This window comes from Panthera tigris, chromosome C1 (genome assembly GCF_018350195.1).
Source record: "Panthera tigris isolate Pti1 chromosome C1, P.tigris_Pti1_mat1.1, whole genome shotgun sequence".
In the NCBI taxonomy this organism is placed as follows: domain Eukaryota; kingdom Metazoa; phylum Chordata; class Mammalia; order Carnivora; family Felidae; genus Panthera; species Panthera tigris.
This window is the reverse complement of record NC_056667.1, coordinates 24,721,854-24,862,182: the sequence shown is the minus strand read 5'-3', so window position 1 is coordinate 24,862,182 and position 140,329 is coordinate 24,721,854. Positions and strand designations below refer to the sequence as shown.

The 140,329-nt window shown below is 48.7% G+C and overlaps 5 protein-coding genes and 2 non-coding genes across 12 annotated transcripts; 4 read left to right on the top strand and 3 right to left on the bottom strand.

Annotated features, from left to right (window-relative positions):
* The first annotated feature begins 20,720 nt into the window (after positions 1–20,720).
* Positions 20,721–41,375, top strand: AK2 (adenylate kinase 2). Of its 4 annotated transcripts, XM_007092434.3 has the most exons (7): positions 20,726–20,890; positions 29,441–29,566; positions 31,754–31,864; positions 31,995–32,089; positions 36,980–37,052; positions 38,242–38,437; positions 40,482–41,375. In XM_007092434.3, exons 1-7 carry the CDS (start codon positions 20,792–20,794, stop codon positions 40,484–40,486), a joined length of 705 nt encoding a protein of 234 aa, XP_007092496.1. In that variant the 5' UTR covers positions 20,726–20,791; the 3' UTR covers positions 40,487–41,375. The 4 variants fall into 4 exon arrangements, with proteins under 4 accessions (XP_015397699.1, XP_042852303.1, XP_007092496.1 ...); XM_007092433.3 differs by lacking the exon at positions 40,482–41,375 and having other exon boundaries at positions 38,242–38,604; XM_042996369.1 differs by lacking the exons at positions 29,441–29,566; positions 40,482–41,375 and having other exon boundaries at positions 20,725–20,890; positions 38,242–38,604.
* A 28,410-nt stretch (positions 41,376–69,785) lies between these two features.
* On the bottom strand, positions 69,786–79,166 carry LOC102948764 (epidermal growth factor-like protein 7). The gene is made up of 2 exons (XM_042996346.1): positions 78,880–79,166; positions 69,786–70,853 (listed from the first exon to the last, which is right to left on the bottom strand). The coding sequence occupies exon 2, from the start codon at positions 70,726–70,728 to the stop codon at positions 70,162–70,164; it is 567 nt and encodes a 188-aa protein (XP_042852280.1). The 5' UTR covers positions 70,729–70,853; positions 78,880–79,166; the 3' UTR covers positions 69,786–70,161.
* LOC122241654 lies at positions 76,014–76,120 on the top strand. Its single transcript, XR_006221894.1, has one exon. It is a non-coding gene; the product is annotated as a U6 spliceosomal RNA (small nuclear RNA).
* Positions 79,167–79,288: 122 nt separating the features above from the next.
* RNF19B (ring finger protein 19B) lies at positions 79,289–102,611 on the top strand. 3 transcript variants are annotated; one of them, XM_042996343.1, is made up of 12 exons: positions 79,296–79,768; positions 79,845–79,934; positions 80,228–81,331; positions 90,678–90,883; positions 92,276–92,420; positions 93,857–94,019; positions 94,467–94,581; positions 95,621–95,761; positions 96,721–96,928; positions 99,394–99,525; positions 100,333–100,831; positions 102,107–102,611. In XM_042996343.1, exons 3-11 carry the CDS (start codon positions 80,700–80,702, stop codon positions 100,793–100,795), a joined length of 2,205 nt encoding a protein of 734 aa, XP_042852277.1. In that variant the 5' UTR covers positions 79,296–79,768; positions 79,845–79,934; positions 80,228–80,699; the 3' UTR covers positions 100,796–100,831; positions 102,107–102,611. The 3 variants fall into 3 exon arrangements, with proteins under 3 accessions (XP_042852279.1, XP_042852277.1, XP_042852278.1); XM_042996344.1 differs by having other exon boundaries at positions 79,298–79,768; positions 92,279–92,420; XM_042996345.1 differs by lacking the exon at positions 102,107–102,611 and having other exon boundaries at positions 79,289–79,768; positions 92,279–92,420; positions 100,283–100,367.
* Positions 102,612–113,368: 10,757 nt separating this feature from the next.
* LOC122241792 lies at positions 113,369–113,530 on the bottom strand. Its single transcript, XR_006222013.1, has one exon. It is a non-coding gene; the product is annotated as a U1 spliceosomal RNA (small nuclear RNA).
* A 12,059-nt stretch (positions 113,531–125,589) lies between these two features.
* TMEM54 (transmembrane protein 54) lies at positions 125,590–131,834 on the top strand. Its single transcript, XM_042996214.1, has 6 exons — positions 125,590–125,750; positions 128,310–128,503; positions 130,289–130,348; positions 130,492–130,680; positions 130,827–130,961; positions 131,382–131,834. Exons 1-6 carry the CDS (start codon positions 125,735–125,737, stop codon positions 131,454–131,456), a joined length of 669 nt encoding a protein of 222 aa, XP_042852148.1. The 5' UTR covers positions 125,590–125,734; the 3' UTR covers positions 131,457–131,834.
* Positions 131,731–139,887, bottom strand: HPCA (hippocalcin). The gene is made up of 5 exons (XM_042996215.1): positions 139,883–139,887; positions 137,119–137,517; positions 132,711–132,816; positions 132,478–132,589; positions 131,731–131,792 (listed from the first exon to the last, which is right to left on the bottom strand). The coding sequence occupies exons 2-4, from the start codon at positions 137,494–137,496 to the stop codon at positions 132,492–132,494; spliced, it is 582 nt and encodes a 193-aa protein (XP_042852149.1). The 5' UTR covers positions 137,497–137,517; positions 139,883–139,887; the 3' UTR covers positions 131,731–131,792; positions 132,478–132,491.
* Positions 139,888–140,329: the final 442 nt, after the last annotated feature.

The following is a 140,329-nucleotide window of genomic DNA, read 5'->3' as shown; positions in this document are numbered from 1 at the left end:
GGAAAACTGCTCACTCACCTCCAGGAAGAGCGGAGCCAGGCAGCCCTGTCTGTACCCCCGGGGGCTCTCTGCTCCCCTCCCCCACTGCTGACTAAACAGCCCCGAACCCTTAGGCCTCCAGTTAACGCACAAATCAGAGACACAGAGACTGTGCTCAGGTGATAGGTCAGAGGCAGGGTCAGTGGAACCCACTCCAGAGGGAGCCAAAGAGTGCTTTCTTCTTTGAGGCTTCCGGCCACACCTAGCGTCCGGGGAGAGAGTCTGGGTCCTTTGGGAAGGCCCCTTCACAGAGGCCACATGGCAGAGTCCTCAATACCATGGACACCAGACCTCCTGCCCTTGAAAGGCACAGTGTCATTTCCTCTACATTCCATTGGTTAAAGTGGGTTATGGAGCTGTCCCAGATTCAATTGGTTCATTGGGGGCCATCTTGGGAGACTGGCTGCCACAAAAGCCATCGAGTCTCTGTAGTTCCCACGGCCCCAACTCTGTCTGAGTCGTCCTCGTCATCTCTAGCCTGGAGGTCTGCAATAATTTTCTAAGTAATCCCCTTGCATTACTCTTACCTCCAGTGAATCTAGGCCCCACACAGCCCCCAGAGTGTTATTAGAATGCAAATAATGTCAAAATGCAAATTAAGTCGATCCCTCTTTCAAAGGCTGCAAGACTTTCCTTTGCTCTTGGGATAATGTCCCAGATCCTGCCTGTGAGGCCCTCCATCAGGGACCCAGCTCCGGCCTCCTCTCTGCCCAGCTCTTCACCCTCCCTTCCACTACCAGGCCCCCATCCTCTAGCTCCTCCAACCCTCCACGGCCTTTCCTTCCCTGGAGCCCTTTGCCTGCAGCATTTTCCCCACCTCCTCACCTGCCCCACTGGGCATCTTCCAGGTCTCTGCTTAAGCATCCTTTCCTCAGAGATGCTGTTCCAGACATTTTGGATCAGTCAACACATTTTTTTTTGTTGTGAGTAAGAAACTCCCAACACTCACACTGGCTCGAGCAAAAAGAGAATTTATTTTTGCCACATGTAACGAAGCCACTGAAGGGTTCAAGTTCAGACACAGACTTTGCTTCGGGTCTGAGCTCTGCCTTCCTCTGGATCGGTTTCCTCCTCAGGCAGGCTCTCACCCCACTAAAGCTCTGGACCCCGGGACTGTCCTGTTGGCCCTGTTCTTTGAGGTGCACGTCTTGATTGGCCAAGGCTGGGTCAAGAGCTACCCGCTCCCCCAGAAGAGAGATGGGATCAATATGGAAGGAGAGTGGGGAAGGGGTGGTTCCCCAAAAGAAAAATAGGCTGTTGCTTCCTAAAACACCAGTATATTCCCTTTCTCTCTTTGCTAGCACCGAGTATTCCCTTCGCACACTCTGGCTCTCTCTCACTCTCTCTCTTTATTTTGAAGATTTTATTGTTAAGTAATCTCTATACCCAACATGGGACTAGAACCTACAACCCTGAGATCAAGAGCACGCTCTACTGACTGAGCCAGCCAGGTGCCCCTCAGGCACTCTTTTGAATTACAGTTCGCACAGGCTGCTCCTTCTGCTACAGTGCTTTTCCTCTTCTATTTTTAATAACATAAATTCTTTTGGGGCACCCTGGGGGGTCAGTTGGTTGAGCATCCAACTCTTGATTTCAGCTCAGGTCATGATCTCATGGTTCATGAGTTCAAGCCCTGTATCGGGCTCTGTGCCGACAGCATGGAGCCTGCCTGGGATTCTCTCTTCCTCTCTCCCTGCCCATCCTCCACTCACGGGCATTCTCTCTCCCTCTCTCTCTCTCTCTCTCAAAATAAAGAAACTTAAATAATATAAATTCTTTTTTAAATATTTTTATTTTGAAAATTCATACAGAAAATTTCTATAATTAACATTTTTTATTGTTTATTTATTTTGAGAGAGAGAGAGACAGTGTGAACGCGAGGGGGCAGAGAGAGGGAGAGAGAGAATCCCAAGCAGGCTTCATGCTGCTGGTGCAGAGTCCAACTCGGGGCTTGAACCCATGAAACCGTGAGATCATGACCTGAGCCAAAACCAAGAGTCGGACTCTTAACAGACTGAGCCACCCAGGGGTCCCTACAGAAAATTTCTAAAAATAGTACATACCCTTCACCCAAGTTCCCCAAATATTAACACTTTAAGACTATTTGTATCATTCTTTTTCTCTGTGTACGTGTATGTTTATATACGTGTGTATACACATACATATTGTATGTCCATGTGTATCTCTGTGCCCATATAATTTTTTTTCTGAACTGTTTGAGAGTAAGTGGCAGACATAATTTCCCTTTACCCTTAATATATCAGTGTGTATTTTGCCAGGTACGTATTTCCTCCGGATGTCCACGTGGCTCACTTGGATATGGCATACTTTATTTACCTCCTTCAAGTCTTTGATCAAAAGAAATCTTCTCAAGGAGGCTGACCCAGTCACCCTTGTAAAGATGTCAATCCACCCCCTCCGTATGCACTGTCGTCACTCTTGGGTCTTACCCCCCCCCCCACCTTTACTTTTTCTTCTCTCCTTTTTTTTAAGTTGATTTATTTACTTTGAGAAAGAGACAGAGATCGAGCAGGGGAGGGGCAGAGAGAAAGGGAGAGAGAGAGAATCCCAAGCAGGCTCTGCGCTGTTAGCTCAAAGCCTGAGGTGGGGCTTGAACTCACCAACCTGTGAGATCATGACCTGAGCTGAAACCAAGAGTCAGACGCTTAACCAACTGAGCCACCCAGGTGCCCCTACTGTTTCTTCTTTTACTCCTTTCACTTTCTGGGATACTTTGGAATTTATATATTACATCTACGTATTTGAAGCTTTGTAAGGGCAAGGATTTTGTGTTCACTGAAATATCCCATGCTCCTAAAACAGTACTTAGCAGATAGCAGATGGTCAATAAATACTTATTGAATGAATGAATGAATGAATGAATGAGTGAGTGAATAGGGCAACCCAAGGTTACAGCAAATGAGTAACGCAGTGCTTGTTAGCAGATCCTGCCGCAAGCCAGGCACCCTTCTGGAGCTGTTCTGTGATGTCCTCTGGGGCTGCCTAGGCTCTTGATGGGACCATCTGTGATGCTGGTTTATATAGCCCCTAGCCATTGTCAATTTCACCATTGTTACCTGTGAATTCCCTCTCTCTCATTCCCCTACCCCAAAGCCATCCTTTACCCTATTATGCTTCTCCCACATGGCAATCATTCCCCTCTTATGTGACAGAGACAGGGCAGTATGGTCCAAAGATCCCTGGGCAGGAGTCCTTGGAAAAGTCACTTCCCTCTCTGATCTCAGTTCCTGCCTCTGTGACTCTGTGACTCCCATGGTCTCTGAGACTTTTGGTGCTGAGGTACCATTGGCCAGTCTCTTTATACCATCGCTCTGTGGAATCTGGGTTGAGAGTGTGGCCTTGTCTCTGATGGAAGAATGCGTGGGTTTTTTTCTCACAGGGAATAGATAAGAAAAGTATTTTCAGGTCTGGGGTTGCTGCTTCCTTGCCTCTCAGTTTGGGAACTAGACAAATTTGGATTTAAGTCTAAAGCAGGGGTGCCTGGGTGCCTCAGTCGGTTAAGCATCCGACTTTGGCTCAGGTTGTGATCTCATGGTTCGTGGGTTCAAGCCCTGCGTCAGGCTCTGTGCTGACAGTGCGGAACCTGGAGCCTGCTTCAGATTCTGTGTCTCCCTCTCTCTCTGCCCCTCCCCCACTCTCTCTCTCTCTCTCTCTCTCTCTCTCTCTCTCAAAAATAAATAAACATTAAAAATAAATACTTAAAAAAGCTGCCACACCCTAATAGCTCTGTGACCCTGGCAGTTGGCTTCAATGTGCCGTCTCTGTTTTCTCCACTGTAAAATAGGGTTCGTAATTTCCAGGAGTATTGGGAAGAGTAAATTAAAAGACTTTGCAAATCACCTGACACATAGAAAGTGTTCCAAAAATAGTAGCTGTTATTAGCTCCGGAGCCCTGCATGGATTCCTGCAGGTTCACATGGGCATGAGGCAGAGAGGAAGGAGGAGCATTTCTAGAGTCCTCTCTCCACAGCAGGTATGGGCTGGCCACTGTGTGCAGCTGTTTCTGGGCTGGTGCCATGGGTAGGAGCCGTGGCCACGTTGGAGACACCAGTTCCCAATGTCTAGACAGAGATCCAGGACCCTCACCTCTGGGTTCCAGAGACTGAGCCCAGAAGTCTGAGTCACAGAAAGCACTTGAAAGTCCCTGGAAAAGCCAGCTGGGCCGAGAGCACTTAGAAGCTCTTTTCCCCCACACGTTTGGTTTGTTGAAATATTGTATTCATCATTTATAGTGACTCCCCAAACTTAATGGCTTAAAGCAATAAACATTCATTAACCCACACAACTTCTGAGAGTCAAAAATCAGGAGGCAACTTAGCTGGGTGGTCTGGTTCAGGGCCTCTTGTGAGTTTGTGGTCAAGCAGTGAGCCAAGGAGGCTGATACCTGAAAGCTTTAACGGGGACTGAAGAATCCACTTACTGTAAGCTCACTCACCCAGCTGTTGGCAGGAGGCTTCAGATCCTGGCCACAGGCACTTCTCCACGGGGATGCTCGGCACATGGTCTCTTCCAGAACAAGCCATGAAAGAGGGAGGACTAAGATGAACAGCAGCGTCTTTTATAACCGAGTCTCAGCACTGACTCACCATCACTTCTGCCATATTCTACGGGCCACAGAGACCGACCTGATACAAGTCAGGGGGCAAGGTGTGCACAAGGGCATGCACACCAGGAGGTGGGGGGAGGGGTCACCGGGGGCTATTTTGAATACTGCCCACCACAGGTGTAATTTACATGAAATTCACAGAGCTTATGTGTACAGATGAGCTTTAACAAGTAACTATTTCCGGGTGACCCACACTCCTATCAAGGTTTAGAACATATTCACCGCCTAGAATATTCCTCCTCCTCAGCACACTCCGCAGAACATCCATCACCTCCTGCCTCTTCCCAGCCAACCCCCCTCATCCCAGGCAGCTATTGATCTTATTTCTATCTGTGTATCATCCATAGTTTCAGCTGGCCTGGAACTTCACAAAAATGGAATCATACAGTCTGTACTCTTGTTCTGCATGATGATTCTAAGATTCATCCATGTTGTCGTGTATTCCAATGGCTCATTCCTTTTTAGTGCTGAGTTAGCCACTCTCTCCTTTGTGTGATTCTTACCCTATTCAACATGCCCTTAACTTGACATCGGGCAGATAATGCCCCATGTTTCTCCTCCCACTAGATTGTGACCAGTGTCTCACTTATTTCTGGGTCCCTAACATGAGCTCTGTGCCTGGCAGGCCATAGTTGCTAGGAATTGTCCCTTCCTGGGATCTAGGGGTGTGGCATGATGGGAAGTAGGGGTTGCAGGGAGAGGAGGGGCGGGGCAGGGAAGGATGGACACTGGACAGAGACCTGTTCGCTTGGTCAGGAAATCACCCCAAGACCCAGCATCCACAGGTCCCAGGAGCTCAGAGGGCTGTCCAACCAGAGGTTCCAGGACAGAGAGGGGGTTTCAGTCCAACAAGTGAAGAGGGGCAGTGAGTCCAGGCCTGTCATTCTGGAGGTCACCCTTTGGCCACTGAAAAACTCACTGACCGGGGAGAGGCCTGAAAAGAAAAGTTGAAATGGATTCTTCCTTTCTCGTTTCTCCTGCCCTTTCACCCAAACAGCATGCCTGACAATTAGCCCCCACCATCAGGCAGAGAGACCCTCCTTCCCACACTGCTCACACTGGCCTCACTTACAGCAGGGCCCTGATGAGACCAGGGCTAAGGCTCCAACACCCAGTAGGCTTTCTCGAATCCCAGGGTCCTAGAGCATGGACTTAGAGGTCATGGTGCTGAGTCCCTGCATACCGCTTCCGCCTATGTGACCTTGGTCAGATTACTTCCTGCTCTGCAAAATGGGGTCATAATTCCTAGCTAGTTGGTGAGCACAGGATTGACTGAGGTAAAGTCATAAGCACTGTGACTGGGAGGGAAAAGGAAGTGGGCCTCTGTGGGACAAGGTGCCAGGGGGGACCTACCTTGTTTATCCAGAAATGAGCACCAGAATCCAGAGCTGAGAAGAAAACACAGGAAGTACTCTACCTTCCAAGCTCAGAGGATGGCTGGCTCCTCTCAGGGTTTGATAGGAATTGCCATTTCAGCAGAATCAACACTAACCCCAGGGCTGGAGGTGTGTTGCCGGTAAAAAGCCATGTATCCCTTTCTTCTTGAGGGCCAGACCAATGGATTGGTTTCTCCCCCTGAAGCAGGGCTCCAGCTGTATTTTGCAAAGATGGCCACTCCATCTCCCATCCCACTTGCTCTTCTGCAATGTGACCTTATCATTCCTCCATCAAGAGAACCAGTCAAATCTCTTCCCCTGGAATCTGGACTAGCTGTGGTGACTCACTTGTAACAACAGAATGAGGTGAAAATTACCCTGCTTGACTTCTGAGGCAAGGCCAAAAGTTCTCTTGGAAAGCTTACTCTACGGATGCTCCTCAGGGCCCAGCTACTATGCTGTGAGAAGCCAAGCCACGTGGACACGCCACATGAAGGCTTTCCAGGTGACAAGGCCAACAGAGCCTTCAAGTCATCCCAGCTTCAAGCAACAAACAGGTATCAGCTGACAGTTTCTGACAGTCGGGAATCCGAGAGCAGCATATCTGGGTGGCTGTGCCTCAGTATCTCACAAAGTTATCGTCTAGCTGTCGGCCAAGGGTTACACTCATCTTAGACTTTCTCTGGGGCCAGAGGATACACTTCCAAGCTCACTCACGTGGCCGTTGGCAGGAGGCGTCAGTTCCTCTCCAGATGGGCCTCTCCGTGTATGAGTGCCTAACAACATGGCCGCTGGCTTCCTCCAGAGTGATCCAAAAGACAGAGAGGCAGAAACCACGATATCTTTAATAACCTAAACTCAAAAGTGACATACTATCACTTCTGCCATATTCTATTGGCCCCCCCAGACCCACCTTGATACAAAGTGGGAGTAGACTGACACACAAGGGCACAAATACTGGGAGGCAGGGGTCATTGGGAAGCATCTTGGAGGCTGCCTACCACAACTGGAGTCCAACCATCCCCCCTGTGCCCTGTCAAATTCCTGACCCACAGAATCCATGAGGATGATAAAATGATGGTTGTTTATGCCATGAAGTTTGGGGTGGTCTATTACACAGCACTAGATAATTGGAGCAGAGCCAAGAGAATTATTCGTTGGGTTTGGGGTGCCACCAAAGGGACTGACTTCTCATTCCCATGGATGTCAGCCAAGCCATGGTACTTCTGACCTGCTCTGGTGCTAACTGAAATAGGGGAAAGGGCACTGGAGAGAGAAGGCCAAGGGTATGACTGAGTGGCCAGTGGGCGAGAAGAAGAAAGACAGATTCTGCCCATGTCCATAGGTCCCAGGGTTGGGCCTGCAAAAGCTAGATGTGATGGGGGCAGCAGTCTTGCTGGAGGCAAAGAGGTGAGCCTGAGGCCACCAGCAGAGGAGAGCTCTTTGGCATGGAGTCCTTCTACAGGATGGTCTGTGCGGCCCCCAGCTCCATGCTAGGGGACTATAGACAATGAGCTGAGCAGCTGTGACGACTGGAACTCAGCCACCTTATAAGCAGTGAAGAAGAGACCAGCCAAGGGCCAGTAGGGAACACCTAAGGAAGCAGGTCCTATTTTCCTTTTTGTCCCTTCCCTCCAGAGGGCAGGGAGGAGAGGGCAGACCATGTCCACCTCTTTTCCCACCACAAGCCCTGCCTGCTGGGCTTTGGAGTCCAATACAAGATTATCATTCAAAAATAGAAAGACAGGGGGGCCTGGGTGGCTCAGTTGATTAAGTGTCTGACTCTTGGTTTTGGCTCAGGTCACAATCTCACGGTTCATGAGATCAAGCCCTGCATTGGGCTCTGTGCTGGCAGTGCAGAGCCTGGAGCCTGCTTCAGATTCTGTGTCCCCCTCTATCTCCGCCCCACCCCTGCTTGTGCTCTCTCTCTGTCTTTCAAAAATGAATAAACATTAAAAAAAAAAAAAAGAAGAAGAAGTCTGGTCAGTTGGTCACCATGTCCTGGTCTGTTCAACTTCCAACTCTCTCTAAGCCTCTGTCCACTTCCTCCACCCCAGATGTCTCTGCCTGGGTTCAGGCCTCAGTAACCCTCATTTGGATCATTTCCTTGTCTCTGATCTCTTACCATCCAGTCCTTCCTCCACCCACTCTAAGAGAGATCTTTCCAAAAGGCAAATAGGATTGTCACTCCCTGTTGGAGATGGATCGTCGTTTCCCAGCCTCCATCCTTCGTTAATAATAGAGCTTCCTTCCGCCTTTTAGCTAAGCACATGTCTGCCCAGAAGAGAAACTACATTTCCCAGCACCCTGGCTCCCAGCAGTGGCCATACGACTGGATTCTGGGGGGTGTAATATAAATGAAAGTGACATGTGCAAGTTCTGGTTTATGCCTGTAAAGGGAAGGAGTATATATTCCCCCATCCCTTTTACTTCTCCCTGCTGGCTAAAATGCAGAAGTGAGGGTAGGAGCCAGAGCTGGCTTCTTGGACCACGAGACGGAAGCCTTATGTTGAAGATGTCAAAGGAACAAACCAGAAGGAACCACGGTCCCTCATCATTGTGGAATGAACCAGAAGTTTCAGTGGGAAATGATGATGCAAAACAGAGGGCACTGGGTTAGAAGTGCTCCTAGAACATTTACTAAGCACCCATTATGCCCAGGAGTCAGAACTCTGTGGCCCCTCGGTCACACCCACTCTGGCTTGCCTATCTGGGTTTCCACATAAGCAGGAAGTAAACTTCCATCTTGTTTAAGCCATTGTTAGTTTAGCGTCTTTGTTATAGCAGCTGAGTCTATTTCCTAACTAATATAATAAATACTCCAGCTCAAACTCTTCCATCGGCCCCCACCGTCTTCAGGTTAAGCTCAAGCACCGAGACCCAGCAGCCAGATGTGGCCCCCGTCAGCCTAGTCGCTCACTGGATCTGTTGTTCCTTTTTAGTCTAAACTCTGGGCTTTAGTCATACCCAGCTGCTTGCACTTAGGAGATGTGCGGAGCTGATTCATGCTTCTAGGCCTTTGCTTCAACTGTTCCCTCTGCCTGGAATGCCCTTCCCCCTTCTTTGCTGCCTCCTTCCTGCTCATCCTTCAGGAATCTCTTCTGGAGTCACGTCCTTCAGAAAGTTATCCTAGAACCACACCCGCACCCCAGATTGGGTGATTTGCCTCTGCTAAAGAGGCCGATTAGGTTAATAGCACTCTGTGTCTATTTCTCTCAGGGCTGTTGGACTATAAACGTCAGGAGAGCAAAGACAGTCCCTGTCTCGTTTACACTTAATACCCAGTTCCCTAGCATATCAGGAGAGTTCAATATATATGCATTCGATGAATAATGACTAAATTAGGCAGCCAGCCTCACTTATCGCGCTGTGTCATCACCCTCTGCCCACACTTGTCTGTCTCATCTGAATCCCTGACACAGGGACCACAGAGTCCTGACTGTCAGGCAGAGTGAGTGCTCACGCAATACATGTTGTTCTAGGAGCACTTCCAACCCGGTGCCCTCTGTTTTGCACCATCATTTTCCAATGAAACTTCTGGTTCATTCCACAAGGGTTTCCTCACGAGGAGTGTCCAGGGTGCAGCATTTCCCAACAACGTGTGCAGTTGTCACGGTTAACATCTTCTTGGAATACTGGTAGCTTTCATGGAAATCAGCGTTCGGCCACAACGACCTCAAAACAGTAGCCGAAAGGCTCTTCTCATTCAGGTGGCTTGGACTTCGCCAGTTCTTTAGAAAACCACATCTCGGTGTTGTGGTTTGAGTGGCAAAAGAGCAGGAAGCGTGTTACGAACATCGGGAAGCGGGTGCCAGTTCCGGTGGGACAGTGAAGCCTGATAAGGGCACAGAGGAAGGGGTGCACTCTGGCAGGTGGGAAGGGATTGGTCTGTGTAGGTGACTGGAACTCCAAGCTTATAGTAAGTGGGTCTTGGCCCATAGAGCGAGAGTCTCCTGTCCCGCCTCTTTATTCTGACCCCAAATAAGGGTGAGATTGGTTAAGATGGGCTGGGTTTTGGGGTGCCTGGGTGGCTCAGTCGGATAAGCGTCTGACTTCGGCTCAGGTCATGATCTCACAGTTTGTGGGTTCGAGCCCCACATCAGGCTCTGTGCTGCCAACTCAGAGCCTGGAGCCTGCTTCGGATTCTACGTGCTCCTCTCTCTCTCTGCCCCTACCCCACTCATGCTCTCTCTCTCTCAAAATAAATAAATAAACATTGAAAATAATTTAAAAAAAAAGATTGGCTAGGTTTTGATACAGGAAGAAACAACCAGGAACATCTCAGTAGCTTAAAACAACAAAGTAAGTCCCTTGCCTATAACATAGGCTCATTTGAATCAACTAAGGGTCTCTGCTCAAGGCAGGCGGTCAGAGACCTAGGAAAATGGAGGCTCCCTCTCAACACAGGCTTCCATAACTGCCGAGGCAGGGAAAGAGAGTGTATGAAGCCCACCCTGGTTCTCAAAAGCTTCCACTCTGACATGGCACACATGTTACTTCTGCTCATATCTCGTTGGCCAAAGCAAGTCGTATGGTCTGGCCTAAGGACAAGACAGCAAGGATATCAATAGGGAGGGACATCAGATACCTGTGGAAAACAGTAAAAATCCATCACAAAAGAAAACGCTAGGTGATAGGAGCTCTCACTAACTGGATGATTTCAAGCAAAAGCCAACTAACCAGGTTGGGACTCAGTTTTCCCAACCACGAAATAGAGATAATAATAGTTCTCATGTCGCAAGAGCATCGTAATGACCCAGTGAGAGTGCATACAGAGAGCTGAACATAGGGCCTGGTATAAATGCTTGCTCGATAAAATTAAATTATGGAGAATCTTGATCACCACAGGCAAGAGTAAAATTAAAGCCTTATGGCAGCTAGAACAATAAGAAGCCTGGAGCTGCCATTTCTCTGTTTTTTCTCTTGTACATGAGACCGCTGGGATCAGGAGCTGCTTCTCAGGCCAGGGACCCTGTTTGGTTTTTGTGGGCACAAAGAGAGCTGGCTTCTTGGCCTGCTTTGGTTCTTTTTTATTTTTATTTTTTCATGTTTTATTTATTTTGGAGGAGAGACAGAGGTACGAGTGGGCATAGACAGAGGGAGACACTAAATCTGAAGCAGGCTTGAGGCTCTGAGCTGTCAGCACAGAGCCCGACGTGGGGCTTGAACCCACGAACCGTAAGATCATGGCCTGAGCCAAAGTCGGATGCTTAACTGACTGAGCCACCCAGGCGCCCCAGCCTGCTTTGATTCTTGACAGCCAGGGCCAATGTAGCCCATGACACAGGGCCATGAATGTGAGCAATCACACTCTCTGGGGGTCAGCATTGGATTTGGGAGTTGCAGGGAGAACCCTCAGGCAAACTGAAGCCCCAACTGACTCTGGGATATGTGTTTTACACAAATCACTTGTATCCGGTAAGCAGGCAGGCACATACTCGGCTCCTGCCTGAGCAGTCAGGAGGGGCCAGGATGGAACCAGACTCCTGAGAGTCGGGGGTGGGGGGCTGGGAGCTTCTTGTACCCAGCAGAACCCTCCTCCTGCAGAAAAGCAGCAGCAGCTTACATCTCAGTGTGGAACTTTGCAAGCCACCTGTACCTCCATCTGGGAGTGTGCAACTGTTTCTTGCTTAATGGACTCCAAAAGAGAAGTTTCCACACCCAGGGCCATTAAAGAACGTTGACATTCTTCAGATCTGCTGGTATTTCTCAGTTAATCACATCCTTACCCTGACGGGACACCCCGGCCAGGCCAAGTTTGCATTCCAGAGCAACTCCTCTGTGGGCAGTATGGAGCAGAACTGGAGGCTGCAGGCGGCCAGCCAGGAGGTGGCTGCCATAACCCTGGTGAGAGGGGAAGGTGACCTGCGCCAGGATGCAGGAGGAGAGATGGAAGGAAGGAGACGGACGCGAGAGGTGTTAAGGAGATAGGATGGGTGGTATTTGCTGACCCCTTGGATCTGGAGGAGCGCAAGGAGGAAAAGGAAGGAGTCAGGCTGACTCCCAGGACGGAACCAGGAAAGATTTTTTAAATTTGGCATCAAAAGTAACTTGACAGCAGAATTCGACCTGAAACACATTCTGGTTTAAACAATAGGAGATTCTAGAATCTTTATGTACCCCATACATTTTGCTGCGGAAGTACTGCGGTATTTCATTACATGGGGCTGCCCGCGGACCGTACTAAACAGTGTTACATAGCGCGCTGCGTGCACCCGAATCGCCTTTGTCTAACGTCCACAAGGATTCCAAATTCTGAATCAGCTCTGGTTTTGGGGGACTACGGGCTTGTTCTAGTAGTAGAAGCAGGGGCAGCAGCTAACCACCGCACCAGGCTCCTCCCAAGAGGGCACACAGCACGTTCTTGTTCCAGTTTGTTTTCCAGTCATCGTTCCACTGAGGTCCCTGCTGCAAGCTCCCTATACCCCCATCAAGGCCTCTTCTAGTCCACCTGTCACCAGTTCCCACCACCCGCCAACCCACAATGGCCAGCAACACATTCTGCTGCCCCTGCAGCACACGGGATCATGTGGGAACTCTCACGGGGTGTCTCAAGTCCTTGGCCTTGCCCTGCATGGTGGGGTGGGGGTGGGGCTCTGAGGTCCTGTGCTTTCTTTCTTGGGCCCTTCCTACCACCAGAAAAGTGACAGATGCTCTTTTGCTCCAGGATTTGCCCACTCTTGTCTGGGAATCCTATCATTGCCAGTCCGCAAGCCACTCAGGGCAAGGAGGGGCAGGCCACAGTGACCCTCTTCTCAGTGACCCATGAGTGTTCAACAAATACCTTTTCTTCCTAGAGAGACTGTTGTTAAGCACTTATCAGCACAGCATTGGAAAAGAACAATCATGGTGGTTAGCCCTTAAAGCTTCTGCCCAGCAATGGCACAGTTCAGCTGGCTTTCTCTCAGACTCTCTTCTCCCCTCTGGGCAGAGGTGTCTAGTTTTCAGCAGTGTGGCACAGACTCTGTTTCCTTTATATATATGTATATATATATATATATGTATATATATATATATGTATATATGTATGTATATGTATATGTATATGTATATGTATATGTATATGTATATATTTCCTCCCATTTAGGCCAGGACCTCAGCTTTTTAGAAGCCTCAAAATGAGACTCTTTCTCTTTCCTCCTTCGCCTCCCCTAGTGTCATCCGTAGCATGAAGGTGGAAGAAACATACTTGCAGAAAGAGATCGGTTGGTTCTAAAAATGACTGTCAGGCCCACTGATAAATAGGCTGCCTGTTTCTGGAAGGCACCGTGCCTTCCAAATGGCGACTCCCTCTCGTTACCAACTCACCCGTCCCTCCTTTTCCCCTGGACAGCCTCACGAATGAGGGATCTCATCCCCTCCATCCAACCCCCACCCCGGCCTCCAACTGGACCTACTCCCTTGTTAAAGGTCATGGACAAACTCCTCAAGGCCAATTCCAAGAGGCTTTTTTTCAGTCTTCATCTTGGACTCCTTCAGAGAGGCAGACTACATTATTCATTGTTCACAAATAATTCACTGCCCCTCCTCCTAGGCCGGTCCCGGCGGGAAAAGTATATTCCTGGTTCCATCGATGGCAGCTTGGCCACGAGACTCGCTTTGGCAAGTAAAATGGGAGTATGTGTGACCTGTGGCGCTTCCATGACCTGTGTCATTTCTGGGCAGAAGCTTTAGTGACTACCATCATTGTTCTTTTCTAGTGCTGGGCTGGTAAATATTTAACAACAGGCCCTCTAGGGGGCAAACAAGAATTTGCTGCTTTCCACAGTATAAATACTCCCACCATGACTGATTTCAACCTGCCAGTGTGATCACTGAGCATGGAGTCCGAAAGAGATGCCTATTATCAGCCTTCCTTAGTACGAGCCCACTCCAGCATACCTTCTATCTTTTCTCTTTCCCCTCAGAGCAGCAATGTTCTAGATCAGGCCTTTTCCTGATCAGCCAGCATCCCTGATATATGGCAGAACCATAGCTGACCTGCAGCTGACCTGGGACTTGTTCTGTAAACTGAGATTTTGGGTGCTATTTGTCAGTGCAGCAACACTTACCTAAAGCTGACTAATGCATTCCTGAAACTCTTTCCTCGGTTTTGGTAACACTCCTTCCATCATTTCAATCAACAAACACTTATTTTTCAGTGTTCACTAGAGATGGGACGACTTGTCGTAGCAGGTAACAATGCAGGCTACAGAGACAGACCAATTGAGTTTAAATAACTTCTCACTACTTACAGTTCTTCAACCTTATAAAGTTGGCATGAGATTTAAATGATTTACCATATGTAAAGCACTTAGCACAGCGCCTGGTACAGGATAACCCATCACCAAACATTAACTTTTATTATGACCACCAGCTGTCAGGCCCCATGCTACGTTGGGCTGGAAGATGCAGTCAGGGCACCTCTGCTCTTAGGGAAATTCATTGACAGTCTGGGGCAGGAGACAGATATAAAGGCAGAAAATCAAAACAAATCATGGTAAGTGCAAGAAAAGAAGGGTATGCCGTGGGAGCCAGAGCATCAGGACAACTAACTCAGAGTGTGAGACTGTGGGTTGAGTGCACAGGAAGGTTTCATAGAAAAGGGGATATTTAAACTGGACTTTGAGGGGTGAGTAGGAGTCTTCCAGATGAAAAAGAGTGTGATGTGTAGAATGAAACTTCAGGTTTTCTTCTTAGCTCTTTAATCATTCTCTGACTCCCTTGCAGGCCACCTCTTTCCCCTCAGATGTTGGTTCCCCAGATTTAGTCCTTATTTTATTTCTCTACCCTCTTCTAGGACAAACCCATCTGTCCCATGGTTTTGACAGCAGGCGGTCATAGTGAACATTTACTGAGCGCTTACTATAAGCAAGGCACTATGCTAAATACTTTACAATCATTATCTAATTCGATATTCGCTCTGATCCTGAGGCAGGTATCATCCTCCACACTTTACAAAGAGAAACTGGGGACGATTTAGATGATTTGTAGTGCACATGAGGTCCTTTCAGCAGCAGGAACCAGAACACCCAAATAAACGTGGCCCCCACCACAAAAAGTCCAGAGCCAGGTGATATCAGGTTGTTTCCTTTAGCGGCACAGTGAGGTTCGACTCTGGGTCAGCTTCCCTCTGAGCCTCTCAGCTCGTCCCTCGCAACCCTAGGATGGCTGTTAGATTAAGCATTGTGTCCTCCTTCAGCATCCAAAGGCGGGCAGGAAAGGAGCTTTTCCTCTGGGCCATCTCTCTTTTCACCAGAAGGGAAATCCCTGCCTCCCACCCTCTTATTTCTTCCCCTGCCCTCTCGATTGTAACTCCAGCAGGCTGACCCCCCTCTCAGCTCTCTCCCATCTCTTTGGTGGCTAACCTAACGAGTGAACGGCTGTGTTGAATAACGTGTAGTTCCAGACATGGATGGGAACCCAAAGCATTTGGGCTAAGAACACGGACAAAGACACGGTGCAGGAAAAGCCTGGTTGGACAGACACTACTGGCCATCGGCCCCCACTGCTGCAAGACTCCCAGGTCTTCTCCAAGAAAAGTCCTGCCCTGCCGGTTGCCTCTCTCCCTCAAAGGTCAAAGTCCTGGGCAGGGACATCCCACTGGGCAGGCCCAGTCATGTGCTCACTCCCCTGTTGCCAGAAGGGCAGGTAACATTCTGCCCTTTCAGCTTCTGTAGGAGGAGACGTGGCTGTTCCCCCCAACCCCCACCCCAAGCCCTTTGCAATATAGGATTTCAATCGTGAGAGGCGTTCCTCCACTGAGGACCACGGTTCTCCTCAACTTGCCACGGTCTCCTTTGCCTCCAGACCTTGGCACACACTTTGTCCCCTCCCTCTTCTCCAGTCAAACTCTCCTCATCCTGGGGGTTTCACGTCTCTTAGATGTCACTTCCCCTCAAATCTGAGCTAGGTGCCCCTCCATTGTGTTCCCACTGTAGACCGTACCTTCCCCAGCATAGCCCCCATCCCTGTACTGAAATTGCTACCTTCCTTGTCTTTCGTCCTACCCTTGACTGCAAGTTTTATGACAGGGGATACCCTGCCCTCCTTGCTTAACACCAGATCCCTAGCACCAAGCACAGTGCTGGGCACATAATATACGCTCACTAAATATATGTCAGATGAATCAATTAAAGAATTAATGAGATGAGTATTAATGGCATCACCCTCCTCCCAGTCACCTGGCCCCAAGGCTCGGACATTTTCATCCCCATCTGGTCTGGTGTCAGTTCCCATTAATTCTACCTCCGTAGGCCAGTCCCTCATTACCTTTCCCCTGGACTTTTGCAATACTCCCTACTGGGGACATCTGTCATTTCTGCACGCCCTCTGGCTCTTCCCTCTTATTTCAGAAACTGTCATCATTTGGGGGAACTACTTCTCCCATCGCTGGAGTCCCGAGGGAACTATTAATCAGGGTACTCTCCACCTTTGCCAAGGGATGAACGTGAGATCCAAGCCAAGTCAGGATTTTGAATCTGAAGTAGAAGGACACAGATATAGAAAACAGTCAAGGTTAGTCATCCTCATCACAGCATCATGAGAAACCATTTGTTGGGTTCGGGAGCAGCCTCGCCCAGGTTGGGAACACATGATAGGTAGCTACAGAAGTAGAAGAGAGGGAGGTCAAAATATTACCTTTATTACTGACAAAGCTGTTGGGGGTGCACCTTTAGGTCTGACAGACAAGTGAAATGACTAATACTGAATTCCGAAGACAGACGACAACAACAACAACAACAACAACAACAACAACAATCTTCTCCACCCAGTGTCAGGCAGTACTGAAAATCACAATCTTCCCTGTACGGGTCAGACCCTGGGAAATTTAGAGCATGGAGGAAGAGGGAAAAAAAACAAAAACAAAAAACATGGCTCTTGTGGGCAGGCAGATCTACAAGAGAAAGAGGGGGGAGAGCTGAACTGAGCTTCATTCATTCTCCCTAAACTCAGCAATCAGGAAAGTCACTCCTCCTTCTCCTCCCAGGGAGGCAAGAAGCAAGAGCGTTACCCTAAAAGGGGTCCCTCCACATGGGAAAAGCCAGAGGAGGGAATAAATATCCCCCTCAGCATTGTCCATTAATTCCTGATATCTAGATTACCCAAAGCCCTCTGGCTCTTGTCGTTCCTGAGGCTGCCTGTCCTACAGCTGTATCTTGCCATTGGATTCCTTCCTTACTTAATGTAGCCAGAGACTGTTTCTGTTGCTTGCATCCAAAGAACATGCATTTATTTCTTATTGCTGCTGTAATAATTTACTGTGGGGGCACCTGGGTGGCTCAGTCGGTTAAGCGTCCAACTTTGGCTCAGGTCATGATCTCGCAGTTCTTGAGTTCGAGCCCCACATCGGGCTCTGTGCTGACAGCTCAGAGCCTGGAGCCTGCTTCGGATTCTGTGTCTCCTTCTCTCTCTGCCCCTCCCCCACTTGCACTCTGTCTCTCTCTGTCTCTCAAAAATAAACATTAAAATTTTAAATAAATAAATAAGTAAATTACTACAAATTTGGTGGCTTAGAAAAACACAGATTTATTATCCTACAGTTCAGGAGGTCAGAAGTCCAAAATGGGTCTTATGGGGCTAAAATGAAGGTGTCAGCGGAAGGTGTGTGCCCTCTGGAGGTTTAGGGGAGAATCTGTTTCCTTGCCTTTCCAGCTTCAGAGGCTGGCATCATTCCTTGACTTGTGGTCCCTGGTCAGCAGTCACACCACTGTGACCTCTGCTTGTGTCTCCTTCTCCAGCTTTCCTGCCTCCCTCTTATCCTTGTGGGGACCTTTGTGATTATATTGGTTTCATCCAGATCATCCAGGATAATCTCTCTCCATCTCAAAATCCTTGACTTAATCACATCTGCAAAATCCCTTTTGCCGCGTAAGGTAACAGGGTCACAAGTTTTAGGGATTAGGACGTGAACATCTTGGGGGCGGGGGGGTTGCTCTGCCTACCACAAAACACGAACAGAAATATTTCTCAGCTTGTCTTACGTTCGTTTCTTTCCCTACTCTCCAGTCTGTCCTGCAAGTGATCTTTATAAAATGTAACTCTGATCATGATTTTCTACCTAAGAAATTTCCCAATCCCCCAAAGTCCACTGGAGAAAATCTACAGCACACCTCATTCCCTCTCACCTCTGATGGTTTGCTCTGAATGTTCTCTCGGCCTGAAACGTCCTCCACCCCGAAGGCAAATCGTCTGTATCTTTCAAGCTCTGTCTCTTTCACCTCTAGCTGGAGAAACCTCCAGGATCCCTCTAGCTGGAACCCAGCTGCACTGTGAGTCTACAGAAACTGCCCGTCTTGTTATGGCACTGCTGAACAGCAGCCAGTCAGACAGGCCTGGGCTCAGATCTGCGCAGCCACAGGCTCACCTTTCTGTGCCTTAAGTTCCTCCATTAAAAAAAAATGCAGATAATAAAGTAAATACATATATACTTTGTTGTATGAATTGAATGAGGTAATGCATGTAAAGTGTTTAGTACAGGGCTGTTATGCAGTACCCAATAATAGGTAGATGGTAGCAGTTACTATTTAAAATCAAACTGAGTGAATAAATGAATGACGTATTCCTTCCTTCCCATGGGATGTCAATATCCCCCTTATGATCTTCAATAAGCCTCCAAAGACTAGGGCATTATTAAAAACTGAGTGAATAAACCTTACACTGTGTGTATTTATGTGTAGTCTTAATTGCCTTTCCTCCTGAGGGATCCATGCCTGGTAGAAATCACTGTAAGGATTGGTGGTAGGGAAGACTGCCCCTATGACCTTTGCCTGGTGCCCTGGGCACAGCAAATCACGATAAACTCTGGCTTTCTTGGAGTGAAGTGAATTTTCGCTACATAGAGAAAAGTCTCTCTCTCTCTCTCTCTCTCTGGTAGAGACTTCCACCAGAAAAAAAAAAAAAATGTGCTTATTCCCCACCCTCACCCTTATCCCCACAAACCCTGTGCTCTCTGGAGTACCAGCTCATCAGCTCATCTTTTTTCTTTTTCTTTTTTTTAACTTTTAAAATGTTTATTTATTTATTTTGAGAGAGAGAAAGAGCATGAGCAGGGAGGGGCAGACAGAGAGGGAGACACAGAATCTGAAGCAGGCTCCAGGCCCTGAACTGTCAGCACAGAGCCAGTCATGGGGCTTGAACCCATGAACCACGAGATCGTGACCTGAGTCGAAGTTGGACACTTGACTGACTGAGCCACCCAGGCGCCTTAAATCAGCCTCACTCTTAATTGTGACTCTGCCACTGTGTGGCTTTGGGTTAACCACTGTAACCATATTTTCCTGAAAAATGGGTTTAAGAAGCTCTGCCTCCTTCAAGGTCAGGCACCTTGTAGAAGGCCAGTGTGCAGATGTGGAATGAATGTTAATCTGTTTTGTGACATGAAAGAGAAGAAAGAGACCATGCTGAAAGGAGAGCAGATTCACTACCAGGATATAGGAAATGAGTTGCTAGGGTCCTGTGTCAAGAGTGTTTCATAATCAACACTCTTGACGAAAGGTCCAAAGGGGCCCTTCGAGGCTGTTCTTGCCAGGGTGTCAGGGATTGCTTCATAGGGGGTGTGGATGAAACTTTCACACACCAAAAAGCTGTAGAAATTCTTTTCCTCTCCAAGAGAAGGTCGTTTCTTTTGAGAAAAAGTACCTTTTCCTGACTTAAAAAGGTTATTTTCTTACTATAAAAGTAGTATCTGTTTGTTATAGAATTAATTATAGAGCTTTTTGGAAATGTAAAAATGCACAAAGGGGTGCCTGGGTGGCTCAGACGGTTAAGCGTCTGACTTCTGCTCAGGTCTCACGGCTCTTGAGTTTGAGCCCCGCGTCGTGCTCTGTGCTGACAGCTCAGAGCCTGCAGCCTGCTTCGGATTCTGTGTCTCCCTCTCTCTCTGCCCCTGCCCAGCTTATACTCTGTCTCTCTATCAAAAATAAACATTAAAAAAAAATTTTTTTTTTAACGCACAAAGCAGGGGAGAGGCTCCTGTAATCACAGTGTACAGAGATCCTCACTTGTAACTCAAAATTGGGATTTTGTTGTAACTGCAATTTTGTATCCTGTTTGGTGAACATTTTCCCACGTGATTAAATATTTTATACAATGGGGGGATTCAGTGTACAAATTTGTTGCAATTTATTTAACCTATCTCTCACTGAGCATTTGGGATATTGCCTTTGTTTTTGTTTTGTTTTGTTCTTTGGTTTGCTTATTTGGGCCTTTTTGGCTGTTACAAGTGCTACAATTAATATCTTTGTTACACAAATCTTGACGCATATCTTTATGTCTTTTGAATTCCTGGAAGTGTAGTTGCTGGGCCAAAGGATATTGGATACATATTATCAACTTGTCTTCTAAGACTGATTTCGCCCATTTGCACTCTTACAGGCAATTTCATAGGACTTCACCGGGGTTGCCGGTATCATTAACTGTCAAAGCCAACCTGGAACTTCCAGCCTGGCCTCTGGTCTTGTTTCACTTTTTCCCGCCCACTCCGCACACCCGCTGGGCGCCCCAACCCCCCTCTGTCCAAGATGGCCCGCCCCTTCCTTACTCTCACTGATTTTGCCCAATTAAAAGCAGCCTTCCCCAGTATCGCCACACGGTTGGTGAGTTGAAGTGTCCGTCGCGCTCCGGGGCGGGCGGAGCGACTTGACGGACGTGGAGACGGACCAGTGTTAGCGCGAGCGGACCGTGCGTGGCGTGCGCGGCGCGCTAGGCTGGAAGCGCTGGACCTGCGAGGTGTGTGCTGGCGGGTTGAACGGTGAGAGGCTCGGCGGCCATGGCTCCCAACGTTCCCGCGGCCGAACCGGCCCCAGAGTGCCCTAAAGGCATACGGGCCGTGCTGCTGGGACCGCCCGGAGCCGGCAAGGGTACCCAGGTGAGCTGCAGGGCCGGGCTTGGCAATGGAGCCGGTGGAACTCCAAGGTCAGGACGGCCGAGGTCCGGATCGCCCTGGAGCGGGACCGTGGCTCTAGGCCTGGGGAGGGGGTGGGGGTGTTGGTAAGGCCTTTGGGAGAGGGTGCAATTGGAGGTCGGGGAAGTCTGAGTTGGAATTAGAGTTCTGGAGGCACCTAGGCTTGAGGTGTCATGTTGGGGGATCAAAGGACTGATTTAGATCCTTTATAGGGTTAGAAGCCGAGAGGCTTTGAGCGGTAGGGTGAGCCTTGAGTTGAGGCATCGTGATTACATCTGAGCGGAGTCAGGGACCCCAGATTCCCTGCGATGTGGGGAGTGGATTGTCCAGGGTTATGTTCCAGGCACCCCGGGTAGGGGAACCTTGCTTGGAATGATTAATGACTAGGCGGAGGAGCATCTCCAGCACGTGGGGCAGAGTGGGAGCTGGCCTGTGCTGATTAGGAGCACTGAGAGAAGTGAGGTATGACCTGCCTGAGCCAGTTAAGTTGGGGGAATGGGAGAAGGTACTTCAATGTACAGGTAAGAAAACAAGCCCAGAGAGGTCAGGTTGCTTTCTGAAAATAGCAAAATTGACTTCCTGCAGTCTGGAACCTCAGGCACCATGGGGCTCTAGGATAGATTGGAGTCTAAAGTTACCTGCTGCCTTAGCAGACTGTGGGGCCTCACATGGTATTTGGGCTCTAATGGATCCATAGATCAGGGTTGGGATTTATGATCTCGTTTAAGATTTGGAAGCCCATAGGTTGGATTACCAATGTCCCCTTCCTGCCCAAGGTCCCTGGCATTGCCCCCCAGGCCACAAGTTCTTGCTTGTTCTTAGATTCTAAAGAGGGAATTCCTGAAAGTCTGAGCGCCTAAGTGAATGGTGTTCTGGGGACAGCTCTGTGCCCACTTTTCCTAGCGCATGAAAAGATCTCGTTTTACTCATTCTTGGGACCCCTCTGGCACCCAGAACATAATTTGACACTTGATGGTGTTGGAAATGGATGAAGGACATAGATTAATGTGGGTGATGAGAAAGGAAGTCTGGAAGATTCAGCTCATTCCTGATAAATGCTTTTTGACTCTGGGCACTAGGTCAAGAACAACCACTTTTCCTTTTCTCTCTATAGCTGGGGCTGATTGATCCTTGGAACTTACTGTTCCCTAATCCTCTTGTCCTCAGTAACTTTGAAGTCTCCTCTTTCCTGTTGCCACCACCATTCATTATTAGGGAAACTGCTGCCTAGACTCTGAGTCTGCAAGTCCAGACTCTGCAGACTTTTGCTGTGAGTGACTGAGTATAAACAGGGTAGCTCAAATGCACCAATTCTTTTTTCTTAGTTCATATGGAAGTTAATAATTTCAGTAGTTGCGTAATGAGCAACCCATCCCAGTGCTGAGACGAGGGTTTTACAGTCTAGCAAGCTTGGTAACTTGTGAGCCTAAATGTTCTCACCTGAAAAGTGGCGATATCTATCTAACTTAAACATTTCATGAACACCAAACATTGAAGGTGGAGCAGTGAACAAGACTGATAGGGTCCTTACTCACGTAGACCAAAAAGTTGACAAGGATGTTGGAAGATCATATTATTAATATACATGTGTAAAGCACCCCCAGGTGCCTAGATGATCACCTGGCACATCGTAGGTGTTCAATAATTATTGACTCCCTCATCTTTTTTTTTTTTTTTTTAATGTTTATTTTTGAGAGAGAGAGAGCAAGGGAGACAGAATCTGAAGCAGGCTCCAGGCTCTGAGCTGTCCGCACAGACCCCGACACGGGCTCGAACTCACAAACCGTGACATCGTGACCTAAGCTGAAGTCAGACACTTAACCGACTCAGCCACCCAGGTGCCCCTCCTTCGTCTTAATACCACATTTCCCTTCCCCCCAACTCGGATGTATTTCAGTGTAAAGGGTAACGTATTCAGGAAGTCTTGAAGAATTTTATACTTATGAGCTGATTTATAAGGGTGTGCGTATGTTGGGGCGTTGGTCAGAGAAGGCTTTGTGCAAGTAGAGGAGAGGTATTTGGGACTTGAGGAAACACAAGTTCTTTAACATCTGTACACCTTTCTTTTCATGGGTGGAAGTATAGGAATACTGGTGGTGGTAGCTTTATGGAGTTGAAAAAAACAACAGTGTTCACAAATCAGAGGTTGTGCAAAGTGGCAGCAGCATTTAGCCTACAGATACATCCTAACTTTTTTTTAATGAAGAGTTTGAATACCCAAAAGAAGAGGTGGCATAGTGGGTCCCCATGTATCCATTATCCAGCCCCAGCAACCATCAGCTGGTGGCCATTCCTTCTCCATCCACTTCTCTGCACAAAGTATTTTATTATTAAAAAAAATGTTTTTTTAACGTTTATTTATTTTTGAGAGAGAGAGACAAAGAGCACAAGAGGGGGAGAGGCAGAGAGAGAGGGAGACGCAGAATCCGAAGCAGGCTCCAGGCTCCGAGCTGCCAGCACAGAGCTGCTCGAACCCGCGAACCGTGAGATCATGACCTGAGCCGAAGTCAGACGCTTAACTGACTGAACCACCCAGGCGCCCCGTCTTCACAAAGTATTTTAAAGCAGCTCCCAGATCTCATAACCAGGGTGTGTTTCCTGTTTTCTGTGCCTGCCCCTGTGCACAGTTTTTTTCCATGTGTCCAACTTATACCCGTTCTTCATGGCCAGGCACGTGCAAGCAGTCAGCTGCCATTGTGCAGGTCAGGCTCCGTCAGCTGTGTCCGTGCAGTGACACAACGCCTCTCTAGGACCCACGCTCCTGTTCCCTTTTTACAGTTAGAGAACCGGAAGTTCCGAGAGACAGTCCTCTAGTTTACCTAGGAAGTAATTGGCAGGTCCTGCGTCCAAATGGCTCCAAAGCTCCTGCTCTTTCTTTTGCTGTCTCCTGCCCTGGGTTCGATTTTTCTCCTACCCTGTGCATGTGGTGTTTGATGGTTTTGGTGCTGGAGATGCAGAGAGCAGCCCTTGCCCCAAGAGGATACAATATACTAAAACAGTCCCCCTTTGCCTAGTTCTCTGACAGGCCCCGAGTCAAAGAAGTTACGTGTGTTGTCTGATTTAATCCTACAACCCTAGGAGGTAGGTCCTGTTGTTATCCATGCCTTTTACTGATAAACTGAGGCCCATAAGCTGTATCTTACTCCCAGGATATCTATAAAGAAGTTGCAAAGGCAGCATTTGAACTCATGACGGATTCTTGAGCAGAGTCACCATCTTTCACTGTTGCTGTGAATCTAGGTGTCGAGGCAGAGATAAACACGCATGCAAACAATGCATACTAGTACAAAGTACCACGTGGGAAGTATCGGGTGAGTGACCCTGACAAACGCTAGGGTAGTTCAGGGTCACAAACGCTAGGGTAGTTCAAGAACCATAATTTGTTGAGAATATTCCATTCTTCCTCTTACCCACTTAGTGACGTTGGTAATACTATCCCCAGTTTATAGATGAGAAAATAGTCTCGGAGAATCACCGGCCTGAGGTTACATGGTAAGTTAAGAGGCAGAGCTGAGATTCAAACACAGGTGTCTGTGCTTTTCAAAAAACTTTTTATTGAAGTATAATATACATGGAGAAAGGTACAAATACTACAAGTGAGCAGCTTGCTGAATTTTCAGTGTGAATTTTCACAATTACATTTGTGTAGCCTACATCCATATCAGGAAACATAATGGTGAAGTCCTTGTGCTCCCTTCCAGACACACACACACACACATTTTCCCCCAGGACAGCCACTAAGGCTCTGTGGGTTGTTACTGTTATTTTCTAATAAGGCCACATAGTGTCATGGGTAAGAGCTGGGGCTTGCCTGCTCTGCTGTGGTGGTGGGCAGTTTAGCCTCTGAATTTCATTTATAAAATGCAGATAAAAATAGTTTCTTCCTCATGGGTTTGTTGTGTATTACACATACTAAATACAGTAGAACAACGCATGGAAAAATCGCTTGGCGTGTTGCAAACACTCAGAGTTAGCTAATGTTGATATGAGTCCTCATCAGAGGAAGAAGGGATAGTTGGGAGTACTTTTGGTGGCAGAAATATGCTCAGAATTTGCCTGCAGGGAAGGATAGAGCTTAGACCACTGGAGGAAAGAGAGGGCGTTCCTGCACAGAGAAGAGCCAAGGTCCTCAGAGATGCTTGTGTTATGTATTCGGTGTCACACATAGAGCCGCTGTTTACAGTGGTGCTGGACATACAGACAGGGGACTGTAGAGGTAAATTTGAAGAGCTTGGGAGGATTAGGACGTTTATTGTGGAGGACACTGAGTGCTAGGCTAAAATATTTGTAGTTTTTCCGCTGTGGCACTGAGGAGACATGGAAGGCATCTGAATGTGTGTGTGTGTTGGGGGGCTGGGGGCCATGCCCAGTAGTATTTTAGGAGATGATTACAACGGCTTATTCAGGAGCACTAGACCTGGGAGTGGGAAAGACTGCAGGCAGAAAGATAATTTCAAGGTGAGAAAACATGTGGGTTTGAGATTAAATCAGATCTCAGCAACTGATAGTTTCCCCTTTATTTCACTAAGTATCAAGGACTATGCTGAATGCTTTTGTATACATCATTTTTATTAAATCCCCATAACAGCTCTGAAAGTAGATACTATTTGCACTCTAGTGATGAAGAAACTGAGGCCTTAAGAAGGCTGCATAACTTGTTCAAGGGGATACAATGAGGAGATTGTAGATCCTAGTTTCCAGCCCAGATCTGTACCACCAAAAACCCCATCTTGTGCCACTGCCCCAGGGCTTCTCAAAGGGTGCGTGGGAATCCCAGGGTGGTGCCTGAGAACCAGTCAGCCGTTAACTTTAAGGGTGGGCCTGCCTTGGTAATTTTAGCGTGTGCCCCAGATGACTGTGATAATACACTGGAAACAGAGAACATTAAACCGCCATGCTGTCTCCCTAGTGGTTTTAGCCCTTCTTATCCATGCACCCTGGAAGCCTACCCCTTCCCCAGCGGGGTTCTCGCAGAGGTGATGAGCCTATTTCTTGGTCCATGGCCAGTGAGACACAAGTGTCTCAGGGCTTCAGCAGCAAATGTGGTCCAGGGGCCAACAGCACAGCCAGGCCTGCAAGCTTCTTAAAAATGCAGATGCAGGGCGCCTGGGTGGCTCAGTCGGTTAAGCGTCCGACTTCAGCTCAGGTCATGATCTCACGGTCCGTGAGTTCGAGCCCCGCGTCGGGCTCTGTGCTGACCGCTCAGAGCCTGGAGCCTGTTTCGGATTCTGTGTCTCCCTCTCTCTCTGACCCTCCCCCATTCATGCTCTGTCTCAAAAATAAATAAACGTTAAAAAAAATTTTTTTTTAAAAATGCAGATGCTCAATGGGGCGCCTGGGTGGCTCAGTCGGTTAAGCCTCCAACTTTGGCTCAGGTCATGATCTCATAGTTTGTGAGTTCCAGCCCTGTGTCAGACTATGTGCTGACAGCCGAGAGCCTCGAACCTGCTTCGGATTCTGTGTCTCCCTCTCTCTCTCTGCCCCTCTCCCGCTCGTGCTCTGTCTCGCTCTCTCTCAAAAAATAAACATTTAAAAAAATGCAGATGCTTAGGTCCTACCCTATATAATCAGAATCTGCCTTTTAGCAGCACCCCCAGGTGATTCAGAGTGGAAGCAGTACTCTAAAGCATAAGCTTGAAGTTGAGGGGCATATAATTCAGTTATTTCATCAGGCTGCTTCTGTCATTCGCAAGTAAAGAGTAATGCAAAAGGGAACGACTACGGAGAGAGGTCTTTTGTTTATTGAATGCCTACTGTGTGTCTAATGTTTTCAGTGCTTCTTTCATTTTATCCTCACAACTGCCCAATGCAGCAGACATCCCCATTTGACTGGTGAGGAAACCGATGCTGAGAAGTTAAGTAACTGGCCCGAGGTCACACAGCTGTTGAGTGCCTTAGCCAGGATCCCTTTGTAAATCCGACTGATTCCACAGTCCATGCTCTTTGCAACCACACTGACTCCCGTGCAGCCAGCAGAGAATGAAGGAGTTATTCTTCTGCCTCACTTGTGTCTTCCCTCGTGGAGTGTTCTCCCACACAGCCACAGCTGTAGGATCCAGTCCTCTGGAACAGCACATAAAGAATCCCGCAGTTGGGGGGGGGGGGATAAAAATAGAACAGGTTCTGTGATTACAGCTCTTCTCTGGTGTTTTCATCAGCCTTTCGCCTTGAACAAGCCCGATCTCCAAAGTGTTCCCCCAAGTTAATTTCAACAACCACGGAAAAGATTGGCAGAAAAGCTCAGTTCTCTGGGTCTGCGGCCACCACGCCAGCCTGGAGGACCAGGTTTTCCACTGCCAGAGGGTCCTGACCCTCATTGGTTTTCTGAAGGGTAGTTTTTAATGCCTTCTTCAGCTGGACTCCATTTTGCTATGAAGTTGTTTCTTTGCTTGAACTGAATCAGTCCATGAATCACAAGAAAACTCCCAGTGAACTGGTTTGAATAAGAATCCAGCCATACTTATTTTATAAAAGAGTTGAACCAAAAAGCTAAGTGTTAAGCTTCTCGAACTGATTCTATTCCTTGTAAGTTCTGCGGCGGGGGGTGGGGGGGGTGCCACTACAACCAACATTGGACTGTCCAGAGTTGCTTCCGGTTCTCGTCTTTATTCTGACGTATTGTCCACCCAGCCAGGAGCTCATAGAAGACAGGGTCCGTATCTCTTGTTTTCCTGGCTGCCAGCAGGGTTCTTGGAAGAGGCATCAGTGTTTTCTTTTTGTATGAACGAACATGGAATTTGGGCAGGGGTTACAGTACCAGCTAGTTGAGTACTTACTATGTGCATATGCCATTTGATCCCATCAACCCAGTAATGGAGGTACAACTACTGTTTCCATTTAACTTAGAGGAAATTTGAAACTTAGCAAGGTAATACCATTTTTCTCGAGTTACATGCCATCGGTGCCTGAAACCCAGGTATGTTGACTCTGAATCCCAAGCCTTTTTGTTTTTAACGTTTATTCATTTTCGAGAGACAGAGAGAGACCGTGTGAGCGAGGGAGGGGCAGAGGGAGAGTGAGACACAGAATCTGAAGCAGGCTCCAGGCTGTGAGCTGTCAGCACAGAGCTAATGCAGGGCTTGAACCCGCGAACCGCAAGATCATGACCTGAGCCAAAGTTGGACGCTTGACTGACTGAGCCACCCAGGCGCCCCTGAATCCCAAGCTCTTAACCAAAAGGCTATCCTGGGGGCGCCTGGGTGGCTCAGTCGGTTAAGCGTCCGACTTCAGCTCAGGTCACGATCTCACGGTCCGTGAGTTCGAGCCCCGCATCAGGCTCTGGGCTGATGGCTCAGAGCCTGGAGCCTGCTTCCGATTCTGTGTCTCCCTCTCTCTCTGCCCCTCCCCCATTCATGCTCTGTCTCTCTCTGTCTCAAAAATAAATAAACGTTAAAAAAACAAAACAAAAAAAAAAAAAAAAAACAAAAGGCTATCCTGTCTCCTAAAACTACTATGTAAGTGTGTACTGTTTGCCAAATGCTCTTCTTATGCATCCTGTCTGATCCTCAGAGCTACTTTCTGAAATGGGGCCTTTTTGCCTGCATTTTAAACAGATGAGGAAACTGAGCCCCTGGGAGGTTAGTAACAGGAAAGGAGAAAAGCCAGATCTGCCTGGGGGAGACCTGCACTCCACCCTGCCCCAGCTGCCTCCCAGGCCCGTGGCCACAGTACTTGACATTCACACATTCATTCCTTTGGCAAATACTCATTCAACACATTATATGCCAGGCATTGTGCTGAGTGCTTTACATACATGAACTCCTTTAAACTTCACAGCAGCCGGAGTGCCTGGCTGGCTCAATTGGTAGAGTGTGCAATTCTCTGCAATTGGATATAGAGATTACTTACAAATAAAATCTTTGAAAAATAAAATAAAAATTGGGGCACCTGGGTGGCTCGCTCAGTTAAGCATCTGACTTCAGCTGAGGTCATGATCTCATGGTTCATGGGTTTGAGCCCCGCGTCAGGCCCTGTGCTGATCGCTCAGAGCCTGGAGCCCACTTCACATTCTGGGTCTCCCTCTCCCTCTACCCCTCTCCCACTTACACTCTGTGTGTGTGTGTCTCTCTCTCTCTCAAAAATAAAACATTAAAAAAATTTTTTCGTTTAATAAATAAACATTAAAGGAAATTTTAAAAATAAGTAAAAATAAACTTCGCGTGTCCTGAAGGACTGGTACTGCTGTTTTTATTCTTCCCATTTATGAACTGAGGCCTTTGTGTCAGTAGTGTGTGTCTAGTGGAATTAGTGGCACTAGCAAATATTTATGACAGCTTCTTGTGTGCCAGTTGCAATTCTAAGTGCTTTACGTGCCTTACGTCATAATTCCTATAACCCTCTAATCGTATGTTACGTATAGTATAAGGTGCTCTTATCCCCATTGTAGGTAAGGAAGTCAGCATTTGCCGGAGTTCACACACCCAGTGAGTGACAGGGCCAGGTTCACACCCAGGCAGTCTGATGCCACGGCCTGCAGTGTTAACCCTGTCTTGGGCTTTGTCTTCCCCTCCACAGGCACCCAAATTGGCTGAAAACTTCTGTGTCTGCCATTTGGCTACTGGGGACATGCTGAGGGCCATGGTGGCTTCTGGCTCAGAACTGGGAAAAAAGCTGAAGGCAACTATGGATGCCGGGAAACTGGTAGGTTCGGTGGTCCCAGTGAAGGTTGATATTCCTGCGTCTAGCTCTGCACTGCCTGATTTGGTGGCCCCCGGCCACATGTGACCGTGGAGATTAATTTAGGCTTAATTTACCTGAAAATTCAGTTTCTCGTCTCACTCTCCACACTTCAGACGTTCGTTAGCCAGCACAGGTGTAGAACGTTCTATCGGACAGCCCTGTGCTGTGGGGTGTTTTAACAAACCGGCACACTGTATGAATGTTTAGAGGAGCGAGTTTCTTGGTTCATTCTGAATTTGTGGCATGCATTTTATTCACCATATTCTTGAGGTTCCTTTGTGCTGACGCATTTTATAATACCCCCAAGTTTTAGAGCCAGAAATTAAACTGCCATCCTTAGGCCAGAGCTCAAGCATGTATCCAAGAGAGGACACGGGAAACCACAGAGTGTTTTAACTCTATTTTTGCGGCTCTGTGTTCCTGTGTCTCTAACAGAGGAGTTGCTTGGCGATTAACAGAAGTAATTTTTCCTACTTGGAGGATATAATAGCATTTTCTTAGGTTTTTAGTCCCGTTGATCTAATTGGACAATTACAAACTATTATCTACTAAATCTTCTTTGATTAGTGCCATAGATTAGTTGGAACTGAGTTATTCTGGGACCTGGCCTCTGGGAATCACCTTCAGAAGTCATTTTGTGGAGCACCTGGGTGACGTTGGTTAAGCGTCTGACTCGATTTTGGCTCAGGTCACGATCTCACAGTTTGTGAGATCGAGCCCCCACGTCCGGCTCTTTGCTGACAGCGTGGAGCCTGCTTGAGATATACCACCCCACCACCCCTGCACATGTGCTCTCTCTCTCCCTCTATCAAAACAAATAAATAAATAGACATTTTTTTTAAAAAGTCATTTCATCCTTGGCCCTCTGGTCTTTTCATATCTTAGAATGTTCGTTAGGGAAGGCGCTGGGTTTTGCCTTTATCCCTGAGATACCTCCTGGTAGGCTTTGAGATTCGGTAGCCGTATCCGGTGGTGCCCTGCCTGCCCACCTGCCCCTTTACTTCTAGCTCTTTCCCTTTGTGTTTGTGAAACCTTGAGTTAAGCTAGAAAGCCGAATATGTTGGACTTTGGGTCTTGGCAGAAGATCTTGTACTGAGAAAAAATTGGGATATCGCCATGAGATTACTTATCTCCAGCCTTTACTTAGTCACACAGCTTGTACTTTGTCCCCAAGTTCACAGCTGGTCCCGGGAGATAAGAGCATTAGCTACCAAGATGGGCAGCCTTCACTGTGTACTGGTAGAGAACTTCTCTTTCTATGAAAGCTCAGAAGGAAAACCAGTTTTCAAAAGCTGGGAGGGGTCCTCATTGGGGCTTTTAGAGAGGCTTACAAGTCTGTTGGGCTGGAGCCTCACTTCCTTGGTTCTGACCCAGTCTTGCCAGTTCAGTGACCTTCTCTGATACCTCATGTCCAGGATGGCCTGGCCCACTTAACTGTTAGCCTAATGAGAACTGTGAAATGGAAGGTTGGTGTCTTTCTGCATTTTGGTCAACACCCTCCTCAGGTGAGCACTCAGCCATAAGCCCTCACCTTTTTTGTGCTTTGAGGACAACTGCTTGCTGATGAGCTATTATCTGATGGAAAGGATTCTTTTTCCTTTTTTTTTAAGTTTATTTATTTTGAGAGAGAGAGAGGGGGGGGGGAGAGAATATGTGAGTGGGGGAGGGGCAGAGAGAAAACCCCAAGCAGGCTCTGCGCTGTCAGCTCAGAGCCCGCAGCAGGGCTCGAACTCATGAACTGTGAGCTCATGGCCTGAGCCGAAGGCAAGAGTCAGACGTTTATCCATCTTAGCCACCCGGGCGCCCCAGATGGAAAGGATTCTGATTAATGTCTGGAGAGGGCCTCAGGGCCTAACACATGGAGTGCTTCTGTTCAGGTGACAGCGAGTGGGATCCTCTTCTTCACCCAGATTATACAGGAAAATCTCAAGGGAAGAGAATGTGTATATGGCAGCCACAAAAATCACGAAACTGAATTTTCCAAATGGAGCCATTCCACATTTGCTCAGATTTTTGCTTCTCTGGGGCCACAAGAATATGCTGTTTAGTAATCAGGTTGTATAGACACAAACTAGTGGGCCTGGAGATGGGCTCATGTCATGTAATTAACAGATTTCAACCCATGGCTGTCTTGTTCTTGATTTCCAGGTGAGCGACGAAATGGTAGTGGAACTCATTGAGAAGAATTTGGAGACCCCTCAGTGCAAAAATGGTTTTCTTCTAGATGGCTTCCCTCGGACTGTGAGGCAGGCAGAAATGGTGGGTGCCTTGCATTTTGTGTCACCATTGCATGAAGATGAAGGCTTGGCCCTTTATCTGTTAATTCCTTTGAGGGAAATGGCTCCAATTAAGCTCTGGTAGCTTAGGTGGGCCACATACTCTCTTACAGCTTGACAGCCTCATGGAGAAGAGGAAAGAGAAGCTTGACTCGGTGGTTGAATTCAGCATCCCAGACTCTCTGCTCATCCGAAGAATCACAGGAAGGTATTTGTCCTCTGAAGGTCCCTTCTGGTCCTGCCTCCTCAGAGCTTCGTCAGACCACCAGAGCTGCTCTTACCGGACCCCAGCCATGCAGCTTAATGCCATCTTAACATGCATTGGTCTTGTTTGGTGACATCCACTGATGTGGTGGCGTGGGATGGGGATATGTGGAAAGAAGAGCAAGGTATTTGAAATCAGACAGTGTCTCAGTCCTGTCACCTTTTCAGTCCGGCCCTAGGCAAGTTTCCTAGCCTCTCCATGGCTGGTTCCTCCTACATAGAGTGGGGTTAATACCACCTGCTGCGAGAAACCGTGGTGCATTTTGCATACCACGAGGTGCACAGTTCAGAGCCTTGCTTACAGTAGGTGCTTCCAAAATACTACACTCCTTACATGGTTACTTCCATTTCAGGGCTCTTTGAAATCTGCTTTCCATTGGAAGTTGCCATACCTGGCTGTAGGCTTTGTATTAATTGTGAAAATAATACGACCACCTATGCAAAGTTTAGGAAATGGAGGAACATTTTGCTCCTGGTACAGCCGTCTCAGCCAAAGGCACTATTTCTTTGTTACATGTTTTGTTTTAAAGTACTTGTTTCTTGGGGCACCTGGCTGGCTCAGTTGGTAGAGCATGCAGTTCTCGGTTCGAGCCCCACATTGGGTGCAGAGTTTACTTAAAAAGAAAAAAAAAAGAATAAATAAAATCTTTAAAGTACTCGTTCTCAATATTGAACAGAGAAATGTTTCTGTTTCTGTTTCTGAACACATTTGCTCTGAAAGGTCGCCACTGCTTTAGGCTACAGTTTCCTCTACCCTATTTCACTGTCCACTCTGCCACCTGCTTCTCGCCTTCTAGAAATATGTGGGAAGCTCTCAGCCACTAATAGACCTCCCATTCTCATCTTTATTGTGGGCTATGGCTTTTATATCCCTTGTCATTTTATCGGAGTCTCAGGAAGATGGTCAGCCTACCAACTTGAACCAGACATCCGTAACCATTATTTTTAACTGCTGCACGGTATTTCACAGTAGATGAGCCATCATTTACTTAATTGTCTCCTTATTGTTGTACAGTTGTGGTTTTTCTAGATGTCTACTATTAAATTGATGCTGTGACCATCATAGTACATGTAAATGTTGGGGTTTAATTCGAGGGAAAATGCTTTCTTGTAAATTTTATGGCTTTGATTTCCTAATGAGGTTGGACATTCTTTCCATGCGTCTGCAGTCTGTATCTTCATGGAGAGAGGCAGACATGTAAACAGACAGCAGAGTGAGTGTTACAGGTGTTTTCCTGAGAGGCTTTATTAGATATGGTGGGATCCACCTTATATTAATTTTCTATCCAAATGTCTAGGTTTCACGTTTCTAGCTATTCCATAGGCGCCTTCAGTGCAGGAACTTTTGGGTTTTTGCATCCCCACTGGCACAGAGTAGACAAAGTTGATGCAGGCCTACAAGTGGTAAGGTTGATAGGAAGACACATTACCAGGGCTGGGGGCCCTCATGTACAAAGCAGATGTTAGCAGTTGACCGTGGGGTCCTTTGCTTCAATCGGCCCAGCTTCCTGAGTGCCTGCTCTGTGTGCGGCACAGTACTAGACTCAGGGGCAGGGGACCAGGCAAGGGTACAGAAGAACAATATGCCCATCCCTGACCTCAGAGAGTCTATAAGCCATACATGGAACCCGAGCTGTTTAGCACAGTGGGTAGTCCTAAGGAGCGAGCCTGGGAGCAGGGAGGAAGGGCTTCATAGTGTCAACTTGACCTTCCTGGGTAGAGAGGATTTCAGTGGGGCTTTCTGGGAAGGGAGTAGAGGCAGGAATGAGTATAGGTTGCGGGAGAACGGGGCTAGTGGCAGAATGTCTGTCCAGAGTTGGAGGAATGATCTGGCGGGGTGAGTCGTAGAGTGAGCGCTATTAGAAAGGCAGGATAGGGCTTGACTGGGGAAGGTTTGCCAAAGTGAAGAAGAGGTAGATGCATCAGGAGTCTTGGGATGTTGGTTGGGTTTTTTTGTTGTTGTGTTTGTTTTTATTTGAGAGAGAGCGAGTGCAAGTGGAAGAGAGGCAGAGAGGGAGACAGGATCTGAAGCAGCCTCTGCGCTGACAGCAATGAGCCCAGTGTAGGGCTCGAACTCTCAAACCACGAGATCATGACCTGAGCCAAATTCAGATGCTCAACCGGCTGAGCAACCCAGACGCCCCCGTGAGTTGTTCTTAAGCTGTGAGGTGTGGCAGAAACAGCATTGTAAGAACATTAGTTTGGCCCTCGCATACAGGCTAAATTGGGGGAAAGGAGAAATGGACAAGACCCACCTAGGAACCTGATTCTGATCCACACGTGAAGTTACAGAAACTTTCAACTGGGGTTGGCTGGTGGGGAACAGAGATTCTGAACAAACTACAGGATTGTTGTAGAGGATGAAGAAGACTCAGTCTCTCAGTTTGGGGGTGAATGTTGTGATGTGACCCACTCCCTCACAGAGGAGGGGACAGGCCAGGCCAGAATGTAAAGGCGTTTTCTTTAAGTTCACTCTGGATCAATGGCAGAACTAGCACTAAAAGCCTGCTTTCTGCCTCCTAGTCTGCTACACTGATGGTTGGAAGGAAAAAAAGTCAGGATCTAGTCTGTTAAATACAGCCCTTATTTAAATGTGACATAAGGACCCCACTGTAAATATCTTTTTGATTAGCTCTGACCTTACTTCTGACAATTTTATGAATCAATACTTTATTTCTTGAATATGTATGGTTGGTGGATTTGGTTTTAACTTATTCAGTCTTGGCTCTCTAGTATCCTGATTATTCTACCAGTTGGCTCTCCTGATGTCTCAAGCCATCCCCATTTTGTGGATGAGAAAACAGGCATCTGAAGTGTCACACTCAAGGCAGCAGTGGCTCTAGAATCCCAGCCTTGATCCCCTCCACAGTGCCACCCCCACCTCTAGGTCAGGCTCAGTGGCTCTTAGAGCTGCTTTGGTTGGTCCTGAGACCAACCCCACTTTGAGAACTTGGACTTTCTTTTTTTTTTTTTTTTTTTTTAATTTAAAAAAAATTTTTTTTTTAATGTTTATTTTTGAGACAGAGAGAGACAGAGCATGAACGGGGGAGGGTCAGAGAGAGAGGGAGACACAGAATCTGAAGCAGGCTCCAGGCTTCGAGCTGTCAGCACAGAGCCCAACGCAGGGCTCGAACTCACGGACTGTGAGATCATGACCTGAGCCAAAGTCGGAAGCTCAATCGTCTGAGCCACCCAGGCTCCTCCAGAACTTGGACTTTCTTTCATTTCCCCTCTGGGGAATAAGCCATGCATTCCCCTTAAAGTGAAGTCCATGTGCAGGGAAGGAACAGAGTGTTGTATGTAACTGGAGGGCTGGGGGAGTCCAAGTAAGAATAGAGATGTAGGCACGTGGGGAGGAAAAGAGTTGTGTGTGCTGCAGCCTGGCTGCTGTGTGCCTTATACTTTCCAGAAGGTGAAGAATCACGGTCCACGTCTCATGCCTGCAGCCCTTCCCAAAGGGAAAGCTGTAGCTGATACCAGTGGCCTCTCCCTGGGTCTCCCAATGGATGCCATTCCCCAGTGGAGGCAGCAGGGAACCTCTCCAGCGACTCCAGTGAAAGAGGGCCGGACCTCCTGTCACATGATAGAACATCCAGGCCACTCAGTAGACCTTCTTCACTCAGCCTCACCTTGCCCCCACCAATGTTGTAAATGGACCACTTGGCCCTTCAAAAGTGTGCTGTCATTAAAATTCACTATTACATTTTACAAAGGTGTCTGCCCAGGCTTTGATAATCTGACTCAGACTTACCTTCCCAACTCAGCTGATGTGGTGAGATATCAATCCCCTCAGCCATCAGAGTGGCTGGGCAGGCCTGGATTCTTCCGGAGGGGCAGGCACCCAAGTACTGTATATTTTTTTCTGCACTTGCCAAGAGGTGAAAAACGTTGGGAAGTTCTGGTTTAGCAGGCCTTCACAAGGAGAGCAGCCATCAGTTAAATAAGGAAGTCTTGGTTGGCACAAAATTGGGGAACCAGATAGGTGCTGGCTGCCAAGCAGTGTTTGGCCTGCCTTCTTCCCTTCTGAGGTTCTTGGGCTCCTGTGGCGTAGCCACTCCTGGTCAGGAACATGGTACAGATGGAGTGACCAGCTTGATTTTCAGTGCCAAATAAATGCTTATTCTTGGGCACCCCGTGACTGGTCGAGTCAGTGTGTCTCCTGGTGCCAGTATTCGTACTGCGCTCTGATGCTTGGGTTGCCTTTTATCTACACGATGCTGGAGGTGTGCTGCACCGACTAGTGGTGTTTGCACCTACAGGACACATTGTTCCTGTTGCACCTACCTGCTTTTTATAACCAACTACGATAGAAAATACGGTTAGGTTCTCTGTCCTCTGTCCTCCCATAGCACTTTGCGCAAATCTCGATTAAAGGATTATCGTATGTACTTTAGTTTTTTTCCCCATTGTCTCTCCCACTAAAGTAAGCACTGCTTGTGGTCAGGGATCTTGACTCGCTGCTCTGTAGCCCTGGATTCAGCGTGAGGCCTAAACCAGACTAAGCACTTAGCAAATAAATGTTTGTTGGGCGAATAGAATGAATGGCTGTGTGAGACCAGCACCGAGTTCCTGATGAGTTAGGCACTTAGGCCATCCTCGGCAGCCAGACACTCAATGACCATGTTAGGTCAGAGTAGAAAACGTAACTCCTTACGGTGTAAGCTCTCCTGGAAGCCCCGTTACCTTCCCAAGCAAGCGATGCCTACAGCTGGGTTCTGTGCTGGGCACAAGTCCTCACATCTGGCTTCTCTGTCACTGCTTGTCAACTTGGAGACCTCTGGGGTGCGGGGATACTTTCAGGCAACCTGACTCATGTTCATCTGCTGTCTTTCAGGCTGATTCACCCCCTGAGTGGCCGTTCCTACCACGAGGAATTCAACCCCCCAAAGGAACCCATGAAAGATGATGTATGTAAACTCAGGGCAGGAAATTGCCTTTTCTTTCCTTCCCCTCTCTTCCTTTCTTTCTGTTGTTGTTCTTTGTTCTTTCCATCATCCCTTTACTCCTGCCAATATTAATAACTTAACCATGCAAAGTAGCACTACTACGTAAATCACATGGGCTGTGGCTCATCTATCTAGACAGCGCCTCTCCAGATGGTTTATTGTTTGAGGTAGATACCAGCACCGGCTACTTCACAGTGCCCAGTTTATACCTGTCTTTTGTCCAGAGCAGCCCCTCTCTGGCATCTTGGTGGCCTAAATGGTCGACTAATCTCAGGAGAAGGCTGCTTGGAAGCCTGGAAGTAGAGCCAAGCTGGGAGAACAGTACTGAAGAGAAATGTGTTGACTGGTCCTACTTCAGAAGAATATCTTCTTCTGGTGACTCTGCTGTATCCTACAGAATCAGACTATTTTGGCTGGATTAACGTTGCTGAGTTCTTATGACAGTCTTTAGTTGCTTAAAGATGTAAAAGGGAGGGTCTTGTCTATGTTCACAGTAACATTTGCCATAAATAGTCCATTTTGTCTGTTTTAGAACATGCAGTAGGAAGAATTTTCTGGGTTTGCCTTTGTCATTTGAGACAAGTTTGTCAGGTCATACAGGTTTCAAAGCCATAACGTCAGCTTAGTCACATTTCACAGGGTTGGGAATTCTGCCATTCAGAGCTCTTTCTCGCTTCACCTGCCACTCTCAGAATGGTGATGGCCAACACCCTAGTAAAAACACCAAACACTTTGGTGACTGAAGTTACAATTGCGTATTCTCCTGGTCCCAGGGGCCTCTGACTTGCCACTTCTGATCCTGGAAACATTTTTCTTGAGGGTGAACAGCCTAAGCAGAAGCTGTGAGAGATAGGCCTTGCCCGTCTTGCTCCCTCAAACCCCTTTCCTCATGCTTGCTGTCTCAGGCTCCCCAACTTCTCTGGACGGGTTGGTCTATTCCTGGAACCGGCTTGCCAGGAGTAGCAAAGTTCTTTATAGTTCTCTAGTGGGGGGGAATCTAGATTGTCTGTCTTTCTCTCTGATGGACTTGGGGATCAGACAGCATCGCAAATCGGCATCCGGCATCAGAGAAGGAAACCTTGCTAACAGTCCCAGAGAAGGAAACCTTGCTAACAGTCCCAGACTTTCATTGCCCTCTTCCTGTTCTCAGATCACTGGGGAACCCTTGGTCCGCCGATCAGATGATAATGAGAAGGCCTTGAAAATTCGCCTGGAGGCCTACCACACTCAGACCACCCCACTGGTGGCGTATTACAGTAAACGAGGGATCCACTCTACCATCGACGCCACCCAGACCCCCGATGTCGTGTTCGCCAGCATCCTAGCGGCCTTCTCCAAAGCCACATGTAAAGACTTGGTTATGTTTATCTAACGTTGGGTCCAAAAAAGGAGTTTCTGTCTTCTTCCTATCCCTGTTGAGGGTGTGGTGGGGGTTGCAGAGCAGGCAGAGGGAAGCTTCCTCAGGCCAGAAAGAATACCATCTGATGTATTGATTAAAAAAGCACTTGCCTGATGTATCTTTAGTGTGTGTGCAACTCTCATCTCATCTGTCGTGTGTGTGTGTGTGTGTGTGTGTGTGTGTGTGTGTGTGTGTTGGTTTTAAGTACGTGGACACTCTTCTTTCTTTCTAAGATACAGACAAAGTTGCTTTATCAGCTGTTTGCTGCTTTAGCCATACTCTTGATTTTTTTTTTTTAACCAAAGTAACTTAAGTCGGGTCTCTACCAGGCACCCCAGTTCTAAAACCTCATGGTATTTATTCCATCTCCAGTAACTGAGTGGAAGTCTGGGATCACGTAAAGTACTGCCGGGCCAAAGTTCCTGATGGCAGATTGTTGGCGGACAGTTCCACTTGCTTTCTAGCCCCACAGTGGAAAGCCACCTGAGTCAGTGTGTGGCTGTGGATCGTTAATTTTGTCCCTAAATGGGAGGCAAAAGGCATTTACGTTACAGATTCCAGAAATTACTGGGAAAGGATATCACCATAGAAAGGTCCAAGCCAAGTCGGAATATTTTTGTGATCTGCATCACAGTGCTGTAAAGTAGGGATCATTTGGGACCTGTGTTTGAAAAGTGAATTGTTGCCAAAGAATGAAACCAAGCAGATGGTCCTTTTGAATTCAGACTGTCTTCTGAACATCCAGGCTGGGCATCTGAGAACAGCCAGTTCACTTCCCAAAGAGAGACCAGGATAGGTTTGTTTGTTTTCATTTTTAATGTTCGCCTCGGTTTCCAAGTATGAACAAAACAGTAATTTGGAGGTGATCTATTCTTGGCCTCGTTTTTATTAGAATTTACTCAAACCTAGTCTCTCCAGGATATGAAACCCAAATCAGATGTGTCCCTTTTAAACTCAAACTCTCTCCCCTCCAGATCTAATCCTTCACCCCTGACTTCATGATGGTGGTAGCCACCAACTCCCCAAGAAAAGATCACCCAAAAATAAGACCACCTATGACAGTAACCGACTTGTATTCCTAACTTCAGCTTCTCAGCTATCAAGCATTTCCTGAGGTCCATGCTGTGCCTCTTGAGCTCTGGTTTGATTTGTGGCAGACAGATGAATTAATAGACTGTTAGGGGCCACAAAACAGTGGCCTCTGGAAAAGCCATTGGAAAACCAGGGGCAGGTCCAGTATATAATGCCACCTGCCCCAGCATAATCTGCCGACTTGGTGCATTGGGCTCTAGAGTCCCCGTCCCCATCTGACCTGAGTCTCCTGCTGTCTGTGGAACTGTCAGAGGGCTTGTCCCCTGTCCATCTGGAAGCTGGGCATGGGTATGTGGCCATCTTGCTTCCCTTTTGTCTGGTTCAAGTGAGTGCCTGCTAGCTGTGCTCTGCCTTGTTTCCCTGGCTGTCACCTAACCCCACCCATTCAGAACAGAAACCTAGTCTGTCACGGGGCATTTCTGGGAAGCATATGACTTCAAGGAAGAGGAGTGAAACCAAAACTATGAGCTGTGTCTGCAGGGGCCTGGAGTCCTCTGGGTGAGGGTGGCCTCATAGGCCTTGGAGTTGATTCCCCTTTCACTGGGGACAGTTGCAGGCACTCGGCCTCAAAGTTGAGGTCTTTGAATGTTTGCTAATTGGATGTGCATGATCCTTGCTCAAATATTTGTCACCCATCCGTATACATTCACATGTGCATATTTGGGCTGCTGATGAAACTAGATCCTGTGGGACACATGTGCCCTTTTGGGGGTGGTTAGGATTTATTTGCTTCCTTTAATTACAGAGCCTTAACCTCGGCAGGCATGAGAGCTTTCTCCTGACAGAAATGTCCAGTGTTTGATGCATTTGGTTGCTGGGGCATGCATGCCAGCCTTCCCTGATATTTACTTGGTTTTTAAAAACCCATTTTGTTCTCTCTTGTTTCCTCTCTGTTTCAGCCTAGTAACAGAAGGCCAGGCGAGACTGCACCACTGCTCATCACCCCGCGGCGTGATCCCTGCTCTTAGGTGCTGGGCGGAGGGGAGGGGTGGTCAGGGTGAGGATGGAGAGGGAAGAGTGGTGAGGGCCCAAAAGGAGTAACAAAGAGCGGCAATGTGGTAGTGAGGCCGTCTCCTTGACACATAATAGAGGAGTCTGGAAGAGTACAGAGGAAGGGGGAAATTAAACTGATTAGAGTGTGTAAGTAGAAATAGGGAAGTGCAGTATTGTTTCTAAGAAATTGAAGTTTGATTTACTGTGGATTCGTGACAATATTTTTTAAAGCCAATGCCCTAAGACCTCAACTTTTATCTCAGAACCTCATGGGCTGCCCGCCTAAGAGTGCAGGAAATCAAACTGTTCTGTCTCTCCTAAAGCTTGGAACAGACAGGGTTTGACTGTTGACCCTGACCCTGGTTCCCCGCACCATGAGATCAAAAGATCATCTCCACATGGGAAAGAGATGGGGGGGGGGGGGGTATGGGGTTCATGGGGGCGGTGTGCTCAGCCAATCAAGTTTACTGCAGTTGTGGGGAAGGCAGGGCTGGTCTCCCTCCTTGAGAGTGCACCACTGTTTACCAGGCCACCCGTTCTCACGGGTCAGCTCTCGGCAGCCACCCAGCATCCCTACACTCTTGCCATCTTCCATCCACAACGTGTGAAGGGACTCTTGTTAATAAATGAACAAGTGTCCTAAGCAACATCATCCAAAGACTGTCCTTACCATCCTCAAATCCTGTGACTGGGATCACTCGTCAGCACTGTGATGTATTATTTTCAATGAGGTGCCTTTCTTAACTGACCAAATGCTGCCTTGTTTGGCCACTAAATCAATAAAGTATGTTAAAAATTTGTATCCCATGTTGTGGCATTTTTTGAGAGGATCTGGGCTAGAAAGATGGCATTGAATTCTGAATCTTGCTTGGAAGCACCTTCTTGTCACTAGAAGTCAGGAAACAGGGAGGTCCAAGTGTGTGCTCTTAGGATGAGTCGCACCCTCTTGAGCCTCAGTTCAGATGCAGGCTTTTCTTGCACCGGAGGACAGGGCAGCTTGGCTTAGTGGAGACGGCGCTGTGCCTGGAGCTCAGAGGATGTGCAGTGAATCCCGGCCAATCATGTACTCTGCTCCTGTTTCCTTGTCTGAAAAAAGAGAGGCGTGATGCCACCTTCTCAGACTTGTTGGCATTAAATGAAGTTTATAAAAAGAAGCTTTGTGCTTGGTGGCTGGCACACAGCATACTCTTGATAAATGTTAGTTGGATCCGAATAGATACAAAAATATCTGCTTCATGCCGGGCTAGATAATTGTTGAGTGGACAGTTGTCCACAGCCTAGAAAGCCAGTGCTTCTCATTCCTAGCCAGATTTTTGGCTGCCTCTTCGGCTGCCTCTTTAACACTCCTGGTTGCTTCTTTGTAAATCCATTTCTTCCTCAGCAAAAGTGCCAAAATGAAGCTTTCATGCTCTTTGGAAGGGCTGCCTTTGCCAGTGAGGTTTCTTTCTTTTCTTTCTTCTTTCTTTTTCTTTCTTCTTTCTTTCTTTCTTTCTTTCTTTCTTTCTTTCTTTCTTTTTCTTTCTTTCTTTCTTTTTTCTCTTTCTTCCTTTCTTTCTCTCTTTCTTTCTCTCTCTCTTTTTCTTTCTTTCTCTTTCTTTCTTTCTTTCTTTCTTTCTTTCTTTCTTTCTTTCTTTCTTTCTTTCATTCTTTCGAAGTTTATTTGTTTTTGAGAAAGAGAGAGCATGAGCTGGGAGGGGCAGAGAGAAAGGATCCCAAGCAGGCTGCACTGTGGTGTCAGCACAGAGTCCAACACAGGGCTCGAGCTCACGAACTGCAAGATTGTGACCTGAGCCAAAATCAAGAGTCGGAAGCTTAACCAGCCCACACATCCTTGCTAGTGAGGATTCTGAGAAGTGACTGCTGTTCCCCAAATCAGAGGAAGCTGTGCTGGAAACACCGCCATTCTTCAGGCTTTCTTGTTCCAGAGAGATCCAGAGTGGTCACAGGCATACTAAATCCTGCTTCCTGAGCCAGCTCCTCCCTCCACTTCACCACATCCCCACCTGTACAGTCATTTCAGGTGCCAACACGACTCATTTGCTCTGATGTTTTCGTTCCCTGAGCTGTTTAAATGTCCTGTGAAAGTATTCTTCCTTTCTTTGATCATCATGTAACAAACTGGGGGAAATATTTGTGAAACAGCCAGGAGACCACGTGGTATGGTTGAGAAGAATGGCCTGAGAGAAGACCACATCTTTAGGCTTCGTTTCCTCCTCCGGAAACCGATTGGACAAGGGAACCACTCCCCTGCCTGGAGCACCGGTGTCAGGCCAGGTACTGTGCACAGGCTGCAATAGCCACGACCTCGCTCAGTCCTCCCAGAGCATCCGGGGCAGTCGGAACTGTTGTCCTCCTATTTCAAGGTAAGGAAACCAAGACTCGGAGCAGCGAGGTCACACGGAAGAGGCCAAGTCGGCACTCGAAAAGCAGTCTCTGACGCCACAGTCTGTCCCCTTGACCTTGTTGCTGAAGCGATTTAGTGACCCGTGCAGCGCTCTGCAACAAGACGGGCCCCTCCAGGTGGGTTCTTGTTCACGGACTCTCACTGCCAGTCAAAGGACCCAGGGAATGTGTCTTAGGCTCTCGTGGGCACGGAGCATTGCAGACAGAACAGAACGGAATGAAGAGCAACCGTGGCCCTCAGGAAGCCTCACCAGTCTTTCTTAGACTGCTAAATGAAGACAGATTCTGGCCGCACCTCCTCCGCCACGAGGCCTCGGGTGAGTTATCTCCTCATCAGTAGAACAGAAATGACCCTTGCCCCTCAGGTGTGCTGGCAACACTGGTGACCCGGATTCCCTGTGCACAGCACATGCCCAGGACATGACGATGGAGTTCAGAGAGAAAATGCAAGCATTGGCGACAGCTGTCATCTTCCTGACTTTCAGGAACCAGGCCAAGGACTCGTAAGCTAGGATCCACTAGAAGTCCGTGAACCCATAAAACTGCCTGCAGAATTCTGTATTTTCGTATTCTCATGATTACTCACGGGTTAACGTCTACTTAATGCTTACTGTATGATAGGTTCTGCATACACTATCTCACTCAGTAACCCTGTGGGAGTGAGTGCTGCTGTTACTTCCACGTGATGTCTGTGCATTTTGAGGTCCGCACATCTAGGAGTGACAGAAGCCGAGAGGGAGCCCATCGGCGGCTCCACAGCCCGGCCTCTTACCGCGGCTCCGTTGCTTTGACACGTTGCTGGGAGCAGGAAAAGACTCTCCAGGCACTCACGATGCAGAGGAGTCCACGAGCCATACATCTGAATGAAAGGAGAAGAAAGTCGAGGCCGTTTGCCAGTGTTGCCTCAGGTAAGACAGTTTTCTATTTCGTCCTTCCCTCGCTTCCCTGCTGTGGGTGCTGAAGCCCCAGTGCACTGGATTTGCAGAACTAGGAGCCACTCCTGTTCCAGAAGGCCAGAGGAGTAAGTTCCTGGGGGGAGAGAGGAGCCCGTTTTCCCGGCCAATGCCTTCTGGAAAGGGCTGCAGCAGGAGGGTGTCTGTACTGGTTCCACTTCACGGTCACTCCTTTCAGACCGTGGCTCCACACAGCTAGTGGCGTGGCATGATCATAACCCCGAGGGACCACTGCCCTGCTGGCATCTCAGGAACATGGCAGTTCTGTGCTTAGAGTCACGTGAGGCAATGGGACGATAAGGGCAAGAGCAGATCCTCTGCAGGTCACCCTCAGACTGAATAGATCTCCACTTTGGGGGTAAAATCGCTAGGGGGCAAATGATCACATTGGATGGGGTCCCTTAAAGAAAGGCTTTGGGGACAGATTCCTCTGAGCTTAGAGCTAGGAGATCACTTACCTTCCTGTTCAGTTGGTGTGCATTCTTCTACTGGTAAGAAATGCTCCATTTTCTGCTGTTTTTCTCTTTGCCCTGGCTGTGAGGAAACCCCTTGTGTCTGATACTGTGCTTTTCCTCCGTCAGGGTTTCGTAATAAAATTCTTACCCGCCTCACCCAATGTCCGTCATTTTGTTTGGTGTTAATGTGCTTGGACATGTCTCGAGTCTTTCCAAACTGCCTCGAGTCTATTTTGGAGAAGAAGCGGAGAGTGAAGAAAGGGCTGCTTATGTGGTACAGGAGGTGAGGCTGCAGAGAAGATGGTCGTGTAGCTTCCAGGAGGAGGTGGGACTGGGGCGGCTCCGCATAGAGGGTGGGGCATTCCAGGTGGAGGCCGTTGGCACTAAGGGCTGCTCTTATGTAGTGAACCCCTAGGGTACTTGAGAAATCTGCTTTCGGTTGGAAACCATGTTTTTCAAACAGCATAGGGACATCAGAAGGGAAGTTTTTCTGCTCAAGAACCCGGAAGAGCCAGAGTCAAGGTTATGTGGACAGAGTCGATGGCCACTTTCAGCTTGGCCCACGTGCCATCCTTCCCACCTCTCCCAAACACATAGCATCAGTGCTTTCACTGTGAGTTGGGGTGACCCTTTGCTGTGGGACTGAAAAGAAGGGAGTCTCTCGGTTTTAATGTCCGCTCTATGTTCAGTCATTTGCCTAGTGATGTGGGCACGGGTTCTATGGTGACAGAGGTGACCTGTGGTTAGATCTTGGCACTGACGTAGCCTTGGGGAGCTGCTTAACCTCCAAGCCTGAATGAACTCCTCTGTAAAAGGATGACCATAGCACCCATCTATGGGTGGTACAGTCCATACGAGTTGGAAAATAGCACCCCAATAAGTAGTCCTTTTTTTATCTTTTTTCCTATGGTTCCTTGCCAAGGAAAAGACCCTGCCATGGCTACCAGGTGTTTCAGACTGTGTATCTTCGTCCCTGTTCCCCAGCGCCATATCCATCTCTCCCTTGGACTGCTGGACCAACCCAGAACAGTTTGCTTTTCACTGGGGTGTTTCCTGAGCTGCTAGATGTGCCCCCGGTGGGGGTGGGAATCCGAGTCTCTTCCCCAGAGGTGCGGACAGGAAGCAGTCTGTCCTAACATGGCGGCCTGCCGGGTATTGACGACCACAATACCCAAAAGTCACTGCGAGGGGGACCTTCTGTCATTGAAGATGGAAACAGGAGCTGTTGAAATCGCACCTTGGGCCAGCGGGACCTGCTCTTACTCCATAGACCACTGCAGTGGCTGCCTGCACGGAGCTGCCCTCCTTGAGGCCAGGATGGGAGGGAGCACGGAAGGGCACCGTCGGGACAGGGTAGATCCACGTGTGCTTGAGCTGGGTGTGACACCAGCGAGGGGCTGCGGTGGGCTGAGAGAATCTTTGGTGAGAATTTGTTGGCTCATCCTTTGAAGCCCTCTGACAGTTGTCCTATAATAAAGGAATGAGAGCAGTACTTGTTTCTTGGTGTGCCTGGCAGGACTTAAGTTCACATATATCCAGGGCTTGAGGACATTGACGGCTTGTGGTGCTCAGTATGTTGTTTCCTAGCTGGCAGTTCTGGCTCAGCACTTCCACTTTGTTAATGTACCCTAAGGAAATGACTAAGGATGTGCAGCCTTTTTTTATAACACTAAGAATTGGAAACAACCTAAATTTCCAACAATAGGGGAGATAGGCTGTGATGATTCATTCAAGGAATAGTATGTGATCATGAAATAGATTCTTTTAAGACAAGAATTTCAAGATAAACTATTGAGTGAATAAACATAGATTACAGAACAATAGAGAATGAGTTCATTTTGTAAAGTAAACTTTTTATTTTGGAATAATTTTAGGTTTACAGGAAGTTCCAGAGATAGTACAGAGAGTTTCTACATGCACGTCACCCAGCTTCCCTACTATTAGCATAATCATGGTATTTACCAAAACTGAGAGATGAACGTTGGGACGTTACTAGACTCTGGCTTTATTTGGTTTATTTGGTTTTTACCATTTCTTCCACTAGTGCCCTTCTGTTCCAGGATCCAACTCAGTATACCACACTGCATTTAGTTGGGGGTTTTTAAGGTACAGTACATAGAAAAGCATCTGGAAGATTATAGACAAAAAATATTAAGCATGATCATAGCTGAGTCATGGAACTAAGGGAGATTTTTATTTTTTTTTAAGTTTTTTTATTTAGGCAATCTCTGCACGCAGTGTGGGGCTCAAAGTCATGACCCCGAGATCAAGAGCCACACACTCCACCAACCGAGCCAGCCAGGTGCCCCAGGAAATTTTTATTTTTAAGTTTTGCTTGGGTCTTCTAATATGTTATACTCTGTATAACATATCACATAATTAACAGCAACAATAACCAAAATGAATGCCTTCAGGCTAAGCTGATTACTCCTAGTATGGCTACTGTGGATTACTTACTCATTTGTCCTCTTTAGACTGAGCTCGGAAGAGGGGCCATGTCTGCTTCACACCTCCTTCCCCAGCTTACAGCACAGGGCCAGGTGTGGGAGGAGGCACTGACATCTGGTTGAAAGAAGGAGTGAAGTCAGAGAAGTTTACTGCTACCAACTCTCAGAGACTAACTAGTCTTGCACTCTTTCAGCTCGAGGAAACCCCAGTCTTATGTTTCCCCAGATTAGTCACCCTCAGCAGAAGTACAGGACCTGTTTGTAAAGCTTGCAGGCTCAGGGCTGACTCTCATGCCCATCACTGAATGAGTTGCTGTGGTCAGTTGGCCAGGCCTTTAGATGACATCCAAAGAAAAGTCAGGGTTCTGCTATTTAAAGGAGGGAGGATAAATGCTAAGCAGGTTACCTATATCAGAGCCAGCCCTCCAAACAGGCATTTTAATCCCTGATGCTTTCCATCAGACTGTAAGCTCTTTGAGGAGGACAGGACCACATCAGTACATTGTGCTTGGTGTGGAGCAGAGGCCTAGTCGGTATATAAGTGAACAAACGTATTTGTTGGTAAACACAGTTGTTTACTGGATAGTGTTTGAATCAGGATGATTTTAGTTGCAAGTAATAGAAGATCGACTTAACAATAAAGGAAGTTTGTTGGTTCATGCAACCGAAAAGTCTAGTGGAGCCTGGCAGTCAGGCAAACAGTCGGGTTTGATCAGAACTCCATTTCTCTGCTGCTGTCCTACCTCTGGACCCTCAGTATCATCCTTAGGCTGCCTTCTCTCAGTTCCTGGCTGCAGCGGTTCCAGACCTCACATTTGCACTGCACACCATGTGGAGCCGCAGAGAAAATAGAATCTGTGTCCCAGCATTCCCAGCAAGTCCTAAGATTCACTGTGGACTACATGAGTTCACCTGCCCACCTGTAGACTAACCCCTAGGGGCAGAGGTTGTTTAGTGGCTTAGCTCAGAGCATGTGTCTCACCCTTAGAATAGGGAGTAGGTGGGAGTAGAATCAGCTTCCCTGAAACTGTAAATTCCCAATGGGAATTGAGACTGGAGAAGGAAGAGCAGTCTAGATCGTGGGGAGACGACCTGGAGAGGTGACCAACAGGAATCCAACTCAACCGAATATGCTGACTTATGCAGCACAGACGAGGGCCCCAGGAGGAGGAGGACGCAGTGAGTGAGGGGTGTGGCAGTCAGAAGGGCGGCTTCACAGAGGAGAAAGGGGTGTGTGGAGAGGAGGGAAGGGCACCCCACAACAATATGTTGAGCATTTCCCACGTGCCAGATGTCACGCTAAACTCTGTATGCATCATCTCGATGAATCGTCACAGTGACCTGCAAGGTCGCTATCCTCATCACATCCATTTCACAGACAGGAAACAAACACGGATCTCACGGTAAATGTCGAAAGTGGGACTTCGACCCAGCTTGTCTGGCTCGGGAGCCACAATGCTAGTGAGTAAAGGGGGCCACTGTTGCCCAGAAGGTCTGTGCACCAGTGGAGTGGCCTAAGGTAGTGAAAAGTGGAAGCCGGCTTCCAGAGTCTCCTCTCCCAGCCTGTGTCCTCTATCTGCTGTTGTGAGAAATTAAATGAGTCCGGATAGAGCTCTCAGCACCGAACCTGGCACATGGTGGCCCTGCAGGAATTGAGGGAGTTATCAGAGTTGCAGCCTGTGAGACATGGGAATGCCAACCCCACCCAGTGGGGCCTTTGGGGTCCTGTCCTCTTCTACACCCTAATCTACACACCTTCTCCTCAGAGCAGCCAAGAGACAAAAAGGAAGTCATGTGACCTTGCGGTGGGAGTGGGCCAGAGTCCCCCTCCCTTGGGGTGCTGGCTAGGGCTGATATGACCCCCTTGTAGGTCCCAGCCACCACTACCCCCTGCTGCTCCTCTGGTCTGAGGCCACCAAGGCTGGGCCCAGAGCCTCCCCTGCTTCTGCCTCAGGCTGGGGCAGGTGTGGGGAAAGCTGCAGAGCTACACGGACTCAGGCTGGAGCTGGGCCAGAGCCGCAGGCCGCAGTGGCAACCGTGCAGTCCCTCACGTGCTCCAGGGAGACCAGCGTAGCAGCACGAGTAACAGCACTGGGCAGATGCCCAGATTGCAGGGTCCTTGGTCTAGGGCCAAAGGACATAATCCCAGGAGTAGGCCCCAGTCCCCCACAGAACTACACAGCCTTCCCCTTTGAGAGTCCCCACCTGGCCCTTACTCCTGTTCATGTGAGCCCCTGAGCCCCAGGCAAGGAGGCACTGAGCCTAGAGTTCAGATCCTGGCTCTGCTTCTCCCTGACTGGGAGATGGTGGACAAGTCACTTCCCTCCTGGTGAGCCTCAGCTTCCTCCCTGTACATTGAGGATCACAATACCTTTTTCAGAATTAAATAGAACTCTCTATATGAGAATGTCCACGCTAGGTCTTCACACAGTAGGTGCCCAATATATGTCTCTTCCCTTCTCCCTCAAGCATGCCATTGGCAAGGCAACAGGGATCAGAACTAAGGCATGATTCCTTTGAAAGTGTGCCAAGCTCTGACCTTAGCCATCTGAAGCTATGCCTTCTTTCCCCACCAGATGGACTCCCCAAACCTGGGCTCAGTCCTGGTTCGTCAAACCATCATGCTGTGCACCTTAAACTTGCAAAAAATTTCCTTTTGTCTGTGCTGGGCCCTTGGACCCAGAAACAAAGATGAATGAGACAGTGCCTGCCATCCAGGAGCTTCCAGTCTAGTAGAGGAGACACATGTAAAATCAGAGACACAGAGTGGGAAGAACAGAGCAGGGAGTGAGGAACCTAGCTCAGGTGGGTTGGGGACGGCCTCAGAGAAGGGTTCACTTCTGAGCCACAGCTTGAAGGATGTTTAGGAGTTTACCAGGCAGCCACTAGGGAGAGAGTTTTTGTGTCACATAAACATGTTTTGTAAACTGGGCTGCCTCTTCCTGCTAGGCTCCTACCTGAGCACCCATTGCTCCTGTGGGAAACAAATGCCCTAGAAACACCTCCCCAGGTCAAAAGTGCTGAGAATAGTGGGCAGGGGAGGGATATCATCTGCTGGGCAAAGTCTGAACTCACTAGCCGGCCACACAGAGGCCTGGCGAGCTTCATCTCCCCTTTATATTTTATGCTCTGGCAAAATGGAACCACTTGGCAGTCCATGAAATCAACTCCATCATTTCTCCTCCCTGGGTCTCCCCACACTACCTGGCAACCTCCAGTTTATCCCCTGGAATTGTGATTAGGCCCACACCCAACTCAAGCCACCTGGCACTTTTCTATTCGTAAATACACGGACTTGTAAATACACAGACTTGTCCTAGCTCCCCAGGTGACTGGCGCTCCTTCCAGGACAGCCTCTGCCTGCCCCCTCCACCCCCCCACCCCCCCACCCCCCCCCCCCAGTGCCCAGCACAGGGACTGACCCAGAGCTGCATCTGGATGGATGCTTGGAAGTCCTCCCCTTCCACAAACATTGAGCTGCTCCGGCCTGCTGGTGCTGAGCCAGGCACAAAGACAAGGGCAGGGCACAGTCCAGGGAGAAACACATTCACAGGTAATTGCACTGTTGGGTGATACGCTGGGAACAGGACAGAGCAACTACTTCAGCTGGGCGCAGCAGGGAAGGCTTTCAGGGTCACCATCCCATCTGGGCCTGGAGAGTCAAGCAGGGGCTTCCTGGGTGGTGAAAGAAGGAAAGACTGTAGCTCGTACAAGGCACAGAGGCATGGAAAAGCGCAGCAGGCTCCGGAGACAGCAAGTGTTTGCTACAGCTGGAGCATGGGAGGAAGGGAATGGGGCTGGGAGATGAGACCAGGGAAGCAGCAGGGGGCAAAGGAGGAGCAAACTGCACCCTCCTGCCAAGGCATCTGTGGACACCTGGTCTTGAGCCCATTTATTGGAACTTTTCAAACGGGGAAGGGCTGATGTGGTCAGTTTGTGTTTTAATGTTGAGGACAGAGGGGTTAGAGAGGACAATGAGGAAGTCGCTCTATCCGTCCAGGGATTTGGGCCACTTAACAAGTTAACACTTAACTCAGTGATCACTCTGTTACAGGCCCTGTTCTAATTACCTTTTACATATTAACTGATTTAATTCTCCCACAGTCCTATTTGCAAGATTGAAAAAATGAGGGGGCACCTGGCTGGTTTAGTCAGTAGAACATCTATCTGACTCTTGATCTCAGGGTCGTGAGTTCAAGCCCCACGTTGGGCATGGAGCCTACTTAAAAAATAATAAAATAAAAGCAAAGATTTTAAAAATGAGGCATAAGGCAGCTAAGTACCTTGCTTAACTTTGTAGGTAGGGGAGCCTGGATACGCCCCCTGGCTGGCACACTTTCAGGGCCTGTGCCATTAGTCACTGTGCCACATGGGTTCTTGTTATCACAGTAATAATAATGCCACGCTAATGAATGTTGAGTGCATATGACATGCTGGGCTCTGCTCTGTGTACTTCAGACTGTTAACTCAGTTTTAATCGGGTTGGCAAGGAGGACACGGTGCAGCTGAAAGGCCAGGCCCAGAGCCCACAGTCCAGTGGAGACACTGTTCTAGGCCTCGCTGTGTCTGAACCACCCAGTGGGAAGTGGCCTAGTCACCTCCCCAAATTGCTGACAGCCACCTTTTGGCAGGGGCAGCCAGACAGAGCCTCGTGCTACAGTTGGCTGAGAGCCCGGCCAGAAGGGCTGAGCCAGTGTGGAATGAGCAGCTGCAGGGCCTGGGCCCCTGGGGCCTCCGGGCACCCTGGCTTGACGCCCGAACACTGTACGAGGCTGCTACAGCCCAGAGCTGGGGACCGAGCAGCAGGACCCCTGGGTTTGGAGCCGAGCTTGGTCGCTGATGTGCTGTGGGATGTTGGGCAAATCCCTACCCCTTCATGAACCTCAGTTTCCTAGCGGGTGAATGAATAAGGTTGCCCTTGTCCTTGATCTTCTTCCCACGTAATGCCTGATGGTGAGGTACTGTAGATACCACAAAGTAGTCTCTCCTGCCAAGAAACCCAGGCCCTGGTTACTCAGGACCTTCCTTGGTGTCAGACCCTGTGCTGCTGTGCACTGGGGCTGCAGTGAGGAGCTGAGCTGATCCCTGCCTTCAAGCATTTCCCAGTCAGTTGTGAGGTTGGGGACAGACAGGAAGCCAATCCCGGCCCAGTGTGGTGGGTGCTGTACTGCATAGAGAGAAAAATACCCAAGCGGCTCTGGGGCCCAAGGCAGGAGCAGCTAACTCCGAGTGTGGTGGCCTGCAAGGCTTCCGAACAGGAAGAGCACGGAGTCGAACGTGTCTTGCACCTTCCAGGCAGAGAAGGGGTGTGCACTGCCATTGAGGGGACAATGTATGCAAAGCCCTGGTGGGGGAACAGACCAGGTCTGTTGAGGAATTCGTGTGCTCCCCGTGGCAGATGCTGGTGGGGGAGTGGGTGTCGGCGCAAGGAGACGAGCTGAAGGGGCAGGCGAGAGGCAGCAAGGGGCTGAGTGGAGCACCAGGCGCCAAGCCACATCTGAAGGTTCTTAGGCTAGAAAGAGCAGGGCCCCCCCACGGGCCTCACAGGCATCTGGGGGCAGCAGGGTGCCAAGCCTCTGGAACCTCAGCTTGCCCACACCACCTCCTCCCTTCCCCCAATGCCAAAGCCATCTTGCCTCCTGGTAAGGGCACTCCCTCCCTCTAGTCTCAGAGAAAGACCTTCACAGGGCAGCCCATCCACCCAGACACTTCACGCTTGGGGCCTCATCCTTGACCTTCTGGGTTTCTCCAGCAGCCCAGTGAGGTAGCTAAGACTCAAAGCACCTGCCAGGTGATACAGAAATAGTTATTGAACACCTGTGGGTCAGACCCCGTGTCGACCTCTGGAGAACAGGTCAGACAGGATTCCTGCAAGGAGCCCACCGGCTGGCTGGGAGGACAGTCACTAAACATGTCAGCATGCCAGTAATGAGCTATTTGTGATTATTTGGGTTGTTTAGAAAAATATAGGTAGCTGGAGAGCTTTATAACAGGAAGCTCACCTCTCTGGGCAGATGGGAGAGGCATTATTCCTAAGGAAGTGATGTTGCAGTTCAACCCTGACATGTGGAGGAGCGACTTCCTCAGTGGAGCAGTGGAGGGGAAGAGTGTTCCCAAGCCCAGGATGATTTGTCCGAGGTCATCTGGCTGTAGGGGGATCTGACTCCCGGCCCACCACCTCACAGCCCCTTCCCATCAATAATTTTCTCCCATCCTTCAAATGTCAACAGCAGAGAATGTCCATATCTTTGATCTTTTTTTTTTTTTATTTTTTTTTAACGTTTATTTATTTTTGAGACAGAGAGAGACAGAGCATGAACAGGGGAGGGTCAGAGAGAGGGAGACACAGAATCTGAAACAGGCTCCAGGCTCTGAGCTGTCAGCACAGAGCCCGACGCGGGGCTCGAACTCACGAGCCTTCGAGCTGTGAGATCATGACCTGAGCCCAAGTCGGCCGCTTAACCGACTGAGCCACCAGGCGCTTCTGCATATCTTTGATCTTACTGGATCCTCTGTGAGGTGGGGCCCACAGTCCCCACTCAAAGGCAAACTGAGACCTTAGGCAGTCCAAATTACTTGCCGATGTCCACACAGCAAGTCAGAACCAGCACCAGAACCCACATTTCTGGACTCTGAGCTACATGGTAAAATCACCACTGTCTTTCTCAGCTTTGCCTTGGGCCAGGCTATCCCTGGGATGACAGACACCCAAGGGACTTTCCTGGAAAAGGACTTCTTGGAGGGACAGAAGAATGGCTCAAGAGAGATTTTTGACTTGGGGACGGCCCTGTGCGGAGCCTGAGGGTGCCTAGGAACCCAAGCAGATTTCCCAGCCTTGCTGGCAGCCCAGAGCTCAGAGCAGATACCTGGACTGTAGTTCTTTTTGGCCTTGAGGGTGCAAAAGCAGGACTGTTATTGAATGAAATGGAGCACGAGCCCCACACAAAGTTCATACAGTCCTCTCCAGGGGATGTGGGCACCACCATTAAAAGGCCTATATACTGTAGGAAGCTCTAAGCCCTTGAACACTGGGCCCTCAAGCCCTGAACTGGGATGGGTCTCTCTGGGTCCTTATGGAGAGGATTTTTGGGTTCTGATGAGCAGGTCTTTGGATACTCTGGCCCCAGGGGAGGGTTTCTCACAATAACAGATGAGTTACGAGAAAGGAAGAGCTAGAGTGTCTGAGTCAATCTGAGTGTACGTATTTCCTGTGTCTGTCAAGTTCCTCGGTGCCACTCCTTCCCCAGAGCACTCACCCCCATGACTATCTTGTGCCCTCCACATTGGCCTTCCAAGCATCACTTTGTGGAGCTAAAGATTAAAGCTGAAGAAGTGAGGAGAGCTGCCCAGGACCGCACAGAGAGGGACACATCTGGAATCAGATCTGACCCTCTCCTCTGGTCTCTATCTGCCCTTGTACCCTCTGCTAGCCCACCCTCCCCAATCCAGCTTTGCCTTTCTAGCCTGTGCTGAGCTGCAAGCCTGAGAAGCCAGAGAACCAACCCCTGCTCTCCCACCTGCCCCCATCCAAGTTTTCCTTTCTGAAAAAGCCCTGTCTGGGAATGAACTGGGGGCTCTTATCCTGGCTCTGCCTCCTTCCCCATGTTGCTGTGAGTTTCAGTGAAATCGTGCATCTATAAAAGTACTTCATAAACTGAAAAACACTGCAGCAACTCAAAGGGAAGCCACCCTTTCATGCACAGAGACAAGAAGCTCACAGTCTGGGGAGACAGACACGCAGACCCACAACCCCAACAGGGCACGAATAATGCTACAGCCCAGAGGTGTGCCAGGCACCGCGAGACAACTCCTAAGGGAGGAGTCAGGGAAGGCCCTGAGAGGACGCCTCAGAGATGGCCCCTGAGGGATGTGTGAGAGTTTACCAGGTAGATAAAAGATGAGACAAGGCATGTGTTCCACAGGACGGAGCAGCAGCTGGTGCAAAGACGGGGTGGAAAGGGAACGGTGTCCGGCCAGCGCTTCCAGTCGGTGGTGGGGACACGCGTCTTGGCAAGGCAGCCCAGGGCAGGGTGGAGGAGAGCGTGGACATGCTTGCAAAGAAGATTCGGAGCTGTTCTCCACAAACAGTGGGACTTCTAGAGGAAGGAGTGGTACTTGTGCAAGGAATCGTGGCTTCCATTTTTTACAGATTTCAAAACAGAGGCTCAGAGCGAGCCAGCAAACTGCCCAAAGCCTCTGTATTCGCATAGGGCCAGTCCAAGTCTGGGTTCCCTGTGAGCCGGTCAAGTTGACACATAAAATTAACTATAGCAGCCTCATGGCTAAAAAGTGGCAGGGCTGGGGTTCGAACCCAGGCCTGGGACTTATGAACACTGCTGCAGCAGGCACTGGGCACAGAGAGATCCAGGCTCTCCTTTCCTAGCCTGGGCTCCAGCCCCATGCCAGCTGGAGAGAAGCAGACAGTCACCAGCCAGGGTGGGCTGTGGGCCAGTCAGATAGACCAGCAGGGCTTCGGGAGGAACCAACCAGCAGCTTCTCTGTTGTAGGCCAAGCTTTACAACGGCTTTACAACACCTTGGGAGGAGAGGTGAGGGCAAGGGAGCAGGGCCTCCAAGAAAATGCCTGGCAGGAGCAGGGAAAGCCTCCTCAGTCAGGTATCTGAGCAGCCCGCCTCTGTCTCCCTCGTCCTCCTATGGCCTGGCCTGGAGAGTTGTCGCTTCCAAGATTGTTGGAACTAGAAAAGCCCCCAGCCATCCAGCCATGCTTTTTTCGAATCAATTCCACACCGTTAAGCAAATGACAAAACACAGGTCCAGAAAGGGAGAAGGCTTCCCCAGGGTCACGCAGCCAGTCCGGTTCTCTTCGACCCATGTTTGTAGGCCTCACTATGTTCTACTGGGTAGGGGGCTTAAAATGTAAAGAAATTGAATAGTTGACTCCAGGAGTGTGGTTATGTGACCCTCTCCCCACCAGCCAGGGGGCCCTAAGGATAGACTGACCTACCTCCGTGCCTCCAATGGCAACACAGGGCCCAGCATAGGGAAGGTGTGTGCCTATTCAGTAATGTCCCCACATGTTCCACAAGGTCCCGGGGTACATAGGATGGACTTCCAGAGAACAGAGTCTTCATGACGTGGGCTAGTATAAATGTGGTGGTGAGGAAAAGGAGGATAATATGCCCCAGGTTCCAGGCTTCCGCTCCTGGGTATGTGGGGATAGCCTTGTCTAATTTCGAGAACAGTCAGAAGAGCAGATCTTGATAACAAATACAGTTGGGACCCTGAAATCACAAGTAAAGGGCTGGGGGAGGAAGGTTTGCTTGAGGAAGTTATTGGTGTATGTTGGAGAGTGAGGAGAATTAGATCTGAGCGGGAGAGGGTTTTGAATGGAGCCTGAGGTTGGTGCTTGATCCCATCTGGGCAGAGAGCCCCTGGAGGTCTTTCAGGGGCATGGATCCCAAAGGTCACTTCCAGCCAGCACCATGGGAACAGCACACCCCAGATTCAAGGTGTGCTTTACAACGGCTGTAAAGGAGGTGGGGGGAGATGAAGTTGGGCTGTGCCTCTATCTGTCCTGTTCACCCCATTTGAACTCAGTAACCCTAAGAGTGGGGAGGGCTAAACAGCCCATTAGCAGAAGGAGAAACTAAAACGTTTCTTCTTTTTTTTTTTTCTTTAATGTTTTATTTATGGGGCGCCTGGGTGGCTCAGTCGGTTAAGCGTCCGACTTAGGCTCAGGTCACCATCTCGCGGTCCGTGAGTTCCAGCCCCGCGTCGGGCTCTGGGCTGATGGCTCAGAGCCTGGAGCCTGCTTCCAATTCTGCGTCTCCCTCTCTCTCTGCCCCTCCCCCGTTCATGCTCTGTCTCTCTCTGTCTCAAAAATAAAATAAACATTAATGTTTTATTTATTTTTGAGAGCCAGAGACAGACTGTGAGCGAGGGAGGGGCAGAGAGAAAGGGAGACACAGAACCCTAAGCAGGCTCAAAGGCTCCGAGCCGTCAGCACAGAGCCAGACAAGGGGCTAGAACCCATAAGCTGTGAGATCATGACCTGAGCTGAAGCTGGACACTTAACCGACTGAGACACCCAGGCATCCCGAAATGAAGACGTTTCTAAGATGGGGAGGTGAAGTGGCTTGCCCAGGGTCACAGCTAGCAAGCAGAATCACAGTACCCAAGATGCTTGGAGCCCATCCCCCTCCTGTTTTATAGAGAAGGAACGAGAGACCTAAAAGGGAATGTCCCCGTTCTGCTGATGAGGAAGTAGAAACACAGGAAGGCCAGGTCTTCTCCAAGCTGTTCAGTGAATAGTGATCAAGCCCTCCAACTATCCTGGGTGTCTTTTCATCTGTCCACGGGGCTGGGCCTTTCTACTGTCCCCAACCCCAGAGTTGACAAAAATACTTGGCCACAGGATCTTGGGTTCACGATCACACCACTGCAGAACCAGATACAACCCACTGTCGCTCAGCACTGAGATCCAGAGAGGGGAAACAACCTCCCATGTCACCGCACAAGCCCGGATCTAACTCCCAAGGCCATTTCCCTGGGCCGCCTTTGGAGGAGCACAATAGAGGCGTGGCTAGTGGGCCAGCCTCTAGGAGACCCTGGGAAACTGCTCTGAAGAGAGAGGCTCTGAGGCCCAGAGAAGGCAAGTGGGCTGGGCTGCGGCTCCTCAAGCTGAGGCTTTGCTGCCGCCCCATGAAGCACCGGGGGAACACCTGGTACTTTCTGACCGCGGTGGGGGCCGGCTGGGGTCACAGCGTCCGCCACAAGAACGCACCCAGCTCAGGGAGCTTTTTCAGCCGATCCCCGCGAAGTTGCGCCACCACCCCCCGTCTCACCACAAGCATTTCCTTCTCTAAAAACTCCCTTCTCGGCAGGCCTGAGGCCAGCACGGAGGACGCACACTAGCTTCTTGGTGTGGCTGGCACACCAGGTCAGGAATGTCCCCGGGGGCCCTCTTACCCCGCCTCGCCACAATTCAAGGGCTGGGGGGCAAGGGGCGGGGTGCTGGCCTCAGGAAGGGCTGGGCCTCCGAGAGTGAGAGTAACCGGCTCCCACCGCTTGCAGGCAGTTTACATGCAACGGCGCCCTGGGCCCTCACTGCGGTCCTGGGGGCGTGGCACGGTTACGGTGGACAGCCGCCGGCTTACAAATAAGGAAATTGAAGGCAGGGAAGGAGCCAGGGGCAAGGCGGCTCTTTTCCCCACCGCGTCTGACTCAGCTCTCCGCTCCTCCTAGGGGTCTATCTACTCAGTGGTGTCAGGTATCAGGTTTCGATTTTGCTTTCGCATTCGGAGATTTTTTTGGAGGGAGGTTGCCTGGGAAAGACTTAAAAGTCTTAATCACGCCAAAGCGGGAAGGGTTTCCCGGGATGGGGAAACGGGAGCGGGAACGGAGACCTGGGTCGGCGAAGGTTCCACAGCACGTGAACTGGCTGGTTGGGTCAGACTTGGCCCGGCTGCAGTCTCCCACCCACCCCTAAAGCCTCAGTTTCTCAGCCCTCTAGGCTGGGGCTCCTCCAGAGCGCACGCCTCGGGTGGGGCCGCAGAGTGTGGGAGCTGCGTGTGCCGGAACGGGTTTGGCTGTGTGGGTGCACAGATTCCGGCCCCGCCTCCCCCAGCGCCGTCTGGCCCCCCCCCTCGACACCCGCCCCCCCATCTCGAAAGGCCCCGCCCCCAGAGACGCTCCCGCTGTGAGGGGCAGGGTGTCGCCGCAGCCGGGGCCAGGCAGGAGCCCCGCGCCCCACCTGAAGAGACCCACCCAAGAGAAGGGGTTTCGCTCCCCCCTCCGAGAAAAGAGGGTTGGGCTGCTGGACGACGCCTACTGGCTCCTGACTCATTCATACCTTCTTCCATTCACGCGTTCGGCCTCCCCATGTTTATTCATCCATTCTCTAACATTCTTATCCATCCCCTTCTTTTTTTTTTTTTAATTCTTTGTTTTTTAATTTAATTTGAGAGAGAGAGTGCATGAGCTGGGGGAGAAGGGTAGAGGGAGAGAGAGAATCATAATGTTTATTTTTGAGAGAGAGAGAGAGAGAGAGAGAGCGAGCAGGGGAGGGGCAGAGAGACAGGGAAACACAGAACCCGAAGCAGGGGAACTGACAGTGCGGAGCCTGACCCCAGCTCGAACTCATGAACTCATGTGCAGTGAGATCATGACCTGAGCCAGAATCGGGCGCTTAACCGACTGGGTGCGCTTAACCAACTGTGCCACCCAGGCGCCGAGAGAGAGAGAGAGAGAGAGAGAGAGAGAGAGAGACAGACAGACAGAGAGACAGAGAGACAGAGAGAGAGAGAGAGAGAGACAGAGAATCTTAAGCAGACTCCATGCTCAGCGCAGAGCCTGAGGTGGGGCTCGATTCAGGGACTGTGGGATCGTGACCTGAGACAAAACCAGGAGTCCCATGCTCAACAGACTGAGCCACCCAGGTGCCCTTTATCCAGCCCCTTCTAATTCTCTCATTTGATGTATCCTGACAGCGACTCTGGGGCATGCCTTCTGCTGGACCCTGCCCTAGGGACACAGATATGAACAAGGCGAACATAGTCTCTGCCCTGGAGGAGTTTAAGAGTATAGGGAGTACAGCATTGTGTGTCTGACGCAATAGCAGAAGGATGGTCGCGGGACAGCCACAAGACAAAGGGAGTGAGAGGTATGGGAGCTGCCGGGGGAAGACTAGAAAGGAAAGAGGCAACTGACCTGGATCTGGAAGGGAACAGCAGTTGGCCAGGTGAACAGTTAATAATAGTAACAACCCCAGTATAAGCTCTTTGCAGGCTCTTACTGTATGCTTTATTTCCATTAATTTTCATGTTGACCACAATCCTGGAGGATAGATATTAATACCTCCATCTTACAGACAAGGAAGCTGAGACTCTAAGAGGTTTAATAAATTGTCCAAAGTGATACAACCAATAAATACAGGAGCCAAAATTTGAACCAGGTCTATCTCCAAATCCAGTGCTAAGTTTAGACCTAAATTTAAGTTTAAACATACAGGATGTTAACTGTAAAGTCCTGGAGGCTATGCCCCAAATACTAGCAATGGTAGTCTCTGGGAGATGAGTTGGCATTGTTATACACTGACATACGTTTGAATTATATATTTCTAGCATATATAGACATATCTATATATGCTAGAATTCACAATTATCCCCAGGTACACTAGTTTTGTTTTCTCCAATTCTTTTTCTTCCCCCAGAAATGAAAGTTGCTTAAGTGTGGGGTTTTTTTTCTTGATTGCAAAAATATAGGATCATTTTAAAAAATCAGTCCATATTTGGGGCATCTGGGTGGCTCAGTCAGTTAACCATCTGACTTCGGCTCAGGTCATAATCTCACAGTTCGTGGGTTCGAGCCCCGCGTCGGGCTCTGTGCTGACAGCTCAGCGCCTGGAGCCTGTTTCAGATTCTGTGTCTCCCTCTTTCTCTGCCCCTCCCCTGTTCATGCTCTGTCTCTGTCTCAAGAATAAATAAACATTAAAAAAAAATTTTTTTTTAAATCAGTCCATATAAAAATGACCATCGCCAGTGATTTTTTTCCCCTTTCTCTTTCCTAAATTACTGCATCAAGGATGTATTATTCCTGTCATTCAAAAGTAAATGTTATTTTTAAGAAATAAACTGCACGTGGGGCACCTGGGTGGCTCAGTCGGTTAAGCGTCTGACTTCGGCTCGGGTCACGATCTCACGCTTCGTGAGTTGGAGCCCCACATCTGTGCTGTCAGCACAGAGCCTGGAGCCTGCTTTGGATTCTGTGTCTCCGTCTCTCTCTGCTCCTCCCCTGCTCTCTGTCTCTTCTCAAAAATAAATAAACATTAAAAAAATAATAATAATTAAATAAATAAATAAATAAAATTTAAAAATAAAAAAAAAAGAAATAAACTGCACGTGTCAAGGACTGGGGTGACCCAACCAACCAGACCTCAGGCAGTTCCTAAGAAAAAGGCCTGGGGGTTTTGGTCAACCTCAGAGCAGAGTGAGTCAGCAGGGTGAAGTAACTGCCAAAGCTAGACAGACAAGTAGAAACATAGGTCCCATATGGGAGTAGGAAACTTCCCCTGCACCCTCATCTGAGGCTCAGACATGCTAGAGATCCCCTAAGCACCGCTGAGGGGTACCTTGGAGAGGAGACACCCGGAGGAAGGTCTCTACGGCACGTGCACAGTGGGTATGCAGGTATGGGAAGGGCTTGACCAGGCGGCTTAACCTGTCTGGAGAAATAGTGAGCAAGGACAGGCGGGAAGACCGCCTCATTGTAGGGCAGCTGTGTGGGTGATAGGTTGCATTAGGAGACCTCCCTAACACGTACAGTGTTTGTAGGGTATGAAGGGGGAGGGATACACGCCCAACTCAACATCTCAGAGGGAACGTGCTGGAACTATCAATAGTAAGCACTGGGTGGCTCAATCAGTTAAGCTTCTGACCTTGGCTCAGGTCATGATCTCACGGTTCATGGGTTTGAGCCCCACGTCGGGCCCTGTGCTGACAGCTCAGAGCCTGGAGCCTGCTTTAGATTTTGTGTCTTCCTCTCTCTCTGCCCCTCTGCCACTCATGCTCTCTCTCTCTCTCTCTCTCAAAAATAAATAAACATTTAAAAAAAGCAAAAACCAATAACGAGAACCATTTGTTGAGTGCTTATTGTATGCCAGGCTCCTTACACCTAGCACATTATATGTAATACAATATATAGCATATTAACTATGTTAAGTGTATCTATAACATATGGTATGTTATACAGTACATAATATAATTATATATAGGCATATATATAGGCAAGGCATAAAGGCATATATATAAATGGCTTTCAAGCTTGAGCTACACTAGAATTCTCTGGAAGGAATGTTGCAACATAGATTTCCGGGCCCCATTTGAAGAGTCTCTGATTCCATATATCAGGGGTGGGTCTAACTGACAGGTAATATTAATGGAGCTGGTCTTGGAACCACACTTTGAAAACCACATTACATTATACATTATTTATTTGTCACAACTACCTTACAATGGAGGTTCTGTTATTATACCCATTTTACAGATCAAAAAACAAGCAAAACAATGTATATCATCTGAGTCTTCTCCCAGAGGTAAAATTACTGGGGTTTTGGGGTGGTTTTTTTATGTTTGTTTATTTGTTTGTTTGTTTGTTTGTTTTTGTGAGAGACAGATCACGAGCAGGGAAAGGGCAGAGAGGGAGACACAGAATCCGAAGCAGGTTCCAGGCTCTGAGTTGTCAGCACAGAGCCCGATGTAGGGCTTGAACCCATGAACTGCAAGATCCTGACCTGAGCCCAAGTCGGACACTCAACCAACTGAGCCACCCGGGCACCCCTAAAATTATTGTTGACAGCTAATAAGTGGCAAAGCCTAGGTTTGAATCCAGGCCTTCCAGATTCCAGATAAGTTCATGCTTAACCGAAACAGTTCTTCTGTTCAATTCATTGATAAATAGAAACCAAGATTCTGTCGTTTGGTAACAAACTTATAAACTGTTTATTCATGATATAAAATAAGAATAAAAATTGCGATGCCTGGAAGAGGCTGGAGCAGGAGTTAGCAGTATTCTGGGGGCAGAACAACAGCAATGCCTTGCGGGGGTGGGGGGTGATGCCACACTGGAGGGGCTTTGGGCTATACTCTGCCCAGATTTTCTCAGTTCTTGCAGCTCTAGGATCTCATGTGTGGGCTCTCTGCTGGGGCAGTATTCTTCCCTTTCTTATGATGCAATTCACCAAACATGTGTTGAGTGTCTTGCTCAATGGAGCAAGTCAGGCTGAATAACGGCCAACCAAAGATATCAGATCCTAATCCCCAGAACCTGTGAACATGACCTTATATGGCAAAAGTGACTTTGCAGATGTGGTTAAATTAAGGATCTTGAAAATGAGACCACCCTGGATTATCAGGGTGGGGCCGTTGTAATCACAGGGCCCTTGCGAGAGAGAAGGCAATGTGTGACGACAAGCACAGAGAGAGATGTCTGAAGGTGCTGTGCTGCTGGCTTTGATGATGGAGGAAGGGCCAGAGCCAAGGAATGCAGCCCTAGAAGCTAAACAGCCCAGAAAACAGATTCTTCCTAAGGGTCTCCAGAAGAAATGCGAAGCTCTGCCATCACCTTGATTATAGACCCTGTATGACCCGTTTTGGACTTCTGACCTCCACCTGTAAGACAGTGAAACTGTCATTGTTTTAAGCCACTCAATTTATGGTAGTTTGTTACTGAAGCAATAGGAAATTGATTCAGACGTAATTGCCCCTGGTTTTTGCATAAGTTTCCGCACAAATCCACGCACATTAACACTCACACTGCTGCTGGCCTTATGTATGCAGGGGAGCGAGTGCAAATTGATGTTTAAGTGGCTTCCAGCCTTGGGGAGCATCTATAGTCACCTAGACCCACACAGACCACTGCTGGTCTTATTTCCACAAGTGAGCAAATGTGATTCATTCCCTTGACTGTGCCCAGCATGGTGCTGGATATGGGTACAGAGAGATGGACCCAAACAGATCCTCATGAGGTTTCTGGTCTAGGAGTGGGAGAGGGGGTTAGAAATCCAATACCCTCTCACATGGTGAGGGTTGTCTCTGAAGGAGGTTTACCTCTATAAAGTCAGCCCTCAGGTGGAAAGGGCATAGCATTCAAAATTATATTTAAAAGCCCTTAAAGTGCCTATAATGCACACTGAATCTTTTGCATACTTGGGTCTGAGACCTGGGCTGAAAGAGGTAATTAAAGCCATCTTGAGATATTGGGACATTAATGCTTCTCTCCCCTTAAGAAAAAGACTCTACCTTTAGAGACGAATTGAGGTGGAGCAGAGAATTCAGGAGTGCTCCCGGCAGCTGCAGGGATGATTCCAATCTGTTTTTCTATTAAGCGTCGTCATCCTAGTGCGTGTTAAAAGATTAGTTTGTGGGGCACCTGGGTGGCTCAGTTGGTTAAGCGTCCGCCTTCGGCGCAGGTCATTTCATGGTTTGTGGGTTCGAGCCCCGCACCAGGCTCTGTACTGACAGCTCAGAGCCTGGAACCTGCTTCGGATTCTGTGTCTCCCTCTCTCTCTGCCCCTCCCTGCTCATTCTCTCTCTCTCTCTCAAAAAAAAAGATTAGTTTGCTTTTGTGAGGATAATATCAAATTCTGGAGATGCACCTGGAGGTCAGTGGCTGGAAGGTGAGTTCTGAAGTTGGTGTTAGTTAACTGTGCCTCTGATGCGAGCCCACAGGGCAAACTGGTGTCCGTGCAATTATGGAAAAGAGCTGGACTCACTAGCCTCTATGGTTAGGAGACCGTGGGGGTTCACAGAGCCCTTCCCAGAGGAAGTTACATTAAACTGACATCTGAAGGGCAGGTGGGCATTAACCAGCCAAGGCAGCTGAGAGGGAGAATGTCCTGGGCACACAAACCACCACAGCGAGTGATTAGAGATGACACCTCCACGGTAGGCCCCAGAGAGTGACACAACATGGCCAGACGCCTTGCTGCCTAGAGGAACGCTAGGACGCTCAGCCCTAACCTTGAAACCTCAGGATATCCTGGTCTTTCAAACCCCAGGCACTGTTCTACTTCCTAGGAAATGCTGGGGATTCCTTAAGATGGGATTTGTTGTTTATGCCTAAGGCACTTTCTGTTTTCTGGAATGGTGAGGTGAAGCTTTGGCGAAAGTGTTCCTAGAATCTGCTCTCATATTGGCTTGCTATGTGACCTTGGGCCAGTCGCCAGTCCAGACCTGTGGGCCTTGATTTGTCCATCTATAAAGTGGGGCTTGGGGCAGGCTGAGCCTTTCCTGCTCCCTCCCCCAGAGGAACTGTGATTCGAACCCCCAGACCATGGCACTGGCTCGGAGCGTGAGTCCCGACTCTGTCATTTACTGGGAACTTGGGCAAGTCATTTCACCTCTCTGAACCTCCATTTCTTCATCTGTAAAACACAGGCCTTTGTTCCCATCCCCCTTGGACTGCATGAGGATTAAATGAGATCACGGACATAAAGCATGTGTTGCTGGGCTCGGCAACTGCTGTCATTTTTTGTAATGGTTGTGAAATGGAACGTGTTGACTCTGCTGATGGCTGCAAAACACACCACCCTCAGGGTTTACCATCCATGCAATCTCTGCAAACAGCATCAGAAGGTCCTCTGATGGGTGTTCAGGGAAACACCCAGAGCTGGGTGGCTTCATTTTGGCAGGAACGGAGGAAACTCCCTACTCTGGGTAGGCGGTAGCTCCACTGACTCTGCCTAACTTGCGAGTCCAAAGATGGTTCCCAGACTGAGCTGCAAGAATGGGCCTGGGATGGAGTCTGGCTGGCCTGAATTTGCTTGGGGCGGGGGAGGGCGGGGAGAAAGGAAACATCCCTTGCCCTCGGCTGGTAACCAGAGCCAGGGCAGGCTAGCACAGGACAGACACTGCTCTCCCCCACGACTGGCCCTGCCATCACTGATTCCAGCTATCTAGCGTCTACTCATATTGTGGCTAACACAGTCTGACCGCTCTTTAAACAAGGGATGGGAAATGGAGTCCCAGAGAGGGGCAGGGACTTGCCCTGCAAGTCAGAACCAGAATCAAGGTCTCCAGGCATCAGATCCAAGAATCTCTGACAGCATCAAGGCAGCCTCCTTGACTGTCAGAGTGAGGGAGTAGCTAGTTGTTGCCTGGCAACTGCAGCAGGCCCAGATGTTTTCCTTCTCCACATTTCCATGGGAATCAGGCCACCCAGTGACAGTTGGGCTCAGACCTCAGAGACAAAATGTTTCTGGCTCTCAGGGCAACAGGGAGGAGGGCTTCTCCTGTTGAAGTACAGACCCAGGCAAGAAACAGTCCCCCTCCAGGTACTGGGACTCCTCCCAGGCAGCCCAGACCTGTCTATCTTTCTGGCTTAGGGACAGACTCCCATCATTCCTTCTGTCTAGGCAGAGCTGAGCCGTGGGCTGTCTTCACAGACAGCAGCAAGTGCTGGAGGAGAAAATCGTGCCAGAGCAATGTGGAGAGAGAGCAGCGTGGAGTCCCACGTGAGCCCTGGCTCTGCCACTCGTTGGCTACGCAACCTTAGTCAAGTCATTTCACCTCTCTGAGTTGGTTCTCTCATCTGCAAAATAGGATTATTAATAACTACCTCTCAGGTCTGTATAAGGAGTGAATGAAATAAGAAAGGTAAAGTACCAGGCATAGAAGTAGGTACTCAATATTGATATCTGTAGCAGTTAGCTTGCTCGATTATAAACAAGAGTCCACTCTAGACTGTCAGGCAGAAAAGGGCCAGAGAATCACTCTGGGAGGCTATACAGCAAGGGACCATTGCTTGAATGCTACTCCACTGAATGCTGCTTCAGTAGAGACAGCACAGATGTGGCAGCGTGCACGAGGGATGCTGCGGGCACCCCGTGCGCTTCTCACTCTCCTTTGGGGATCTGGTACAGGAGGAAAGAAGGAGAACACCAATATCCAACACATATATGAGCACTGAACACCTGGTACCGCTTACAAGTCTTGGGGAGAGATACTATTATGATGCCAGTTTCCAGGTTTGGAAACTGAGGCACAGAGAGACTTCCCCTAACTTGCCTGAGATCACCCAGCTAGGAAGTAGTGAAACCTGGAATGGCCATGCAGCCCAGCTCCAGAGCCTATGCTCCTAACTATTACCTCTGCCCTACTGTTCTGAACTGGAACTCAGAGTGAGGTATCCCGAGAAATAGTGTTATACGTGATGGGGAGCTTCTATCATAAATATGACTAGATGGATGGATGAATGGATTTAACTCATTAACTCAACTAGAATTAAGCACCTTTCTATGTTCTCTGTGATGAGCACTGAACAAGACTAACACGTCCTCTGCTTATAAGGAGCTTAGCACTAGTGAGGAAACAAGAAGTAGGCAAACGCCCAAATAAATAAAACAATCACAAATTATGATAAGAGAGATGATGGGGGTGCCTGGGTGGCTCAGTCAGTTAAGCATCTCTTTGTTTCAGCTCAGGTCATGATCTCACAGTTTGTGAGTTCGAGCCCCAGGTTGGGTTCCACGCTGACAGTGCAAAACCTGCTTGAGATTCTCTCTCCCTCTCGCTCTGCTGCTCCCTCGCCCCCCACTTGTGCTCTCTCTCTCTCTCTCTCTCTCAAAATAAATAAACTTTAAAGAAAGAGACGAAGGACACACAAAGCATGGTATGAGGAAGAATGACTGGGGCATTATTGGGGGTATGAGGACTCTCTCCCTGGCTCCTTCTGTTCCAGCCATGTTGGCCTTCATGCTGCTCTTTGAAACCACCAGGCACACTTAGAGCTTTTGCATTGGCCGTGGCTTCTGCTTAGAAAAGATTGTCCCTGGTTATCTACATGGCTAACTCCCTCACCTCCTTAACGCTTTACATAAATCCCATCTTCTCGGTGAGGTCCCTGACACCACTGTTTTACATTGGATCGCCTCTCCACCCCTACACCCATCTGCACTTATGCTAACGGTACTTAGCCCTTATACCTTCTAACAAAACTTAACTGTGTTTACAGTTTATCTGCTTCCCCTTGTAGAATATAAGCACTAAGAGAGCAGGGATCCTTCTTCCGTTCACTGAATGGTGTGTGGCACATAGTGTAGTGAGTGTAGGTGCTCAAAAATATTTGTTGAATGAATGTAAATAACACCCCCGAGGTCACGCAGCTGGGAAGCAGCATGGCTGTGATTTGAATCGAATTTTTTTGTTTGTTTTGGTTTTTGTTCCAAAGCTATAGAATCTTCTTTCTAGGGCTGTTATGAGGCTCAAGTGAGTTCACATGTGTCAGTCACTTAGCAGAGTGCCTGGTACAAAGGTCAATGTACCATGAACCTGAGCTATCATCATAATCACCATTATTATTATTATTATTATTATTATTAATGCTCCCCTCTCCTCCTGGGTCATTTTCCTTTTTATTTTTTTTTTTAATGTTTATTTATTTTTTAGGGAGAGAGCAGGGGAGGGGCAGAGAGAGAGAGGGGAACAGAGGATCTGAAGTGGGCTCCATGCTGACAGCAGAGAGCCCCATACAGGGCTCCAACCATGAGATCATGACCTGAGCCCAGGTCCGACACCTAACTGACTGAGTCACTCAGGCACCCACTGGGCTCATTTTTCTAAATTCCATAATAGTTCAGTCAGCTTTTTGGGGTGGAACTTCAGACCTAATTTTGGCAGACACACTGACATGAGCCCCAGGAAAGAAAAACCCCCCACATCTCTTGCCAGCTCAGGTAGCAGGGAGCCAGGCCCCTGCAGGACCCAATCCTCTATGTGGCCCCACCCACTTTGTAACTGACCTGAAATTGTTCTCCCACAAGTGCAAACAACATAGGCTTCCTGTGTTTTAAGAAAGGGGAAGTCCAGTCAGCAATTTACCTTGAGTCATTTGTTTCCAGAAGGAAGCCTCCGCAATTGGCAAAAGGTAGGAGGAGGAGGAGGACTGCCAGAAAAGAGAAAGGAGGCCTGGCTTCTAGGAGTGCACCCACTTCTCAGCTGACTACCATGAGCAAGCCCCCTCTCTGTCCTTAATTTTCTCACATGGAAAATGGGACAATGATCTTCAATTCACCTGCTTCTCTGCACAGTACTAGCATGGATGTGGGAGCACATGTGAGTGTGTGTGTGTGTGTGTGTGCGCGCGTGTGAAGCGCTGGGAATATGAAAGCACTATGCCATTGGGAGGGCTTGCAGTGGCCTCTAAGTCCAGAATTAAAAATACACAGATCTGTGTTCAAATCCTGCCTCTATCACTTTCTAGCCGTGTGCCCCTGGGCAAGGAATGGAACCTCTCTGAATCTTGGTTTCTTTTCATATAAAATGGATCCTTGGTTTCCTCAGCTGTGAAACGACAGCTTAACTCCTAATCTGGCTTTCAGGGTTAAATGAACTATGCACATCAAGAGCCAGGAAGGACCTAGGCTCAGAGCAAGCTCTCAGGAACAGTGGTTCTTGTTTTTAATCCTCGATGACCTCTCACTTCCTCCCCTCTGCCCTCTATGCTGTCTTGTTCAGCTCTGGCTGTGCTCAGGGCAAAACCCCTTGTCAGATTGCTTCTAATAGACCCTCTCCCACACCTGTGAGGCCACACAGAATTGTTAAAATGGAGGATAATTTTATTTTTATTTTTACTGATTACACAAATAGTCCATGGCAAAAAAAAAAAAAAAAAAAAAGTTTTAAGCAAATAAGTAAAAAGAAGAAAATAGAGATTACATGTAACTTTACCCAGAGATAATCACTATCGATGGTTGGGCGAAATTTTCTTCCTGATTTCTTTTTAATACATGTATCACAGGATTTTAAATGCAAGTTTCCTGTCACTTTGCATTTAGAGCAGAGGCAACAAATGCCAAGGACCACCCAGACAGGGCATGCCAGAAGGATGGAGAAACTGGTTCTACCCGAATTAACCCATCACCTACCTCTTGTCACCATGGAGTGTGTTTGTGTTAGAGAGAGAGAGAGAGAGAAACTGAAACACAGACACAGAGATACAGAGACAGAGGAGAGGCTGGTTGTGGGGGGATTTCTTTTGGACAAGGCTGTTGATTATTGTCTGGTCCCCACTGCAACAATCCCCTCTACCCAGAGAGGAGGGATGAAGGTGTGCCTCCTCCTCACTTTAGGGTGGAGGGATTTAGAGGCCGTTTGGCAAGTTTGTGCCTCAGGGGTCCATGGGCCAGACAAAGGCAAGGCTAAGGCAACAGCCCCTCTTCTATCACCTCCATCCCCCCAGCAGAGAGATGATCATGCTGAATTGTGAGTGTCTGCTGAGTTGTCTGCCTCCCCAACTTGACCTGTATCCCCTGCCCCTGCAGGAGGCATAGCAGCTAGCTGATGCTTGATAAATGTTCTGGTGAACAGAGGAAAGACTGTTGGAGCCACACAGATCCAAGTTCAAATCCTGCCTCTGCCACTTTCCAGCTGTGCTCCCTTTGGGGAAGTCACATCATCTCTGTAACCTCATTTTCTCACTTGTAAAATGAAAATAACTGAGTGTCTGTTCTTAATAACACAGAGCTTTATTTTCCCCTGAGCCGTCATTTTATTCTGACACAGATCAGAGGTGCCCCCCGACAGGACCTTCGTACCTTCCCTCAGCCATGGGCCCACTGGTGGGGGTGCAGGGGTGCCGGCCAGCACAGTGGGCATGGGCTGTCAGTAGCCAGAGCCGGGGACCTGGGCCAAGCCTGTCCTAGCTCCTTCTTGCGGGAACAGAACCCCATCTGCTCCTCTAGGAAAGAGATCTGTTCACTCAGAGGGTCGATGCGGTCCAGCTGCTGGAAGGGGTGAGCCAGGAAGCTGCTGGGGTCAGGCCGCCTGTGCTCCAGGGCCCTCAAGGCCAGGCTGTACAGTGGGGCCAGCAACAGCTATAGCTTCTGCTCCAGCACATCCACCCTTGACCGAAGCCGCCGCACCTCCTCCTCTACCGCACTGTCCATTCCTGTTGTGGGGTTCGGGGCTACCCTGGGGGTCCCTCTCTTGGGCAAACAGAGCACACTATCTGCTGATGGGCCGTGCCCTTCCCGACACTGGCAGCAGTAACTACCCACGGTGTTGACACACCACGGGGGACAGGTGCCCCCTCCAGCACTGCATTCATCCACGTCTGTCTGGCAGGTGTCGCCCTGCCATCCTGCAGGGCGGTGACAGCAGCCTGGCTGGACACAGTTCCCCCGTTCTGCCACAGTGGCTGGCATATTGCTGCTCCACGGGCCCTGGGGAGACTGCTGGTCCTCTTCCAGCCAGGGCAGCAGGCATGGCGAAGCCTGGCGGAGGCTGGCCCAGGGCCGCGGCAGTAGGCAGTCCTGTAGATGGTCCAGTAAGTGCTGCAGGCTCAGAACTGTCACAGGTGGTGAGGAAGGGTTGGTACATTCGCTACACAAAAGTCTCGACTCGGGGCCCTTGGGAGCCCCTGTGGCCAGGCCGGTAGACATGCTCAGTGCCACCCACTGCCAGCGCCGAGAACCACAGCGGAAGTAGCTCCCTGGAGTCACACAGGCCCCATGTTTGCAGGTGGGATGGCCTTCTCCTCAGGGCGGCCGCTCCAGCCGAGAGCACACTGAAAACCAGAGTGTTTATTGAAATGAGATCAAGCATTGGCACATAGTAGGTCTCCCAACAATGATGAACGTATAAAGACACAGCAGTCTTGGAAATTGCACACTGGCAGGCCCTCCTGAGAATTTCCCGTCTGAGCTGATGCAGTGCTAGAACTTCCGGATCTTGGTTTCCTTCCCTGCTCCTTCCTCAGTCACCACCACCATCATCATCATTAGCAGCAGCAACAGCTGCCGGTTGTATGGCAATTTCCCGAAATTCTATGACTTGGTCTCATGTAAATCCACCAATAATCCTGTGAGGTCTGTATATAATTCCTATTCCACAGAAGGCATCTAGGCCTAGAGAAGGTGTATGACTGGCTCAAGGACATAGGGATTTGAGGCTTGAGGGCACTGCTTTTGACCTTCCTTAAATGAACTGATTTACTATGTATTCAGTACCCACTGTGTGCCAGGCACGTCAATTAGCAGCATGGCTCCTGTCCCCTCACAGATGAGTCGAGAGGACAGGCATGCAAGGCAAAACGGTACTTATAACTCTGCACGGCAAGTGCTGCCCATGAAAACCCCAGACAAGAGGACAATTTCTTTTTTTTGGGGGGGGGCAATCAGTTGGAGAGCAGATCCAGTCCACTTTTTTTTTTTTTTTTTTAAATCTCTGTGGCTTTGGGCAAGTCCCTTCACTTCTCTGGGCCTTGATTTCTTCATCTGTAAAATGGGAACTATGAGGAATGCCTCATATAGGAGAGTATGACTCTCTCACTACAATCACTGCAGAGATAACAGACATAATGCATATGTGTGGCACAGGGGCACAAGCAAGAACTCGGTGAATTGTAGCTGGTTCTTCACTATTGCAACCTAGATGTGAGCCAGGGGCCGCCTGACCCCTTGAGATCCTCACAAGATGAGCCCAAGCACCCACTGCAAAACCCTCTTCAAGATTACTGCAAATTCCTGGGACACTTGATCTCTCCTGACCCAGCGCCTGCTTCAGCCTGTACTGTCTTTGGTCAACATTATACCAAAATAGATGTAAAACTTGGCCCCCTCCACTATTTCCACAACACCCCAATCTAGGCAGCCTCAGTGAGTATGGGAGGCTTTTTTTGAAGGTTTCCAGGGATGGGAGACCGAGAAGGGCATCACATCATAGTTACAAAAAACCTCAGGGTGAACTAAAAATAACTTGGTTCCCTAGATGGCCTCAGCCTTCTCTTCTGCTTCCTTTTCCATTGTCCCCAGCCCTTCAGCCTTGGGACAGCTGCCATAGTTTGGCTATTGTCTCCAATTCCCTCTTCCTAAGGAGCTCTCCAATTTCCATTCCGGGCATTATCCCACCGTGGGAAGCCTTAGAGGTTGGAAGGGTTGGCTCTCCCTCCTATCTCTCCCTCACCCAGCCACCCACGACACCCCCATGAGTAAAGCACCACAGGGTGCCTTCCCCGCCTTCTCATAGCCCCCACAGGAAGGGAAAAAATGTTTGCAATCATTCCTGGTAGTTGATGCTGGTGGGTGGGTGACCCTGGCTAGCTGCTGGCTGCAGACCTGCCTCCCCCATTTTCAAGACCCAGTCCTCCAGTTTCTGGTAGATTCTCTTGAGTGCTCGGTAGCTTAAAACATCCAGTGTCATTTTAGGAAAAAATTCAAATCCTAGTCCACTTTCTTGTTGCCTCCACAGCAGCTGTGTCTCAGAGCTTCAAGAACAAACTTTCACCTTCAACAGTTTTTCAGTGTTTTCCCAACCAAAGCCATCCTCTTCTCTAGGACAGGAAGTCACATGCTGAGGATCTGTGAGCTGCAACTGGCCCGCAGGGATGTTCTTAAGAAATCAAATCAACACTTAAAAATTCAAAGATTACACATGAAAATCTGGATTTGTGGCATTTCATGTAAACTCGTAATATCTGTCATCGTAGGACCCACATTCCTCCCAAGGAGCATGTTGGCCTGAATGGAGAGCAGAGTCTCTGCCCTTTAGACAGGTTTTTCTTGTGCTGTCACCCACTGGCCTTATTTCTCCTGCTTGATCCCTGTAGGCTTGCAACTTTGTGACCTTTGCTAAAGGGCATTTCGGCACCGGTTTCCACCCTCCACTGCGTTATTACAATCAAATTGGGTCTATAAATGTGCTAGGTTCGCAAAGGGTACCCTAGGCAGAAGACACGGCAACAGTAGTCACTTAAGTATGCAATCGGTGACTGTTCCTGGAAGGGCAAGGGGTCCGGAGGAACTGGGTCTCTGGGCTAGGGGGCTGTAAAGGGTTAAACTGGGGCTTGGTTCTGTAGGGCCTTAATGCTCTCTTACAGGACACTGGGAGCCAGTGTGGGGTTTAGAGCAGGGACACAGCATGGGGTGTGCATATGAGAAAAGGGGCTGGGCAGCTCGTGAACGGGATGGACTGAAACCCTCCCATCCCTCTGAATGTCCCCCCAGAAAGCCCAGCGAGAGGCTGAGGCCGTGATCCAGGAGGGCCCGGGACGCTGCGGCCAGGAGCGGCGGTGGGAATGGCTGGGACGATGGCAAGGGAGGGACTCTGGAGACAGCCTTGCGCGGGAACGGGTACGCCTGACCTTGACGGAAAACACTGCAGGCGCCGCGGCCGCAACGCGTTCGTCTATCCCCCCCTCCCCTCCCCTGCGCCGCAGCGGACTGCGGCGGAATCCCGGCCCCTCGCCTCCGCGCCCTCCCGCGCCGCTGCGGCACGCGAGGGGCGGGGGCGGCGGGGTGGCGGGGATGCCCGTCTTCCCTGGAAGGCCGGAGAAGGGGGTGGGGGAAGGAGGCCGGTCACGTGGCGCCGCCACCAGGCGCAGCCCGATTGGCGGTTCCGCAGCCCTGCCTGCCCGGCTGCTCGGATTTCCAGGCACGGAGCAGCCCCTCCTGCGTGTCCGGGCTCGCAGGGGATGCTCTGGCCCAGCGCCGAGCAGGGTAGGGCGGGGCCCGGGCTCTCTGTCCTGTTAACCGCTGCCAGGTCCCTGGCTTCTCGCCGAGATCCTCACTGCAGCTTGGGAGGCCTGATTTTTGTCTCAGTGAACACATCCCTTCTCTGCGTCTCTCCTGCCTTCCCCCATCTGTCCCTTTTCCTACCGGGCTACCTGGAGGCCAGCTTTGCGAGGACTGGCTGAAGCAGGTTTGTGTTACTTGCCACAATGTTGCAGCTTTGGGCGAATCAGTTAACCTGGCTGGAAGTGGGGAAGATTCAAATAGAAATCCCACAGACACTCTTCCTCTCTCTTTGCTCCTCCCCTGCTCACGCTTTGACTCTCTCTCTCTCTCTAAAATAATAAATAAACATTAAAAAAAAATTTTTTTTAAAGGGGGTGCCTGGGTTGCTCAGTTGGTTGAGCCTCCGATTTTGGCTCAGGTCATGGTCTCGGTGGTTCGTGAGTTCCATCCCGGCGTCAAGCTCTGTGCTGACAGCCCAGAGCCTGGAGCCTGCTTCGGATTTTGTGTCTTCCTCTCTCTCTGCTCCTCCCCTGCTCACGCTTTGTCTCTCTCTCAAAAATGATAAGTAAACATTAAACAAAAAATTTAGAAATCCCACAGACACCTCAAGTCCCACACATCCAAACCGACAGCAGTCTCTCCCGAACTGCTCCTTCTTTGTTTCGCCATCTGTTTTAAGCAAAAACCGGATAGCCACATCCATCTTGCTATATCCCCCATCAAATTTATGACCGAACCCTATTAAATTTACCTCCAAAATATTTCTTAAACCTCAGAACCGGGTATTTTCCCTTAGGATTTATCCCAGTTTATACTGTATGTTTATTTGTGTGATTGTTGTTGAACAGTAAGCTCCATGAGAACAAGGACCTTGTCATTTTGCTCATCACTGTATCACCAACACAGTACCGGCACGTACTAGGTGCTTCATAAATTTTTATTAAATGAATAGATGCACGGCAAGTCCCGTGCTAGGTACTAGCCGTGGAAGGGACAACAGAATTTAAGGTGAGACACACAGTTCTATCCTCAAGAAGTCATCTGTGTAACAAACGTGCCCTGGGGCCTTCTCTATGTTAGGCCAGTGCACAAGACGAGTAAGACACCATTTCTACCTTTCATCTAGGGGGACCACACATGACCAACCTAAACAACAATAAGACTCTGGTATTGGAGGGGTCAGGTGTGGTGGTATATAATGACCTCTAGAGTCAGAAGAGTCCAGGGTTTGGAATCTAATGATCTGGCTTCCCAGGCCAGCTTTGTCTCCTGGCTATGTGACCACAAATCTCCTCTCTCTCAAAGGCTCCATCCTTTCATCTTAAAAATGGGGGATAATAATACTATCTAAGAGACATGAACAAGACAAACGAACACGTTAAGTGCCAGGTTTTACAACAATGTCAGGTATGGGTGGGCGACTATACCTCCTACTTTGCCTGAAAGAGACCAGTTGACACCTGTTGAACCAGGGCAGTTAATTAATAACAGCGTTCCTGGGGGCACGTGGGTGGCTCAGTTGGTTGAGCTTCTGACTTTGGCTCAGGTCATGATCTCATGGTTCTTGAGTTGGAGCCCCACGTCAGGCTCTGTGCTAAAATCTCAGAGCCCGGAGGCTGCTTCAGATTCTGTCTTCCTCTCTGCCCCTCCCCCACTCACGCTCTGTCTCTCTCAAAAATAATTAAACATTAAAAAAAGTAATAATAATAGCATTCCTGAGGCTCCTGGGAGGCTCAGTTGGTTAAGTATCTGACTTTGGCTCAGGTCATGATCTCGTGGTTTGTGAGTTCAAGCCCCACATCGGGCTGTCTGCTGTCAGCACAGAGTCTGATTCGGATCCTCCGTTCCCCTCTCTCTCTGACCCTCCCTGCCCCTGAGTGCACGCACTCTCTCTCTCAAAAATGAATAAACATTAAATAAGAAAAAATAATAGTGTCCCCGTTCGTTCTCAAAAGTGTCCTGGGCTTGGACAGTAAATTATATGGTCATCCTAGTAATAGGTGTGATACTAGGGGACACAAAGGTGGGAGGGTGGTGGGGCTGACTGTAGAAAGGGGGGCTGTGACCATGGAAATGAGCCTGGAAGTATGCATGCCATTACACCAAGTGAAGAGAGACGGGAAGGGCGTAAGAGGCAGAGGGACCAGCATCTGCAAAGGAAGCAAAACTTGGTAATTCTGGGCATGCCTAGATAGCATCCAGAAGGCCAAATGGTGCTCGTTTTGGCAGCATATATACCAAAATTGGAACGGCACAGAGAAGATTAGATGGCCCCTTGCACAAGGATGTCACACAAATTCGTGAAGCCTCCCATATTTTTAAGGGGCGCTTGGCCGGCTCAGTCGGTAGAGCCCGTGGCTGTTGCTCTCCAGGTTGTGAGTTCCAGCCCCATGTTGGGTGTAGAGATTACTTAGGGAAAAAAGGCCAAATAGCTCAATTCTAAGAGGCATGGAAGGAGATGAGGCTGACAGTGGGAACTGTAGAAGGGATTGGCATGAGTTGGTGGCTTTACAAAAGAGTCCAACTGAGGAGCTGGGGCCAAAGTCCAGGCAAGAGAAATAATGAGGCCTGAAGCCAAGAGAGGTTCTAGAAACACTTTAGAGGTTAACTGGACTTGGGGGGTTGGAGGACAGGTCAGGGGCAGGAGAACGTCTAGGGGAATGGAGAGGCCACTCATTGAAGCAGGTGGGGAGGAAGGGCCAGGAAACCCAGGAGACAGGAGGTGACCCAGATTGGACTGCCTAAAGTAGGGGTCATAAGAACTAGGGGTCACTTCTGAGGCGAGGGGAAGGAGCTGGGGCCCAGTTGGTATGCAGGTGACATCTGAATAAAAATTACCTTTCAGAGCAACCTTGAAAGGCAAGAGAAAGCTCAAAAATAGAGGCTCAAGTAAAGAAAGAGCTGATTTTGCAGACCAACCTCATTGTACATATCGCTCTCCTTGATCAAAATGTTCCCACAATGCCCCGCTGCATAACAGAATAAAAGCTGAGGTCCTCAGCCTGGTCTTCAAAGCTTCTGGTGACCTGGCCCCAACCTATCTCTGGTGAACGTTTCATATTTCACCTGGTCACTTTTGGCCCCTCCCTTCTTCTGAAAACAAGAATTGCTCTTCCCCTGGCCTAACATATGGTCCAGGTGGAAACCATCAGTCATGGCATCCTGTTCCCTATGATCAAGGGTGTGAGTGAGCATGTGACCAAGCCTGGTCAGTCAGAATCCTCCTGCAGGATTTTGGGGATTTGGAACAAAGGGAAGAGAATTTCTCATCTCTCTGGTGAGGGAGCTAGAAGGCATGAGCTGGGGATTGCTGTTGGGCACAGTTCCAGCCTAGAGAGGAAAGTGGTCTGAAAAGCCACAGTAGGGAGATGAGAGGGTTATTGTTTACTAGGTACAGGGTTTCAGTTTGAGAGATAAAAAAGTTCTGGAGATACATGGTAACAAAAGTTGCACAAACAACGTGAATATACTTCATGTCACTAACTGCACACAGAAAACTGGTAAAAATGCAGGGCAGCTCGGTGGCTTAGTCCATGAAGTGTCCAACTTTGGTTCAGGTCATGATCTCACGGTCTGAGAGTCTGAGCCCCGCATCGGGCTCTCTGCTGTCATCTTGAAGCCCCCTTCAGATCCTCTGTCTCCCTCTCTCTCTCTTCCCCTCCACCATGCTCGCTCTCTCTCTCTCAAAAATGAACACTAAAAAAATTGGTAAAAATGGTAGATTTTATGTAAGGTATACTTTACCACAGTTAAAAGGAGGAGGAAGAGGAAGAGAAGGAGGGGGAGGAGCTTCCAGGCAGAGAAGCAAAGATGAATGATGGGAGGAGTGCAGGTGGTTCCCTGGCTGCAGTTGGTCCTTGGGCCCCTTTGCTGCAGTGCTTGTCTCAAAGGATTGCCTGAGTCAACCTCCTCTTTTAGGATCAGCTAGTTCATGTTGGGTTTCTCTTCCTTGCATCCAATGGAGTCATAACACAGAGGCTTTCCATTCTCTCTTCTCTCTCGCATCCTTTCGGACATTCTCCACTCTTGTCACACGCTGCTGTCCACACTCGTCAGACTGATCCTGTGTTTGTACTCCTATGCCTTTCCTCCAGACTCCCTCTGCCCTTTCCCCTACTGACAAGTGTCAACTCCCTACTCGTCATTTGAGACCCAGCTCAAAGGGCTCTTCCTCGGAAAGCCATCCCTGACTACCCCGAGCAAGGCTTGCCATTGCCCTCCTCTGGCCTGTCCATGTCTTTGTCACCTAGTATCCCAATGACCTGCTTTCCTGTCTGCAACCCTCATTAGGCTCTGTTTTTCATCTCCATGATCCTAGTGCCTGACAAACAGCCTAGCACAAGGAATCATAAATGTTTACTGAATGAGTGAAAAATGAGTAAGAATCCTTCTTTCTCTCGTGCCATCCCCCTGAGTCACTACTCAGTCTCCACCAAGTGGAGACACAGGAAAAAAAAAAAAAAAAAAAAAGTAGGAGGAATTGCTTTAGTCCCTCGATTCAAGGGTGATGGATCCAGGAGGGAAGAAAACCCAGTAGGAAAGGAATGGGGCCATTGCAAAGTTCAATGGCATTTATGAGAGGTCAGCTTTCTGCCAAAGCACTGATGGTGGCAGCTTTGAGCTGAGGCAGAGTTTGTTTGGACGCCAGTGCCAAGACAAGCAAACATTCAGTGTTGAGCTTTTCAGCAAGCTTGGATTCTGACAGCTGTGTGGGGAGAAACAACTAAAAGCCGTCTGGGTCTGCCTGGAATCAGGAGTCCCCGTCTCCTTCAGACACAATCTGACCCAAGGAACAAGGCAGCCTCTTCTCTACCCTTCATCCCCACCATAGGCACACACCTCCTTGAAGGGACCCTGCCACTGATCAGGACATTTGGCACTGAGGACAGAGTAAAAAACAACTCTAGGGAGCTGTGGCTTTGATAATATGGCTTACTAAATAGTCCATGGCTTCCCCCCTACAATTCCCAGCCTGCCTTGCCGTTAGATTCGGCTTGTGTGACAAGGTCCGGTTAAGAGTCTGTATGGAAGTAATGCGTGTCATTTCCAGGCTGAAGTCTTTCATTGCCAGTACATTACCTTCTATGTAGCAACCTTTCCCTTATTGAGGCAATCCTGAAAGCCTTGTATTGAGGTTGTAGCAGTGGCCTGGGTCTCTGAGTTACCCAGTGGAGTAGAGGATCCGTATGCTGGAGAGCACCTTGAGCCACATCAGGCTTTGCATGAGTGACAAAAATAAACCTTTGTTGGGTTAAGCCGTTGAGCCATTCGGGTTCTTTGTTACCATAGCAGAGCCTAGCCTATTCTGACGAATATATAGAAATTAATTGTTGTTTTAGCCATCCAGGAGCAAACCTCCTTACTTGAGGAGAAACATGCCCCCTCCTTATGGTATTGGTCACTTCTCTCTTCTTTCCTGACTTCTCAGCAGCAGTTGTCACAATCGACAATCGAAACATTTCATCTTGGTGTCTGTGACATCACACCCGTCTGGTTTTTCTCCTCTCACAGTCCCTGCTTCTCAGTTTCCTTTGCTGGCTCCTCTTCCACTGTTTTACCTCAAAACTTTGACGTTTCTTAGGGCTTATTCCTGGGGACCTTTCTCATGGTTGTAAAGGCCACCCATGAGAAAGACAGCTGGTACCTTCCAGAATTCATTCTACCATTCTCTATCAATCACAGAGCCTCTATTTTTAGCCGGGCACATTGCGCCTAGTTAAAAGGCCACATTTCTCATCGTAGCTCATTATTTTGGCCAATGAGATGCCAGCAAAAATGCGTGGGACTTCCAGCGCAGTCTCTTAAAAAGAAAAGGGTGCACTTTTCCCCCTCTCTCCTGCATGCTTCCAAAGGTGGAGCGCAATGAGGTAAACTTAAGATTGGAAACCAAGCGCTGAGCGTAGCAGAGCAGCTCAAAACTGCCTACCTTTGGACTTCTTTTTTGTGAAGAAAGAAATCAATTTCTATCGTAAGTTATTATTTTTTTTCTTTTGTCATTTGCAACTGAACCTCATCCTAACTGATTGTTCCTGTCGCTGTCGTAGTTGCATGCTCACATCCCACCAGGAAGCCTGCGTACAGCAGAGGACAGACACCTCCAGGGGGAAAGAAACGCTGGGCCTCCTTCCGCAATTGTAAGTAACCAAGCTACCAGGAGGATAGGATGGGAGGCGGGCCTAGGAATACAGTTTATTAGCTCACAGAGAGCACTGAATGCTAGATTAAGGAATTCGGACTTTATTCTGCAAATCCCTTGCGGACAGGACACCCTGTCTGTCTTATCTAGTAATGCTTCCACTTTGTAGATGCTTAATGAATGACTATATTCTTTATTAATTAATGCTGTTAACTTAAACGACAGAAGAATTGTTGCGAGGTGGACCAGTTGGGAATCACCACCTGATCCACCCCTGTCCGGGTTTTACAGGTGAAGTAACCTAAGTATCTTTTGCTGGAAGTGGCAATCAGCCTGTCCGCGAGGAAAGGCAAACCGAAAACTCCCATCTCGAGGATGAAGGCGGTAGGGGGTATAGAATTGGGGAACGGGGCCAAGAAAAGCAGTTGGATGTGTGGCTCCTCAAGATGGCTGCCCCGAACCCCATGACCGGGAGGAAGCGGAGCTCCGCCCCAGCGCGCCGGGCCCCACCCCACTCGGCCCCGCCCAGCACCACCCCCCTCCGGGGGGGGCGGTGCGGGTTGTGAGGTGTCTCAGCGAAGCGCCTGCGCAGTGGGCAGCGGCGCGCGGGGCGGAGGCTTTATAATCACTTCGACGCGGCCGCTCGGCTTCTACCTCGGGGAGGGCGGCCAAGGCGGCGGCGGTCGCCGCGCCGGTTGAGGGGGCGCTGAGGCGGGAGCAGTGGTGGCGCTGGGCGCCCCTCGCTCCTGGGCCTCTGGGGACCATGGGCTCCGAGAAGGACTCCGAGTCGCCGCGCTCTACATCTCTACACGCGGCCGCGCCCGACCCCAAGTGCCGCAGCGGCGGCCGGCGCCGGCGCCTCACCTTCCACAGTGTCTTCTCCGCCTCGGCCCGCGGCCGCCGCGCCCGGGCCAAGCCGCAGGCCGAGCCGCCGCCCCCGGCCGCGCCGCCGCCGCCCGCCCCGGTCCCGGCCGCGGCCCAGGCCCCGCCGCCCGAGGCGCTGCCCGCCGAGCCGGCCGCCGAGGCGGAGGCGGAGGCCGCGGCGGCGGCCGGGCCCGGGTTCGACGATGAGGAGGCGGCGGAGGGCGGCGGCCCCGGCCCGGAGGAGGTGGAGTGCCCGCTCTGCCTGGTGCGGCTGCCGCCCGAGCGGGCCCCTCGTCTCCTCAGCTGCCCGCACCGCTCGTGCCGGGACTGCCTCCGCCACTACCTGCGCCTGGAGATCAGCGAGAGCCGGGTGCCCATCAGCTGCCCCGAGTGCAGCGAGCGACTCAACCCGCACGACATCCGCCTGCTGCTCGCCGACCCGCCGCTCATGCACAAGTACGAGGAGTTCATGCTGCGCCGCTACCTGGCCTCGGACCCCGACTGCCGCTGGTGCCCGGCCCCGGACTGCGGGTGAGCGCGGGGGCGTGGCCGCCCGGGCAGGGGCTGCGGCGGAGGGGGACCCGGGCCCGGGGACCGGACCCCACCCCGCGTGTGGCCGGCCCGGAGAGGCGGTCGGCGGCGCCCAGGGTGCGTGTGTGTGGCCCAGCACCGAGGGAGCGGAGAGGGATGAACAGCGGGAGGAAGGAGAAGGCGGCAACTGCGGCGGGTTGGTAACCGGCCACCATCGGCAAGCCCAGACCCGTGGGGGACGGCACCCACCACCCCGCCCTACCCGAGGGCTTGAGGTGGGGGCTGAGCGGTCCTCGAGGGCAAGGGAGCTGTCCATCAAGTCAGGAGGCCTGGAGAGGCTTTTAGGTCGGGTGAACGCCCCTCCGTCCAGAGGTGTAGGGGGCACGTCTTAATGAGGGCTGGGAGGGAATGACTGGCAAAGGATGGAATGAGAATATCATTCTGAGGGGCTCGCAGCAGTCGGAGGGGTGTGTCCCTTTGGCCATGGGCAGACTTAGCAGCATTGCAGGAGAAGGTGTGTTCTGACCACCGCTGCTGAAAGTTGGAATGGAGGTGATGGAAATGGCACCAAGGGGGAAAGGACAGCTCACTGGCAGCTCTGGGGCACCCGGGGCATCGTGTGCCTTCTGTGCTAAGCTGTTGGGAGGCCCGCTGTGGTTTTACACTCCTGCCTTGGGCAGAGTGAGGGGTGGACGGGCCCTTTCTTTGTCCAGAGAAGCAACGGGGCACTGGGAAGAAGGATGCCCAGAGGTTGATACGGTAGGAGAAAATGTGATACCCGGCCCCTCTGATCGTGAGTTCTTGATGACAGTCTTTTTCATGAACCGTATATCCTGAATTTTTAAGGTCAGTGAGAAAATATGCAGTCTTTACAGGGACAGAATTCCAGCAGATTTTGCTATCTAAAGTATTCAGTGGAGACCACCCTCCCCCCCTCTTGAAAAAAAAATCTGTGTGTTACTGTCCGTACAAACCATGAATGGTTGCATGCAGCAAAGAAGAGCTTATCTAAGTGGTTGGGAGTCAGACTGTGCCATTTACCAATTCTGTGACCTTGGGCAGATCATTTTATTCTTGTGTATTATGCTTTGGGGGCAAAAAGATGCTAGGGACTCCTTGCAGTGTGTGAATGTAATGCCAGTAAAAAGCTGCATGGTCCTTTGCTTCAAAGGAGTTAAGAAGGGCTTTTAATTGTAGCCTGTACATCAAGGCTGTTTTAAGATTTCCCCGATGCTATTTGTCTCCTCCGAAAGAAGCTGTCTTAAGAGTGTCTAGAAGAGTTAACTTCTTTCTATTTTGCCAGACTTGTTTAGAGATGGGTGTGTTATTTAACCTCACTGAGATGGAGTTTCTAAATTACTTTGAAGGGTTGTAGTCAGAGGTATGGTGTTTGTCTATGGTAGATCACTTTCGCTTTCAATTAATAAGTGTCAGAGGGAACCTTGTAGGCTCTTATTTCTGGTGGTCTGGTGATCTTAATGGCCTTTAGAGGTTAATATACATATGATATGCAGGCATCATACATACTGTTGATCTATTTTCTGAACTAAAAGAACATTAGGAGAGCATTGCATGGTTAATTTTGGAATAGTATATTAAACTACTTTTTTGAAATGTGTTTCCTTGAGTTTTAACTGAGAAATGTGGCATCACTGATTATCTTTCTGGAAAAACTCCCTTTTTGTTTTTCTACGAAATCAGTCACTGTCTTTGCTCACATCAATAAAAATGGACAGGAATTAACTTACCGTCTTGATGGTAAACTGTAAGCCTTTACTGAAAGCTATTAAGGAATTAAGACCATTTCTTATTTCAGCCAAGTATTGGATTAGTATCATCCAGAGTTTTTTTAATTAGTTAAGAGAATTATAAAAATTATATAACTATATTTTTAAGTGTGTTATGTGTGGGTTTAAAGAAGGTAGAGTTTGGAGAAAGCAAGCAAGCTGGCAGCTGAGTATACATGTGCCAGGCATACATAATTGAATTTGATTCTTACAACATTGTAAGATAGATTTGATCTAGTTTTACAGATGAGAAAAATGAAATTTAAATAAATTGAGTGACTTGTTGAGGGTCATATAACTAGTGGGTGGTGGAACCAAGCTTGAAACACTTAACTCCAACCAAGGCCAATATTCTTTCCTCTTAGCTTTTTTCTTTTTAAAAGCATGAGATTGTTGGCATTATTGGGGATGCTACTGTTTGGACCATTTTGTCAAATGTTGTAGCCTAAGGACAACATTGAAAGAGCCAAGGATGCTAAAATCTAGTTTCTCTTCTGATTCTTTTTGTGAAGAGCCACTTATCTGCTTTTTCTTACCTGAAATAGGCCTAATCCTTTCCTGACTTGAGAGGCTTATTAATTAATGTTTACAAAGTGTTTTGAGATGTGCAGTTGGAGGTGTTAGATAAATAGAGAGTAACTTTAAAATTCTGTCACTTCCCGGGGCGCCTGGGTGGCTCAGTCGGTTGAGCGTCCGACTTCGCTCGGGTCACGATCTCACGGTCCGTGAGTTCGAGCCCCGCATCAGGCTCTGTGCTGACAGCTCAGAGCCTGCAGCCTGCTTCAGATTCTGTGTCTCCCTCTCTCTCTGGCCCTCCCCCCGTTCATGCTCTGTCTCTCTCTGTCTCAAAAATAAATAAATGTTAAAACAAAATTAAAAAAAAAAAAAAATTCTGTCACTTCCCAAACAAGTGTCTGAGTTCCCTGGGGATGTGGCCAATGATTTTGCCACCTCTTTTTATTTTAATTTATTAAAAAAAAATTTTTTTTTTAACGTTTATTTATTTTTGAGAGAGAGAGAGCATCAGCGGGAAAAGGGCAGAAGGAGGGAGACAGAGGATCCAAAGCAGGCTCTGTGCAGTGAGCACAGAGCCCAATGCAGGGCTTGAACTCACAAACGGTGAGATCATGACCTGAGCCGAAATCAAGAGTCAGGCAGCCACTTAACTGACTGGGCCACCCAGGTGCCCCACCACCTCTTTTTAATGCCAGGAGAAAAATAGCTTATTTTGTTTTGTTTCAATCAAATGGTTCTATTCTATGTCTGTTAAAATTCTTGATGAGCAGTTAGAGAAGCATAATCCCCAGTTCTCTTCTTGAACCTGACCACCTTTACTCATAAATCAACTTCTTGCAGCCAGATTTATCAAGTCCTCCCTTTGCTCTGTGTGTGTATATGTGTGTGTATTTGAAGGAGGCATGTAATTGATCTTACAGAGTTCTGATCGTTAGGTTCACTGTGATTATAATGAGAACACTGTATATTAAAAGATTATCTGTTTACGGGGCGCCTGGCTGACTTCAGTCTGAAGAGCGTGTGACTCTTGGGGTCATGAGTTCGAGCCCCTTGTGGGTTGTGGAGATTACTTAAATAAATAAACCTTAAAAATTATTTGTTTACAAGGTATTTGTAGAGCAGAGCAAAGAGTCATGAATTTTTCTTTTCCCAAACTTGAATATGATTTTATTTTAATCATAAATAAGAGGACCAGTTTCAGTGGGGAAGCATTTACATTATTATTTAATATTATTAAGTAGAGCATTACCAAGTACGTTTAAAACATTACTTTCTAATAGGTAAAATTAACTCAAAATACAAATAACTGACCTTTTTATAGTTCTTTATGGTAAATTTATTTTATAGAGGAGAAACCAGCCCAGAGAAGTTTAAGTGTGGGCTTCAATGTCTCAGTGCTAATAAGTGGTGCAGTTGATTATAACTGCTTAGAGTCTCTGCTTAAGCATGAGGTCTTTTCAGAAACCCCCACCTCATGTAAATATATAATGTTTTCCTGTCAAGTACTGTGTTGCCAGTCTTCAAACCCTTTCAGAATCTCCGGAAGACTGAGGGGTGAGCAGAGGAGGCAAAGAAAATTCCTGGTGTACAACAGCAGACCTTCTGTACGAATGAATAGGAGATAAGGCTGTCTTGACCTAAATTCTTTGTGCAGGTCCACCACTCCAGCCTCTCATTGCTGGTTCTCTCTCAGTCCCCCCTCCTACCTGACCCCAACAGGTAGTGTCAGCTGTTGGTCTTCCTGGAGAACTGGACTGGACCATCCTGTAAATAGGAACCTTCTGTTCATCTCTAGCACAATTGTGAGCAAGACAAAATTCTCAGTCAATGAGGGAGGATTTTCTTTTCCTCTCTGCAACCTTCCTGGACATCTTTTATCTCTCTCTTTTGGTCTGTGTGTGTGTGTGTGTGTGTGTGTGTGTGTGTGTGTGTGTGTCTTTCTGGTATGACATGTAAAAAATTGAGATAAAGTTGATCTGGACGTTTTCTCTTAATTGATGTCTGTACCTTCTATTTCACAACTCTTAAGTCTCTTAAGCCTCTTAAGCCCCCCATCCCTCGCTTGTCCATCTGCATCATCCTCCAGCTCCATATATCTTTCCCATATTTGCCAAAGTACTCATTCTAAAGTGGAACATCTTATATCACTCCCCTGCTTAGAACTGTTCATACCTGGGGCGCCTGGGTGGCTCAGTCGGTTAAGTATCTGACTCTCGGTTTCGACTCAGGTCATGATCTCAAGGTTTCATGGGTTTGAGCCCCAAATTGGGCTCTGTGCTGCCAGCACAGAGCCTGCTTGGGATTCTCTATCTCCCTTTCTCTCTGCCCCTCTCCCAGTCACACTATCTCTGTCTCTCTCAAAATAAATAAACTTAAAAAAAAAACAAAAACCTGTTCATACCTGACATATAAGATGACTTCTTATGTCTTTAAGAAGTGATTATTTATATGATCTACCCTTATAATGCAAGCCTCATTATAGTCTTCTACCATCTTTTCATGTTATTTTCTGTTTTTCACCTACAACAGTATTTTCCAATGTATATTATACGTATTACTGGAAAGGAAAACGTTTTGTGATCAAATAAGCTTGGGAAATACTGGCTTGAGCAAAAAAAAAAATATATTTCTGAGCTTTCTGGACCCTTTAAACATGCTAATATACACTGTAAATTTTGCTAATGCTAATAAACAGTGTAAATCTTCAATCTGGTGTAATTTCCCCAAACTTAGACCAACAGGAAACTCCTTTAACAGCTACTCTGTCTTCTGTTAGTGTCCTTATTTAACAGTGAATCTTGTACTCTGAATAGATTAAGAGCTCCTCTAGACTAGGATATCTGTATTCCAACTTTTTCCATAACACTGCGAACAAAATTTTTCAGTTAGATCTCAGAAGAATGGGATATTGAATTTAGATAGTTGAAGATAGATAAAGATAATGAATAGCACAGTTTTTGGAAGAGAAGCAGATAATGAGGGGGAGGGTAAGAAGAGGACAGATGATCATTAAGTAGACACTTTTGAGAATTATAAAGTGTTGAACCTTAGGTAAATATTGGGTATTACAAAAAGGACTTAGACATGGTCCTCTTGATAGGGAGTTTGGCCTGTTAGAAGGGATGATAGGTAAGTAGGTAGGTAGGTAGAGAGATAGAAAGAAAGAGGAAAAAAAGGAAAAGGAAGAAAGGAAGAAGAAAGAAAGAAAATGCAGTGTAATACATCCTAAAGAAAATACAAATCCTCTTAGAGGATAGATGAAAGATTTTGTATGAGGGTGTCAGGAAAGGGGTGCCTAGGTGGCTGACTCAGTTAAGCATCTGACTTCGGCTCAGGTCATGATCTTACAGTTCATGGGTTTGAGCCCCACATCAGGCTCTGTGTTGATAGTGTGAAACCTGCTTCAGATCCTCTGTCTTCCTCTCTCTCTGCCCCTCCCCTGCTTGTGCTCTCTCTCTCTCAAAATATATATAAACATTAAAAATTTTTTATTAAAAAAAAGACTTCGCAGAGCAGGTAATATTTGATCTGGGCCTTGAAGAGTAGGAGTAGTAATTCCTACAAGGCAAATAAAGATGCAAGTAGAGAAAAAAGCATCTTATATCAGAGGGTTATGAGCAAATACATAGAGGTATAAAAATGCAGTGCTAAGTCTGGAGGCTAGTTTGGTCAGCTTCTGGATGCACAATATGGAGAGCATGATCTGGAAAGTAACTAGAGATCAGTCTGAAAATATAGACTGGATTCAAGTTGATAGCCCTATCTAAGCCGTGCAAAGTTTAGGTTTGAAAGACTTTTTTTCGCTGAAGGATTTTAAGTAAAAGAGTAACATCATGATAGATAACTTTCTGGAATTGGAATTTGGATTGGAGTGGAGAATAAGGAGACTAGATAGTAGACTCTTAGAGTTGTCTGACCAAGAGGTGACATGAGTTTGAACCAAGGGGGTGGGAATAGAAGGGGGAGAGATAGTAAGAGTACAGCTCATGACAACTTGGTGCATATCTGCTACCCTTACACATGCTCAGGGTCCATTTGTAAATGAAGTTACATGGCCCGGAGCTACAAAGTGCAGACATAATATAGGAACACATTTCTTTAACTACTAGGGTATGTGGAACGTAATCAAATAATAATGGGATTTTTTTTTCTCCAGGGCTGAAGTTAGGTAATACTGTGGTCTAGCCTGTCACACATATTTCTGAAGAATTAGGAAGTGAATAAAATTGGTAAATTTGTATGAAATTAAGGGGAGGGAGAAGGATACGTCTGTTTTCTTAGCAGCATGTAATTTCCAACACCTATTTAGCTGCTGCTTCTCCCTCCCCACCCCCCATTTAGCTTCTAATTAGCAAGCCTGAGTTCTTGGTTACTCTAAGAGCAGGGTGGGAGAGAGGCTCCAGTGTGGGACATGGAAGAGAAAGAACAAGATCATCAAGGTGGATTTGGTCTCAAGGATGAAGTTTTTTTCAACTACCTGTGGAAGAAGATTACCTTATTCAGAATTTAGGAGTTTACTCCTAAAATGGGTTTAGACAAAGTTTTAGGACTAAGTTATAGTACCTGGCATATAATAAACCAGTAGATACATGGATAAAGTTTAAAGATTGCTTTAGGACTGGGGCGCCTGGGTGGCGCAGTCGGTTAAGCGTCCGACTTCAGCCAGGTCACGATCTCACGGTCCGTGAGTTCGAGCCCCCCGTCGGGCTCTGGGCTGACGGCTCGGAGCTTGGAGCCTGTTTCCGATTCTGTGTCTCCCTCTCTCTCTGCCCCTCCCCCGTTCATGCTCTGTCTCTCTCTGTCTCAAAAATAAATAAACATTAAAAAAAAAAAAAAAAAAAAAAAAGATTGCTTTAGGACAGAGTAATGGTCCATGAGAAGAGTTAGAATGGCCTGGGGAAAGTAAAGAACTTAAGCAGGAGAGGGTCTCTATCATTCGTTGAACACAAGCATTTTAAGCATGAACCAGTATACTATACCCTGAAGATTAAAAAAAAAAGGATGATACTTTTCCTTGAGTCTAGTCTGGTTGGGGAAGCATATGTATAAACAAATAATTAGAACATAATGTGATAAGTAATATGAAATAATCGTACATAGACATAAAGTAGGCAACCAGCCGCCTAAAGAGATTAAGTGGATTTTATAGGGAGATGAAATTTGAGCCGGTTCTTAAATGGATAAAGTATTTGCCAGGGCAAGAAGAAGAAAGGAAAGAACATTTCTAGGCAGAAGGAGTAGATTATGCAAAGGCTATGAAGTAGGATAAAATGTGCTGTATTTTTATATCATACCTTTCAGGGCAAGATCTCAAATGCAGTTTAAGAGTATGTGTAGTTCCACTTAAATGTGGCAAGCACCTATACCTCCATTTTTGGGGTAGAGGTTAAGGCTTGGAGATTTAAATTAGCTCAGTGTCATGCAGTATGAGTCAGGGACAAGGAGCCCAGACCAGGCGCCCAAAAACAGGAATGCCAAGTCTCGTGCCCTGAGTAATTCTGTGTCATGGTAATAGATTGCTGTGTGTTCGTGAGTATTTGGGGTTATTTTACTTCCTTAGAACCAAATTCTACACCCAAAATTGACATTATCAATCTTGTCAAATGTCCTTTAAAGAAAAAATAAAAGATTCTGTTAATAAATATTTACTCCCACCATGTGAGGTAGGAATGGATCAGGAAATGATCAAGGCTTCCTGACTGTGTAATTTGTATCATCAGAAGTTGACTACTTTTCAGAGGCCATCCAGTACCTTTCCTATAACCCAGAATAGTAAGGAAGTCACTTTCTTCAGGAGAAACATTGTTTATCTGTAGTAGTTATTTTGCAGTGAGGTGGGGTAAATTTGCTCAGAACTCCTACAGGATATGAATCATTTGCATTCATACATTGATCCCTTTGCTGTTTCTGAGAAGAGATTTAATACAGACTATATTATGTAACATAGATGATATGTCATCGATACCTTCAATGCCATTCTCAAATCAACTTGCAGAATCTATAATAAACCTGAGAACTTAAGTTGCTGTTATGAACATCTAATGTACATTCAAATAAACAGTAGAAGAAACCCAAGAAAACTTTTATTAGCCTTCCATAAAAGTTGTTTAAGGTCTTTGGCAATTGGAGGAGAAAGTGGAATAGGGGACAGCAAAGCCCAATGGCAACACCTAAGCCTATAGTCATTGACCTGTTAATATTTTGGATTGTGAGACAGAATTCTTGGAAAATAAACATGAATTATAAGAAACAGTTGATGTTGGTGCAGATAGATTCTGAATTGCCCATCTTTACTCAGAATGTGTATCAGAAGAGAGAAGGAAGGAGAGGGAGATAATAACCTTATTCTGTATTAATTAGTAAGGTAGAAGAATGATATTCTTGGACTCTGGAGCCTGTCAAGGAAGTAGATATTTCAAGGTATAGATTTGAGTAAAAAAAAAAAAAAAAAAAAAAAAAGTTTGAAAGATAAAATGAGCTTTCAATAGGAGAAACTGGTCATGAATCCATCTGTGGCTCTTGTCTCAGGCTGTGTGTGGTCAGACCAGCTTCACTGTGGAACTTAAAAATAAAAAAGTATACTTTAGTTTTTGCTATAGCTTGTTTTACAAATGTTCTGTCCTTTAATGTAAACAAATTCTAATCTCTCTAAATATAGTAAACCATCAAAAGGATATAGTTTTGTACCCTGTAATTTATGAAACTTGCTGTGGGAAACTGCTTTTAAAGCAGCTTGAACTGTGACTGAATATGTGCTAGAATTCAGGCTACCTATGGTATTTTCCCCTATTTTTTCACAAATAAGTGATTTGTGTTTTTTTAGAATCTCAAGAAGAAATTTACTTTCTCACACAGAATATGTTTTACAGTTTGTTCGGCATGCTTGTGTGTATATGTCATGTGTTACATGTGAACTCTTTTCTCTCTATATCATGTGTAGTGACGAGGAGAGTCAGTGTTACCCCACTGACACTGATGAATAATGTCTGTCTTGTTCCGATCTTTCTTACCTTACTGATCCCTCTTTCTGTGTCCTTACCCAGTTATGCTGTTATTGCCTATGGCTGTGCCAGCTGCCCAAAGCTGACCTGTGAGAGGGAAGGCTGCCAAACGGAGTTCTGCTACCACTGCAAGCAAATATGGCATCCAAATCAGACATGCGATATGGCCCGTCAGCAGAGGGCACAGACTTTGCGAGTACGGACAAAGCACACTTCAGGTCTCAGTTATGGGCAAGAATCTGGACCAGGTATAAGTTGGCATTTTCTCATTTTTCTCTTTATTTGATATTTCATAACATGAGCCTAAAGCTAGCAGAGATTATCTTAATGTATAACCAAGTGTTTCCTGGGATCAGAGAGCAGAACATATTTGGTAATACCTTCAACGTTGTATTTGATACGTAGCTTCTCTCTCTGATAACTATAGGTTTTCCAACCTATAAATTGGTAAAATTGGAATGCAACAAAATTGAATTCTCTAGTTTCTACCTTCTAAATTTTTTTTTTTTACATTTATTTATTTTTGAGAGACAGAGAGACAGAATACAAGTGGGAGAGGGGCAGAGAGAGAAGGAGACACAGAATCCGAAACAGGCTCCAGGCTCTGAGCTGTCAGCACAGAGCCCGACGCGGGGCTTGAACTCATGAACCACAAGATCGTGACATGAGCAGAAGTCAGACACTCAACCGACTTGAGCCACCCAGGCGCCCCTGTAGTTTCTACCTTCTTAGTAATACGTCTCATATTGGAAAGTAATTAGGTCCTTCTGCTAAGGACTTTTTCGAAACCTTCATTGTAAGCAGAAAGACATTTAATTAGTATTAAACCTCTATTATTTTCCTACCAGCTTTAAATGCACCACTGCTTTTGGAAGTAGGGTACAGAGTTAAGGAAAGGAAATATTAGTAGGATTAATGATTAACCTTAAAAGGAGGAACCTTGGCAAGTCAGAGTAAACCTACTTAAAAATTTCACTGGGTTTATTACCTTTTATAAATGTATTTTATTTCACTGATGTCATTTGGGAGAGGCTGGTAGGAAAGATTTTACCATTTACTTTTTCCTGACACAGCATAATCTCCTAAATTGTCATTTTAATAGGATAGTTCCTAGCTTGCTGTGAAAATTACTAGGTGTGTGCTACATAGCATACCCACTTATATTTAGGTTTTGAATTTGAAAGTATCATGGGAAGGGTCTGTGGGTTGTGTTAACAGCAAATCACAATGATACTTACTGAGACTGAGAAACGAGTTTCTTGAGCTAAAGTTTTTTTGCAGACTGTTCCTCCTGCAGGACTCTGCTTTGAATTCTGCCAGCCTATTGGCTGATGAAATTTCATTTTTCTTGGAATGATCTTTCTCTCTTGGGAAGTATTCTTGCTCAGAGTGTGGCTTAAGTGCTGTGTAAGATGCCAGTTTGGGGGATAGGCAGCTCAATATGAGACAGGATCCATTTTATGAAAATTCCTGAGGTCTAGACATAGCCAGCCTTCCAGTGAGGTGGGTTGCACAATTTGGAATTCTTAGTTGAGAGTTTTTGACTGCCTCCTCACTTTTTATATATATTCCTAGGAATAATAAATCAAACTAGGTTTAACTAGGGATATTTTTCTACCCGATTTTCCTTCCCCTCTTAGCAGATGACATCAAGCCATGCCCACGATGCAGTGCTTACATTATCAAGATGAATGATGGGAGCTGTAATCATATGACCTGTGCAGTGTGTGGCTGTGAATTCTGTTGGCTTTGTATGAAAGAGATCTCAGACTTGCATTACCTCAGGTGAGAAGGCAAATGTGTCCATTGCTTTATAATCTTGTTCTTTTACTGATTGAGGGGAAAAAGGAGGTCAAAGAGACATAGTTGTCTGTCCTCGCATTACAGAGTAAGGAAGCTATAAAAAGTTCTTCTGAAGTACTCCTGTGACCATGTTTTTTTCAAGTTCAGCAACTTCCAGGGACTGTTTTCATTACCTTCCAGATAGAGTTCAGTTTCCCTAGCATGGCTTTAAGTCTTTCCACAATTTGGTCATCATCTAATTTTCTCGCTTTTTCCATGTTGCTTTTATACATGCTATATATTACAGGTAACCTGGGCTTGCTGTTCCTTGTGTCTGCTCTGTGCTGTCTTATTGTTCATGTTCTTTCATAATTGTGTATGTTCTTGCCTCTGCTCAGAATGCTTTCTGATCACATCGCCCTCCCAGCAACCTCTTTTTATCTCAACCTGTTCAGTTTTTATTCACCTTTCAGAGGTCACTTAAATGCCATTTTGTCTGTGATGCCTTCCCCAGCTTTTTCTGCCTCATTCTTCTATATTGGCATTCGTTAAATGTTTCTTAATAAACATCACTATTTTTGCTTCATATACAAGTCTAATTTTGCTAAACTGCATAAGTTTATTAAGGTCGGACTTACCTTTTTACAGTTTCTTACATGTAATGACTTCCTAAAGGATTCTAAAGGATTCAGGCTGAATACTAAAATATTGTCCTGAAGGAGTTAATATTTACCAACTTAACATTCATTGTGTGCATGAAGCATTTTCATTTCCAATATGGCAGACATTGAGTACTGACACTATACCGATTATCAGTGACACGAGTGTGTAAGACATGATCCCTACTTTCAAAATTGCTTATCCTGTCTGGTCAAGAAGACGGGACAAAGGGAGTGAGCAAAAATGGTTGAACACATAAGGATTGGGTATAAAAGTAGCCAAACTCGGAATATGAAACTGACATAAAGGGTGTGACAAAGTCTTTTTATATCCTTTCCCAGAAACATAGTTTACACTATCTATTGGATATGGGTAGGACAGATGCCAAGAAAACTATGCAAATCAGTGTTTATTAGCTGCCGGGCACAGTGCTTTTGGATGCGATATTGAGTGTGTAGGTTGTTCAGGATCCCAAGTAGTATATCAGTCAAGGAAGCGGAATCAGTGTTGATAGGTTAAGGAGGACAGAGTTCAACAGAAAAGAAAGGAAAGAGGTTTCAAGTCTGGAAGCATACCTTTACAAAAAGTAAAGGGCCCAGAGCTCTAGTAATCTGACCTTGTCTTTTGCTCCCCCTCATATGATATATTCATTTCCTGTAACCTCTTGTAACTATTAATCATTCCTGTTGAAAAAGAAGGCTCTTGCTCTTAGTAAGCCCTCTGGTGACAATAGCTGCATTTGTAATATTACCATTAACTTCAGCATGTTTCCTCTGCAGCCCCTCTGGCTGCACATTCTGGGGCAAGAAGCCGTGGAGCCGTAAGAAGAAAATTCTTTGGCAGCTGGGCACACTGATTGGTGCTCCAGTGGGGATATCCCTCATTGCTGGCATTGCCATTCCTGCCATGGTCATCGGCATTCCTGTTTATGTTGGCAGGAAGGTAAGACATGCTGAGTTCTATGTATGTTCCATCCCCAGGTTTGCTGGTAAAGGTTTGAAGGAAATAGGGAGGAGCTTATATTTCAGAGCTTCCTGAAAACCAGCTGGTTCTTGGATAAAAATAACCTTAATTTCTTAAATGGATTTTCATAAACCCCAAGAGATCTGGAAGTTCTTATTAGCATCCTGGGCCTGGTTTGTCTCGGTGACTTAAAGGTGAAATACTTTTCCTCACTCTTCTGAGTTATTTTGTCTCTTCTTGGATTAACTTTTCCTGTATTACTTTATGTCACCCTGGTCTGAGTTAGGTTCAAATTGGAGTAAGATGGCCTCTTGGTGGGTGGGGGATATATTTTAATACAGATAGAATATTCACTTGTCTTTTTTCACCCTAGCAAAAAGATTGATATCCTAACCTGCTGACCTGAATTTTATTTCTTCTTCTTAGATTCACAGCAGATATGAGGGAAGGAAAACCTCCAAACACAAGAGGAATTTGGCTATCACAGGAGGAGTGACTTTGTCAGTCATTGCATCCCCAGTCATTGCTGCAGTTAGTGTGGGTAAGCTAGCCGAGACCACAACTCTTCTCCTTCCCTCCCTCTCTTTTCTTTAGCCGCCCCCCGCCCCCCCTCGCTTTCCAACTATAGCAGTTTAGCCAGCTGGCCAGATGCTCCACCTCGGAGGCTCCTACATTCTATGCCAAACCCACCTTGGGAGTTAACTCTTTTAGGCGCTATCATTGTGATTATCAGCTGCACTAAATTGTCACACTTTGGGATCTTTCATTCTTAAATTAGTGCTTAGAACTCCATCTGGCACATAGAAAAGTTTGAATTAAAGGATATCACTTTAAGACCTAGTTTTTCACCTTTCCTCTCCACTTGCCAGGGAACCCACAAAATAAAATTACTTTTATTTTGATTTGCTTAATGCCTCATAGTATTTTAAGAGGCATGAGGGTTTGTTCTAGAATAAGACTATTATAAGTAACATTTATTACAGCTCTCCATGTGCCAGGAGCAGTTCTGAGTGTTTTGCATGTATTAATTCATTTGATCCTCACAGCAGCACAATTGTAATAGAAAGGTGCAGTAATTTGCCCCAGGTCACTTAGCTGGGACATGAATCAAGGCAGTCTGACTTCAGAGCCTGTGCTCTTAACTAAGCCATTCTGCCTCACACAGCAGTAAGATTTTGGAATTAACACTCTGCAGGGGCGGGGATTCTAAGCCCCCACTTATTTAATGTTTGATTATTGATTGTTTGTTGGATTAGCATGTCAGCAGTGAGTAGAAGAGGGAAAATGAAAGCAACGTGTACTCACTGTGCTGGGCACTGTACATACTTTTCTTGTGGTCAGTGACAACCCTGGGAAGATATGTCCGAGGTTATGCAGCTAGTAATTTGGAGCCAGGATTCTAATCCAGGCCTAATTCCAAGTCCGGTCATCGTTTCTTAGTCCCACCTACCTTTTTAGGATAAGCCATCTTCTTTCTGTGGCCCTTTATAAAGTGGTTTGTCTGTGCTCAGGCTGGAAAGGAAAATTTAGGACGGTTGAAACCTGATGGCCTGCTGACTTGTTTCCTTCTCCTCCCCCAGGTATTGGTGTCCCCATTATGCTGGCTTATGTCTATGGGGTTGTGCCCATTTCTCTCTGTCGTGGAGGCGGCTGTGGAGTTAGCACAGCCAATGGAAAGGGGGTGAAAATTGAGTTTGATGAAGATGATGGTCCAATCACAGGTAAAGGGAGAATTTTAATTTCCCTTTAAATTTATGGGACGGAAGATAAAAATCTGTAGAATTCTGTACATTTTACAGAGAGATTGTCATTGGATTACTTTGGGTAATGAGCTTTGTAGGGGGTAAAGTATTTTTAGCTTTTCATTTCTTTGTTCCAGAGTTATTAGGTTAATTCCTCTGGTACTTGGCTCTGTGTGGCAGGTACAAACTAGTAGGATTCCAAGTAACTCCAAGTATGCTGGTAATAGTAGTGATTATAATAAAGTCTTATACCTGCACAGTACTTTATAATTTTCAGAGGACTTTACACAGTTATTATCTCATCTGGTTTTTATAGCAGCTCTCTGAATAGGGAAGGCAAGGGCTATTATCATCCGCATTTAATGGGAACTTCTTTAAGCTTTTGTCTCAACATCTGTTAAATGGGTTTAAGAGCTTCTGCAGAGCTGGGACTAGAGCAAGTCTTTCGACTTCTTCCCCGCCTCCCCACCCCCCCCCAACTTCTACTTTGATGTTTTTGCTTTACCATATTAACTAAGCTAGGGCACAGAGAGTCCCACAAGTTTTTTAAGCTTCCTACTAGTCTCAGCACGTGACCTGAACATATTTTGAAATCTTCATGTTTGATTAGATGGCATCTGTGGTATAATAGTGGACTTAGAATCCGAAGTGTAGTTTTGTGTGACCAGCCATGAATGGGACAAGTCATTTACTTCTAAGATTTCACTTCCTCAGCTGAAATTGGGCCTGTTATTGCCGAGTTATTGGGAAGATTAAATATTAACATATGTTCAAGCATTTGACATGTAGTGGCTGCATGTAGTAGCTGTTCATTAAGTGGACATACGAGTATTCTTCTACATGAATGCTCTCCACTCTGAAGAGTCATTACAGGAAAATAACAGACTCTGTTTTGATGCCATGTTATCTTCAATTGAGATATTTTGTTCCTTCCCCAGTGGCAGATGCCTGGAGAGCCCTTAAGAACCCCAGCATTGGGGAGAGCAGCATTGAAGGTCTGACTAGTGTATTGAGCACCAGCGGAAGCCCTACCGATGGACTTAGTGTTATGCAGGGTCCATACAGCGAAACAGCCAGCTTTGCAGCCCTCTCAGGGGGCACGCTGAGTGGTGGCATTCTTTCCAGTGGCAAGGGAAAATATAGCAGGTAAGCAAACAGATAATTTCTGACAGAACCAGTTGGAATCATAAGAAGTAAAATACCTGTTTTGAGTCATTTCTCTGTGCTGGGCACATCTCATATATCATCTCATTTGATGTAATCACCAGTGGAGCCGGGGGGTTTTGTGTTTTTAACTTCACAATGAGAAAATGGGCTCAGAAATGTTAAGTGAATTACGGAAAGTTTGGTGTTCTTCCCGCTGCACCATAGCAACTCCACGTAAAGAGTAATCCTGACTTCAGATCTTCCCTCTCCTACATTAAGCTGCCTGCTTCTGGAAGGGAAAGCACACGTTTTCGTGGCAGTCACTAAAGTGCACTCCCTGTTAGGCTTGTCACTGACTTTCAGTTGAACAGCATTCATGCTGTATGTTGTTGGCTTATTGGTGTTGTGATCCTTATTACCTTCTTATTCCTATTTGATAGATAAGGAAAATCAATTCTATGAACATGCGTTGAGACTATGTAAAACTTTATGACTAAAAACGTTTTGACCTGCTCAGTTATTTTACCAGTGAGATAAGCCAGAACATATTCAGAGAAGCATAACAGATGTCACATGAGAAGCAGTGAGTTGAGCGCACTGGAGAAGGGAGACCCGTGGATAGGGCAAAACAAGGCGAGGAGGTAGGAGAAATTATTGCCTTCAGATAGCTGAAGGACCTTGAGTTGGAAGAAAGGATTCTGACTCATGCCAAGAGGTAGATTAAGGCAACTTAGCAGAAGTTAGAGGGAAACTAATTTTGTTTCATTATAGAGATTATAGGGAAAATCTATATAAAAATCCAAAGAAGGATTGGATTGGATAACCTTGAAAATACTGAGCTGCCTATCCCTGGAACTATTTAAAGTAAGACCAGATGGCCATTTGGCTATTAGGCCTTTTGGCTAAGGAGTCAAGCAACAGATGACAGATGGATTGGATCCCACACCTGAGTACCTGTCAGTCACCTGGGAGCCTCTTAAAAATAGACTTCAGGGCCCTATCCCAAATGAATAAATTGAATCTCCTGGAGTGGAACCTGGGGATCTATGTTTGGAAAAGGCTCCCCAGGTGATTCTAGCAGTCACTGTACAAGCTGGCATCTGGGAAGCACCTAATGGATGGTGTTGTGAAAAGTCTCTTCCAATTCTCCGAATCTGTGGAAGAGCCAAAACTAGAACCCAGGTCTGTGATCTGACGCCTCGTTCTCTTGGGCCGTGGCACATGCTTGAGGGTATCTGAGGCCGGAGCTACAGAGCAAGGCATAGGCAGCAGGATGGTGGTTGCTCAAATGTGCAGCTGAAGGCTGCTGCTGACCTGTCTGTATCTCATGACTCTGGCCGTCTCTTGTTAGGGGATCCCGCCCCCACATGCCAGAGAATTCACTGCTGGGCTTTCTTAAAACCATCACCCTTGTAAAGAAGCAGACAGACATAATTGGAGACTGACTTGCTGAAACTGCTGCTTAACCAGTCTAGCTGTTCCAGTTCTGTGAAAGCCTTTTATAGGAAGTGCATGAGTCAGGTGGGTTTGACTGTGAAACCTATTAAGAGGAAATACTTAAGGTGAACTGCAAACTGGTGTTCCAGCCAAGAAGGGAAATGGTTATGGGTTCTCAGCTTTGAGACACAATCGGGGAAGCTTGCTGCTCTTGTGGGAGATCGGATCCTCTGTGTCCTTCAGTCTCATCGCCTGGAGGTAATTTGATAGCTAAGTGTTTGAGTTCCCATGTGCAAGACGTAATGTAAATGAGATGTGGTCTCTCCTTTTTTCGGAGCTCACAGATGATTGGAGGAGAGATGCACGAATTGATTTAATAAGTAGGTAGGTGCTATGGGAGCACTTAACAGGAAATGACTGGTTTGCTGGGAGAATGAGGGGAGATGATACCTCCGTTGTTGTTAAGGACTGCATATGAGTTTGTCACATAAAGAAAGGAAACTTCCAGAGTGAGGGAATGGTATGTGCAAAGTCATGGAGTATACAATGTATATAGGTGTGTAAGGAAAGAAAGAATTCAGAGTGATTATGATTTAGGACTGTGGTGAGAGACGAAACTGGAGAGAGAGCTTGGAGGCAGATCGAGAAGACTTTAAATGCCTGTTGGCAGTAGAGAACCAAGAGAGGACTGTTAGAGTGATCGGGTCTTTGTCCACATTGGCACTGATCTGGAAGGTGTTGGACTTGGACTTAGGGCTGCTGGAGAGAGAACCCAACTGCAGTTTTCCAAGGAGGAGATGTTGAGCACCTAAAGTTAAATAGTAGCAATGGGGATAGAAAGGAGGGGACGATTTCAATAGGTATTCAAGAGAGAAAATATGTGGGCATCTATCTGAGCTATTTGACAATTGGAGAAGATCAGATCAACTCAGTTTGCAAGAGAATAATAGAAGAGATGTGTGCCAGGAAGCAGACTGTCTCAGAATACCCAGGTCTCATATTAACGTGAACGTCCCCTCTTTACACAGGTTAGAAGTTCAAGCCGATGTCCAAAAGGAAATTTTCCCTAAAGACACAGCCAGTCTTGGTGCAATTAGTGACAACGCAAGCACTCGTGCTATGGCCGGTTCCATAATCAGTTCCTACAACCCACAGGACAGGTATGTGAACAGTCAGAGATGCCCAGGAGAGGTTGGAGTTTGTAGTTGGGTATAGGCCTTCAGAAGCTCAACGCCTCCTGTTAGGGCTGCGTGTGCTATCGGATGGGGTGTATCGTGTGTGCCCTTTGAGTTCACCCGGCAGGTTCTTGGTATAGGAGTGTCTGAAATCTCTTGATTGATTCTTCTTGTTAGCACTTGATTTTTAGAGATTTCTTTCTTTCTCCCTTTTCTTCCTTCCCCCACCCTCCCCTTTTTTGGGTCTTTTTTGGCTATTGTATAATTATTCACATGAAACTTAAGGAGCTAGGTTGCTGTTCACTGATGTCTGTGGGTCTGTGGTTTCTGCTCTCATGTTGCTCATTGCTTGATGTGACTCCCGTTGCCTATTTCTCTTTATTTTTGAGGAACTGGTGTAACTGACATGGTGTGATTGCAGCACCCCCTGCTGGAGGGGTTCTGGTTCCTTCCAATTGTGACACAATAGCAAAACACTGAATCTCCTTTCACTTTCATGTTTTGAGTAAGATAGTGTGAGGGTCCGACCCTTAGCTGAATTTTGAAAGCTCTTTTGTAGTTGTATAAAGAAATTGGCAGAGGTGCGTATGTGTTTTTAATCATCGAAAGAGATCTAGTTCTTCACCATCTCACTTGAGAGTTAGGTTAAAGTTTTACGTTTGCCAAGAGTGAGCTCTCGTCTCCTGACTACCTGTGTTTCAGACTTTCTAATTCTGAACCCACAAACTGCTTGTACCAACAGGTATAGCATGACCCGTACGTGACTCAGCAAAGTGGATTTTGTCTCCACAGAGAATGCAACAATATGGAGATCCAAGTGGACATTGAAGCCAAACCAAGCCACTACCAGCTGGTGAGTGGAAGCAGCACAGAGGACTCACTCCACGTTCACGCCCAGATGGCAGAGAATGAAGAAGAAGGTGGTGGCGGTGGCGGCAGTGGCGGCAATGAAGAGGACCCCCCCTGCAGACACCAAAGCTGTGAACAGAAAGACTGCCTGGCCGGCAAGCCTTGGGACATCAGCCTGGCCCAGCCCGAGAGCATCCGCAGTGACCTGGAGAGCTCTGACACGCAGTCGGATGATGTGCCGGACATCACCTCGGATGAGTGTGGCTCCCCTCGCTCCCAGACGGCAGCCTGCCCCTCCACTCCCAGAGCCCAAGGTGCACCGAGCCCAAGTGCCCATATGAACCTCTCTGCCCCAGCCGAGGGGAAGACTGTCTTGAAGCCAGAAGGTGCAGAAGGCAGAGTATGAAGTGGAATGAATGCTCCTGTTCTGAGAAGCACACTTGTAACTGCATCTTTTGGAATTTTTTTGTTGGGGGGGGGGTGGTGGGCGGGAATTTATGTATTTTATTTCAAATATTCTCTGGTCACAGGTTTTCCCCAGGGAAATTCTGAGAAATTTGCTATTTCTTACCAGATAAAACATGGAAATTTTTGCCCTTCGTCCCACCCCCCAACCCCTTCCCTCCTTGTTTTAGTTTTAATTTATTGGTTAAACTGAAAGTGGCAATCCGTGAGGTGTGTCAAAGAGTGTACAGATGTATGTGTGTATATTGTACGTATGCTAACATATTACTGAAAGAAACACATTTTAATAAAGATTTCTGTCGTCATTCAACTCCTCTCATTTTCCTTGGCTTGGGACAGTCCTACAGAGCCAAGTGTTTGACCGAATAGACCAGTCTCAAGATGGAAGTTTTCCTAATCCCAGGGAAGAAGCATTGTGTTCTAGTTAGACTGCAGTGGAGTCCCGTATACACCAACGACTCCGAGCCTGACAGGAAGCGAAGCTTGGCTTGTTTGGGACTCCGGGGTCAGACTGCAGAATTAGCTGAGTCAGCTGTATGGAGAAGCTGTAGATTAAAATGAACCTCGTTTGTCCTCTGGAGGCAGCCTGCAGTTTTCCTGTTCAAGCTTTACTTCTTTTCCGCACCGTAGCCGCCAGTAGGAATGTGCTTCAGAGGAGAGAAGGGGTGGCTGTGCCAGTGGCTCTTCAGAGAGTCCCAGTGAATGATGTGGGGTTACAGGCTGGGGACCGAGTATTCTTACTGGAGGAGGAAAGGTACTGGTTTTGCATAATCACCGAGCAATAACCCCGAATGTTTGTTACATTCCCGGGTACGCATTCCCCGTTCCAAAAGGCTTTCTTAGTTTTGCCAATGTAGTTTGAGTAAGAGGGACTAAGGAATGTGACTAAAACTCGTCATGAAAGGAGTTAGGAGACATGCCATCAGGATCTCAACATTTGATTTTATCTGCTCTTATAAATTTGTCAGAATTGAGCTATGTTAGTACTACTTGGGGTTTTGGCCTTAGAAATGAGAGCTCATACATAGTGTAGCAGCAAAACCAAAAGATTCATGAAACCTGATGTAAGATTCTAAACCTGGCAGTAACTTACTTTGTGACCTGTGAGTCAGTTTTTCTCTCATGCTCTTAATTTCCCCAACTCTTACACAATATTTAAGGAACTTCTTTAGCACCTTAGCCCTGGGCCCAGAGGAAGAATTGAAAACATCCTTTCCCTAAGGACCAGATGGCTTTCTGTTTCCTTCCACAGATGCACCTGCTCCTTGTCTTCCTGGCCTGTGCTTTACCACAATGAGGATGATGAGTCTGGACAACAGACAACTTGGAAGACTCTTAACTCTTGGGCACTGCGGCCAGACTGAGCACATGATGCTCATTTCCCTGCACCTGAGACAGGAAATGCTCTTAGCGGACTTTGAGTCTCTGTAAGAAAGTGCCCTGGAGGGTGTCTTTGTGTGAAAAAGGGAAACTGTTGGAAAAGGGGGCAAACAGTCTGCAAATCTGTGAAATGCAAATTATCAGCTCAAGATTGCAGTTCTCTTGAAGCCTTACCAGGACAGCAGTTAACTTTGATAAACTCGAAGAAGTCTTTGGGAGGGGCAAGAATTGGCAGCCAGACCTGTGTTCTTATCTAAGCTCCACTTCTTCCTGCTGTGACACTTGGACAGTTGCCTCTGAGTCTGCTGTCACTCAACCAGAATGGGGAAAATAATCGTTAATTACGGGGTCGCAAAGATTGACATGGTGTACTGAAATGCTTTTGGTAAAGACCCGTGTTTTTTTCTCCCGCAGGAATAAGAATAAATTAAGGGAGATTATGGGGGTCATCTAAGAAAAGCCCAGAACTCTAGACCAGAGGCTATGAAAAGCTAAGCTTATTCTAATCCTTTGCAACACTGCTTTGTATAGCCTAGACGTTGGCTGATGAAAAGGCCCTTCGGCACCACCTGGAGGAGAACATGAGTAATGCGTTGGAAAAGTTGGTTCTCCCTTTAGAAAATGGGGAAAGTTTAACTTCCTCTTTGTACAGCATTCGTTCGTTTTGAAATGCCTACTGCATTTCAAGTGTAGCATGCAACAACGAAGAAAACACAAAATTGTTGTCCCCGTGGAACGTACACTCTAGTGGGGGAAAGACGATCAGATAGATGATCTGGATGAGGATAAGTGCACTGGAGAAAACAAAGTAGAAAGAGTAAAGAGAGTGGTCGATGGAGCCACTTCAGATGGTAGCATAGGCGTCTTTCATAAAGGAACATTTGATCAGAATCCTCAGGGGAGTGAGAAAGAACCAAATGGTTCTTTCTATCTAGGGGAAGAACATAGCAGGCATTGGGAACAAAATACAAAGGCCCTTTGGTGGAGCATCCTTAGCCTGTTTAAAAAACACACACACAGCTTAGAGACCTATTTGGCTGGAATATGTGGACCAAGGAGGTTGAAGAGATGGCTGGGGGTGAGATTGTATAGGTTAGCAAAACAACTCTGAAGACCAGGAAAATTGTAAGTTTCTCTGAGTCCAGGGAGAGAGGTAATCTTCAAAGCCAGACAGATGGGATGCTTGCAGTCGGCCTTCAAATGGGCTAAAACTGGGAGAGGGTGTGTCACCAGTCCCACTTGAATGGGCTCATGTAAAGAAACTCGTGGATATGGTAAATGCGTACTCATTCATTCTGACCCTTTCTAATACACTTTCTTGTACCCAGAGGCTGGAAAGCTAAAAGCGATGTGTTTTAAACTTCCTTAAACCAAGGTTCTCAATATAATTTAAATTTTGCCAATTAAATGTATAAATAAGATGTGGAAGGAAGAAGTGATTGTGGGGCCATCTTCAGCTACTTTGTTGCTACTGCAAGGAACTAAAGACCTTGGGTTTCTCTTCAGTGGTGCCCGATATCCGCCCGTAGTTTTGTGAGTGTTGAGGGGCTTCCTGATCATAAAGAACAGTGATGTGTGTTCTTGTAGTCAGCCTGTGGTGGCCTGATGATTCCTCATCTTGATGGTGGCAGAGGGAATGCTACCAGGGTAGGCCTGGAGATCCAGTCTAGAGCCCACTGCTCAGGCTTTCCGGTTCTTACAAGCACCTAATTTACTTGCGTTGAATCCTTTGCTACTTAAAATAGGTAGAAGGGTTTTGTGTCTTGCAACTACTAAACTCCAATCACCCTGTTTGTTTCCGAAAGTGGTTATAGGCAGTAGGCCCTCAAAGGTGGCACTCTTAGATTAGTTATGACTGTCGGATTTGAAGGAAATGAGGATAAATTGCCATTGGAAAATGGTAGACAAAGATTACTTACATTTGTGTTTCGGTTGAAACGAAAAGTCTCTTGGAGGACGTCGGCAGATCAAATGGCTGCCACTACAGACCGTCATGTAAGAAATGAGGGCCTAGATGGTGGTGGCGATGCTAAAGAAGTAAAGGAGAAAAAAAGCAAAAAACCCAAAAACCCCAGAACTTTATACTTTCAGCTCCAGGCATGTATAGGAGAGCCCCAGAAGAATTTTGTCTCTTGTAACTGCAAGGCCGATGTACATGAAAATCAGAAGGAGATTCTGGGTTACAGAATTACAGCATGAGTTAAATTCATAGCCTTACCATGTCTCTTATGTGAAAATTAGAACCTTGTTTGGGAGAGAATGGGACCCTGAAACGAGAAATGGGGACATTTGAGTGGGTTTAGGTAAGTCCCAGTGTTCTGAATCCAGATTCCACTTAGTGTCTCTTACCAGCAGAAACAGCCTTTCTTCCCCTCACTAATATGGCTGGTCCTGTCTTACTTGGAGACCTTGGGTAGTTGCCTTGAAAGGGAATGCCAATACTCATGTCCAACCCACTACCCCATGTTGCCACCAGATCTGTAACTAGAGTTAGATCCCGATGTGCTTCTGGAAGGCAAACACAAAGTCTGATCGGAGGGAAGGCTTACAAAAGAATGGTAAGACTTGGTTAATTTGAATCAGCAGAAACCTGGGTTTTAAAGGTTTAAATTAGACCAGGAAGAAAAGAACAAAATTTTATTTCATTTGGGTTGAATTTATGGATATGGAAATTCTAGAGATTCTGGATTCAGTATATTGGCTTTAGCAGCTACGAGTGGCTCTTAGCTGGTTGGTTAGATGAAACCTGGACTGCACACGGTGTACATTCAAATTGAAACTCCTAGAACTCCTTAGCATAGCAGAAGATAAGTCCAAAAACATGAAGATAGAAATGTTGATGCAGATTTGTCATATGTGTGACTTAATCTAATTTTGCCCTCTAGAATTGCTCAGAGGAGGTTCCTTTCACCAAGGAATTGGAAAGTATATAGATAAGAGGAACACCTTATCTTGGAGAGTGCTGTGGTTTATATCCTCCATAGGCTGGGAATGAAGCTAAGAGATGCTGCCGTTGAAATGGAATCCCTGACGTCAGTAGGAATGATGGGGTCCCGGAGTGGAGGAGCCAAGGGGCAGTACCAAGGCAACAGAGCCGGAGTGATGAAATAGAGAACGGTCCAAGGTCCTATTTGGTTGGTATAACCCAAATCAAGACTCCAGATCTGGCAAAAAGAGACCTGTTTTGAGTCACCAAAATGGAAAGTTACGAACTCTCACTAAATTCTCGGGGACCAAGGTCCTTGAATAAAGGGGTGCGAAGTACCCTGGAGGTAGCACCCAACAATATAACCATCACTGTAATTGCAAATCTTTCAGTGTTCCCAAGGGAATCTTAAGCCGCTTATCTATGTTCCTGTGCTTAGGGGAATGGAAATACCCGGGCCGTTAGGGAATACTTAGAAACTAGCCCTATGCTAACAGTAATCCCCAAAAAGGTCTGTGTTCCACTAGTTGGAATTGAGGTTTGTGGGGTATTAAGGGTTTGGAGGGGTGTCCTCCAAAATGTATGTGTTGGAACCCTAACCTCTCATACCTCAGAATGTGATCTTATTGGAAATAGGGCTGTTGCAGATATAATTGCATAAAATGAGGTCATGCTGGAGGAGGTAGGCCCCTAATCCGATATGATGCGTGTCGCGTGAAAAGGAAGAATTTGGACACGGAGACCCAAAAACAGAACGTCATGTGAAGATGAAGCCAGAGATCGGGATGATGCAGCAGAAGCAAAGGAACTGCAAAGATTGCCAGCAAACCACCAGAAACTAGGGGAGAGGCCTGGAAGAGATTCTCCCTCAGCCCTCAGAGGAGCCAAGCCTGCCCACACCTTGATCTCAGACTTCTAGCCCAATAAAATTGTGTTGTTTAAACCACCTAGTTTGTGGTACTTGTTATAGCATATCTAGCAAACGAATATATGGGGATCAAAGAATTTTTTAATGTCTATTTTGAGAGAGAGAGAGAGAGGCAGAGAGAAAGAGAATCTCAAGCAGGCTCTGTGCTTGACAGCACAGAGCCGGACGTGGGGCTTGACCTCACAAACCATGAGACCATGACCTGGGTCAAAATCAAGACCCAGACACTTAACTGACTCAGCCACCCAGGCGCCCCGGGGATCAAGCCATTTAAAAGGAATGTTGGCCTGGGTCTATCTCACATATTCGTCCTGTGGTTACTTCCCAGTTCGAGCGGTCACAATTGTTCTAGACGTACTTGGCAACTGGCAGAATCTTTCACAACGACCTGTACAGTTAAAGCTATTGTGGTGAGAAGAGTAAAAGAAAGCCCCTGGAACCGTCCCTCCCTACCAGAATAATTCAAGAGCAGTAGTGCGCCCCTGAGGGCATGACAGGTACTGCTGCCGCGTCAAAGACTGAGAAATCCAGGAGTGCTGATTGATCTCTATCTCACCCCCATTTAAAACTATTTGTTTGCCCTGTACAGGACTTGCAGCTGTTATTTCAGATGTAATCTCTTCATGAAGCAAGTCAGCACCTGCCCCAGCACCTGCAGCCATGCGACTGTTGATCTGGAAGATGCTTTCTTCTCTTCTAGCCCTGGGAGCAGAAAACGTCAAAAGTAGAACACTTTTCACTTATCAGGGCCAACAGTACATCTTACTGTCCTACATCTGGGTCATATCACCTCACCAGCTCTGTTGAAATCCAATCTGTAGGCACTTAAGTCATCTCGTTTCCCAGAACACCTCTCTACATGGGATGAAATCATGTTTCTGGGCCGAATAGGAAGTAGCAGGTGTCTCAATGCCTCGGTAAAGCACATGTGTTCTAGAGGCTGGGAGATAATCCCCGTGGGGATTAAGGGCACTTCCTCCTCCATGAAGTTTTTAGGAAACCAGAGCAATAGTGTGGAGCATGGTAGGATGTCTACAGTGAAAGATAAGCTATTGCACTCACTGCACGCCTGCCACCACTCAGAAACCCTGAGAATTTGACCTCTTTTGATATGGGAGGTAATAGGCCACGTTTGGTTATGCTGCGCTGACCTGTTTGCCAAGTATCTCACACGGCTACCAACTCCAATGGGCCAAGAAAAAAGAATGCTCCCCAGTTGGTATAGGCTGTAGTGTAAGCAGCGTGGGTTCTATGATTCGGCGGATCCAATGGTGGGCAAAGCCCCTTGGCAAGTGAGGATAGTGTATACATACACGCCAGCAAACTTCCATAAGAGAATCACAGTGCAGGGCCTAACGATGTTGGAGTCAAGTTGTGCGAATTTTGGCAAGGCCTCTTCTTTTTCGAAGCTGGTATTGGCTTACTACTGAGCCCTGCTCCGTCGTCTGGGGAGATGAGCTGCACATTTCGTAGCAGATCAGCTCCCTCCCATCACAGAGGACACGGGGATTTTCCTCAATGGAAAATCAAGATCTGGCTTGTTTCCATGAATGTCAAGCCTAAAATATTCAGAAACTTGAAATAAAATTTAAATTATTACAAAACCAAAGACATCCCCCCCTTCCCATTATTCTAAAAAAGTTTTTTTTAAATGTTTGTTTATTTTTGAGAGAGAGAGACACACACACACACAGAATGTGAGCGGGAGAGGGTCAGAGAGAGAGGGAGACGCAGCATCCGAAGCAGGCTCCAGGCTCCGAGCTATCAGCACAGTGCCTGATGCTGGGCTCGAACTCACGAACAGTGAGATCAGACCTGAGCCGAAGTCGGACACTTCACCGACTGAGTCACCCAGCTGCCCGCCCTCCCCGTTATTCTAAATTCGCTTGTACTCTCACAAGCATGGTGGTTAAGAGGATAGACTCCAGAGCCAGAATGGCTGGATGGGAATTTCTAACTCTACCTTTTAAGTAGCTTATGACTTTGGGCAAATGATTTAACCTCTCTGTCTCAGCTTCATCATTTGGGACTGTGAGGATTACATGAATACTGAGAATAGTGCCCAGACTGTAGTAAGTGCTTTATGTGTTAGCTAATATTTTCATTTATCATCATCATCCATGAACTTACCGAATGCCTTATTCATTGTGTAGTGTTCTGCACACCGCCTCTCATCAAGTGAGCTAAGTAAGCTAAGGCCAATGGGCCTGTTTGTGACATGCCATTTTGCTAGAGCTGGTGGGCAATCAAGCTATAATAATAATAAACTCCTGGAAAGTCTGAATTGGAAGCACCTTTGAAGATCAATGACCCAACCCCTTCACTTGTCAAATGAAGAAGGGAATTGAGACACGATAAGGACAATACACCGTCCATGAAGCCGAGTGCCCGCGGTTCCCTCAGCCTCCTCCCAAGGCCCGTGGACCTGAGCTGGTCTTGCCTCATGGAATCACTGCGATCTAGGTCATGTAAATCCGATGAAGCCAGCCCTGCCGACCTTCCTGCAGCTGATTGGACACAGGATTTGGGCCCAAGCCAAGTGCCGCTGTGAACAGCCTAGATGTGCTGGAGGCCAACTGCCTGTGTGAGACGAGGCTGCCTGACATGGGAGACAGAAGCATTAGAAGCACACCCAGAGCTCGTCACCACATCATCGTTCCTGTTCCCCAGGGACCTGCGTGGGCTGCCGGGATGGCTTCCCTGCCCACCGTACTTCCTCACTGCCCTTTCCACTGCCCCCACTCCTGTCAGTCATCCGAGCACGGCTCTTCCTCGCACACCTGAAGAGGCTCGTGAGCATACCCAAACATGGCCACTGGTTTTCTGGGGGGTCACAGCCAGATTAAAAAAAAAAAAAAAGCAGGGGGGTGCCTGAGTGGTCAGTTGGTTGAGCGTCTGACTTCTGCTCAGGTCACGATCTCGCGGTTTGTGAGTTCAAGCCCCGCATCGGGCTCGCTGCTGTCAGCGTGGCGCCTGCTTGGGATTCGGTCCCTCTCCCTCTCACTGCCCCTCCCTACTTGTGTTCTCTTTCTCAAAAATAAACAAAAAAACATACGGAGGAGGAAGAAGCAAGCCACAGACCCAGATCTGGAATTCCAGACCTCACACTCTTTCCACTCTGACATGGCCGTGTCACATGTGGTATGAGAGAGAAAGGGCTTCATGGGTGCAGGGACCAGAGGAGGCTGCCGGCGCTGTGCAGTTGAACTCTGAGGTTTGCGGTGTTACCAGAGGGATCCAGCAAGGGCAGGACCACTGTCCCGCCTCTTAGCCTGTGCTGGAGATGCTGCTTAACTTTACTTCTGTGCGTCTGCCTTTGTGAGTGGCTTGGGGTATAGTTCTAGATGCAGATGCTGCTTTGGCGTTCCTCGGGCACCTGCCTTGGAGGAAATTCATCCGTCGCTCGCTAGATGTGGACAAGGGCTCTGCTCGGACTCTATGCCTGGGCAGACACAGACAGACACGGGCCGTGGAGCTGGGAAATCACCAATGACAAAATGGCATTTGAAACCACAGATGTGAATGACGGGAGAGTTGGCTTTCTCTTCTCGTAAACCTTTCACCGACACGTGCAGAGAAAGGAGCGACCAGAAAAGGGGCGAGGGGAACCCAGGAACGAGCAAGACAGCGGAAGCCAAGCGGGGTCCGAAATTCCCAAGGATTTCGGGAAGGAAAGCACGGTTAGCGGACATGTGAGGTCAAGCTGGCCGAGAAGTGAGTTCGTCACATGAGAAGCGATTGCTGACTTGAGAGAGAGCCATCTCGGAAGACAGCAGCAGTAGAAAATGGAGTTCATTTAGTTGAGGTGTGAGTGGATGGTGAGGAGGTGGAGACGGTAGACGGATCTCTCCTAAGAAAGGGAGATTTTTTTTTTTTTTTTTTTTTGTAGTAGGAGAGACTCATGCACGTCTGGACCCTCGGGAGAAAATACGGAGAGAGACGAAGCGATTTAACGGTGCTCTAGAAGCCAGAGGGACGAAATCAAGGGCAGGCAGAAGGGTTGGCTGCGGACACAAGAAGGGGCCCTCCCCTCGCAGCTTGGAGGGACATGAAGACAGCCGCGAGATTTAGTGTCCTTCCCAAAGGGGCTAATCTTTGCTAGGAGAAGGCGTACGATGCCTCCAACAGAACAGATGGTTGATAAATACCAATCCTTCCTCCCCTCCCCGGCTGGGTGGTTCCAGTCCTCTGAAGTCACACACGACGTCACTCAGGGTGTTATGTTACAAGGCTAAGGAACACAGCTAGAGCTGGAGAAATTCAAGGCAATCCCAAACTTTTCTGGAATTTCGGAGAACTAGAGGCTGCTTTCTCCTGAGGTTCCTAAGCTGGAAGGACAGAAGTGAGTGTGGATCTTCCACTATGTGGACAGACTTCCTGACACTGAAGCCACACAGCAGAAGGCAGAGCTGAGAAGCAGAGGGCAAGAGACAGGGACACCATTTGAAGCCACCAGATGACATCATTTTAGGGCCGGGATCTAACCATGCCTGAAGTCCCTGAAATTTCCCATGCCGTAATCCAACAAATTCTTCTCCCTATCCAAAGCCCGCTTCTGTTAAGATTCTGTCACCTGTAACTGAAGAGTTTCTGACTAATACAGGAAGTGGGGTGTTACTGGTCGTGATTCCTAACACATGGCATTGGCAGAGGGGAGGTAGGGTACAGAGAGTGAGGATCTCCCCATCCCTGGCTGGGAGGTCGGCACTCCCTGCCATGCAGGTGCACAGCCAGGGTCTCTTGGAGCTCAGACCATATACCTAACACAGGTAGGAGCTCGGGGACTTGGTAGAAATCTGTCAGAAGGTTGTCTGTTTGGGCTGTTTTCCCAAGCCTTTAGTTCGGAGTCAAAGACACAAATTTTGCAGACAGAATAATGAATAATAAAAACTAATGTTTCTTTTTTTAAAAAATGTTAAGTTTATTTATTTACTTTGAGAGAGAGAGAGCATGTGCAGGTGGGGAAGGGGCAGAGGGGCGGGGGAGAGAGAGAGAGAGAGAGAGAGAGAGAGAATCCCAAGCAGGTTCCACATCACCAGTGCAGAGCCCAATGTGGGGCTCGAACTCACAAACCACGAGACTATGACCTGAACCGATGTTGGACGCTCAACTGACTGAGCCACCCGGGCGCCCCAAAAAGCTAATATTTCTGAAGCACTCATCCTGTGCTGTGCTCTAAGAGCTTTACCCATATTGATCCACTGACCCTTCACAATAACACAAAGAAGTAGGTACTGTTGTTATTCCCGATTTTACATTTGAAGAATCGAGACACAGCACCATTCACCCAACGTCACAAAGCTAGACAGGGAGCTGCAACGATCGCTTGAGGCCGGGCAGCCTAGCCCCTGACCTTGTGTGCCTACAGCTTTGCCAAGAGAGACTTCCTGGAGCCAGCAGTCCGAGCTGACACAGTCTGAAGGTCACGTGCTTTGCAGGATTGAAAAAGCTCATCTCTTCATGTCAAAGTTAAAGTGAGCGGAAACAGGGGCGCCTGGGTGGCTCTGTCAGTTAAGCGGCCGCCTTCAGGTCAGGTCATGAATTTGAGCCCCGCATCGGGCTCTGTGCTGACAGCTCAGAGCCTGGAGCCTGCTTCGAATTCTGTGTCTCCCTCTCTTTTTGCCCCTCCCCTGTTCACGTTCTGTCTCTCTCTCTCAAAAATAAACTTTGAAAAAAAAAGTTTTTTGAGTGGAAACAAAGGCAGGAAGGCAGGAAACGCAGCCCCACCCAAGCCCTTCCTGCCTGTCCCCACAAATAGGAGACTTAGCCTATGCAAAGAGCTTTCCACTGGGATAGAGCCTAGTGGTCAGAGTTGCTCCAAAGCAGTGAGGATGGAAACCCTAGGCTGAGCACTGGGAGGTCCCACAGCTGAGAGACACCCCCCCCACACACACCGGTCTAGATTCAGAGACCATAATTCACAATTCTTCTGACTTGGTTATTAACCCCTAGAGTTATCCAAATATGAATAGTCAGAAACCTTCTGCATCTTATAAGGGAGTGGTTTTGCAAAAAACAAACCAGAACAAAACAAATCCTGGCACAAGAAAGCTTGCAACTGATCAACCCCTAGGGCATTGTTTCAGTTCCAAACAATACAAACAGGACATCTTCACAATCCTTCTAAGATGTGGCCTGAAAGTTACAACAAATAGGGGAGACCAGCCAACACGGCAGAGCAGACAGACCAGCTTCACTCTCCCAAGGCAGGGCATCCTTGCTGTTCTCCACCTCCAGGATGCAATACACATTCCAGACACCCCGCAGACCATTGGGTGCTGTTTTGTCTCCTCTCCTTTTCCAAATAGGGGTGTTTATAATTATCTTGTGTTCCCTCCGCCTGTGCACCAAGGTATTATGTATGGGGCTGATTAACTTCAGTGTTTATCTGTAGTGGCGTTTCCTAAACTTTTTGCTCTCAAGATCCCTTCACACTCTGAAAAACTGAAGACCTGAAAGGGTTTTTGTTCATATGGGTCACAGGATCGATATTTGCCATATTCGAAGTCAAATTAAGAGTTTAAAAAATAAGCGCGCCTGAGGGACTCAGTCTGTTGAGTCTGACTTTGGCTCAGGTCATGATCTCATGGTTTGTGAGTTCGAGCTGTTAGCACAGAGCTCTCTTCGGATGTTCTGTCCCCCCCCCACCCCCTCTCTGCCCCTCTCCTGCTCGTGCGTGCATGCTCTCTCTCTCAAAAATAAACATTACAAAAAGTTTAAAAACATATTTTTAAGTAAAAATGATGAACCCACTAAAGTTAACACAAATAACACCCTTTTCAATGAAAAGTAATGACATTTTCCAAATCAAAAAAATTAGTGGGAAGAATGACATTGTTTGACAGTTTTGCATATCTCTTTAAATGTCTGGCTTAATAAAAGGCGGCTAGATCCCTATAACTGCTTCTTTGCTCCTTAATCTGTTGAGATTTGTTTTAGTTGCAGTATCTGAACAAAATTCAGCCTCACACAGATATAAAAATGGAAAAAGGAGGGTTATTTTATTTCTTTATTTAAAATGTTTATGTATTTATTTTTTTGAGAGACAGAGCAGGAGTGGAGGAGGGGCAGAGAGAGAGGGAAACACAGAATCCGAACCAGGCTCCAGGCTCTGAGCTGTCAGCACAGAGCCCGACGCAGGCAGGCTCGAGCTCATAAACTGGGAGATCACGACCTGAGCCCAAGTCCGATGCTTAAACAACTGACCCACCAGGTACCCCAAGGAGGATTATTTTAAAAGCTTTTTCAGATAACTGTGATATTCCTCTTTTCCTTTTTTTAAGAGAAGAAAGTGAACGCAGTCCCCCACTGCCTTAAATTACACAACCAAGTCTCCCGCATTTGGGGAAATTGAAGAGATCGGCACCCCGAGAAGTGCAATGGATGGGCCTTGCCCAGAAAAGCACCTTTATGATCACGGTTTTCCCTCGCCTGGTAAGTATGTGGATATTCCTCTTTGATACTATACCAAAACTTAACAAATGAAGACTTGCAAAATTTAGTTTCAGTGTGGAATCTGAAACCAATTTTTCATTAAGTTAAAATACATTGGTCTATCATGCACTTTGAATGCATCTTTTATCCGTGACTGATTTTGTAACACTTGGAAAATAGGGTTCACTGAGCTATGGAGATCTTCTAAATGTCGACACATGTTATTATACAATCTAAAAGAAATTATATTCATTAACGTCACCATTGATCTCATCAGAAGTCCTTAAGTAGGGGCGCCTGGGTGGTTCAGTCGGTTAAGCGTCCGACCTCAGCTCAGGTCATGATCTCACTGCTTGTGAGTTCGAGCCCCACATCGAGCTCTGTGCTGACAGCTCGGAGCCTGGAGACTACTTTGGATTCCATGTCTCCCTCTCTCTCTGCCTCTCCCCTGCTCTGTCTCTGTCTCTGTCTCTCTCAAAAATAAATAAACATTAAAAAAAAAATTTTTTTTTAAGTCCTTAAGTATTGGGAAGCTACTAAACTCACAGTGGTGGATACAAACATTCCAAAAGGCTAATTTTCACTCAAAAGCTGAAATTTTATTATTAGCAGCAAATATTGTCAATTTCCCCCTTGAGTCAATAGGCTCACTTCTTTCATTTTAGAGAAAATGTCTGCAAAAATAAAAAAATGAGAAAAAACCCTCCATCTGCATAACCATGGTCTGTCTTTCAATCCTTCTTCCAGGTAAAAATGGCGTTCAACTTGCAACTCAAAACAATTCCACAAGTGCTCTTCCTGAGACAACCATGGTACTTAGGCATATAGCAGAATTCTTCCCACCCTGTCAAAATATTTAAAAAAAGGATAGTCGGGGCGCCTGGGTGGCTCAGTCGGTTGAGTGTCCGACTTCGGCTCAGGTCATGATCTCATGGTTCATGGGTTCGAGCCCCGCGTCCGGCTCTGTGCTGACAGCTCAGAGCCTGGAGCCTGCTTCAGATTCTGTGTCTCCCTCTCTCTCTGACCCTCCCCCGTTCATGCTCTGTCTCTCTCTGTCTCAAAAATAAATAATAAAACATTAAAAAATTAAAAATAAATAAATAAATAAATAAATAAAGGATAGTCAATGGGGCGCCTGGGTGGCTCAGTCGGTTAAGCGTCCGACTTCAGCTCAGGTCATGATCTCACAGTTCGTGAGTTCGAGCCCCGCGTTGGGCTCTGCTGACAGCTTGGAGCCTGGAGCTTGCTTCGGATTCTGTTCCTGCTCCTCCCCCACTCATGCTCCTCCCCCACTCATGCTCTGTCTCTCCTTCAAAAATAAATAAAAACATTCAAAAACAATTTTTTAAAGAAGTATAGTCAAGGGTAGAGATTTAGTAAAGTTAATAATTTGTACTGTTTCATCAAGTCAGTCTTTGAAATTTTGCTTTAAGTTTATTCACTTATTTTGAGGGAGGGAGAGAGAGAGAGAGAGCATGAACAAGGAGAAGGGGAGGAGAGAGAAGGAGAGAGAATCCCAAGCAGGCTCAGCACTGTCAGCACGGAGCCCGATGTGGGACTGGGGCTCACAAACCACGAGATCATGGCCTGAGCCGAAATCAAGAGTCAGCCGCTTAACCAACTGAGCCACCCAGGGGACCCTCATCAAGTCATTCTTGAATGAAACTGCTGTATTTGTTTCCTTTGCTGAGCACACACAGAAGTGAGGAATACAGTGATTACAAATACAGCCTGGAGCCTCGCCTCGCTTTATCTTAAGGGGCCAGCTGCTGTATCCGCCATTGCTTTCCCACCACCAAAAAGGCAACACAACATCTTAGTATTTATTTATTTATTTATTTATTTTTAATTTTTTTTTAACGTTTATTTATTTTTGAGACAGAGCATGAACGGGGGAGGAGCAGAGAGAGAGGGAGACACAGAATCCGAAGCAGGCTCCAGGCTCTGAGCCATCAGCCCAGAGCCCGATGCGGGGCTCGAACTCACGGACCGCGAGATCGTGACCTGAGCTGAAGTCGGCCGCTTAACCGACTGAGCCACCCAGGCGCCCCAACATCTTAGTATTTATTACGAAAATAGCTCTGACTTCACAGAGCCTCTGAAAAGATTTGGGGGATGCTCAGGAGTTTGTAGACCACGCTTTGAGGAGCACTGATTTAATGCTTTATTTATCCATTAACAAATATGCACCAAGCACCTACTGTGTCCCTGAGACTGTTCCAGGCGCTGGGCATTGAGTGGTGAGCTATATACGAGATACTTAAGGCCTCTGCTCTCATAGGGCCCACATTCTTGTAGAAAGAACTGAAAATTAATAAAGAAATAAATCAATAAGATTATTTCACCTAGAGAGAAATGCTTCGAAGAAAATAAAACTGTACACCCTACACCCTATACGGTGATGTATGTCAATTATTTCTCAATAAAACTGAAAAAAGGAGAAGCAAAGAAAATAGGATGATTAGGGGCCCCTGGGTGGCTCAGTCGGTTTAGCGTCCGACTTTGGCTCAGGTCATGATCTTACCGGTGGTGAGTTTGAGCCCCGTATGGGGCTCTGTGCTGACAGCTCAGAGCCTGGAGCCTGCTTCACATTGTAATCTCCGTCTCTCTCTCTCTCTCTCTTTCTCTGCCCCTCCCCCACTTGTGCTCTGTCTGTCTCTCAAAAATAAATAAATGTTTAAAAAAATTTTTTTGAACTAATATGGTGGCTCGAAAGAAAGGAAGGAAGAGCAGTGTGGCTGTTGGGTAGAAATCAAGGGGAGAGTGATAGGATATGATGCTGGAGAGGTAGAGGGGAGCCAGGGCGTGCTGGGCATTGCAGGCCACAGTGAAGCCCTACGTAGGCCTTTTTTGAAAGTAAATGGTTGCTGTGTAGAAAGTGGGTTGTAGGGGTGGAAGTAGAGAGGCCAGTTGGGAGGCTGCTGGATGAAGGGAGGGACAGCGGAGATGGAGAGAAGCCGTTTGACATAATACATAGTTCGGAGACAGAGCAACAGGGCTTGCAGATGGGTAGAATATGGAGAATGAGTAAAAGGGAGGAATCAGGAAAGGCTTTTGTGCTTTGGGCTTGAACGTGTAGGTAGATGACGGTGCTGTTTACTGAGATGAAAGAAACTAGGGGAAGAATGAATCGAGGGGAGAGGAACCAAGAGCTCTTCCTGAGTCCACTAAGTTTAGACGAGCGTTAGGCATTCAAGTAGATATGACAAGCAGGCAGCTGGGCGCAAAAGCTTGGCACATAGTGAGGGCTCAGAGCTGGAGATACACACAGGAGCCATTGACATCTTGATAATATAGAAGCCAAGGGACTGGCTGAGATCATTGAAAAAGAGGGTGCAGACAGAGAGAAGAGGTCTTTGCCCAAATTTTTAGGTATGCTATCATGAAGGGTCAGTCAAGATGGGCATCCCATGAAGGTAAAGAATCATTGAGGCTACAGATAGAAGCTTTTGCCAAATGAGATTTGAGGAAGGAGGAAGGAAGGCAGAGAGTCTGGGGGCAGTGTGTGTGTGTGTGTGTGTGTGTGTGTGTGTGTGTTTTGTATTGTTTTAAGATGGAGATACACAGATGTGGAGATATGTCTGGGTGTTAACTGGTGAAGAAGTGCTAGATGTTGCAGGAAAGAAAGGATATAATTGCAGAAGCAAAGCCCTTGATAAGGAGAGAACTTCTCTTAGAAAGACCCAAGAGGGGGCGGCTGGGTGACTCAGTCGGTTGAGTTCCTGACTCTCGATTTCGGCTCGGGCCATGGTCCCGGGGTCATGAGACTGAGCCCCGCATCAGACTCCGCAATGAGCATGGAGCCTGCTTGGGATTCTCTCTCTCCCTCTGCCCCTCTCCCCACTCACACTCTCCCTCTGTCTCTAAGAAACAAAGAAAAAAAAAAAACCCTAGAAGACTTCATTTACGGTAACAAGGAAGAAGGCAGCGAGCATGGATTCCTGTTTTGGATGTGGTGAGGTAATTATGAATAAAGTTGCTCTGAACATTCATGTACAAATTTTTGTGTGAATATGTATCTTCAGTTCTCTTGGGTACGTACCTAGGAATGAAAAGCTCGGTTGTACGGTACCTCTCTGTTCCGCTTTTTGAGGAACTGCCAAACTTTTCTAAAGTGGCTGCGCCATTTTGCATTCCCACCAGTGGTGAATGAGGGTTCCAATTTCTCCACATCCTCAACACTTGTTATGTCTGTCTTTTTGGTTATAGCCAGCTATCCTAGTGGGGATGAAGTAGCGTCTTATTATGGTTTTTATTTGCATATCCCTACTGACTAATGAGATTGGGCATCTTCATGTGCGTAATAGTTCTTTGTCTATTCTGGATACTAGACCCTTATGCTTCACAATATGCTTCACAAAATATTTGTGAAGCATATATATATATATATATATATGCTTCACAAATATTTTCTCCAAGTCAATGGTTGTTTTATTTATTTATTTCAATTAAGCTCCACACCCAGCATGGGGCTTGAACTCCCAAACCCAATATCAAGAGGCATGTGCTCTAGTGACTGAGCCAGCCAAGTGCCTCTACTCTTTCTTCTTCCTTTTTTAAGTTTATTTATTTATTTTGAGAGAGAGAGAGCATGTGAGCTGGGGAGGGGCAGAGAGAGAGAGGGAGAAAGAGAATTCCAGGCAGGCTCCTTGATATCAGCACAGAGCCCCACTCTGGGCTCAGCTGCACAAACTGTGAGATCATGACCTGAGCCAAAGTCGGACGCTCAACCAAGCCACTCAGGCGCCCTATCTTTCTTCTTTAAACCACCTTGGTACCCTTGTCAAAGATCAATTGACCACATACGTATTTTTAGTTCTAGTTTATTTCTGGTTTCTTTATATGCTCTTATTCTCAAATCTATTCCATTGACGTATATGTCTATCCTTATGCTCGGTATCACATTGTCTTGCTTACTGTAGCTTTGGAGTAAATTTTGAAATTGAAACGTGTGTGTCCTCCAACTTGTTTCTTTTTCAAGATTGTTTTGGCTATTTTGGATCTTTTGCATTTCCATATGAATTTTAGGATCATCTTGTCAATTTCTACAAAACAAAAGTGGGGGAAGCTTGGATTTTGATAGAGGTTGCAACAAATCTGCAGATCAATTGGGGAGAATTCCATCCTAACAATATTAAGTCTTACAATCCATGAACCCAGGATGGCTTTCCATTTATTTATGTCTTTTTTTTTAATGTTTATTTATATTTGAGAAAGAAAGAGCATGAGCAGGGGAGGTGCAGAGAGAGAGGGGGACAGAGGATCCAAGGTGGGCTCCACAATGACAGCAGAGAGCCTGATGTGGGGCCTGAACTCACCAACTGTGAGATCATGACCTGAGCCAAAGTCGGACGCTCAATCAACTGAGCCACTCAGGTGCCCACCTCCCATGTATTTATGTCTTTTGAATTTTCTTTTAGATTGCTGATTTTAAGCAGAAGAGAGGCATAATCTGATTTTTTTTTAACGTTTATTTATTTCTTAGAGACAGAGAGACAGAGTGTAAGCGGGGGAGGGACAGAGAGAGAGGGAGACACAGAATCCGAAGCAGGCTACAGGCTCTGAGCTGTCAGCACAGAGCCTGATTTGGGGCTCGAACTCACAGACTGTGACATCATGACCTGAGCTGAAGTCGGAAGCCCAACCGACTGAGCCACCCAGGCGCCCCATGACATAATCGGATTTATACTTTAGGAAGAGTACCCAGTGGTGTGTGGAAAAACAGCTGGGGGTGAGAGATGTTATATGAACAAGGGCAATAGTAGCAGGGACAAAGAGGAAAGCACTTGTTCCAGAATTGCTTAGGATGTAACTTGGCAGGACTTGATGATTGACTCTGTATAGAAAGAGAGGGAAGTGAGGCGCCTGGGTGGCTCAGTCAGTTAAGCCTCCGACTTCGGCTCAGGTCATGATCTCATGGTTCATGGGTTCTAGCCCCACATCAGGCTCTCTGCTGTCAGCACAGAGCCTGCTTTGGATCCTCTGTCCCCCTCTCTCTACCCCTCCTCTGCTCACTCTCAAAAATAAATAAATATTAAAAAGGAAAAAGAAAGAAAAATAAAAAGAAGAGAGAAAGAGTAAAAAAATGACTCCCAGGTTTTTGACTTGGGTACATGGTGATGCCACCAACAGAAAATATCCAAGGAGCAGTTTGGGAGAAAAGAGGAAATGATCAGCTGGTACTTGTCCAGCTTGAGATGACTGGTGGGAAAGTCAGGAGACTGGATATTTGAGTCCGATGCTCAGGGGAGGTAGTCTGGGGATGGTGATTTGAGAACTGTCATATAAAAGGAGAGCCATGAGACAATAGGAGCCAACCAACGGGAACAATAAAGGAAGCAGAAAAGATACAAAAAGGATTACCAATATCTAAAGGTAGAGCGGATCACAAAAGGTCCACAAAGAACCATTTGCAACAGCATGGATGGAGCTAGAGAGTACAACGCTAAGCGAAATAAGCCAGTCAGAGATGATGTCACTGGAGAAGAAACAAAACAAAGCAACAAAGGAAGAAAGAGACAGACCAAAACACAGACTCTTAACCTTCGAGAACAAACTGGTGGCTGCCAGAGGGGAGTGAGTGGGGGAGGCTGAGTGAAATAGGTGAAGGGATTAAGAGTACACTTACCTTGGGGCGCCTGGGTGGCTTGGTCGGTTAAGCGTCTGACTTCGGCTCAGGTCATGATCTCACGGTCCGTGAGTTCGAGCCCCGCGTCGGGCTCTGTGCTGACAGCTCAGAGCCTGGAGCCTGTTTCAGATTCTGTGTCTCCCTCTCTGTCTGCTCCTCCCCTGTTCATGCTCTGTCTCTCTCTGTCTCAAAAATAAATAAATGTTAAAAAAAAAATTAAAAAAAAAAAAAGAGTACACTTACCTTGATGAACACTGAGTAATGTATAGAATTGCTGAATCATGATATTGTGCATCCGAAACGAACATAACACTGTATGTTAACTATACTGGAATTAAATAAAATAAGTGTAAAAAAAAGTCCACAAAGGAGACGGAGAAGGAACAACCAGGAACAAGGAGTGTGCTCTGTGAGTGCAGGGGGGTGACTAACCAGCCTTGCGGAAATGCTTCCATTGGATCCAGCCAAGTTAGAAGTCCCTGGTGACCCAGACAGGGCTCTTCCGGCAGAGGGCTGAAGCACCTTGCTGCGGATGGGGAGGAAGCAGTAGTTGAGAAGATGGGCAGCACAGAAGGACGATTCACTCCAGAAGTGTGGAGGGGAAGGGAAAAAGGAGTGAAAAAGAAGTAGCTAGAAATGCAAAGGGAGTCAAGGGGCGGGGGTGTCATCTTAGGATCCAAGAGACAAGGGTGTTTACAGGCTGACAGGGAGGATTGGGGGGGGGGCAGGAAGGATGAGGGATGGAGTGGGGTCCATGTGTGGAGCTGGAGGAACGCCTGGGAGGAGGAGAGAGGAGGTGAGAGGGTTTGGAATGGTGCACACCAATCACACGGCTCAAATCCCCCTCTCCTCCTCAAGCTCAAGTCCTCTACTTTGCATTCCTCACCTGGATCACTGTGCTGGCCTTCAGACGCTCAGCCTTGTGGTGTAGGCTTGCTGGGCCAGCGGCCAGGAGAGGCTGACTGAACAGAAGGAAACAGAATGGGCCAGTGGCCTCTGTGAAGTCAGGGGATGAGGCACTAGGAGTCAGAAGACAGGCATTCTGCAGGAGGGGGCCTTGTGGGAACCCTTGAGGCTGGGGTTCCAGAGGGGAACATCCAAGGTGTGGCCCCAGAGAAGGTGGCAGGGTCATGACGAAGGTCACCAAGGAGATCAAGGAAGGGTATTGGAGGGTTATTTGCATGGATCGACAGGACATTAGGACAGACTGCCTGACAGAAATTCTGAAGTCCTTGATGGATGGGGGGGGGGGGGTGACAGGGAGGGCAACAGATCAGGGTGATGAGAAGGGTGGCAAAGTAGAGCCAGAGGGCAGGAGATTCAGAAAGGGAGAAAATGATAATGTACACGGGAAAAGACCCTCCAAAGTGTGAGTGGGGTTGTCCGTGAGGGCAGGGAGGATTATGGGTAGCTCTGATTTCTTCCTTATACTTTCCTGTTATTTCCTCCAAGTTTCCTACAATGAAAATTTTTTAATTTTTTTAATGTTTATTTATTTTTGAGAGAGACAGAGACAGAGTGCAAGTGGGGGGGGGGGGGTGGAAAGAGAGAGAGAGGGAGACAGAATCTGAAGCAGGCTCCAGGCTCCGAGCTGTCAGCACAGAGCCCGATGTGGGGCTCGAACCCACAAACTATGAGATCATGACCTGAGCTGAAGTCAAACACTTAACCGACTGAGCCACCCGGGCGCCCCTGAAATGTTTTTAGAAAAGTAAAAGATAGGAAAAAAATACAAATGACAAACATCCCCTTTCACAGCATCTAGAATTTGTAATTGTAAACATCCCAAGGTCCCCTTTAAGTACCTTCTCCTGTCAGACAAGCATGATCTTTTGTTTTTTGTTTTTTTGTTTTATGCATATGTATATACACTCCTAAAATAGAATATGGTGGGGGGGCTTAATTTTTTTAAGTTTATTTATTTATTTTGAGAGACAGAGAGACACACACACACACACACACACACACACACAGAGACAGAGAGAGAAAACAAGCAGGGAGGGGCAGAGAGAAGAAAAGAATCCCAAGCAGGCTCCGCACCATCAGCACAGAGCCCAATACGGGGCTCAAACTCACAAACTGTGAGATCATGATCTGAGCTGAGATCAAGAGTTGGACGCTTAACCAACTGCACTACCCAGGCGCCCCAGGGTTTGTTGTTTTTTTTTTTATTTTTATTTATTCTTATATTAGAGAGAGACAGCATGCGCAAGCAGAAAAGAGGGGCGGAGGGAGGGAGACATCCTAAGCAGGCTCCATGCTCAGCGTGGAGCCCTACAAGGGGCTCCATGCTCAGCGTGGAGCCCTACAAGGGGCTCCATGCAGGGCTCGACCCCACAACCCTGACCTGAGCCGAAATCAAGGGTCGGTCGCTCAGCAGACTGAGCCACCTAGACACCCCAGAATATGGTAGGGTTTGTGCATGATTGTTTTATTTACATGGAGGAAGTGTTCGAATAATCAAAGAGGACTGAAACCTCTCTTCAGCTGAGCAGCCCAGCCCGGAGGCCATGCCCTGGGAAGACCCAGCCTTCAGGTGAAGTGCACTGGGCCATGCCTGGTTGTTAAATGTTCCAGGAAAAGGGGGATTACTGCTTGCATTTCTCTGGCCAGGTTTCTACCCACTCTCATGTCTCTCAAGTTATTTATACCATAGAGATCTAGGAGGCAGAGAAAGTAATCATTATCCCCATTTGACAGATGGGGAAACTGAGGTCCAGTGAATGGCAGTAAGATGCCAGTGTGTCACAGTGTGTTGGTAGAGGGTAAGGGACTAGAGCTTTGCCTAGACTTCTTCCCGGGAGCCCAGGCCAGTGTGCAGAAGGGTGGGGAAGAGGCAAGGGACACTGGGTGTCTTGGACTTTGACCACTTGGCAATAAGGAAGACAAATGGAAATAACCAGGGAGCTAAGGCTGGGCCATGGCTGGGAAATTATCTGGGAAGAAACAGACAGGCAGTTTACCCTCCTGGGAGGGTGCCAGGCCCATCCCTGGAGGCTAGGGCTCCCCTTCCCCTTTTCCCCATCCCCACAGTCCCCTCCTTCACTCAGGAGCAGCCTTTACAAATACACAGGTCTCAGCCCCATACCACTGATACACGCTGTGTGATCTTTTTTTTTTTTTTTTTTAATGCTTATTTATTTTTAGAGAGACAGAGCACAAGCGGGGGAGGGGCAGAGAGAGCAGGAGACACAGAATCCAAAGCAGGCTCCAGGCTCTGAGCTGTCAGCACAGAGCCCAACAAGGGCCTCGAACTCACGAACGATGAGATCATGACCTGAGAACCCACGAACGATGAGATCATTGAGATCACTCAGAACCGTGAGTTCGTGACCTGGGCCGAGTTGAAGTGGGATGCTTAACCAACTGAGCCACCCAGGCACCCCCATGCTGTGTGATGTTTGAAAAGCCTTTCACCTGCCTGGGCCTCAAATTTCTCTTTAAAACAGGATAATAATCTTTAACTCCATATTATTCCAAGAATAAAAAGAGAGAATCCTCATCTATGCATCTGAAAGCAGAGGCATTTAAGAGGTCCAGGCCCCCAGCCTAATTCCAAGAAGGCCCAGATGGGCTGTGTCGGGGAAACCATCTGACACTGATGGAGAAGCCACATGCACTCACACACGTGACCACATGTGCCCTCCAGGGCGGCCCCTGGGAGGTAGGTGGCCTTTTGTCATCAGAAAGTTGTTGGTGGAGTGGAGTAGGGTGGCAGTGACAAGGGGTCCTTTTTTTCTGTCTTTGTAACGAAAGCAAGACATGAATAAATGCTCGTTGTGAGACTTCTACAATATAGCCATGTGTAAAACAAAAAGCAAAAATCCTTCCCTCCCTCTCCGTGGGAGCCACACCTCTCTTGGTTATCACTTTGGTGTTACCGCTTGCTATTAGGAACAGCTTGTCCATAACGACGCCCACATATCTTTGCACTTTTTGGTGCGTAAGGTAAAGACCTTGAAATTGAATTGCTGGGTCACAGGTACAAGTGTCTGACCATTTACAATGTGGATAACTCCTGCCCAACTGCCCTACTGAAAGGTTGTCTCCATGGACATAAAAATTCAAATGCCAGCCTAGGGGAGCATCAGCCCAGTGGCTTCACGAACTGTCCCCCCCACCTCCTCCCCCCCCAACTTGCCTTCCACGTTGCAAGTCTTTCTCCCCACTCGGTCCCTGCCGTGCACCGCTCCCCCGTCAGACAGCAGATAACTGGGAAGCATGTCTGCTGAGGGATTATCAGGGCAGCCTGCCGAGACCCCCAGGGGCTTCCGGACCCAGTTTCAGACGGCTCCACTCCCTCCTTTGGTGTTAACGTCCTCCAGACTCCAGAGGCTTTGCGTGTTGACCCAGGTGTCAGACACACAGGGCGCACAGCTGCCACCAGTAACAGGCGTGCAGAAAGGCACACATTCAGTGGACATCTGGTGTCGGAAGTACCAAGCCAGCTCCTGCGCTTAAGGCCACTGACCAGTGCAGTGGGGGGTGCGGACGATGAAGTGCCACTGCCCAGATGCCACGTAAGTGCTTCCCAGAGGCCTGCTCTGAGGGCTGAGAAAGCCCTGGGAGGCAGCCCCAGCTCGGCCACAATGGGAAACGTGGGCATGGAGACCCGAGTGGGAATCTGGGTTCCCACTAACTCTACCACGTCCAGCTGGGTGCTCTTGGGCAAGTCCATTTCCAGATGCTGAGGACAAAACACAGGAGGGCAGGGGTCCATCCTGGCACTTTAAAGAGGCTCAGTAACCAGTAGCCAGGATATGTGAAGCTCCTATTGCGTGGTCCCGCTGGGTCTACACTCTGTCTTTGAAGGTACTCTAGAGAATTTTCAAAGTGTTTTCTTATCTCATTTTTGTATCTCATTCTGTCTCATCACCCGCGTAGAGGATTTATTATCCCTGATTTTCCAATGAGAGAACAGAGACCTCCAAGACAGGGGAATAAAGTGCCTTGCTCAGCCTGGAGGACCAAAGACTCCCAGGACAGAGCCCATTCTTTGCCCAGTAAAACTAAGGCCCAGAGAGGGAAAGTGATTTGCCTGAGGTCCTACAGTAAGTCAGGAAACAGACTCTGGTCTCCCACGTAGTGCTCCTGCACCGCCCATCTTCTAGAAAGAAGTAGATTCCCAACCTTCACCCTGGGGCTGCCCGACCAGGCGCCCACCAGGTCACGGCAGCCACAGCCAACACGCGTACGGCCCCCATCTGGACGACGGCTGCGCCTCGGAGCCTCAGTGGCCATCTGTGCAATGGGACCACTGGGGAGGGCTGGGATCGCCGAGGCAGGCGGGCAGGCGGGTGGGTGGGGCCAGCGCCGTGACTCAGCCGGGCGGGCGGGCGGGGAAGGGCTGCCCAGCCGGTCGGACCGGCCCGGGATGCAAACGAGCCGCCAGGGCCCGCCCGGGGCTGGGCCGCCCGGGGGGTGACGGGAAGGGAGGCCGGCCGGGCGCCGGCGAGCCCGGGACCCAGACGCGGCGCGGGCGGGCGCCCAGGCTGCGGACGGGGATGGGAGCGGGGCCCCGCGGCCGGCCGCGGCACCCGGAGCCCCGCTGAAGCGGCCGCGGAGAGCCCGCGCGGGAGCCGAGATGTGTCTGCGCCTGGGTGAGCCGCGGCGGGACGGCCCGCGAGGCCCCCGCCGCCTTCTCTGAGGGTCACTTTCCGCTCTCGGCCTCAGTTTCCCCAGCAATGCGGTGGAGGGAGGAGGGCCGCTGGTATCCTCTCGAGGTGGGGTAGCGCCTCCGCCCTCCGTCCCCACTTTCCTTTCCGGCGGAGGAGGGAACCCCCAGGCGGGAGGAGAGTCGCTGGAGAGAGCAGCGCGCGCTTGGCCCAGAAGGAGAGCAGAGGGAGGGAGACCCAGGGCCCGGGGAGCCCTGAGCCAGAGGCTCCCTGCCTTTTCGCCTCCTCAGCCTCGCAAAAGCCTCCCACCTCCAACCTTCCACTCCTCCAACAGGATCCAGACAGAGCGGGACTGGTGTGTCTCCTCCCCTCGCTCCTTGGGCACAGTGATGCTGCTCTTGGGCATCAGACAGACCCGGGGACTCCCCACTTTCTGGCCAAGAGACCTCATGAACCTCAGTTTCCTCATCTGTAAAATGGGGGCGGTAGCACCACCTCCCAGGACTGCTGTGGGAACGAAGTTGGCTCCTGAGAGTGAAGTGCCAACCCATTGCTAAGTGCTCTAAGAATGATCACTTAGGAGAGGTCAGGACTGCCCTGACACTCTGTCCAGGGCTCCAGGCACAGCCCCACACTGGCCCTGTCCCTCCAGTTTGACCAAGTCTTGGTCCTAGGAGGTTGTTGTTCGTAAGCCCAACCCTGAGCCAGGTGGTGTCTGGGCTGCCAGGCAGGTGGGTGGATGGGGCGAGGTGGGTCAGGCCCTTGGGACAAAGCTTCCTGTTTGACTAGCAGTTAATCTTCATGAGGCCATCCCAGTTCCAAGGTCCCATCCAGCCATCACCTGCCCTCTGCTCTGAGACCCAGTCCTGCTCCAGAGGGTCCTGCAGGGCCCCAAGTGTCTCAGCGACCAGCTGCGCTGGCCCCTCCCGAGTTTATATACCACAAAGTCACACAGAAGGGCTATGACAGCGGCCCTACCCTGCTGCTCCCAGGGACTGCTTCTTGGCACAGGGCCCCCAAGAATATCCACCCTACTGATTCCTTCCTCCCTCCCTCCCTCCCTCTTCCTTCCTTCCTTCCTTCCTTCCTTCCTTCCTTCCTTTCTTTCTTTCTTTTCTTTCTTCTGTCTTTCTTTTTCCTCCTTCTTACCTTCCTCTTTCTTTCTTTCCTTTCTTTTCCTTCCTTCCTTCCTCCCTCCCTTTCTCTCGTCCTTCCTTTCTCTCTCGTCCTGCCTCCCATCCTTCCTCCCTCCCTCCCTGTCCCTTTCTCTCTCTCTCTCTCTCTCTCTCTCTCTCTCTCTCTCTCTTTCCTTCTTTCTTTCATTTCTTTTAGCTACAGGGCTCTCATATATGAAATAGGATCCAACCCTTTCTGTCACAGATGAGGAGACTGAGGTGTAGGAAGGGACTTCCTAGAACTTAGTTTAGAGGCCTGGCCAGTTTCCCAGAGCTGGCTGGAATGAGGGGGCTGACAGGGCCAGGAGGCATAGTGTGTGTCCTCTGTGGCCAAGCCAGGACCCATAGGGGACATTCCAAAGAGCAGATATGGAACAGCCTGAGCTGCCCAAGGAGGAGAGATCCCTCCCCGTGAGGTGTGCAGACAGGGGCTGCGTAGCCACTTGGCCACTCAGAATCTGCAGAGGAGTCTCTGATGTTCTTTTGGTCCCAGTCTCCCCCACTTGCCCTGTCCCTGTCCAGTCTCCCTGCACCAAGAGCTTGCTTCTCCCAGCACCCCCAGGGTATGCCCCACCTACCTTCCCATCTGTCTCCCCCTGGGACCCTCCTCCACTGGGAGACAAGGGTTATTCTTCCCGTTTCATTATTTTTAAAAATTAATTATTTATTTAGGTAATCTCTACACCCAACGTGGGGCTCAAACTCAAGACCCCAAGGTTAAGAGTCATATGCTCTTTGGACTGAGCCAGCCAGGCACCCCTCTTCCCATTTTAAAGATGAGGAGATGGGTCCTCAGAGGCTTGAGTTTCTTGCCCCAAGTCAGTTCAGCAATTGTGAGTTGACTACTATGTGCCAGGCTCTACACACCAAACTGAATCCCGAGCAGGATCTGATCCCTGCCCAGTGCACTAGGGGCTCTTTGGGGCCTAGACAGTGACTGTCAAACTCACCGTGGTACCTTAGGGCCTGGCACAGAGCAGGCACTCTGAGCATTTGAGTAACAAACTCCTGAATGAATAAATCAGTGAATGGGGAGCTTCGTGGAAAGATCATGGACCTAGAGCTAGAGACCTGGGTTCAAGTTGTGGCCCTGTCACGCGTAACCTTGAGCACTGACAAGAACTCCTGCCCTTTATTAAGTACCACCTGTGTGCTTTTCCAGCCTTAGAGCCCCAAAGACTCTCACGAAGGTGTTGTGAAACCCTTTTCCAAATGAGGAAACTGAGGCTCAGAGAAGACAAGTCACTGACCCCAAGCCCTCCGGAAACAGACTTAGCACCCAGTGTCCACTAATCCTGCCAGGGCCTCAGTCTTCTCCTCTGCCAGAGGCTGAGCCGCACCATGGCCCTGACCTGGCTGTCCCCCACAGGTGGCCTGAGTGTGGGGGACTTCCGGAAGGTGCTGATGAAGACAGGGCTGGTGCTGGTAGTGCTGGGCCATGTGAGCTTCATTGCAGCCGCTCTTCTGCACGGCACCGTGCTGCGCTACGTGGTTGCCCCACGCGATGCCGTGGCTCTGCAGTACTGCGTGGTCAACATCCTCTCTGTCACGTCCGCCATCGTGGTATGGCCAGGCGGGGAGGGTGACTGGCGAGAGGGAGCTGGAGGGGGCTTGGGGTGGGCAAGGAGAGAGCGCCAAGCCTCTGGTCTCTCAACCTCTCCCTGCCTCAGCTGCCTTGTCTATTACATGGGGATGGTAGCATTGTCCACCTGAGAGGGTCCCCGTGAGTATGAATGAGATCACGTAAAGTGATCCACATAATGAGATCCACGTAAAGTGCGTGTCATGGTATCTGGCGCATGGTTAGTGCTCACGCTTGCGAACTGGGATTATTATGATGATAAGGAAGTAACCAAGGCAGTGCTGGACAAAAGGAAGGAGCATCAGCTGAGCTTGGGAGGGTCCAGGAGTGTTCACAGAGCTGGAGGCCCCTGAGCTGGATATTGACGGATGAGTAGGAGTTCAAAGATAGGCTGCAATTACCATAGCCCACATAGGAGGCACGCTGGGGCCAGCAAGTAGGAGAGGAAGCTGGGATGACATTCCAGAGACAGAGAGAGTGGCAGATGCAAAGGTGTGGAGGTGGGAATGGCTAAGATCTATTCTGGGGACACCAAAAAAACAAATTTGGCAGGAACTTAGCATTAGGCACGGTCTATGGTAGGTGCTCAATTAATGGTGGCCGTGGCTATGACTAGGTGTCAGTACCTGTTTGAGGAATCCACGAATGAAGGGGCCTGGCATTCTGAAGGCCACAGAGCTCTTTCCCACCTGTTAGCAGAGGTGGCTGCAGCTTTTGGGCAACATCCATCCATCAAAGCCTTGAGTTCCATCTCTGCCACCTCCCGGCTGAGGGACTTCTTCCTCTCTCTAAGCCTAGTCTCTCCTCTACAAAGTGAAGCTCGAACAGCCCGCTGGCGTCAAGACTTAGGTGAATGGAGATCGCATGCCCCAGCAAGCGGGAGAAGCCTCAGTCAGTGGGACGGGCCGGGCTGTGCAGATGTGTGTAGTGTCCCCTGGAGTGACCCCTGGGGTTCCCCAGTGACCCCAGTGTTCCTCTCACCAGCCTTGTAAGGAACTCCGGGAGAGCAGTGAGCTCAGGGTTAGGAGATCCACCGGGGATGGGCTCTGGGCTGGACCCCTTCAGCTTTGCCCTCATTTCCTCCGTTAATCCTCAACTGCATCTGGCAACAGGGGGCGTCTGTTACCCCCGCTTTCCGGAGGGGAAACCAACACTGAGGATTCACCCAACCTCCTGTCGATACAAAGAAGCCAGGCTGGATCTGAAACCGTTTGTGTCTGACGCCAAAGCTAGTGTCCTTTCTGTGAGCTCATCCTGCAGACTGGGGCTTAGCCCAGAGAGCTTGGGGCACCTACTTGGGGCTGTTCAGTGAAGTAAAGCCATTGGTGGGTGGCCATCAGACCACCTGCCTCCCATGGGCTCAACCCATTGAATTCTCCTCCATGAAGTGTTCTGACTTGTTAACACTTAGTTCCTTGCCAGTTGAGTTTACTTAGTTTATCCCCAAATCTTTTCCACTCCAGAGAGATATGTCATGTATAGCCTGTGACATGGCCCTGTGGCCCTGGGCTACACAGGTCCCTGTTTGAGTTAAACATCTATAGGCAGTGGGGAGTCACGGAAGGTTGTAGGCAGGGAGTTACCGGATATTAGAAACATCTCTTCGGGGCTGGACCGTGAGGAGGCAGTGCCTCTGTGCAGATGGAGGTAGCGAGGCCAAAGCTGAGCGGAGATGAGGGGCCGGGGGCTTGGAGGGCTAGAGTTGGCCTCGGTGGAATCTTTACCCGGAGCTGCCCCTGACACCTGCCTGCTCTCCTTCCCCACAGGTCATCACCTCAGGCGTTGCAGCCATCGTGTTGTCACGCTACCTCCCCAGCATCCCCCTGGTATGTGGCTCCTCCTGGGAGGGGCTGTAGGGGTCGGGTGGGGGCAGCAGCCACCCCAAAGGGCCTAGCTTGCCCGGAGGGAGTGACGCTGACCCCATGGGACCAAGCCTGACATCCGTTGACCGGTGGCCTCCCCCATCCAGCGCTGGACAGTGTTTAGTTCGAGCATGGCCTGTGCCCTTCTTTCTCTGACCTGTGCCCTGGGCCTCTTGGCCTCCATCGCCGTGACCTTTGCCACCCAAGGCCGCGCGCTGCTGGCTGCCTGCACTTTTGGAAGCCCCGGACTGCTGGTACTGGTGCCTGACTGTCCCTTCGACCCCACGCGCATTTACGTGAGTGCTCAGGCCTGGGATTGCAGGAGGGGGCAGGGCAGGGCTGGAGGAGTGGGGGGATGGGTGGTGACACCCAGGGGCTCATCAGAGGTGGGAAGGGTTCTTGGAGACCCACCCTGCATCCTGCCCCTTGTGCCCCCCTGCAGAGCTCCAGCCTGTGCCTCTGGGGTATCTCGCTAGTGTTCTGCGTGGCAGAGAGCGTGTTTGCTGTGCGCTGTGCCCAGCTCGCCCACCAGCTGCTGGAACTGAGGCCCTGGTGGGGGAAAAGCAGCCACCACATGGTAAGGCCCGCCACCCCCTCCGTCAGCCCCGACTCCCCATATTTCCTGGGAGCCCTTGCTGGGAAGCCCAGGCTGGTCTGCCCCTACCCTCTGCATGGGGCCCCTGCCTTGAGAACTGGGGCAGTAGTTTTTCCTCCAGGATGAAAGGGAGAAGCTCGGAGGCTTAGAGAGGTCAGATCTCCCAGCTAAGTCACACAGCTGAAACCTGGCTCCCCCAAGGCCCAGGATGAGTCTTGAGGGAGAGGGAGGAGTATCTGGGTTCAATCTGGGGGCACTCCAAGGGTATGGTCTGGCTCTTGCATGGGAGGGGGTAGTGAGGTTCTTTTGCCCCAGAGATCCTCCCAGCCCTCCCCTCATCCCCTCCCCTGGGTGTCCTATAGGAGCAGACCCAGTCCCTGGCAGCCTCTTGTGTCTCTGCAGATGCAGGAGAGCCCAGAGCCCGTGGAGGGCCATGACCTGCTGAGCTGCACCAGCTCTGAGCCGCTGACCCTCTGAGAGCTGGTGGCCCGTCCAGGCCCCGTGACCACTGGAGCCCCCTGCAACCAAGTCTGCACTGTGACCAGGTCAGGATTCCTGGAACAGACCCGAGAGGTTTCACTGGTCACTCAGGGGCCCGGGTGGGGCTTTCAACCCCTTCTCTCAGCTACCCAGCCCACTGCACTGAAATGAGACTTTATTCTGAAGTTATTAAAAAGAACAGAGATGCTCCACATGGATGCATGCAGCAGGGGAGGGGACTCGGCCGGGGGCCCTGTGCTTCTTTCCCACACAGGATGCTGTGGTTGGGGCTCTGGATGTGTCTGCCCATCGTGGGCCTGTGTGTGTGTCTTTCTGAGAGAGGAAAAAATATACAGAGGGATCGGTGGGTCTGTGTTCATCCGAGTGCTGAAAGGCAGGTGGGGGTTCATGGGACCCACAGCTGGGAGCCTGGAACTGCGGGCGGGGGCGGGGGGGGGGGTTCCTTTTGCATCGTGGCCTCCAGGCCAACAAGAGCTGTGAAGCAGGAAGGGTCGAGGCCCTCCTGCAGGAAAGGACGACTCAAGGAAGCTTTTTCCTCAAACCCCCACACCTCCGGAATCCTTCCTCCTATCCAAATGAAGACAGCCTCCTCACCTGGGCATGATTCCGCCCTCCACCCAGGCTGAGAGCCACAAGGGCGGGGTGGGGGTGGGGGAGCTTGCCCGGTGGTTGGGGGAGGAGCTCGAGGCTGCGTGTGAGTCGGGGTGCGGGTGGGGGCGGGGGAGAATGGCTGAAGTTCCCTCTGGGTAAGGGAGGGCAGACCCAGCCAGAGCCTGCGTCTCAATCATTGCCTAAGGGAGATATTGCCTTTTGGACTGAGGGTGCTAACCGCTTGCTTGCTGTAGGGTTGCCTTCTCCATAGACCCCAGAGTGCAGGCCCTGGGGGCGGGGGGTGTGGGCAGGGGGCGGGGGGTGCGACCAGCCTGACCCCCAGCCTGGATAGACACAAGGAAAGGAAGCCGGGAGAGGGCCAGTGAAGGCAGGGAGGAGGGGGAACCTGGGTCCTGTCGTTCAGAACTGGGAGGCGCTGCTGGGGTCGCACTGCAGCAGACGCACGATGGACGGGTCGCTTTTGGCCCCGCGGATGAACTCCTCCAGGGACAGCTTGCCTGCGGGGCGAGGGGAGCAGTGATGCTGGAGAAGGCGGCCGCGCAGCGAGAGGAGGCCGAGCAGAGCCGCCGGAGAGGAAGGGGGAGTGGCACCCGCCCCGCCCCATCCCTGCCCCCTCACCGTCGTTGTTTGTGTCCATTTGGCGGAAGATTTTCTCGGTCCTCTTTTCTGGGGTCGACTCGTCCTCCGGCATCTTCATCACGGAGGAAACCATCTTGTAAATGGCCTGAGGGGCGGGAGGGGGAGGCAGGGAGTGAGAGGAGCCTGCCCGAGCCCCCTACCCCCAGCATCCAAAGCGGCCTCCACACACGCAGAAGATTGCTGCCCCCGCTTGGGTGAGGTGGCGAGATGGTCACGGAGGCGTGGGGGAACGGGAAGGGGGGTTAGTTTAGGAAGGAGTGCCTGGAGAGGCTTCCCAGAAGAGGGGGCTATTGGAGCGGGCCCTGACCAAGTTCCCTTGGAGCGCCAGGTGGGAAAGGCATTGCTGGCAGAGCAATCTGCACGTACAAAGGACCTGCAGCAGGAAGCTGAGTGGGCGCCGAGAATTTGGGGGTGGCTGAGTGCAGTGGGCCAGGAGAGAGGTTGGAGGATATCGGGACCCAGATAGCGAAGGGGCTAGAACATCGGGCTTAGGAGCTGGTGCGGGGCGCTGCGGGCTCCAGGATGAGTACCGGTTTAGAGCTGCTTTTCTGAAACTTCGGGGCCCTGGGCAGCCCGCGCTCGGCCGCCTACAGGGGGCGCTGGACGAAGGAGGTGACATTGGGCTGCGGCGCCTGTGTGGCCGGCAGGGGGCGCAGAGCCGCACTAAGGGCTGTAGGGCTCGAGGCCGCAGGGCCCAGAGAGGGCGGGGGCATTATGCAAATAAACGCAAATGAGCATCTGCCAGAGGCGGGGACAGCATGCGCTCAGTTGTGCCCAGAACTGCAGCTGCCACGTGCAGGATCTCTGGAGGCAACACGAAGGAGGATATTTGTGCTAAATGTAGGCAGAGCACGTAGGGCTTGGCCTGTGGGATAGACTGGGTCCTGGCGCCCCAGAACTCAAGGACCAGACGGATCCCCCCCAACGTTCCAGCTCTTTGCAACTGACACCTCTGCCAAGAAGCCTCCCTTCTCCCATCCCATAAACTTCCCTTGCCTCAGATCCAGATCCGGCCTCCGTACTGGTCTCTTCCGGCCTCTTTCCCTCGCATCTGTCCCCCACGCTGCCTCTGAAAGCTTTCCAAACACAGATCTCCACCGCCACGTCCCCAGCCCAGTGGGCCGCCGCCTCGCTCCTATCACACACAGGCTTCCCTCCAGGCCCACCGTGCACCCAGCTCCTTCTGGATGCTGCCCCACGCTCCTTCTGCTGCCTCCCACTCTTCTTTGGGACTCCACTTACATAGCGCTTTCTTAGGGAGGCCTTCTCTGATCCTGCCTGGGTCAAGGTCCATATGCTGGCCCAGAGCCTCCTGGGCTCTTCCTTTGGGGACACCTCTCTGAAAGCAATTTTGTAGGATTGCACCTAGTTTCCAGCATACAGCTAAAGATCATGGATATCTAGCTAGTACCCATATCCTCAGAACTTAGCACAGTGCCTGACATCTGGCAGGGACTCCACGGCTTAAAAGCCTTTGGTGCCTCCCACTGCCCTCTGTACCAAGTCCAAACCATTCAGCCCTGGTCACTCAAGGTACTTCTCGTTTGGTCCCTGCTGACCTCTCCATCATCAGGCCTCCCCTGGTGAGTGACCCTGCCACAACCAAGCCCTCCATGCCTTTCAGGTTTCCCAGAATATACGGCCTCTTCCTGGAATAATAGTACTAGCTACCACTTATCAGGCTCCTGCCGTGTGCCAGGTACTTTACATGCATTATTTCTTAACCTCACAACGGCCCCGAAAAGCAGGTATCATGATCCCCATTTTCCAGATAAGAAATGGAGGCTTAGAAAGGGAATTGACGGCAGAGACTGAATTAGAATCCACTCCTTCAGAGTTGTGGGATAGATGCTTGTGGGTAGCGATGACCAGCAGGGATTTTGAAGTAAGATGGACTTGGAGTGGCATCCTGGTTCCACTAATGTGGAAGCCTTAGACAAATCCTTATGTGTAGCCTTGGACAAGTCCTTAACCTCTGTGAACCTGTTTCCTCATTTCTCCCTCATTAGGATTGTCCAGACGATTGAATGAGACACTGTTGTAGTTAGAATAGTAGCTGGCCAGAGTAAGTGGTCAGCAAACAGCAGCTCATAATATAATCATTACTCATCCACCACATCCTCAGGCCTTCCCTGCCTTTCAGTCCCCTAGACTCCAGATGCCACATTTAGCTAGTCAATGTGGGCTGCAGACTTCTTCTCTCCCACCAGAGTGGGAGCCCCAAGAGGCCAAGACGCAGCGTTTTCCCTTGTGGTGTGTCCACAGGGTTGGGTCCTGAGAAGGATGGCCAGGTGACTGCTCCCCTCGTGACAGCCCTCTCCTGGGTCTCCTAATTAATTGTCTGGAATTGTTGTGCACTTACTGTTTCATTGGAGCCAACTTGTAATTAATCAGTCACTGGGATTTGCAGAGCTCTGTCTGCACCGGCCATCTCGGGCTGCCCGGCTGCCGTAAAGGAAATCAGGGCCTACGTAGCAGAGGTCAGCCAGGCAGGGGTCCTGAGGGGGCCGAAGGAATGAAGCTGGGCATGACTGATGTCTTGGGTTTGGCGCCCCCAACAGGGCTGAGATTTACCAGTATAGAGCAGTGCAACCACATGAAGTGGTAAAACGTGAACATCTCTCATATTGGTTGGTATGTTCAATCGCTGAGCTGTTGCTGTTTTCCATCACCCTGATTGCCCCAGCCCTTCCACCAGGACCCCCAGAACTTCCCACTGTCCATCAGCTAGAGAGTTCATGCCTGGTCCATGGGGGTCACAAACATTAAGGCTTTATACCTAGCGATAGACACAGGGAGGGCAGCGCATCCCCAAGCAGCCCATGCTAGTCTAGCCCAAGAGAGCATACCCTGATGCTTAGCAAGAGAGAAGCCAAAGCAAGAATCCAGTAGGGGCTGGATGCAATGGAAGGGGAAGCAGCAGAGCCGAGGAACCAGAGGGAAAGGATTCAGAGAGGCAAAAGGAAAGAGCAAGAGCTTGTGCAAAGCTGTGCAGTGGGATTACTCAGGGCATATCCTAAGGATGTTGAAAAGGCCACTCTGGCTAGAGCAGAGAATGTGCAGAGGAGAGAATAGCAACTGACAGCATCTAACATTTGCCAAGTAACAATCATATGGAGGACTCTCTTCTCTCCTGCTAGAGCCCCTGTCCCACTTTATACCTGCAATAACCTGGTGCTGTAGGGAGCTAACACCCTCGCTATATGGGTGAAGAAACACAGGCTCAGGCAAAAAGTGAACTAGGAACTGGATAGATAGACTAGAACCAGAGCCCTGATGGACTTCAATGCTGGGCCAGGGGGATAGGCACTCTGGAAGATTGAGCTAATATATGCTACACTTAAACTTGTACTAAGAAAGAGCATTTATGTCAGGTCCTTAAGTCTCCCTGTGAGGTCAGTATCACCATCCCCATTTTACAAATGGGAAATCTAAGAGTTGAAGCCAACTCCAGAACTAGAAGCCAGATCCCTTTCTAGGGGCAACTCTGAGTGGTGGCCAGCTTAACTTGACTCCACCACATACATGCTGTGTGACCTTGAGCAAGTCACTTCACCTCTCTGAGCCTCACGGGGTTATTGTAAGGATGCACTGGCTCACGGATATAAACATATCACTTAGTACTAGGTTTTTAATGGGCCCTCAGTCAGTTGAAAGGTGGCTGGGTGTCCTCATGGAAAGTGGATGGTGGACCCAAGGTAGTCCACTTACAGTCTGTGTGGCTTTGGGCCAATGTCTTTACCTGAGCATTCATTTTCTCCTGAGTAAATGAGGATCAATGAAACATAACTGGCCTGTACTCTGAAGAAATGTCAAGTTTTGAAAGACAAAGACTGAGGAATTATTACAGATTACAGGACTCTAAAGAGACACAACAATGAAATGCAATGTGTGATCCTCAACCTGGGTAAAAAGTGCCATACGGAACATTTCGAGACAGTTGACAAAACTGGAATATGGTCTGTAAGTTAGATAATAGCATTTATCTACATTAGAAAATAGTTTCTACATTAAATGTCCTGACTTTGATAATTATATTATGGGTCATGTAAGAGTATGTTCCTGTTCTTAGGAAATATATCCTGATGTATTCAGGGGTAGAGGGTCATGTTCAGAACAACAGCGAAGCATTGCACACACGCTCGCATGCCCGTCATGATAAAGCAAATATGGCAAAAGTTAATTGGTGAATCTGGGTAAAGGATATATGAGAGTTTTCTCAACTTTTCTTTAAATTGGAAACCAGTTCCTAATAGTTTTTTAAATGGGTCACAAGAGTAGCACCCGCCACTACCTACCCACAAGGGCTCTCGAGAGGATGAAAGGGAATGGGGGGTGCCAACTGCTGGGCCCTGCATCTGGCATTCTGAGGGGTCCAGGGGCCCACCTGCACAATCTCGAGCATCTCCTCGCGGCTGATGTAGCCGTTGCCATCCAGGTCATACATGCTGAAGGCCCACATGAGCTTCTGCTCCAGGCGGCCACGCGAGGTCACACTCAGCGCGATGATGAACTCCCGGAAGTCAATGGTGCCATCGCTGTTGGTGTCAAAGGTGCGGAAGACGTGCTCGGCAAATTTGGAGGCGTCACCATAGGGGAAGAAGTTGGCGTAGATCTTCTTGAACTCGTCCACGTTGAGGATGCCCGTGGGGCAGTCCTTGAGGAAGCCCTTGTACCACTCCTGCAGCTCCAACTCCGAGAACTCCGTGTTCTCCCGCAGGTCCTGCAGCATCTCTGGCCGCAGCTTGCTGTTCTGCTTGCCCATGGCCACCAAGCCAAGTCCCACCTGGATTCCCGAGGGGGTCAAGGGGTAGAGAGGAAATGGTCAGGCCCTCTTGGCCCCTTGACGCCACTCCAGGAAGGCCCCCCAGACACCAGGCTCTCCAGTCTCTCATTTGACCCAATGAAAGAGAGCAGCTGGCCCAAAGTCAACAGCCCATACCCCGGCATCCTGCCCGTGACATGCTCCACACCATTTCCCAGGACCTTACAGTTTCCCAGGGAACAGACCAGGAGACGGAGGAAGGGAAGGGGGCTCACATTTACTGGAGAGCCTTCCCAGTGCCGGCCACTGGGCTTTCACAAGTGAATATCATTCCACACTCACAAAGTGAAGTCCAGGAGTTAGCCCCGCTTTACAGAGGAGAAGGCAGGCTCAAGGAAGTGAGGTGACCTGTTGCAGGTCGCAAAGCCGTGGAGTGACAGGGCTGCCTCCCAGAGTTGCCCAGGGAGGTGCAAAAAGGCCTTCTGGTCCTCTTCCCTCTTCCCTCCTGCTCCTTCTTTGCCTTGCATATGCCTGCTCATTACAAAATACACCTGCAGCCCAGACACTGACCTGTTCTCTCCCCCACACACGTGTGCCTGACAAAGGCCAGCGTAAAATAGATGTTAACCTAGGCTCCAGAGCCAGACCACCTGGGTTTGAATCTCAGGTCTGCCTCTTGCCAGCTAGGTGACCTTAGATGAGTTCCTTATACTCTCTCTGCCTCATCTGTAAAATGAGGGTAATAGTACCTACCTCATTATTGTGGGGATTAAATTAGTTAATACATGTGAAGCACTTAGAATGATGCCTACACATATATGTGCTACACATATAAGTGTCAAATAAAAATGATTTATGTGTACCCAGATGCCACAAGACTCATGCACAACAACATACAAATGAATACACACTGACACATATTAATGCTACATAGCTCACCAAATCCATACACTGGCTCCCAGGCCACTCACATACCACCATGGGTCACCATGCCTCCACACAACATTCCCGCTGCTCCACAACTCACATGTACTGACACACGGCACCACTCACGAACAGCTCCCATACCCTGTGCATCAAGACACCAGCCCACGACCCCACATGTCTCACAAATGCCATCACAAGCCAACACCCATGCTGACACCTCTCACATGGCCAGCTGCACGTGGGACCCTCAGGCAGCCTTGCCATCTTTCTTTTCCCAGGGGTGCTTGCAGGTCCCAGGAGAGGGAGCTGCAGCCCTTCTCAGACATAACAGGGGCCTCTTTTCCAGTGAGAGCCCTGGCCAGCCAACCTTTCTCCAATACTTACCTTTCACATAGTCCAGAAAGATCCCCTCAGTAAAGGAGGTTAAGGCGCGGAGGGCTGAGGGGAAGGCAATGGAGAGGAGACAGCCAGGCAGTTCCAGGCAGGAGTGTAGGGGTGTATGCAAGTGAATCCCTCCCCCCAGCCTCGGGCTGTGAGTGAGACAGGGTGAGGATGTTCCTTGTGTGTGCATTTGCACATAGCTCTGTGCACATGTGGATGAACATGTGTGTGAGTGCTTGGGTTCATGTACGCACATATGTCTCGGGTTTCTGCATGGCATTTGACTCCCATGTGTTTCAGTCAATATATGTGCATGTGACTAGGTACGCACCCATCACAGTATGAGGGGGATATGCCTGAGTGGCCATTTAGTGGACTTGTGTGTGTCCTCAGCAGTGTCACATGCATGTTTTTGCAAGTTGGTGACCCTCCATTCTAAAGCAGCCTTTTCTGCCCCAGACTGAGGACCCAATGAACAAGTGTGTGGGAGGGGACTGAGGAAATGCGTGGGGCTGGGGCGGAGAAGTGTGTCCCTTAGTCCCCTCCTCAAGGTCCAAAGAACTGGGTCATCGGGGCGGGGGCAGAGAGATGAGCTGGGCAGGAGAGATCTTCCAGTGGCCCCCTCCTCCCTGCCACCCTCAGAACTGCCCCTCCAAATCGGAAGACTTGGAAACGAGGGTGGTAGAAGGTTCTGTTGTCTCCGCAAAGACCCCTAGTCCCTCGAGTGGGAGGCCCCCCCAGCTCGACCTGAGAAACTCGCCCTGGGGACCTTCTCCAAACCTCTCCCCAGCTCTCGCCCTGAGCCCACGCTTCAGAGCGCCGGGCGCGGGGCCCCTCCTGGAGGGGGCGCTCCGAGGCGGCCGGAACGCGACTCCTCCCCGCTGGCCACTCGGCGGTCAGGACCCTGGAGAGCGCCGCGCTCTTCCCCTGGGGAGCCCCCTTCTCCCCAGCGCCCTCGGAAGGAGGCTCCCCGGGAGGCGCGAGAGCGGCGGGGTTGGAGAGGCTGGACGGGGCCCCCTCCCTCCGGGCTGCCCCCTCCCCGCATCACCCAGCCCCGGCCGGAGCGGCCCCCACTCACCCAGCGACGCGGAGACACCGACTGCGCAGGGAAGGCGGCGCTGCTGCGGCGCGCGGCGGCAGAGGCGGCCGGAGGGGCGGGCGGGGGGCGGGGGGAGGGACTGCCAGGGAGACGCCCCGCGGCGTTGGCCCGGAGCCCCTCCCCTGGGGGGGGGTCCCTGTTCCTCCCCTTCCCCTCCAGCCCCGGGGCGGGGGGAAGCAGTGAGCTAGGCTCTGCCCCCGCCCCTGCCCGGGAGAGGGAAGGGGACGCCCTCACTTCCCCGGCCCCCTCACTAGGGAGCGCCCGCCGGGGGAGGAGGACAGAGGTTTCCATCTCCTCAGCATCTCGACTCAGGTAGCCCGAATGGGGTCCGGGGGGTCAGTGCCCAGAGACGTCTTTCCGAGCCGGGGACAACCCCGGCCGCTCCACCCCCAACCCTACCTGGGCGCGAAGCCGCACGTCGCTCAG

Bases quoted from the DNA above. Each gene is read 5' to 3' on its own strand.
- HPCA (XM_042996215.1), bottom strand. From the start codon at position 137,496: ATGGGCAAGCAGAACAGCAAGCTGCGGCCAGAGATGCTGCAGGACCTG. The intron at 132,817-137,118 runs GTGGGCCCCTGG...CCCGCCCCTCAG, and splicing joins AGATGCTCGAGATTGTGCAG to GCCATTTACAAGATGGTTTC. The intron at 132,590-132,710 runs GTGAGGGGGCAG...CTCGCCCCGCAG, and splicing joins AATGGACACAAACAACGACG to GCAAGCTGTCCCTGGAGGAG.
- AK2 (XM_007092433.3), top strand. From the start codon at position 20,792: ATGGCTCCCAACGTTCCCGCGGCCGAACCGGCCCCAGAGTGCCCTAAA. The intron at 20,891-29,440 runs GTGAGCTGCAGG...TCCCCTCCACAG, and splicing joins GAGCCGGCAAGGGTACCCAG to GCACCCAAATTGGCTGAAAA. The intron at 37,053-38,241 runs GTATGTAAACTC...TCCTGTTCTCAG, and splicing joins AGGAACCCATGAAAGATGAT to ATCACTGGGGAACCCTTGGT.
- TMEM54 (XM_042996214.1), top strand. The intron at 128,504-130,288 runs GTATGGCCAGGC...CCTTCCCCACAG, and splicing joins CTGTCACGTCCGCCATCGTG to GTCATCACCTCAGGCGTTGC. The intron at 130,681-130,826 runs GTGAGTGCTCAG...GCCCCCCTGCAG, and splicing joins TCGACCCCACGCGCATTTAC to AGCTCCAGCCTGTGCCTCTG.
- LOC102948764 (XM_042996346.1), bottom strand. From the start codon at position 70,728: ATGTCTACCGGCCTGGCCACAGGGGCTCCCAAGGGCCCCGAGTCGAGA.
- RNF19B (XM_042996343.1), top strand. From the start codon at position 80,700: ATGGGCTCCGAGAAGGACTCCGAGTCGCCGCGCTCTACATCTCTACAC. The intron at 90,884-92,275 runs GTATAAGTTGGC...TTCCCCTCTTAG, and splicing joins TGGGCAAGAATCTGGACCAG to CAGATGACATCAAGCCATGC. The intron at 99,526-100,332 runs GTATGTGAACAG...TTGTCTCCACAG, and splicing joins TCCTACAACCCACAGGACAG to AGAATGCAACAATATGGAGA.